Source organism: Panthera tigris, chromosome E1 (genome assembly GCF_018350195.1).
Source record: "Panthera tigris isolate Pti1 chromosome E1, P.tigris_Pti1_mat1.1, whole genome shotgun sequence".
Lineage (NCBI taxonomy): Eukaryota > Metazoa > Chordata > Mammalia > Carnivora > Felidae > Panthera > Panthera tigris.
The window spans coordinates 35,177,161-35,314,702 of NC_056673.1; the positions used below are offsets into that span (position 1 = coordinate 35,177,161).

A 137,542-nucleotide genomic window follows, 5' to 3' on the forward strand; every position below is an offset into this window, starting at 1 on the left:
ACTTCAGGGATGACCCCAAAAGATCCGGAGGACCTTCAGGCAGGGGGCGTTTATATTTCAGAAGTCCACACAATAGACCTCAGAAGGAGGGGCGGCGCCCTGGTGGCTCAGTAGGTTGAGCGTCCGACTCTTAATTTTGGCTCAGGTCATGAACTCACGGTTTCAGCATCAAGCCTTGCATCAGGCGCTGGGCTGAGCGTGGAGTCTGCTGGGGGTTCTCTCTCTCCCTTTCCCCCTTCTCTGCTTTCTCTGTCTCCCTCTCTCTCGCTCTCTCAAAAATAAATGGACATTACAAAAATTAATTTAAAAAAATACAGCTTAGAAGGAAACAAGAGGCTGGAAGCTTCATAAAGACCCGCACGGCTGGGGCGCCTGGGTGGCTCAGTCGGTTAAGCGGCCGACTTCAGCTCAGGTCATGATCTCTCGGTCCGTGAGTTCGAGCCCCACGTCGGGCTCTGTGCTGACAGCTCAGAGCCTGGAGCCTGTTTCAGATTCTGTGTCTCCCTCTCTCTGACCCTCCCCTGTTCATGCTCTGTCTCTCCCTGTCTCAAAAATAAATAAAATGTTAAAAAAAAAAAAAAAAGACCCACACGGAGATGCCAACGTGGATGCCCAATTTTGGCCACACATGTGCACACACCTCCATACATGTTCAGATGCACATGCAGGCAACAACAGGAGACTTACCAAGCTCCTACTCTGTGCCAGGAGCTGTTCTAAATGCATAAAGCACTCACAGAACTCATTTAATCGTTAACACTCTGAGGTTGCTATGTTTTCTCCAGTTTACAGATAAAGAAATTTGCTAAAATCCCTTAACTGGCAAGTGGCAGGTTGGGAACAAAGACAGTCTGGCTTCAGAGCCCCTGTTCTGCCTGGCTCCACAGAGAGTGGGGGAGCCCCAGGGTCCCCTGTGCTCAGGAGACTCACTCAGACATACAAATTGAGCTTTCTGAGGAAATTAGGCTTAGGGAGGGAAAATGACTAACCCCGGGTCACCCAGCAAGTGCACGAAGCTATGATTCAGTTCAGACCTTTTGAACCACAGCCTAGTCTTTCCTCTAAAACCGGGTAAGTCACTTCCCTCTGCCTGTGTCTCAGTCCTTCTCACTCCCCTGGGAAGCGGTCAACCAAGGGCCACTAAAGCCCCCCCCTCCCCCCCCAGCAGCACCGACATCCTGGATTTATGTTATGTGAGAACACACACGCCTTTCCCAGCATCTTCCTATCTGCTGAAGCCTCTGGCAGAGGAGGACAAATGAACGGGAGTGATTGGGGCGGGGACTACTGGCTCCCCACAAAATGGTTGAAGGGCAGGGTCTAGGTCGGCCTCTGCTCAGATGACTGTGGCCACAGAAACACAACGTTCACAGGCTGAGTCTCAAGGCCCCAGGGCTGGGAAGAGAAGTCAGCCTTGGCGCCCAGCCCAGGCCTGAGCCCAGGGCACTGAGGGCTTGGGACTTATCACAGATCTCCTTGCCTTCATCACCCGTGACACCTGGTGTTTAAAACTGGCCAGCCTCGAGGAACAGTCTCAGGGGGCCCTCATCAGATCTGGGGCTAGGTAGAAAATGGGGAGGGGCTCTCTCAGAAGGGTCAAGGGCAGATGATCTCTCCCTGTAGAAGCCCCCAGCCTTTTGATCAAGAACCCGGAAAGGCATCTCCTCCCCCACATACCCTACTTTCTGTGTTCCAGCTACTTTATTCTGTTTATCTTCTCAGAGCAGAGACACCGAGTGACTTTCCCAAGGTCACACAGCAAGTGAAAGAGCCCCGATTTGATCTCTGACAGCCTAGCTCCTGGGTCAGCTTTGGGAACCGCCTCACCCTCTCTTCCAGCGCAAGGTGAAGAAGGAACTTCCATCTAGAAACATTTTTTTGGTAATGTTTATTTATTTTGGGGGGGGGGGCAGAGGCAGAGAGTGGGAGACACAGACAACGAAGCAGGCTCCAGGCTCTGAGGTGTCAGCACAGAGCCCGACGTGGGGCTCGAGCTCATGAACCAGCGAGATCATGACCTGAGCCGAACTTCCACTTAAAGACCACAAGACAACTTGGCCATCAAGGCCTTCTCCACACAGGACTACAGAAAGAATGATTAAATTACCCTGGGGTGTGGGGTGCTGATCCGAAGGAGAGAGGTGAGGATTCACGGTGACAGGATGGAAATTAGGTTTAAATCTTTCCATTTGGATGGTAACCCTTCCAAAAGTACCCTCACTGCAGGGGGGATTACTGCTCCAGACAGGCAGGGAGGGGGATGGAAGAGATTATACCCCATTCCCCACCGGTCTAGCCTAATCTCACAGGCCAGCCGGCTTGGTGCCTGACCCCAGGGAAGGAGTGATGGTAAAGCATTTACTGCTCCTTAAAAGCTTCTTCGGGAATTCTGGCTGGGGGTGTCGCTGAGCTAACCAGGAGCCCGTGAAATAATAATCCCGCTCATTAGCCTCAGCCTTCCAAGCTCTGGGCTGACTCCACCCGCCTGCATCCCAAAGCACTTAAAAGGGTTTCACCCTTGGAAGTCTCAGGACAGGGAGATCCAAGCACCTCGGTAATCCAGTTTGCCCCCCATGCTGCTGCTGCTGGAGGTGTTGGGGGTCCCAGGGTCACTGGTCCTGACTGCTGGTTCTCAGCTCCTCCTCCCACCCTTAGAAGCCAACTTCCCCACCTGGCCAGAAGCGTGGGCCCAGACCCCTTGGGCTGGGACCAGTTAAGATGACTCACCAAAGGGTGTGGGAGATTCTGGGCAGAACACCCAGGGGCCTGCGCCCTCCTCCAGTCCACACAAGAGTTTCTGGGGACACTGTCCAAACTTCCATCCCCTCAGCTAGGTGAGATTTCTGTCTCACCCAACTTCTACAGAGGGGTCGGGGGACCTTCGAGGGGAGGCGGGATTCCAGCTCCAGACTGGAACTTGGAAACCCAAGTCCCAAAGCTTGTTCTTTAAAGAGGTCTTCTAAAAAGGGCTAGGAGGGAGGGGAAATTGAGGATGGTTTCTTCAGCCTGTCCCATCCCAAAGTGTAAAATTGCCGGCGGGAGGGGGGGGGGCAGGGGAGGGGGAGGAGGGGGGGAAAGGGCAGAAAGCAACCCCGGGCAGCTGGGCAAAGGAGGCAGGTGTCCCTGGAAAGCCTGAGGTCTGGGTTCATTTCCGGTTCCTGCTTGGAGCCCAAATCTTCCCTCTCCCTTAGCCTCTGGATCCAGTCCTGTGGTTCCTGGCCCCTCCCTGTCCCAATATTCAGGATTCCCAGGCAGCTTCCCACACCCCATCCCCCATGCTCCTTTGCACGTGTTAACCGGCTTATATCCCCGCAAAACCCACACACACCCCTACAGTGGAGGGGTGGGAGGATCCCCTACAACAGCCCTTCTAGGCGAGCTGGAGAGAGAGTGGGAGATTGGGAAGAAGAGGAAGAGGATGGAAGAGAAGAGGGCGGGGGAGGAGGCAGAGACCGCAGGAAGGCCTTAGATGCAGGAAGCAGCTGGGAGTGGGGGGAGGCTTTGTGCCTGAGTCGTTCCCTGGGTCCTAGGGTCCACACTGTTCAGCATTTTCTGGGATCTGTGGAGTGAGGCAGCGCATCTGGACCTGTCATGGTCTATTGGGTGGACATTTACTCCCAGCCCTGGCAGCTGGGGATGCGTAAAGGGCAACCCAGGCTCCTTGTTGTATATGTGGGATTGGGGAGAGCATCAGAACAACTTTCTGGGTTGCCGGGACAGGGGGTGTGCAGATCACTACCATTTTTCTCCCTGCCTCCCTAACACACACTTGCACACAGTGGCCAGGATCCTTTAGATCAGAGACCCAAGCTAGACCTCTCACTGCTGAAACTTTGGCCCCAGGCCTCCAGAATTCCTCCTCCCAAACTCCTTCTTGTTTGAGAGGCAAGAGTGCCCTAGCAGGGGCTTGAAGACACGGATTCCGCCCCCTCTCTTGCAGCCTGGGTGCTGGGCAGGCTGACACCCCTTTCAGACTTCCAAAGGGCAAAGGCCAGCTTTGGGCTGCCACCTGGGCCATGAGGACCATTTCCTTTCTCCTTTCCTCCTCCACCACAAAGCCAGCAACACTGGACCCAGCTTTCACACCTGAGAGAGCGCAAACGGTTCTACACGAGAATTTGTGAAAATGCAGATTCCTGCGCCGGCCTCTGAGATTCTGTTTCACAAAGTTTGGAGGAGGGCCCAAAAATCTGAATTAAAAAAAAAGAAAAAATTTAAGTGCCCATAGATTTTGATGCTTATGGTCTTGAACCATACTGGGGAACTCCAAATACCATGAAGGATCCTTTGCCCCGCCCCACTAATCTCCCCTCACGTTTGGAATGGAGAGGGGACCGCACAGAGACCACTGGGGCTGGATTGCCTCCCCGCACCCAATATTTGGTGGGGTTGTGCTTCTGAGGGTCGTGCTAAGCCGCAATCAGAGGTTGGGATGGAAGGGCCGGAGAGGACAGGCCGAGAACTGGGGTCAGCGTCAGGCGGTCGGCGAGGGACCGGCAGGGGAGGGGATACGTTCGGGAGGAGGGGAAGGGGAGGGCTCACAGACTCCGGCCCCGGAAATCCGATCCCTTTAGGACCCAGAGGTGCCAGTCCCCCAGCGGCGGCGGCGAGAAGGGCAGCCGCTCGGTCTCGGGCTGCCGCCGCTCGGGCAGAGCCAGAGAAAGACCGAGGCTCGGGGCGCGGGGGGGAGGGAGGGAGGGAGGGTGGCGCGGCGGCGGAGCGGCCCGGGCCGGCCGAGCAGCCATGGGCGCCGGGGTGCCGGGCCCCCCGAGAGCCGAGGCCCCCGGCCGGGGTGGGGGACGCCCGGGCTGCCAGCCCCGCTGACACCGCCTCGGACGATGTGAGCCGGCGCCTCCGCCGCTGCTTCGCGGGCAGGGCGCGCGGTCCCACCGGCCCCGGCCGCCGCTTTTCTAATTTGGGTGGGGGCGACCGTAGCAGGCCGCTCTCTCGGGCTTTGAAAGAGGGGCTGGCTGTCTGTGGCAGCTGGATTGGGGGAGGCGACCCACACAGGGCGCTCGGAGATTTTTTTTTTTCCTTTTTTTTTTTTTCTTCAAGCGGGGTTAACTGTTTTTGGCAGCTTGGTTTGGGGGGAGCCTAAAAAAGGCCTTCCGGGGTTTCTTTTCTCGGGGGGGAGGGGGGCAGTGGTCCCGACTTGGCCAGCCGCCTGTTGGAGGGGGGGAGCGGGAAGCGAGGGGATGCGCCCCCGTCTCCCCCCACCATGATGAAGACGGAGCCGCGGGGGCCCGGGGGTCCCCTCCGGAGCGCCTCCCCGCACCGCAGCGCCTACGAGGCGGGCATCCAGGCGCTGAAGCCGCCGGACGCGCCCGGGCCCGACGAGGCACCCAAGGCGGCCCACCACAAGAAATATGGCTCCAACGTCCACCGCATCAAAAGTATGTTCCTGCAGATGGGCACGACGGCGGGGCCGCCGGGCGAGGCGGGCGGCGGCGCGGGCCCCACCGAGGCCCCGCGGGCGCCTGAGCGCGGCGTGCGCCTGTCGCTGCCGCGGGCCAGCAGCCTGAACGAGAACGTGGACCACAGCGCCCTGCTCAAGCTGGGCACCAGCGTGTCGGAGCGCGTGAGCCGCTTCGACTCCAAGCCCGCGCCCTCGGCGCAGCCCGCGCCGCCGCCGCACCCGCCGTCCCGGCTGCAGGAGACGCGGAAGCTGTTCGAACGGAGCGTCCCGGCGGCCGCGGGCGGCGACAAGGAGGCCGTGGCGCGGCGGCTGCTGAGGCAGGAGCGCGCCGGCCTGCAGGACCGGAAGCTGGACGTCGTGGTGCGCTTCAACGGCAGCACCGAGGCGCTGGACAAGCTGGACGCCGACGCCGTGTCGCCGACGGTCAGCCAGCTCAGCGCCGTTTTCGAGAAGGCCGACTCGAGGACCGGCCTCCACCGTGGGCCCGGGCTCCCCAGGGCCGCGGCCGCCGGGGTTCCCCAGGTCAACTCGAAGCTGGTCAGTAAGCGGTCCCGGGTGTTCCAGCAGCCGCCGCCGCCGCCGCCGCCCGCCCCGTCGGGGGATGCACCGGCCGAGAAGGAACGCGGCCCTGGAGGGCAGCAGCCTCCGCAGCACCGAGTGGCCCCTGCCCGGCCGCCCCCCAAGCCCCGGGAGGTGCGCAAGATTAAGCCCGTGGAGGTGGAGGAGAGCGGGGAGTCGGAGGCCGAGGCGGCGCCCGGGGAGGTGATTCAGGCGGAGGTGACGGTCCACGCGGCCCTGGAGAATGGCAGCACCTTGGCAACCACAGCCAGCCCCGCGCCCGAGGAGCAGAAGAAGGCCCAGGCGGCCCCGGAGGAGGCCGCGGCGACCGTGGCTGCGCCTGAAAGAGGGGTGGGCAACGGCCGGGCCCCGGACGTGGCCCCCGAGGAGGCGGATGAGTCCAAGAAGGAGGACTTCTCGGAGGCAGACTTGGTGGACGTGAGCGCCTACAGTGGGCTGGGGGAGGACTCTGGGGGCAGTGCCCTGGAGGAGGACGACGAAGAAGACGAGGAGGATGGGGAGCCCCCTTACGAGCCCGAGTCGGGGTGCGTGGAGATCCCGGGGCTCTCGGAAGAAGAGGACCCGGCCCCGAGCCGGAAGATCCATTTCAGCACGGCGCCCATCCAAGTAAGTGAGCCCCCCTCCCGCCCCCGCGCCGCCCCTGCCACGTGCACGCCGTCGCCCCCGCCTCGCCAAGCCGGGTTTGGCAGGCTGAGTCAGCCCCTGCCACCCAGCCCCCTTCCCAGAAGTTACCACCCTGAGGGGGGCGTGGGGGAGTTCCAGCTGTTTGTCAGAGGGGCACGATTTTCAGGCCTGAGACAGGGCGGCCTGCCCCGACCTGCCCTCAGGTTCCTCTGCCTGCTACCTCGCCCAGGCTCCGCCGCACCCGCATCCTGGGACACCTGCTTTCCCTTCCTCTCCCAGACACGCTTCCTCCGGAGGCTGCCTGAGGCTGGGACTTGGGTGGTGGGGAGGTGTGCGTCTGTGTGTGTGTCCTCAGGAGACCCTCCCCACATGGGTCCTTACTCCACTCTGGGCGGGAGAGGTGGGGGGAGCTTAGAAACACCCCCCCACCCCCACTTTTCCCCTATAGAGGAGGGAGGAGCCAAGAACTTCCTAAAACGAAGGTGTAGGGGACCGCAGCCCTTCATCCTGTCTGTAGCCCCCACCCCAAGTTTGCAGAAGTGAAAGAGGGAAGCAGGTCTATGAGGGTGAGCTGGGCCGGGCCCATGTGACTGGGGGTGGGGGAAAGGCCTGGCGCTGGGGCCCTGTTTCCTGGGGTCGGTGCTGGGCCATCTGGGGAGGTGGAGGTGTTGGGCTCCACAGGGAGCAGGCACCTTGCCTGGCCCATGAGGGGGCTGGGCCTTGGACTGGGCACGAAGAGAGGGGGTGGGGCTGGGAAAGCCCCCAGGATGCCTGGCAGCTGCCCACATGCCTTTGCTCTTGGCTGCTCAGTAGGACAGACTCTCATGGCCTTGGCAAACTCCCAGTGCTCTTGCCACATTCTTTGGGTGCCCTAAAAGAGGGATGGGAGCTGCCCCTTTTGGGGGTCTCAGTCCACCCCCCCACTTCCCCACCATCGCTCTTGGTGATTGATTTGTGGCTTGTGCCAGTGCCCTGAGCTCCTCAGAACAGTGCCGACGGGGTCTGGGTAGGGGGACATCCCTGGGAAGAATTAAGAGTCCCAGGTCACCACCCCCCACTTCCTGCCACCCTCCAATCTTGGCTAGCACATCCAGTCTAGATGGCCCTTTCTCACCACCCCAGGCTCAGCTGTGCCCAGCACCAGGTCTGCTGCAGGGGGGGTGTCCGGGCCCCTGGACTCTCCTAGGCCTGGACCCTGCCTTTACTAACCCTCCCCTGCCAAACCCTCATCTGTTTGCTTGAAGTTTCCATAACTGCTCTTGGACACTGAAGCTGCCCAGGTTCCCTCCCACCCCTCCTAACGACGGCTGCCCCTCTCCCACCTCCCCGCTCCCACCCCAGCGGAGGCCTGAAAGGTGCCACTCCAGCCACGCCATCCCTCCCCCATCTGGGGCTGCGACCTTACGTGTCCTTTCCCAGCCCTCCCCCTCCTGAGGGCGACAGGATCCTGGATGGTCTGGAAGAAGATTATGGTGTTTCTTGGGACCCGAGGAGGAGGTGGGGACCACGGAGGGAGTCAGGACCCTCCCATCCCCAACCAGTTCTCTGAGTGGCCTGATCCCTTCAGAGGTGGAGTTTGGTTTTTCAGTCCTGGGCCTCTGACTGTCTATATTTGACACCTTACCCTGATTTTTGGGTAAAAAATAGCGCATGATTTGGAGCAGTGTTTCCCGACTCCCTGGTGACCGTCGCTCGCAGGAGTGTGGGAGCCAGTGGTCTGTGGTGCTGCCTTGGTATGTGTGACTTTTGACCTTGCTGGGGATTTCCTCCTCCCCACCCTGGGCAGTGGGTCCCTGTTTTTCCCCTTTCCCTGCCCCCACTCTGCATTGACACTGATTGGAGGGTCTTGTGTCCTACCGATGACCCGGTTGTTGCCTCTACAGAGGCTTCTGCTGAGGACAGAGAGCCCGATTCCACATGGTCGGTTGGGGGCGGGGGACTGGGCCTTCTGATAGGCTCAGCACATCGTGGTGGGCAATGTGAGAGGGGGCCTGGGGCCTGGGGTGAGGGTCAAGGGACTCGTGCAAAAGTGGGCCAAAGCCGATTTGCGAGGCCCCGGGGGCATGAGTGCAACGGGGACAAAGTCACAGGTGACCCACCTGCCAGGGCCCACCGGGTGGAGTCTCATCCTGCCCGGCCACTGGCCAACCCGAGTGACCTTAGCGGCAGACCTGGCATCTTATTCTATCTGCAGACTGGGTGGCCCCTCCCTCCAGGGGGCTTGGAGGCCAGCGGCCAGATGTCAGGGGGCCACTGCACAATTGACGATGAGCTTTAAGGGCCTGAGCTCGAGTTTCTCTGATGCAGCGAAATCGAGGGGAGTGAGTTAAGTGACCACATAGGCCCCTCCCAGCTGCACTTCTAATCCTATGAAACCCCACCGTGGGAGCGAGGCTCCGGTGGGGAGTGGAGGATGACACCAAGCGAGCCCGAACAAAGGCTGGGACACAAGTCTACTGCCCGCCAGGGTGCCCCTGGGCCTGCTCCTGGAGGAGAGAGGGCCCCGGCAGGGGCCTCGGGGGACACGGTGCTCCACTCCAGCTGCTCAGGCCTCAGGCCCAGCCGTCGGATAGAGCTGCTCCCACCCTTCCTCGCCCCCGCTTAGCTCCAAGTGGTGCCAACCTGTCGCTGCAGGCAACGAAGCATGAACGCGTCATGGTACCCCAAATGGTGCTCATTAACCTCCCACTGGGGGTACCCCCGCCTGGACCCAGAATTAGGCACTCCCACAGAGCCCCTGCCCTAGCTTCTCTGTTCTCTGGGGGAGGGTCAGAATTCTCCTTCTCACAGAGAGCCACAGGAAGGAGACAGCAGAGGGTACAGGGGCCGACAAGGTAGGGCTGGCCTTGGGGCCTCCCTGCAGTCTGGGCTCACTGTGGACCACGTCAGAGGGGCTGCTGCCTGCCCGGGCTCCTTGCTGTCACCAGGACCCCGAGCCTCCGGCCTGGGCCTCCTAGTGCGCTGGGGATAAGGGGCACGCCTCAGAGCTGCTTCTCTGGAGGGAAACTGAGGCCTGGCCATGCAGGCAAGGCCACGTGGGCCTGGCGTTCTTCCCCTCACCCTCCCTACCTCCCGTCACCTGAGGGGCACCTCAAGTAGAGTGCTGGCCTTTCTCCATGGGGCTGGGGTGATCCTGCCTGCCTCCCTCCCCCACCCCAGCCTCAACTTCAAGTTCAGGTCAGCTGGGGCCTGGGGGCCTGGGTGCCTCTCTGTCCCATTCTCTCCTCCTCCCTCCCCTCTCCCTGCGTCTCACACCCGCTCCCCCCTCTCTCCCCATCTGGCATCCTCCCGGATCTTCTCCATTCTTACTCCCTTCCTCCGCTTCCCCTCTGCTCCTGCTCAGCCTGTTCTTTCGACTCTCCCGGACTCTCCCGCCGCCGTCTGTGTCTGCCCCTGTCTGGCTCTCTGGGTCCTCCTGTGTCTCTTTCTGCCCCAGTCTGTTGGTCTGCCTCTGACCTGGACACCTGGCTTCCTGAGTCTGACGGTTTCTCCAGGGTTGCCCTTCCTTTCCTTCCACAGCAGCCATGCTCATGCCCAGCTGGGGCTGCAGGAGAGAGTGACGGTGTGGATGGGGCGACGACATCCCTTTGTCTCTCGCCCCGTGGACTGAAGCGCTAGCAGGCCCTTCCCTCCGAGCTGGGGTCATCTTGGGGCTGGGGGAGGCCTGGAGCAGGCCAACGGGTGGCCTCAGCCGGCCCTGGCGGCCTCTCCGCACCAGCTCTGCCCTTGCCCTCTGACGAGCGGCCCCTCTGCAGGTGTTCAGTACCTACTCCAACGAGGACTACGACCGGCGCAACGAGGACGTGGATCCCATGGCCGCCTCCGCTGAGTACGAGCTAGAGAAGCGGGTAGAGAGGCTGGAGCTGTTCCCTGTGGAGCTGGAGAAGGGTGAGACACGGCCGCGGGGTGGGGGTGGGGGGTCTCTCCTCTGGCGCCAGCTCTGCCCTGGGCCCTGGCGTGGGGTGGGGGGGGGGGTGCTTCCTTGGGGACTTTGGTGTCTACCCTGCCTGGGCCCCTGCCAGCGTCCCCAGCCACACGGACTCCATTGCGGCCAGAGCTCCCACCACCGACCCTGTCCTGCCCCACTCTGTGCTCACCCAGCCCAGCTGCCAGGTCCCCGGGGGGCGCTGGGGGCTGGGCTCTGGGCTCTGTGTGGGCCTCGCGCTGGTGGGAAGCCAGCACTGATGGGACACTCCCAGCCAACTGTGTCCTCACAGGCTGTCATGGGTGCTGGGCAGGGATGGGAGGGGCCGCCGTAACAGCATGTAGGCTCAGGTCAGTGGGGTCCCCGAGGAAGGAATGCTTGCATTGAGTTCTGAAGGTGGAGGTGGCTGGGGGGGGGGGGGGTGGAACTCAGGAGAGGTTGCGGGAAAGAGAAAAGAGAGACTCGGCTAGATTTTGATCACGAGGGCAAGGGGGGTATGTGGGGCCTCGTAGACCACGTGGAGGACAGGTGGTCCCCGTGGATGGACCGGGAAACCGTGGCAGGGCATGGGAAAGGTATTTTAGAAAGACCACCGCAGGCTGTGCTGTGGGGAGAAGGGTCATAAGTGGATGGGGAGAGACCACAGTGGTGTGGACCAGACGATGGCTGTGTGGGAAGTGGGTGCACTGGAGAGATCCTTGCGAGGCAGAATCTGCAGGATCTGGAGGCTATTTGGCCCGGGCTGAGGCCGTGATGGGGGAGGGAGGAATCCAGGTGACTCCCAGGCCCCAGGAGGGAGTGGCAGACGGGAAGAGCCTGTTTGTGGGGGAAGATAAGAGTTTGGATGTCAGAGGCCCGTGAGACAGGAGGGGGGGCAGCTGCGCCCATCCCTCTGCACCCCTCATCTGCGTGCAGAGTCGTCTCTGGCCCACCCCCCGGGCCACCCTCAGCCTGCCCTGCTGCCCAGTGGTTCTTGGGGGTGGAGAGCACAGAGCAGGGAGTGACCCACGAGCCTCCTGGTTGGCTTGACAAAGAGAGGGGAGAGAATGGTGTCCCTTCCCCAGTTGCGGACATCCCCTGAGTGCGGGGCCTGCTGCTCGAGGTCGGGCTGTGCCCTGGGGTGAGGTTGGAGATTGGGGTGGGGGGGACATCTCTCTCTCTCTGTCCCCCTGCAAGCCCTGGCTGGAACGCCTCACCCCACCCCCACCTCCCAACACCAGCCTCTCACGACTTTTTGCTCCACAGACTCTGAGGGCCTGGGCATCAGCATCATCGGTATGGGGGCCGGGGCGGACATGGGCCTGGAGAAGCTGGGCATCTTCGTGAAGACCGTGACCGAGGGTGGTGCAGCCCATCGGGACGGCAGGTACCGCCTCCCCCTCCCCCACTGGCTGCCAGCCGCGGGGCGGGCCACTGTCTGTGTGGGGCTCAGGTATTCCTGGAGCCTTATCGTGCTTGGTGCTGGTCCAGGGGGTACAGCGCCGAACACAACTGATGGGACCCCTGCCTTCAAGGCACTTACATTCTTTGGAGGGGGGCTGCGCGGAGGCATCGCACGTCCTGGCTTTCGGTGTGTGTTGGGCTGCGGTAGGGAGAGCACAGGCGTGGAGGTTGTGTTCCTGGCGGAGACCTCTGAGCTTTTTGATTTTCACTTAGCAAATACCGAGTCTCTGGCTCTGTGGGCGGGGCTGGAGCCAGCCCTGGGCAGTCAGTGATGAGGGCCTTGCCCTCAAGAAGCATGTGGTATGTTGAGGCAGACGGGCATCCAAGTGGACGCACAGAAACCACGGGAAAAGTAGCACAGGGGTGCCATGAAGGCATCAAAAGGAGGACTTGTTCTCTCTGGCTCGCAGGGAAGGCTTCCTGGAGGAAGTGACGTTGGAGCTGAGACCTGAAGGATGAGCAGGAGTTAGCCAGGCTGAGGGAGTAGAATGTGCGGCAGGTTCCAGGAAGGGGACTGAAAGCAGGCGGGTGTGGCGGGAGCATAGCAAGCAAGGGGGATCCAGGTGCGTGGTGTGGCTAGAAAGACTGGTGGGCCATGCCTGGAGGGGAGACGCTCCTTGTGTGCGTGCGTGTGCATGTGTGCGCATGGGTGCTCTGCTTGGCGTCTGAGGCTGGAGGGGTCAGAAGGTTCAGGGAGGGCCTCCTGGAGCCCCAGGCGGCCCAGTGACCCCACTGTGGGCCCCTCCACTGTGTGTGTGTATCGCAGGGGGGAAGTGGGACGGGCTTTAGGGCGTCCCCGGGGTTGTCGGAAGTTGGAGGTTGATAATCAGGGGTGCCTTGTGGTGGTACCTCCCAACCCGGACCCCCTCGGTGTGACAGAGGTGAATGGGTGTCCCTGTGAGGGCCGGGTGACTTGGGGTCATGTTGGTGGAGCTTGGGTTGCCTCATTCAGGGTGCTGCTGCCTGCTGTGGCCCTGGGGGCTCGGGGGGCAGACAAAAGGAAGGTGACGGCCTCCGCCCTTTCCCTTACCCCCTCATTTGAATTTCCAGAGCCTTCCCTGGTGGTGGTGATGTGGGAAGTGTGCGCCCATGTTGAGAGTGTGGCCACACCTGGGGCGTGCGGGGGTGAGCTCTTCACAATAGGCCATTTCCTCCATTTCCGCATAGGAGGCCGGGGAGAAGGCCTGGAGCTTGCAGGGAGGTGGGAGTGGAGGAAGGAGGTGGCCAAGGGTCCCGCCAGTCCCTTCGTCCCCCTCGGCAGGCTGGGCCGGACACCCCGGTCTCTCTCCTTGTGCCGAGAAGCAGGGCCCCTCGTGCCACACTGAGAACGTGGTGGGGGCTGTGTCCCCGTCTGAGGGTGCCATGAGCCTACGGGCCAGCACCTGAGCGCCGCAGTTTGCTCCGCTACGTGGGTCCCGGGCATTTGGGAGCCACTCGGCAGACCCGGGTCTGTAGACGTGGACTTAGAAGCGGACCGTGTGTCGCCTGTGCTTCGGGCCCCCGCCGGCGTCCATGGTGGTAACGAACTCTGGATGCTCTATACCCGCTCTGTCGGGTGTGACGGAGGAGGGACAGGGGTGTGATTGTCGCAGGACGTGTGCCTGCCACCACTCCTGGTCCTGCGTGCCCGTGTCTGCTTTGCCTGCCCGGGTCTCCCTGCCCGCTGGTGAGTCTGGGGCGATACGGGATGCTCTGGCCTCATGCGTTTTATCCAAGTAGACAAAGTACCAGGGCCCAGCGGGGACTGAGCCTCGAGTTTCGGATGGGAGGGGGACCGCCTCTACCTCAGCTCCGGTTCCCCGGTGACCCCTGCTGACCAGTGTGGCCTCTCCCAGGATCCAAGTGAATGATCTCCTTGTGGAGGTGGATGGCACGAGTCTGGTGGGAGTGACCCAGAGCTTTGCAGCCTCCGTGCTCCGGAACACCAAGGGTCGAGTGCGGTAAGGGCCCGGAGCAGGGGGGGCTGGGTGGGCATGGGGTGGGAGCGGACAGGAGGTTTGGCCCTCATCCCGGCACTCAGCCCACCTGGCCGTACCCAGGTAAGGTCTGGACAGCCCCCCTTATTTTTTTTTTTTTTGAATTAAAGTTTATTTTTATTTATTTTGAGAGCGAGAGAGCAAGCGGGGGAGGGACAGAGAGAAAGAATCCCAAGCAGGCTCTGCCCTGTCCGTGCAGAGCCCGACGTAGGGCTCGAACTCACGGACCCTGAGATCGTGACCTGAGCCGACTCCAAGAGTCAGATGATTAACCGACCGACCGACCGAGCCACTGGGCGGCTCACCACACAGAGTAGCTTTCATGGCCTCCCTCCCCGGAGGAATTGCTGTGCCCGTATCCCTACCCTACGCCTGCCGTCTTCTCCCAAGCCCCTGAGTACTGCTGGCCACCAGCACAGGCTTCAAGGCCCATGGCCCGCTGCACCTCCAAACTGGCCTCTTGGACTTATTCTTCCCCTGCTTGTCCGTGACTAACTCACCAAAGAACCAAGATGTGCAGGGAGAATGCCATCCAAATTGGGAGTCTCCCCCACCGGGCACCTACCGCATCCTTCTCTCTCACCCACTGTGTAATCCTGGCCGACTCTCCTCCCCGGGCCTGTCGGTGAAGGGAGCTGGGCTAGGAGCTCCTTACGTCCCTCTCTGGCATAACATTCGGGGACCACTCCCTGCCCCCTCCAAGAGGGGCACTGCCCCCAGGAAAGGGTGGTGGACAGAAACAGGATGTGGGTGGCCACGGAGAGGAGGGGCTGGTGCCTGGAAGTTCCACTACTTCCTCTCCATCCCAATCTCCACTCACCATCTTCCCGCCCCTTCCTGAAGCTTGGGGGCTTGGAGCTCACACAAGGCACACCCCCACAGCCCCAGGGCAGGGGAGTGGGGAAGAGGGCTGCTGGGATGGGTCAGGGCCCGATTTCTCCCCCGGTGGTGGAGGAAGAGCGCCCTGCCCAGGCGGCTTCTGAACTCCTGTCCCCTGCAGCTCAGCAGGGGGTTTGGCTGACATCACCCCTCCCCCAAAACTGGCCGCGAGGGTTAGCGGGCCTTCTGCCTCTCTGGGGAAGGAAACCCAAGAAGGGCCCCCAGCTCCCCCATTCATTATTAACACTCCACGGCCTCTGGACTCAACCCTCTCATTTCACCTCCCTTGGGAGGGTCCGGGGGCGGAGGTGGTGCGCCAGCGGGGAGGATGGTGGCATCACCCAGTCGAAGACAGAGGCGAAGGCATGACGCTAGTGCCCCTGCAGATTTATGATTGGCCGGGAGCGGCCAGGCGAGCAGAGTGAGGTGGCCCAGCTAATTCAGCAGACCCTGGAACAGGAGCGATGGCAGCGGGAGATGATGGAGCAGAGATACGCCCAGTACGGGGAGGACGACGAGGAGGTAGGGACTGCCGGCCCGGCCGGTGGCATCATCGCCCCCTGGTGGCTGGATGGAGCATTACAACCATCCTCTGTCCCTGCTTTCCCAGGCCTTGTGAAGAAGGCGGGCGCACACCAGTCCCTATCCTGGGGGAGTCCCCGGACTGAGGGAGGACATGCAGACCCTTCCTTCAAAGAACACTTAGTCTTCTGGAAGGGGTCACACTTTCTGTCTTCAGAGACCCTTCCTGCTCCTATAAGGAAAACACAGTTCCCTCAAAGAATCCCTACTCTGAGGGGAAGGCATACATAGCCTCTACCCTCAGGGGACCTAATCTAAGGAAGGAGAAGGGGCTCCAGACCTCAGGGGACCCGTGGCGTGAAGGGAAAAGCACAGGCTGTTTCTTCAGGGGTCCCAGTCTTACAGGGGAACTACCTGGGCCTTCAGGGGACTCCCCAGGCTGCTGGGGGCAGACGCAAACCACGCCCACTGGCGTAGCCCCAGTCTGATGGGGGAGGCATGAACCACACCCCCGGGTAGCCCCCCAGTCTGACTTGGGCAGACCGTTGCCAGTCTAAGCCCCGCTCATCAGAGCTGAGGGAGGCCGGGGTGGACAGGGTGTGCAGTCGCCTCTCTCCCTTCACAGACAGGAGAATATGCCACCGACGAGGATGAGGAGCTGAGCCCCACGTTCCCAGGGGGCGAGATGGCCATCGAGGTGTTCGAGCTGGCGGAAAACGAGGACGCCTTGTCCCCCGTGGACATGGAGCCCGAGAAGCTGGTGCACAAGTTCAAGGAGGTGGGAAGAGGGGGGGGGGGGGCGGTCCCTGGGCTGGTGGCGGGCAAAGGCAGGCCATTATCCCTCCCAACAGCACGGCCAACTCCAGCCGGAGCTGAGCGTCTGCCTCTCTGCCCCCACAGCTCCAGATCAAGCACGCTGTGACTGAGGCAGAGATCCAGCAGCTAAAAAGGAAGGTAAGAGCATGGCAGGGGGAGTGGGGTCACTCACCGAGATCTCTAGGGACGCCCACTCGGTGTGGACATCGAGACACTGGACTCGGGCTTCACGTGACCGTATACGCAGGTGCGTCAGCCTGCATAGGTACACCCTCGGCATCCGTCTGCCGAGACACAGAGGCACGACCCTCCCTCGGGAAGAGGGTCACAGGACGCGTGCATTCTCGCAGAGGGGCTGATGTTGGAGGCTGGCAAGCCAATTAGAGGCCCTGGTGGTGTCCTTGGGGGCGTGGTGACCAGGGCTGCCCAGAGTGCCGGCAGAGGATATGGATAGGAAGGACGGGTTGGGGCTGCATTTCTGAGGTGGAGATGATGGGCCACACCCCATGCAGAGCATGAAAGCGAGTCAAAGGTCTGTTCGTGCTTTCAATCTGTAAAAGCCTATAAGGCACCTTCTAAGTGCCCAGCACTGTTCCGGTCCCTGTGGTGGGCAGAAGCAGATTTGATGCCTGCCCTTGTGCACAGTGACGTCTGTGTCCTTACCAACTGACACGGGGCTCTGTAGGAGGAGAGTACAGGGGTGCCGAGCACCTAGAGCAGGGGAACCTGATCCAGCCCGAGTGTGTGTGTGGGGAGGGGGTGGGTGCGGGGGGCAGAGCTGTTGGAGGGAATCACAGGAGACTTCTCTGGGGAAGTGACACACTGAGCAGAGAGCCGACGAGTCAGCTAGGGGGAGATAATGGGGCAAGGGGGAGAGGAGGTGGGGGGGGGCATTCTAGGCACAGGGAACGGCACGGGCGAGGGCCCTGTGGCAAGAGGGAACGTGGCAAGTCTGAGGATCTCCAAGAAGGCCCATGCGCCTGGGGTACGGACAGCAGGTGGCGTTTGCCACCAGCAAGGCTGGAGGGGGAGGCAGGGGCTTGAGGCTGAGCGCTGGAGTGGCAGTGAGACCGCGGAAAGGAGGACTAGATTTGTGCGGGTGGGGTGACTGTGAGAAGCGGGAGACAAGGTGGCAGAGGAGCCGGGATTGTTCAGGAAGCCACTGAAGCAGGGACTGGTCAGCAGGGCCAGAGCTGTGGAGGGGACAGAGGGCGATGGCGACCCTCACCTGCCCTGCTCTTTTACACCTACCCTCTTCCTGTGGCCCTGTGAGCTTGGCAAGGCAGGAAGCAGTCCCATTTCACAGATGGGAGGCCGGAGGCTTAAGACAGAAGTTGCCTTGCCGCAGGTCATAGAGCTGGTCAGTGACTGACCCGGGCCCCTGGCCCGCGAGGCGCATGCACGGCGCAGGGGCCCTGGTTGGGGGCTCTGAGGCTGAGCTCCCGCCTCTCCCCACTCCAGGCTCTGGTTCTCAGGCTGGGCCAAGGAGAGTTACTAGTTGGGGGGCAGCGGGCTCCACACCTGCAGGCATCCTCCAGAGACTGGCCCCGGGGCCAGGATGGGGGCGCTCCTCGGCTGCCTCTGGCCCGCGCCAATCCATGGCTGCTCCTTCCTCAGCTACAGAGCCTGGAGCAGGAGAAGGGGCGGTGGCGGGTGGAGAAGGCCCAGCTGGAGCAGAGCGTGGAGGAGAACAAGGAGCGCATGGAGAAGCTGGAGGGCTACTGGGGGGAGGCCCAGAGCCTGTGCCAGGCTGTGGACGAGCACCTGCGGGAGACCCAGGCCCAGTACCAGGCCCTGGAGCGCAAGTACAGCAAGGCCAAACGCCTCATCAAAGACTACCAGCAGAAGTACGTGGCCGGGGCACTAGGAGCAGGGGGTGGGGGTGGGGGGCGGGTCCTGGCCCAGGGTGGACTGAGAGAGGCCTCTGGTGGTAGAACCTCCCCACCGCCACCTGAGTAGAGAGGCAAAGAGCACAGAAGTTGGAGGGCGCCCTGGTGAGGGTGCCTGAGCCCAGGATGACTGGCCACTGGGGCCAGCACAGGCCCCAGAAGCTTTGGAAAGACCTGGGGCCTCCCGACCTAAGAACAGGGGGAGGGGGAGAGAGAGAGAGAGCGAGAGCTGCTCAGGTGGGGCTAAGGACAGGGCTGAGGGCCCTGAGACTCCTTGGATGGCAGTCAGACCACACACCCTCACCCATGGGCTGCCCCCTGCTGACCCCTAGGGAGATCGAGTTCCTGAAAAAGGAGACCGCACAGCGCCGGGTTCTGGAAGAGTCAGAGCTGGCTAGGAAGGAGGAAATGGACAAGCTCCTGGACAAGGTAGGCCCAGGGGTGCGCTGGGGGAGGGGACAGCAGGGAGACCCCTCCTCTCAGGCTCCCTGTAGATCCTGGAGGGAGACAGAGAGAGTCGTGTTGCTGGCTCGGGGTCCTGCCACCACCAGGGTGGGCAGAGGGGCAGGGTCTGTGTCTGGTATCAGGCCTGACCCCTCTCCCTTTTGTTTGCCAGATCTCAGAACTGGAAGGGAACCTGCAATCACTGAGGAATTCCAACTCTACTTAACAGGAATCACTCCTTGACGGGACAATAATTAATCCCCTCCCATTGTCCTCCCTCCCCTGTCCTCAATACTTCACCCCGACCCCTACCAGCCTGGGGACAGGTGCCCCGACTCCCCCACCCTCCGCCCCACCTCCCCCAGCTTCAGGGACCAGAGGGCCTGGGCAGACAGAGGTGGCTGGAAGAACGGCCTCCTGCTCGCCCTGCGGGGCTGAGGCACGGAGGCCCAGGGATGCCAAGGGTTTGGCCTGGGTGGTGGATGGACACAAGGACCTGCAGACCATACTGCCAGACTTTACAACCTCCAGCCTTTGTCTCTGGACTGGAATGGGGCTGGGGGCTCTCCCAGCATCTCACCACCTGGAGGCTGCTCCCTGCCCACGGGGCTCCTACGTGGCCCCTGGGCCTCTTGACTTGAGATTCTACCTTCTTGGCCCCTTTCCCCATCCCCCATCATTGTGCTGTCTCTGTTGCATTCTGACCCTCCTGCTGGGAGGGGTTGCCTCCACGCCTCCTCCTCCCATCCTGGTCCCTCCTCCCAGGAGGGACAGAGTCCACCCTGGAGCCTGGAGGCTGGGACTGGGCCTGCACTGATTTCTCATGCATCCTTCGGGAAAAGGGGAGAGTCCAGGACACCTGGTCCCCAGCTCCCCCTTCCCTGGGGCAGCAGCCCTCAATTTTTCCTTGTGCCTCCCGACCCCCAGGTGCCAAATAGCCATAACCTCCTCCTGGAACTGTTCTGTGGCCTCTCTGGGCTCCGAGTTTCCTGGCCGAGCCTGGGAATACCGGGGAGGAGAGGTCAGTTTAGGGGGCCTGGCTGCAGCTTAGGCAAGGCAAACATTTCCCACCCACCCACCAGAGAGCCAGGCCCTGCCCTGCCCAGGGCCACACCTGGAAGCCTTGTACTAACATCGCAAATTCCGCCTCGCTCCACCCACGCCCACAGTTTTCCAATGTTTTGACCGGAGGGCAAAATTTTACTACTACTCATCTTTTTGGAGACCAGGGCTGCCCTGCTGGCAGCCTGCTTTCTAAGTGAAATCCACTCCGTTTCCCCACTCTAACCCCAAATTGGGGATTGGACCAAGGGAGGTGAGACCCACCCCCACCCCCAGGTCCCCTCCCCTTTTCAGGATCCACCTCTCATTCTGCCTCTTCCTCATGCCCCTGCCCCAGACTGGATTTTTGTTCATTTTTTAAAAACAGACAACCCCCATCACATCCGTTTGGGCTTCTCGACCCCTGTAAATAGACCACGCCATCGATCAGTATTTCTCGCCCCCCACCCCCCACCCCTTGCCCCCAGACGTGCCCCTACCCCCTGAAAGAGCTGGCTGTCTCAGTGCCCAGACCTACGCACTTCTCCTTCGCCCCGGCAGATGGAGTGGGCGGGGCCGCGGGGCGCTTCCGGTTTCTCCAACCGGCACCGCCCCCGCCCCGCCCCCCCGCAGGATTGCGTCTCTGTATATAATATATATATATGTATGTATTGTTCCCGGTTTTGTACGGACCATGCCCTCTGTCAAGTCGCCCCCATAAAAGCAGCCCCCAGAGCCTCGCTGACTGGTATCTTGTTTCGTGGGGGAGGGACAGGGTTGTCGGTCTGTGCCCCGTGGTCCCCTCCTACCCGTGCTGCCTCTGACCGTGAGGCTCCGTCTACAGAGATCCCATATATTCCCGCTTCCAGCAAATTCCTTGTCACCATTTCCTCCATCGGCACCCATACATTTTTACCCATTTCTCCTGGTCAGACCTGGGGTTTCCAGAGAGTTCCTTAGGCCTATCGCATTTCCTCTTTTTAGGAGCCTTCTGAGTTCAGAGAATGGGTTAGATATGATATGGTCAGGCGAGGCGCAGGTCCCTCCCCTGAGAAGTCTAACCTGCTGGGGATACCCAGTCCCTACTCTCACAAGGCACCTTACCTGAGGTACCTGAAGGATCAAAGGTTTCCTAGAGGTGGGAGGGGACATGGCAGAGCAGTTTTGTCCCCCCGGGTGCTAGAAAATTTAAGTCGTTCTAGCCCCCAGCTCTGTGCCAACGTGTCTGATTGCTATAGAATGGGTCTGGCAGTCCAGATACCAGGGTTCTAGGATGAGATTTGGTGAAGTCCCAGAGAGTGGAGAGAGCAGGGGGGAGTAGGGCCAAGGCTGGGGTAGTCCCCAACACCAGCCTTAGCCTTGCTGTGGGCGCCGGTGCGTGTATATGTGAGAGAACAGAAGCACGAGGCACTTGTGCTCAGTGGCCTGGCCCCCAAGGGGATTCTCATGTTCCCCTTTGCCTGAAGGAATGAAGTCCCAACATCAGGGCCCTTTAAGGTCACTTTGATGGGTCCCTGACAACACCCAAGATGACTGACCTCTACCAGAACACCTGGTGGCAGTCAGCACCTGAGGCAGGCACTCCCTTGTGGAGGGTTTTGTCACACAAGTCTCAGGTCAAGCCAAATTCTGGCTTCCCACTCCTTCCTCTCAAAAATCCTAGTTCTACACTTCAGGACCATAGAGCACCCATCCAGCCTGCCACCCACCTAGAGGGTACTTAGAAACCTGGGGATGGTGACCATGCCTCTCAAGTCATCTTCTCCAGGTAGATCATCCTTGGAGGATCCTTAGAATACTTCCGGGAAGAAAGATCCAGGTGCCCAAATCCCAAGACCAGAGACCACCAGACCACAAGGCCACAGGTCATGGCTCCAGAGATAGAGGTCACTGAGGCCCTGCTCAGGGAACGTAGCCAAGAAATCCCAAGAAGTGAAGTGGCCGGACCAACACGGGTGGGAAGGCAGACATGGGGTTGTGACACCTTCTGCTGGTCTGACTGGGGCTACGTGTATATGGTGGGCTCCCGGTGCCCCCATCTGTCCTGTGCATTGTGTGAGGGTCCTGCACACTGCATGTTCCAAAAGGTGGGCCAAGTGGTTCCCCATGTCTAAGCCTTGAGTGTGTCGTATGGCTGGGGGTGTTATGTGTGGCTTTGCTTTGAGTCTCTCAGCCCTAAGGTGTGACATAACCATGACGTATGTCCATGTTTGGGGCTATGTCAAGTGGCTATGGGCAGGCCTATGTGAGGCTTGTTACCACGGCCCTGCTCTATCACCTGCCTGAGCAGGATGCCACAACCCCAACACTTGCCATAGTGGAGGGAAATCAAACGAAGGGCGTTTTCTGAACTCCCAGAAGCTTAAGCATCACTAGAAACAGGGCTCCTTCCAGGTCCTATGGCCTAGCAGACACCCTCTCCCACAGAACCCGCACCCCTCAACACTGGTGTTCCACACCCATGATGTCCCCACTCCCTACAGGGCCTATGTAATCAGCCCCTCACTCCACCCTATCACCCAGACCTCACCAGATGCCTGAACATCATGTCCTCTTGAAAGATCCCAGACTCAGCCCTGTAGGGTGTCACCCAGAGTCTCCAGCCCCCTCCTCCGCTCCCCACAGTCTAGCCAACACTCCATGCCTGCCAGCAGATTCCAAAGACAGACCCAGAGATCCCTAAAATGCCCACAGATTTCCTAGGACAACTTCAGCCTTAAGGCTTATTAATTCTGTCCTCACCCACAACCCTCAGGCCATCAGAGCTCAACATGCCATTTCCCACAGCCCCTCAGAGACCTGTGACTACAGATACTCCAGCCGGCCATTGGAGAACTCTATCCCTACAGGCTGCACAGTTCCCCCTTGAGCTCCGGACCCCCTATTTGCTCTGGAAGAGGCCACTTTCATTCTTCAAAGTCTCTGTTTCCCCCCTCTTAAAACGGGGGTAATAGAAACAACTACCTCATGGGTTTATTGTAAGGGTGACATTAACTATCAGGGAAAAACGTGCTTAGTACAGCGCCCGGCTCCTACGCCATCACAGTATGGTAGCTAGCTGTTGACTATTACGCTATTCCCCCCCCCCCCCCCCCGGGGCTGGCCTGCCACCAACTCCAGCTCACTGCTCCAAGTGTGATCTCATCCCTGCCCCCACCCCCCACCCCTGACTCCGGGACTCGAACCTCAAGCCAGGCCTCCTTCTCCTTCAGTGGCCAGTGGTCCCCCAAATCTGGCCAATTTCTTTCATTCTCTATCCCGAACAGTTCTCAGCTTGACCTGTGATCTTCAGGCCTCCTGCCCTCACCTCTCGGCCTCACCAGGGCTCTCCCTGCCTCCAGCTGGCTTCTCCAATCCGCTCTGCACAGGGGAGCCAAAGGGTGCTTCCTAAAAGGCAAATCTGAGCCCCTCATTCCTCTGTTACTGCCCCCCCCCCATGGCTCCCCGTTTAAACTTCAAGCACTCCCTCTGCACCTTTGCAGCCTCACTCCTCTTCCTTTTTTAGCCCGCCACCCCCTAGCCCCACTAGCACTCCTACCCTGTGCTGCCCGGCAGGGGTAGCCAACACAACACCTCCACCTGGAAGCCTGCCGGATCGCCACCACCTCCACCCTCACCCACCCCCGGGCCTGGCCTGCGTCCTCCAGTGCGCACTCGCGGCGCTGAAGTGTCCTCTATGAACCGGGGCTCACGGCACCCGGGCTCGTCTGTCCCCCTGACAACGCCGCGAGCCCCGACGGGCCGGGGCCCTGGTGGTTCCGTTCCCTTGGCGCCCAAAGTTGCTCGGTGGACGTCGGTTGAATGGATGAATCGGGAGCCCTCACAGACCTCGCCGAGGAGGCGGAAGCCCCGTGGGTCTAGAGGCGGGGCCGCTCTCCCACCCGCCCCCCCCCTCCCCGCCGGACTTCCGAGGCCCCACGAGTAGCTGCAACTCGGAATCCCCTCTCCCGACCACCGCGCGGGGCCTCCGCCTCCCTCCCGTCCTGCCGCCTCCGCCCCCTCTCGCTCCCTCCCTCCCTCCCTCCTGCTCTTTGTCTCCGGGCGCCCGCCTCCCCGCCACACGCCCCCCGCACCGCCCCTTCCCGGGAGACCCCCGCGGACCCCCGCGGACGCGACGCGACGCGTGTCGGCCTGCCCGGCGGGGGGCCTGCATCCGGCGGGGCCCGGCGGGCGGCGGGGCGGGGAGGTGGTTCCCTCCGTCCCTCCCTTCTCTCTCTCTCTCTCTCTCTCTCTCTCTCTCTCTCTCTCACACACACACACACACACACACACACACACGCACACACACACGCGCGCACACACGCGCACACGCATACACGCGCGCGCGCACGGAGCATCCTCCCGTCAGGGCTCTGGTCCAGCCCCGCCCGCGCCTCCCGCTCCCCGCAAACCCTCTCCTCGTCTCCCGCTCCCCCCATCGCCTCCGGCTTCGGGACTCTCCGCGCCCGCCCCTCTCCCGGGATGGAGCGGCTCGAGCCCGCCCGCAGCCCCCCGCGGCCGGGGTGACGGTCCCCCGCCCCTCCCCGCCTGGCCCGCGCCCGGAGGACCATGGGCCCGAGGGGCTCCCGCGGCGCCGGACGCTGAAGATGACTGATGCTGGAGGTGAGGACCCCGACGCGGACCGGGAAGCAGAGCGGGGGTCACTGGGGATCGCGGCGGGACCCCGAGTGGGGTCGGATAGGGCCTTTCTTCCCCAGCCCTGGGGGGCCGCGCGGAGCTGGGGTGCTGGGGCTGTCGGGGGGGAGGGGGCGGAGATGGGATTTGTGTCCCTAATCCTCTCCCTCCCGGAGAAATTAATTTTAAAAAACTGGTGGGGGGGGAGGGGGAGAGGGCTTAACTCCTTCCTGCTCGGCGCGGAGTGGGACGGCTGGGCCGGAGAGAAACTAGCCGCCCGGCCCCGACTGGGAGTGCGGTAGGTGCCCTGGCCTCCGCGGTGCTGGGAGCGCGCTCCGACTCCCCCGCCGCCCGCCGCCGCAGCCGGGGCCTAGGGGAGGGGGCGCCGCTTTCTCCGGCTCCCCATTGCCCGCACCCCCACCTCCAACCTCCCCTCCCGGCCTTTCCTTCCCAGCCGTTCCCAGTCGCACTTCTGCCTTAGTCTTTCTCCTCTTCCCGGGCCCCTTTCCCGCTGGGGCCCGCCCCTCTCCCGACAGCCACCCCTTGGGTCTCTCCTTGCAGCCCTTCCTGGGGCCTCACTCCTGGCCCAGGGAGCCCGTCTCCACCACTGCTTCCCCGGCCCCACTCCTCTCTCCCCAGCTCTTTCTTCCTCCGCTCTGCAGCTCTGTGGACTGACTCTCCATCAACCTGTCTGCCCCTGTTCCTACTTCCCACTTCCCTCCTGGGCTCGTGCCCCTTTCTCTTTCTCCTTCCCGGGCTCCCAGAAAGCCTCCTTTACTCCCAGAGAAGAGTCAAAGGTCATGGGTGCTGCTCCCCTGGGAACTGGAAGCTTTGGGAGGAAGGAGTGGCCTCGTAGCACCAGTCCCCAGCCTGTGCCCCGTTTCATTTCCACCTTGTGGCAGTTGCTGGTTGAAATTGCGCATATGAGTGTGTGTGTGTGTGTGTGTGTGTGTGTGTAGGAGTGTGAAGGGGGGGTGGTTTTCCAAAGCTCAGTTCTGGTGAGAGGGGTCTGGTGACCTCTTGGATGGCCTGCTTCCCAGAGTTCCCCACGGGTCGCCCCATACACACCCCAGGGAGTTAGTTGTTGAGGGGAGGGAAGGAAAGCCGTTTGTGCTGAATCAGGATGGACGAGGCACAGAGTGAACTGGAAGGCCCGGCCTACCCCAGAGGGTGCCTGAAAGAGGGCTCCATCCACAAGAGGGTCTCCACCCAGGACTGGGACTTGGAGTGCAGAACACGGGTCATCTCCATTCTCAGCTCGTCTAAGAGAGGAGGCACCGCTGCTGACCTCAGAGAGCCTCCATTCTGATGGGAGAGGCAGTTCTTCTCTTCAGAGAGTCCCTAATGGGATGGGGAATACCCTCCCCTCTCCTCAGGGAGCTCCCATCTGATGCAGGGGAGCCATGACCTATTTAGGGAATCAGTGAAGTATGAAAAATCCCCCATTTCCCAGTGGTTGGGGAAGGGCGGATTTAGAAATTATGTGGACAAATGGGAGGAAGGAGGGCTGTCTAAGACAGCTTTCTGAAGGAGGGGTCGGCCAGGTCTTGGGCAGATGAGGCTTTGTGATTGAATGAGGGAATTGTGCTCATTCTTAGGGGCAGCCTTGCTTCCAAGACGGCCCTTCAGGCAGGAAGAGAGGTTCTAGAATTTCTTTGCTATTGGCACCCAGAGGTCAAGAATGGCACGAGAGTTCTTGGAGGACCCCTTCTCATACCTCACTTCCTGCTTTCAGCCCCAAGCAGGGGAGCTAGGGGTGGAGGTGGTTTAGAAGTTTCTCCCATCCTAGACAGTGTGGACCAGCTTCCCTTCCACGACGTCTCTCCCTTCTTCCAGCAGGGGCCTTTCCTCAATCGCACCCTCCCAAACTGCAAATCGTCACCCAGGATGGGGCTGAGGAGCAGGAGACAGGTTGAGGTTGAATTCTGCCTCTTATCCCCTGCATCTGAGTTTTGCCGTGTGTATAGTGGGGATACTAAGAATCTCAAGCCTGGACAGCTCCCAGCGAGATGGTGTCTATGTAGTAACAGAAGAGGAAAGTTGGAAAAGACTCCAGCAAGCATGAGGCCAAGCTTCCCCATACCTGTCAAATGCATTTCTAGCCCAGTGCCCTGCACTGCTCACGGGACCTGAGTGTTAGCAGTAACTGGAGATCGTTTTCCAGCCCTGCAGTGTGCCCCTGCCCCTGAGCGTCCTCTCTCTCTCACCCTGTCTGGTATTCCCCTTCCCCTCTAACACCCAGGCCTTGGTTTAGGGCTGCTGCTATCCTACGTCTGCTCAGGAGCCTGCCCACATAGTTTCAGATGCATTGTACATCCTGCTTCCCCACCTGCCTCCCTTCTTGCTTCCCCCACCCCCCACAAAGCAAAACAAAACCAAACCCCTACCCATCACGCTTCCTCCCGGAACATACTTGATGTATCACAGAGATTTGGCTGTCCACTGTTCTGCTGTGAGTACTCCCCATACCCTTCTGCATCTGTGAGTCTGTCTGGAACTGTGAGAACTGTGAGTCTGTCAAGAACAGTGGCCCTGCTGATGGTGCCAGCTTCCTGAACAGCTCATGTTCAGGAAGGCAGGTGGTGAGCACACCAGGGGTGGGGGACGGGGGGGTGAAGTAGGACTGGGTGATAGATGGGAAGACAGATGGGTGGATAGTATGAACTAATGGGTGCAGAGATAGTATGAGCAAATGGATGCAGGGATGGATGGATGGATGGATGGATGAATGGATGGATGATGGATGGATGGATGGATGGTGGATGGGTGAATGAATGAGTGGATAGATGGTGGATGGGCGAATGAATGGATGGATGGTGGATGGGTGAATGAATGGATGGTTGGTGCATGGCTGGATGAATGGATGGATGGATGGTGGATGGGCGAATGAATGGTTGGATGGTGGATGGGCGAATGAATGGATGCTTGGTGGATGGGTGAATGGATGGATGGTGGATGGGTGAGTGAATGGATGGATGGTGGATGGGCAAATGAATGAATGGATGGATGGATAGATGGATGGATGGGTGAGTGAATGGATGGATGGTGGATGGGCAAATGAATGGTTGGATAGTGGATAGGTGAGTGAACGGTTGGATGGATGGGCAAGTAGATAGATGGCTATGTAGGTGGGCAGGTGGATGGATGGATGGATGGATGGATGGATGGAAGAACCTGGGTTCTGCTCCTGATTTTGCCATTGGCTTGCCATGTGACCTTAAATTAACAGTGACCTTAACAGTCACTCTCCCCTCTGTTTCTTTATTTGTAAAACGAGAGGATTAGGTTTAATAATCCCCAAGATTTCTCCCAGATTTGATGTTGGACAATTTATGACGATCAAAAGTTTTTAGGGAATGGTGATGATAGAAAGGCCCAGCACAGTGAAGGGGGGCAGTTCAGTGAGCTATGTGAAGGCACACAGCAAATCAGCGTGGCCACAAACCATAGGACTCAGCCTGTGTCTACACCCCGGATTTGCTCCTGCCCCTGTCCACTCTTCTATTTGTGCCTCCTGCCCTAGCTCTCACAGTCCAGAGTATGGTTCAGGCGACTTCTTTTCCAAGGAGCTGGAGGAAGGTTCTAAGGGAAGGTGAGGGGCCATAAGACCAGGAGCAGGTAGCCAGTGGCAGCTCCCTGGTCTCCACCAACCTGAACCTCTTATCCATAGTCATTTTTTTTTTCCTCTCTCTCTCTCTCTCCCACCCGATCCTCCCCAGCTTCCTTGAGTCATGGCTTCTTCAAAGCTACGAGAACCTGCAGACGAGGTTTTTGGTAAGTTCTGTTTGCTCTAACTCTATCCAAGGCCATCAGCATTGGGGGGATTCCCTCTGGGACTTCAGTGTGTGTCAGTGTGTGTGTGTGTGTGTGTGTGTGTGTGTGTGAGCGCGCGTGCGCTTTGTGGCCTTTCAACCTGGGTCTTTGTCATTACTATCTATGCCAATTACAACAACAATAAGGGTCTTCATTTGTCAAGTACTGTCTCATGCCAGGTACTAGGCTAACACCCCAGTCTCCCATGCGCTATATCATTTACTCCCCACAGTCATGCTAAGAGGTGTGCCCTTTGTCCAGACAAGGTGCCGAGAGCACAGAGTGCTGCAGTGACTTGCTTTAAAGATCACATGGCAGGTTAGTGGCAGAGCTGAGACTAGAACTCCAGACCGCCTGACTCCCTGCTCTCAGTCACCGGGCCGTGTCCCCGTGTCCCCAGCACAGGTGATACACGTTACCTCCACATCGCATAGTGAGGGACCTTAGCCTGCAGGATGTGCGTGGAAATCAAATGCATAGGACATAGAGCCTCTGTACCCCCAGGCTGGCCCCCTCTTTACACACTGGGGTGCATGCGCGCACCTGCTCCTTCCATCATTTACCCCCTGCAGTCTTTCTATTGTGTGATATGGGGAGAGACCACCCTGACAGGGCCGAGTCCCCAGCATGCACTGGGGTGGAAAGGCTGTTTCCTTGCTGGATTTGGTGGAGGAGTCAGGGAGCAGGGAAGGTGAAGGAACATGGAGGGAGAGGTGGAGACAGAAGCGGTTGCCTGAAGCCGATGGCAGGTGTGGAGCCCAGGACACTCACATTTGTGTGCACAAGCCTCAAGGGGCTCCCAGCTTCTCCTCCCCTGCCTTCTCATCTCTACCTGCCCTCCCCTCCTCTCCCCGCCCTCTCCTGCTCACCCGGTTCTCCCCTGTGTGGCCACATGCCCTGGCAATGCCAGGAACTCCTGCCTCCTGGTTCCTGGGAAACTGCTTTCCTGGCCTCCCTGGGGCCCGTGCAATGAAGGGTTTGCCTCCTGGACTCCTCCAGCCTCCAGCTGCCTCTGGGCCTCAGACTCTTGGGTCTCACCATCTGCACCCAGGCCTGGCCTGACAGAAGTGAGCGCCCCCTTACCTCGGCTTCTGGGCCTCCCAACACCCCCTAACCCCAACTCTGCCTGTTTTCCTGCTCCCAGACCTGCTGAGGTAGCTGGCTGCCTTGCCTGCTTCCTGATTCGAAAGGCAATTAAATATTCATGACTCCCCAGTGCCCAGGGCTGGGCTAACTCCCTGCTGGGGAGAGAAAGAGAGAGACAGAGAGACAGACACAGAGATGGAGGGAAGCCAGGGAGCCAGGTAGAACAGGGACCAGAGGAGAGACAGGCCCCACCTTGTCTCAAAAACACTTAAGCCCCCCTAGAAGTTCCTTTGCTCCCTCGACCCTCCGACCCTCCGAGGTAAGCTGCCTGCAGTCCTGATGTGGCCCAGAGTCAGGAGCAAAGGGCCCTTCTCCCTGGGCCAGGGCAGCTGGGCACCAGCTGTCCAGGCGTCCCAGAACAGCGAGAGCACTAGTCTGGGAGCCAGGAGGCCTGGATGCTGTCCTGAACTCCCCCTGCACCTTTGGCCAAACCTTGCCTGTCTGAGCCTCAGTTTCCCCACCTATAAAATGAGAGGTTGGACTCACAAGGTGCTCCCATCTCCGCCTCAGGGGAGGTAGAGCGGGCTGAGTACTTACACACTGAGCCTCCGGAGCCAGACTGCCTGTAACCTTGGCCCCTCTCTTCGGCAGCCGTGGGCCTTCAGGCAAATTAAGGCTGCCCTGGGGATTCCCGGAGTCTCTTCCTCTTAGGGTTGTGGGGAGTTTAAATGAGCTAGTGATCGGAAAGCACTTAGAACCAGTGCCTGGCACAGCGAGAGCCCCGTGAGTGGTAGCCAGTCTTATTCTGTGGTTCAGTCCTTGCTGCTTGCAGATAACGCTTGGAGAGTCTGTGTCAGGGATCAGGGGGCAGAGGGCTCCCTCTGGAAAACCCCAGAAGCGAAGCAGGGGCAGCTAAGGAACTAGGGGCGCAGCGTCAAGGCTGGGGTCCCAAATAGCAGTCCTCTGGCAGGACCTCTCCCCTCGCCAAGCCTCCGCCACTGCGTCTGGACAACTGTGACCGTCCCCGTGGGTCCACCCTCCCCGGTGTCCGGGCCGGTCCCCTCTCCTTGCGGCCTCCACTGGCCCACACCATCCCTTCTCCTTGGAAAGTTCTTCCCTGTTCTCTCTACCACCTTAGCTCTTCACTGTCTCCCAGACCTCAGCCCGGCTACCTAACCTATAGCCCCCAGCCCCTGCCTTCGTCCCTTCCGCAAATACCACTGGGCCCCTATCATGTGCCAGGCTCTGTTCCAGGCCCCAGGGAGACAGCACCGAACAAGCCAGACAAGGTCACTGCCCTCGAGGAGCTTGCGTTCTAGTGCGGGGGCAAGCGGGGGACCCACACGGAAGCACCCACACGACGAGACGAGACAAGAAACGTGTCATGGGGCAGAGCGCTCCGCAGAGGACTTAAGTGTGGAGCGTGCACGTCACCACCTTCGCGTGTCTTGAGCCTGTCTCTGCCCGGCTCTGCGCTGGTCCCCAAAGGGTGACTTAGCTTGAATACAGCAAACACCGACTGACCACCTCCTCTCTGCCGGGCCCCGCGCCAGCTCTCACGGAACACGGCGGACGGCGCAGGGCTCGACCCTCTGCCGTGCGCGGACTGGCACGGGACGGTCACTTCCGACCAGACCGTAGGGCCAGGCCTGCAGAGGGGCAGCGGTCCTGCGGGGGCCGGCAGGATGATGGGTTTGAGTTGACAGCCGGACAAAGGAGGGGTGGGGCAGAGGAGGGCTGCAGGAGCGGCCCAGGCAGAGGCAGGTGGAGACAGGGACCCAGGTGCGGCCGGCAGGTTAGTACCGCTCCCGCCAAGGCCACCAACAGCTCGTGCTCTCTGAGCCCTTAGCCACGGGCATTCTGGCACAGCTTTATATAGTGATCTGATTTAACGCTCACACAACCCCGCGAGGAACATACTCCTGCCATGACCCCGTCTTGCTGACGCGGAAGCCAATATCTAAATGTAAGTGACTTGTCCAGAGTCACCCAGCCAGCAAATGGCACAATTGGATTCAGCCCCGGCCAGCCGGCTCTTAACCATGGTCCCTATAAGAGCCCGCCGTGCAGAGGAAATGTGGGAAACACAGAAAGGGGGAGCTGGGACCCCTCCGGCCTTGCCTGGAGGGCTGAGGGGCATGGGCTTTATGTTGTTGGCTTTGGAACCCTCTCCCCTCCCCTGCCCCGCCCTGGGTTTCAAAAGCAAGCAATTATGGGACACAGTCAGAAATGCGCTTTAGAAAGTTTCTTCTGGCTCGTGACAAGTGGGGAGGGAGGCGGACCGTTGGCAGGGAGCTCAGGATGGAAGGACGCTGAGGCCGTGCTCAGCTGGCTGGGTCTTCGGGGAAGTGGCTGCTGAAGGCCTGAGCTCAGGCGGTTCAGTCCCAAGGGAGAGAAGAGACCGGGTTGCAGAGGTGTGAAGGCAGATGGACAGAACCACAGCTTTTCCATTAGAATATTTACCAAGACCCTACTATGTGCCGGCATCCATCCTGAGAGCAGTGAAAAAAAGAGGAACGTCAGCCCTCATGGAGCTGGCATTCTAATGACTGGAGAGACCATAAACTAAGCAAAATACACAGCATGCCAGAGAATGATACATGATATAGGGAAAAACAGAGATTGGGGTTCTGGGGCGGGGGGGGGGGAAATTATAAGTTGAGTGGTCAGTCAAGTCCTCGGTGACAGAAAGCATTTAAAGCGAAGACATGAAGGAGGTGAAGGAGAGAACCACGCAGAAACCCGTGGCGAGAGCCTTGCAGGAAAGGGAAAGAGGAAGTGCAAAGGCCCTGAGGTGCAGGCGAGGCTTGTGTGAGGAAGAGCCAGGAGGCTGGGATGGCCAGGAGTGGAGGGAGCACGAGGGGGAGAAGGAGAAGCTCAGAGAGGTAAGGGGAGCACGGACTGAGTCTGGAAAAGCCACTGGGACGACTTGGCGCTTACTCTGTGCGAGGTGGAAGTCCCCAGAGGGTTCTGAGCAGAGCAGTGACAAGGGCTGACATGTTCTATCAGGATCACTCTGGCCACCGCTGTGTTGAAAATAGACCGTAAATGGGAAAGGGAGGACAAGGGAAGATCAGCTTGGAGGCTTTTGCGATAATTGAGGCAGGAGGTGATAGTGACCTAGACCAGGGAGGCTGTGTGTCCCCCTCTCCTCCCTGCCTTCCCATCCTCTCCCTGCCTCACCTCTTCCCCCTTCTTCCTCTGCTGTCCCTCCCCTTTCTCTCCGTGTGTATGCCAGGCTCCACTCCTATTCCCCTGGATTATTTTGAACCTAATCCAAAACATTGCATCGTTTCACCATAAATATTTCAGTGTGTCTAGAGGTATGTCGAAAGTGGAGCTAACAGCCGAGGGCAAAGGGTAGCTTGGGGCTGAGTTGGGGGGCTGGGTGGATGACGGGGCCTTCTGCTGAGCCGAGGAGCAAAGGGGAAGCCGGTGTGAGGCAAGGCGGTGGGTTCATTTGGGTGGATTCCTTGAGGAGCCTGGGTGCCTTTGACGTGGCAAGTCCCCTGGCCGGTGCCGAGGCGCCCTGGGCTTCGGGGGTGAACCAGGAGGTGGTAGTTAAGTCAGGCCAGCAACTGGGGTGGCTTAGGGGGTGTCTGCAGACAGGACAAAGAGAAGCAGGGAAGGCAGGGCAGGCATGAGTGATGGGATGGGGGACCCTGAGATCGTGGGGGGGGGAGGGGAGGGAAGAAAAGGTCTTAACCCATCCTGAGGTCTGGGAAGGACATCTTCTGCCCGGAGACCCCAGTGCCGAGCCTGGAGATGCTGCGGAGCGGGGGCTTCGTTCCCAGGTGGAACAGATGAGAAGGAAAACGAGGAGCAGTTGGGATTTTGCATGATCCCCTGGGTTTGCCTCGTCTTCCTCCACGTCTTCATCCGGGACCCAGCCTGGCACCGCCGCCCCCAGGATGGTGGAGACAGGCCTCCCGGGGCCTGGGTTTCCCCCTGACGCCGCTGCTATGTCCCGGCTCAGCTGCGAGCCTTCTCGGCAGTGCTGTGTCTGAGCGCCAACCCCAGGCGTGGCCCAGCGAGCCTGTCTCTGGAGCCAGATGAGTCAGGCTCGGATCCCGGACCACTGCCAGCTGGTGGCTGCCCTCAAGAACTTGACCTCCCTGAGCCTCAGTTTGCAAGGCTGTACGACGCGCGTAATAGTTGTCCCTCGCTCACTGGGGTGTTTTGAGCGGACGGGGCGAGGTGTGAACCTTCTGGCACGTCGTTGGGGCTTCTTAAAGGGGAGCTGTTATTACCGTGATCTGTCCGGCCTCATCCCCAGCCCTCCTCTCCACAGAGCGACCCCGCAAGTGCCCCGGAGGTGCTCCCGCTGTGCGGAGAGCAGGTTGCCAAACCTCCTCTCTTGTAAACTGCCACCCAGACCTTAGACCAGCTTTGGTGCTTCCTCCCCTGACCCATCCAGACAGGACCCTCCTGTCCTCCTCGGTGTCCATGAGCGTTTGCCCCACACGGCCGCATTCAGGTGCTGACGCATCTGGCTTGCCCGGCGACCGTCTGGGACCCTGTTCTCCGTCTCATTCGTACTCCCGGGGCCCGGCACTCACAAACAGTGGTTGAATGTCTGGGGTGTGAGTGCAGGCGGCTGCCTGAGGTGGGTGGGCCTCTGGGCTTGCTGTCCTCACGTGTCTGGTCTGTGTCCCCCCCCCCCCCACCTGGTTCACAGACCTGGACTTGGCTGTGCCAGAGACCGTCAGACTGGACAGCAGTTTACATAAGGCCCGAGCCCAGCTACTGGCCAAGGGCCGGAGACACCGACCTTCCCGCTCCAGGCTTCGGGACAGTGCCAGCTCTGCAGAGGATGGCGAAGGCTCCGATGGGCCCGGAGGCAAGGTCGGGGCAGCCCACCCAATCACACGTACCCTACCCACCCCCCTCTGGCCCGCCCCGCCCCCCCCATCCCTCCAAACCCCTTTCCAGGGAAACCCCACTCCCAGACTTCTGACGTAGTAGCACCAACATTCACATCTGGCTCACGTCAAATTTTACGCAAGGTGTGATCATTCCCATCATGCGTGTGAGGGAACTGAGGCTCTGAGAGGTTCAGTAACAAATGCACGCAGTTAGGAAGTGAGGAGGGCGGGATTCAACCCCAGCCTGCATGACCGAAGCCCCCTCCCCCCCCCCCCCCCCGCCCATCTCCCACATCTCACGGCCCAGCCAGCCCCTTCAGGGGGCCCCCTCGCAGTTTGCGGGGTGAAACCAATTCCCAGCCCCTCGGGGAAGAGGCGGGGAGGGTTGGCAGTGAGCGGCTGCCCCCTCCCCCAGGTGACGGACGGCTGCGGGAGCCCCCTGCACCGGCTGCGCTCGCCTCTGCACTCGGGCCCGGGGTCCCCGGCGGGGGGCTCTTTCTGCCTGGAGCCTCCGGGGTTGCGGCGCAGCCTGGACGAAGACGAGCCGCCGCCCTCGCCGCTCACACGCTACCGGCCCCTGCACAACGCCACCTCGCACGAGGGCCTGGCCGCCGCCTCCTGCTCGCCGCCGCGCTCCGCGCCCTCCTCGGACAGCTCGCCCAGCTTCGTGCGCCGCCACCCGCGCGCGGAGCCGCACAGCGAAGGTGAGCGGTGGCCGGTGGCGGCGCCCCCTGCTGGCGGGCGCCGGGACTGCAGCGGGCGGACCAAGCAGGGCCGAGCACCTTGGCGAGGGGGGAGGAGGGAGGGGGGAGGGGGGGAGGACACATTACGGCTCACGCATTCGCTTCCTGTGTACCAGACTCTGTTGCGCACTGGGGACACACAGGTGGGGAAACAGATGCAGCCTTTTCCCTCGCGAGGCTTGCAGTTTGGGGGAGAGGCCATCTAATAATTCCTTATAGGTTAAGGGGGAAGCGATCAAATCATCTCTCAACTAAACGTGCGGGTTACAAGCTGTAATCAGCGCTATGGGAGAAACGTGCGCGGTGGCGGGGGCGACACCGAGCAGGGCGAAAGGACCCAGCGGGGAGCATCCTGTAAGGCTTCTCTGAGGGCGTGACATGGGAGCCAAGATCGGAAGGCTGGTTAGAAGTTGGTCAGGATAAACCGAACCCTGACCTGCAGCGGCCCCTACGCGTTCGTGGGTTGCAGAAGGCTTTTTGCACATATTCCTTGAAACAGGCAGGTGTCATCACGGGTCCCGTGACATAGGTGTTATTGTAGATCAGGTGTGATCATCCCCCTGTCTGAGATAGAGGCAGCTCAGCGAGGTAGGGCGATTTGTCCTCAGTCGCACAGCTAGCGAAGGGCACCGGAGCCCAGTTACCTGATCCTAAGTCAGAAGGGTTTCCATCACCTCACCCTGGCAGCTCAAGGAGGCGGGTAAGCCACCCCACAGGCAATGTCCTTCCCTCTCCTCTCCAAAAGATGACAGCCGGGACGCCAGCCCCCCTGAGCCTGCCAGCCCCACCATCGGCCTGGATAAGAAGACTCGCCGCAAGTTCTTGGACCTGGGGTGAGTGGAGAACGGGCCAGCAGCAAAGGCTTGGGGCTGTGGGGTACAGGGTAGCACGGCGGGCCGCCCTGCCCCACTCCCCGCCTGCCCTCCCCACAGGGTCACCTTACGCAGAGCATCCACTAGCAAGAGCCGGAAGGACAAGAGCAGCAACCGCTTGTCCATGGGCAGCAGGTGAGTGGTGCCCACAGCCCCTCGGCCACGGTTTCTGCCCGTCGTTCCCTGTGGGCCCGGCCCTCGGCTCGGTGCCCCCACCCATGCAGGGTGCTCTCTCCGCAGGGAGTCAGTGGAGGGGTCCGGCAGGTCAGGGGGCTCCCCGTTCCTGCCCTTTTCCTGGTTCACAGACAGCGGCAAGGGCTCGGCATCCTCTGGCAACACCACCTCCCCCGCCTGCTCCCCTAAACACGAGGGCTTCAGCCCGAAGAAGTCGGCTTCTCAGGTGAGCCCGTGGCCTTCCTGCCCTCGTGCCGGCCCCAGACTCAGGTGACACGAGGGCACGCTTCACCCTGGCTCGGGCTGGGATCCAGGCCTTCCTCGAGTCCATTTGTCTACCCACGGAGCCATCCGGTGACTCATTAGTTCGTCCGTTCTCGTTCTCTGAGTTCATTCATTCACTTGTTCGCTCACTCACGCTCTGAGCCGTTCCTTCGTCGTTTCATTTACTGAATTCAACGCGCGTCAGTGAACACTGGGCTTCCCCTGGTGTATCCCCCCCTTCCCACCCCCAGCCTGAGGCCTCCTCCCCTCGGGCTAAGTCTCCTGCCTGGCTCGGCTCTAGCCCCACGTCCTGTCTTAGGAGCCGGGCTACCCGTGTGGTGGGGTGAGGCCTGGAGGCGACAGAGATGAGTGGGACCCAGACTAGCCAGTGCTTAGGAAGCTCGCCGCCCTCTGGGAGAAGTGACACCGGGGGACAGAAGCAACAGTCTCTGCTTATGCTCGTGCTCGTGCCGCCCTCCACGGTTTGCAAGGCTCCAAGTGCATGCTTTTGCTTTGCTGTCCCAAAGCGCAGGCATGCTACCCCAGTCGAATAGATGAAAGAATAAGACGAAGAGAGAAGGACTTACCGCGTGGGTTGCTTGCCAGGCTCCAAGCCTGTTCCGTGGCTGTGCCTTATGTGCTCCCGGGGCAGAGGAGATCAGAAAGCTGGGAATTCGGGGGAGAAAGAGTTCCTTCTGACCTGGCGCTTCCTTGTTGCCTCTTTCCCTCCACGGACTCCTTCCATCTCTTCCTTCCCTTGTGCTGAGCCCTGGGATAACATAGTGAACAGACAGCCCAGGGCCTCAGAGAGCTTATGGTCTCTACTCAGGCACTTAGCAGCCAGGGTGCTGGAGGCTGGGGTGGGGAGGCACAAAGGGGGACCCCTGACCTAGCCTGGGGGAATCCTGGTTGGCTGCCTGTAAGAAGTGACACCTCCTCCATTCCTGCTAACTATCCTGCCTCAGTTCTAGCCCCACGTGCTCCCAGAAGCCTTACGTCCTGATGCCTCCCGTGAGTCACCGTGTCATATGTGCCTGCCCAGCTCCTGGTTCATGCATAGGAGGCACTGGTGCCCCGTCCCCAGATTCAGCTCCATGCAGACAGGGGGCAGGGGGTTGGGAGCGCGGGGCAGGGGGCGGGGGGGCTCCCTTGGGCTTGCGGGTGAGCTGTCTTCAGCACGCACCCCCCCTGTCTAGGAATCCACCCTGAGTGATGACTCCACACCGCCCAGCAGCAGCCCCAAGATCCCCAGTGGTCCCCGGCAGGAGACCAAGTGTTCCTACCCCTACCACACGCTGTCCCAATCTTCGGATGAGGTGAGTAAGCCCTGACCTCGGAGCGTCGGGTGTTCGGGCCACAGGCCAGGTCACCCCTCCTCACTGTCCTTGGTCTCCACCCCAGTTCCTGGACGAACCTCTCCCCACTGTCCACCACTGGACCAGTCAGCAGGTGGGCCAGTGGCTGCACAGCCTCAACCTGGAGCAGTATGCCGCTGAGTTCGCCGCGCGGCAGGTGGATGGGCCCCAGCTCCTGCAGCTGGATGGAAGCAAACTGAAGGTGGGTCAGAGGAGAAGAGCCGTGATCCAGCTGGAGCCCGAGGCAACCTTCCGGGATCGGGATCCCCTCACCCTGACCTTTCCTTTCACTTCCTTCGAGGCCATTCCCTGACCTCTGACCTCTGGGCAAGGTCCATGGCCTGATCTCTGGACTCTAGCATGGGTCCCCAGTCTGCCTCGAAACTCAAGCCCAGGTCTTCAGTTTGACCTTCAAGCTCCAGCCCCAGTCTCCAGGTTGACCTTGACCTCCACGACTGTCGTATCACCTGACTCTTGATTCCGAGTCTCCTGGTGTCCTAAGAAACCAGGCCTCTCCCTGATCACCTTGACTGATTCTCAGTCTTGGAGGGTGCTGGTAGTCAGGGGAGGTCAGGGGGCGCACCTCGGATCTTTGTGCTGGGAGGTTTCTGGCCTGTTCCCCACCCTCTGTTACACTGCTTGGGGAAGGGGTGGTGAGGAGAGTCCCCAGGGAGTCTGAGTGGGGAGGGGCCTCGGCTACTTACTAGCTGTGTGACCTTGGGCACATCACCTGCTCTCTGTGGGCCCCGGGGGTGCTGGGGTCGTGCCACGGCTGAAATCCAGAGTGGCGGAACGGGGGCTGAGGATTGCCAGGGGTGGGGGCAGGGACTAAGGGTCTGGAAAGATCCTCCACTGGCATCTTTTCCGAAGGCTCCCCTTCCGAATTCTTGCCCCGCGGGGTCTGGTCCACAGGCAAGTCTGGGGGGTGGAAGAGAGCTTACGCCTGGGGCACAGAGAACCTGGGGCTCGGGTTGGCCAGGGCTCCCGGCGGTTCTGGGGCTCGTTCCCTCACCCTTGAATTCCTCCCCCAGAGCCTGGGGCTCAGCAACTCGCATGACCGGGCGCTAGTGAAGCGGAAGGTGAAGGAGCTGGCAGCGGCCGCTGAGAAGGAGCGCAAGGCCCAGGAGAAAGCCGCACGGCAGCGCGAGAAACTCCGGCGCAGGGAGCAGGAGGCCAAGAAAAGCTAGGGGAGGGCGAGGGGCAGGCACCGGCACCCAGGCGCTGGCGGCCGCCGGGCTCGGTGGGCACAGGCCTCAGCGAGAAGGCGGGGCCTGGGCGCCAAGCTTGGGCTGGCCTGGCCCCACACTCTCAGGGGGATACGTGCCCTCTCCCACCCTGTCACTCGGTCTGGACCCAGATCCCCCAGAAAGGGACACCCCAGGAGAGGGCCCGGTGAGAAATCCAATTTTAAGGACGTTTGGCACGGAGTCCCTAGGGGAGCTGGCAGGTTACGGGCAGAGGGCAGAGAGGCCAGGGCTGAACAGGTCTGGGAGCCCTGAGGCACCTGGGTCAAGTCTGACCCTCTGCCCTCAGGCCACGGCGGTGCTGGCCGGCAGTGAGCTGGGACACCTGCCTGGCCTGCCTGCCTGCCTTCTAGAGGCCCTGAGATGGGGCCAGGGTCCCAGGGCTGAGGGAGGTAGGAAGCACCTCAGCAGGAGCGGGTGGCTAGAGCTGTCCCTCTCCAGCTCTCGGAGGTGGCGGTGTGCTGGGAGAGCTCCGTGCTCCCCAGGGAGGCCGGGAGGTGCTGCAGCAAGATGCACTCAGGGTAGACTCCCGGTCTACACTCCTGAACGGGAGCGCGGAGAAAGCGGCATGGTCATCCCACGCGATCTTTGCAAGGACCTTAGGGGCAGGAAGGGAGGATGAAAACCTCCCCTTCCCCTTCCCTGTCCTGTGGGTCCCAGTGGTGAGATGACAGCCATACAGATCTGTCCCTCTGGGGCCCATTCAAGGCCTGGTCTTTGACCTGCTCTCTAACACAGGGCACACGTCTGTTGCTCCCTCAGAGGACACCTGAGACCTCTCTGGGGACAGAGCAAACTTGGGAGCTGGGGGGGGGGGGGGACAGGATACCCCTAACCAGTGCCTAGGTGGTACTGAACAGGTGAACCCTCACGCTAGCTGGGTAGAGAGGCACCATCTGGGAGTCCCCCCGCAATCTCTTGGAAGGGTTCATCAACTCTCCCCCATCTGCTCTGGTTCCTGTCTGGGCCTCAGTGGGTTCCAGAAACAGGCAGGCAGTGCAGGCTCTGGGTCGCTGGGCCACAAGGAAGGGTGGGGCCAGCCCCCTGGGTAGGGGCGGGATCTATCCTGGCGGCCCAGGGATGACCTCTATCTGTCCTTGGAAGGAGGGGGCTTTCAGACGATCCCCTGTCCTCAGCAGCACTGGCCGGCAGCTGGCCCAGCTTCTGGAGGATTGGCCAGTTATCAGTGGGGTGGGGGGGAGGGGGCTCTGATTAGAAGTCCGCCTCCACCTCCCCCTGCCTGGAGTGGCGGACAGGACCCAATGCATGCCAACACCCCTCATTCCTGCTCAGGGGCTCTGGCTTCAAGGCCACCCCTGCTATGGCCAGGGTCCTGTCCCTGGGACTCAGCCCTTTGGTCCTCTCTGCTGTCTGTGCTGGGAGAGGGGCTTCAGAGGAAACTGAGGTACGGGGGCACCGGCACCATCTGCGCCTGTTGGAGGGGCTGGTGGGGAGGGTGGAAGGCACCCAGGCCTTTGAAGCTATCAGGAGCTATGTGGGTGCCCACCTGCATGTGAAGGGGGGGGTGGTACTCAATTTATTTCAATAAACACTTATGATGTGCCAGTGACCTTTGTCTGCCCCAGGCTGGGTCGGGAGGCTGCGCTGGGCCCTGAGTGTGGTGGGGTGTCAGCAGGCGTTGTACTGTCGGGCGTTCTGAACGGATGGCTTTGCCTGGTGCTGTGCTCATGGTAGACACTGAGTCATGCCCTGGGCCGGGTGTCCTGAGCGCGTCATACGGTAGTCACAGGGACCGCAGTGTCTGCGTGTGTTGTTTATGCATGTGGATCTCCTTCCCCCCCAGCCCAGGAAAGCAGCCAGGACACGGTCTCATTCAATCTCCTCTTTACTGTGGATGTCACGGTCATCATCACAGCCACTAGGAGGGACACACAACTTTAACCCCCTGTGTGCTAAGGGGAAGGGTGGGGGCTTTCGGGGCTATAAAACTAGCTATGCACATAGAGCATTCTAGGGAGAAAGTCACCCCAAGCACCTGCGTGTCCAGGCACAGTGGGAGGTGGGGTCTGGAGCTCAGGTGGAACCGTGTGGGTGTGGGGCCGGCAGGTGGGTGTGTGCATGTGAGGACATGCCAGGGGAGGGCTTGGGAGGTGCCTGAGGGGCTCTGAGAAGCTTGGCTGAGGGCAGCTGATCTCTGGGGCCTCCCAGCGTCTCCCACTTTAAGGGTGAGCCCTGGGTGAGAACTCCCGCCTCCTAACCTTGACCTTCAAAGCTCCGGATGGAGGGAGGCGCTGTCGGACCAGGTCCCCAGCCAGGGGCCCAAGGGTGCAACCCCCTTTCTCCACCCGGGGACGCCCGGCTCCTTCCTAATGCTGACGCTGGACGAGGGCCAGGGTGCCTGCACGGGCTGGGGGAGGAGGAGAAGGCAAGCAGGGTGTCCACTTGGAAGGTCAGGGCCGTGGAGGGCAATGAGGGGGACCCAGGACCCCTGGCAGCAAAGTGGCAGCCCTGGTCTCAGAAGGAGGACTGCCATGGAAACAGCTCTGGGACACCCCATCAGGATGGAGACGGTCCCCCGTCCTCAGGCATCGCCCACCGAGCCTGAACACCAGGGAGACTACTTAGGGGTCTCCGTGGAGACAGAGATTGGCACTTAGGGGCCCCCCACGGACTGGTCACCATGATTTCCACAGAGACAGAAGCTGGTCATCAGGGAGAGCCTCCCCCCCACCTGGGGGGGGGCTGGGGAGGGTCACCGTGGTGGCCAGTCCCAGAGACAGCAGTCCATCCTCTCAGGTGCAGGGGAGCGAGGCGGCCCCTAGCTGACACGGTAGGTGGACGTGTTCTTGGGCTCCGTGCTGGGCACACACCAGTCGCCCGCCTCCTGGATGGTCTGGTAGTGACGCCAGGCTGACTTGTTGTAGACGGGCAGGCGTTCCACGGAGTCCGTGGACAGGGCCTGGAGAGCACTAGGGTCAGCTCGTCCCGCTTCCCAGCGCCTCACCCACTCCTCAGGAGATCGCCCTTTCCCCCCGGGTGGGTTGTGGTGGCCTCTGAACGTGACCATGTCTGAGTCAGCCCAGCCAGGTGCCAGACACTGGCTGAGACAACTGACCCTGGCCCACAAAGACCCACGAAAGGACCTGTCCCTTCTGTGCCTTGCCCATTCAGGGTGGCTGCTCACTGAAAGGGTCAGGGAGGCAGAGGGAGGGTAGGCTGTGACCTTGAACAGGGTCACGGACACTGGGCCTCAGTCTCTTCCTGAGCTGAATGACAAGTTCTCTATGGTACGCCCCTTCCTCCTGGGTGTAAGAAGTCAAAGACCCCCAGAACAGGGGTCTTGGTCATAGACCGTGGACTTCCTTAAATTGCCTGCCGGGTTGGGAATGCCTGGGGGTTGGGGAACTATAGTTTTGCTCTGATTCTCGGTCTGGAATGGGGAGAGGACTGGGGGGATGGAGAAGAAACCCAACAGCAGGCCGACACGCCAGGAAACCCCACAAGCCGGGCCCTGCGGTCTAGGAGCCTCACCTTGAGGTAGATGACAGCATCGGTCCCAAAGCCCTCCATGGAGAAGAGCTGCAGGTCTCCCTGGAAGTACTTGGCATAGAGGCGGGAAATGGGGAGCCCGTACCCGAAGCCAGCCTACAAGGGGGCAGCAAGGGAGCGTGATGCGGAGGCTGGTGCTGGGCCTCCTGGAGCTGCAGGGACCCATGTGCCGAGCTGGGGTTAGGGCCAGGGGATTCCCAGGAGCCCCCAGGGGTGAGGGAAATGGGTCTGGTGGAGCCAGAGAGGCTGAGCCGTCTCAGCTGGGGTTGGTAGGAAGCAGGGGAGGCAGAGCAGCTCGGCCCTGGGAGCCAGTGGGTCTGGACAGGTCCAGGGCTCCCTCCCGTTCCCACACCTCCTGCTCTGCTGGGAAGGCAGGGCGGTACTGGAGAGTGAACAGAGCAGAGAGAGAGGCAGTAACTTCGTGGGGCCCTAGTGTGAGAGGGAGAGTTGAGGAAACGTGACAGACAGATACCTGCAGGTCAGGTCAGAAGGCAGCCACAGGCTGGGGGTGGGGGGGAGGGAGTGGGAGAGGTGCCCTCCCCCGCACCCCAACCCCCCAGACTGGGAAAGGTGACTGACACCACACACAGCCATACAAGAACAAAGACCACGGGAATCGAGGAGGCAAGTGATGGGGACAGTGACTGTTTGATGAGGTGAAAAGACAGGCACTCTTTAGGAGGTAGGAGGTGGGGGCGTGTGGGGGGGACTGGAGAGAAGCCTTCTCACCAGCGGGGTCCCTCCAGTGCCTGGCTGGGGGGTGGGGGCTGTGGAGTACATGTAGCTGAAGAGTCGCTCGATCTTCCTCAGGGGGACTCCCCCACCCCGGTCACTCATCTGGGGGAGACGGATATGTCGTCAGTGCTCACGCCGCCCACACCCTGACACCCCTGACCCTCTCTTGGTCGTCCCCATCCCCAGGGTCTTCTCTGAGCCCATCTCATGGTGGGAGGGAAGTTCCCACCCCGCTGTCCTCCGGCCCCAAACCAAGAGCCACATACTTTGATGGACAGATCTTCCTCACCCAAGGCCACCATGACCTTGATAGGTGGGAGGACAAGGCTGGACTCGTGGCTTTCCACAGTTGCGCGCATGGCATTCTGTGACGGGAAAGGGGGAAGTGATGAGTGGGAGCAGCCTGGCCCAACCACCCCAACCCCACGGAGGGAGGGCCATCCCCCGCCCCCTTACCTTGAAGAGTTCAAAAAGCATGTGGTAGAGGTGGGAGGGGACATAGACCATGTGAATTGGCTGTTTGGAGTTGGAGGCTGCGGGGAAAGTCAAGACCAAGGATCAGAAAACTGTCGAGAGGTCACCATTCTGCATTCATTCACTCAGCACCTAGGACCCAGCACTCAACCACCCATCTATCGTCCAACCATCTGCTGGGCCACCCATCCGGCAATTGTTCATCTATTCATACGGTATCCATCCATTATAAGATGTCCGTCCATCCATCTGTTCATCCATCCATCCAACCACTGATGTTTAACGGTCAACATTTATGAATTCCTCCAACTACCCATCCAGTGTCCATTCAACCGTCCAACTGTCCCTCAACTCCGCATCTATTCAAACATCTATCCTTCTCAGTTATCCATGCATTCAGAGGGTACAGATCCATCGTGCTCTTGATCCACTGTTTATCGAGCCACCCATCCATTCAAGAAGTATCTATCCATCCTATATCCAGCCTCCTAGCATTCACCCGGACACTGGCATCCCTGGGAGTTTTTTTTTTTTTTTTAATGTTTATTTATTTTTGAGAGAGAGACAGAGCACAAGTGGGGGAGGGGCAGAGAGAGAGGGAGACAACAGAATCCGAAGCAGGCTCCAGGCTCCGAGCTGTCAGCACAGAGCCCGACGCGGGGCTCGAACCCACAAACCACCAGATCATGACCTGGGCCGAAGTTGGATGCTTAACTGACTGAGCCACCCAGCGGCGCCCCCTGGAGAGATTTTTTAATCCAGTGGGGGGAGGGGAGAGGTGCTGCGCATGACTCTTAGAGCAGCACTCTGCCCCTCAAGAATCGCTCTGGCCTGGAGAGTTTCTTGGTGGTAGGGACCGGTGTCTTTTCCAGGTACCTGGCACAGAGCTTTGTAGCAGGAACTCAAAAAGTGTGCGGTGGATTAAGGAATGAAGGAATCCCAGGCCCTGCGCTGGGCAGTGGGGCATAAAGTTGAATAAAATTCAGCCCTACCATCTTGGAAATTCAAGTCTGGACAAACACACAACTGACTTTCACATTGGGTGTGGTACCCAGAGCTATGTGCCAGGCCCTGAACTTGACCCCAGGGATACTGAACTAAAGTAGCCTGTCTCTGCCCTTCTATCTTTGTCCCCAAGGAATTCAAACAGAGGTAGGTGGGTGCCTAACCATGTTTTCTAGGAGGTGCAGGAAGGCTTTTCCAAGGACCTGAACTTGAACTGGGCCTTAAGGATGTGGGCAGCATGACTTCCAGGCATGAAATACCTACCTAGGTTTCTGGAACCCAGGTAGGGGGCGGCTAAGGAGCAGGTGGGGGAGGGGAAGGGTATAGAAACTTCCAGATCCCTGATCGCCCTTTCTCCTATGCCCCTGATTCATCAGCAGGTCCTGGCCTATTTCTTTTTATCAAATCTACCCTCTTTTTTTCGTCTCTGCTGCCTTGCCCTCCCGTGGATTCCTGCAGTGACCTCCTAACCGGTCTTCCTGAGGTCTCACTCACCCCCTCTAACCTCTAAATATCTTCACAACGTAAGTGAGACCCTGGCATCGCTGTGTTTCAAATCCTCCGATGGGCTTCCCGGGAAGCTGCACCCAAAATCCCAGCTCCTGTCTGTGGCCATGGGCCCTGCGTGCCCTGGCCTCTGTCTCCAACCCCTTCCCGCCCATCTCCCAGCCCACTCACTGGTCCTGCTGGTCCCTGACCACCCCATCCAAAGTAGGACCCTTGCAGCCACCTTCTTGTATCCCCTCTTGCCTTCCTCTTTTGGTAATAGACACCCCCTCCCCCAAGGTTTTAACGGGCACATGGCTGCCCAGCTAGACTGAATTCCCAGGCTCCTTGGCAGCCGGGCATGGCCAGGTGACTTAGGGGAGTGACTGTCCACCCCCTGAGTCCTGCCTTCGACATCTTCTTCCCCTTCTCCAGCTGGAACTGCGACCTCAGGGTGGGTGGCCAGCTCTGACTGCTCTGCCCCAGGGGCTGGAGAGGGGGAAGCCTCTCTTTTAATTAAGCCACTGTTGTCTGGATTCTGGAAGGGCAGCCAAATTGATACCCTATCAAATACACCGCTCCTCGCCATCGCTGTCATGTGACCTCATCTTGCTTCCTCCCCATCACTTGTCACCATCTGAAATTAGCTTGTTTATTATTTGTTCACTGGCTAACACCCAGCACCAAGAACGTAGCCTCCACGAGAACAGAGTGCCTCGCCTGGCGTGTTTACTGCCTAATAAATGCTTAATATAAATTAGTAATTATACTGCTAATAATAAGTCAATAGTAGCTCTGCTTCTGCCCCATCCAGAGCTTTTCCTTTTTTATCCCCCCGCCCCCCCAGGTCTTTTCCTGACTCTCTCATATCACCTTCTACTCCGGAGCCCTTAGACAAACACACACACACACACACACACACACACACACACACACACACACGGCCTTGTTCACTCACTATTGATCTCTTGGATCTCCAAGTCAGGGGAGGCCATGTAGTACTTGTCACACAGGAGCTTGGCCATATCATAGGCATCTGAGAGAAGAGAAGGGCCATTTAGGGAATGCGGCGGTGCCGGCAGGCAGCCGGCCCTCTTGACACTGGCTTGGGGGGGGTGGGCATCGCTAACATTACACCCAAGGGGACGAGGCCCCCACCCGCCAGGGAGTGACTCAGCCTCGGGCCAGGTGGCCTGAAGGGGGTCTCTGGGGCTCCTCCGTGTGGGCCAGCACGGCGGGGACGGCTTACCCTTCACCACCTCGGAGACGTTGCAGTTGGGGTCGATGCTGCCAATGTGTTTGGGGTGGGCCGGGTTGGTGCTGCCGTCAAAAATCAGGGCTGTAGGCAGGAAGGAAGGCTGCTGTCCGTGGGGCTCCCCTCCTGCCCCCAGGGCTCTCTGACCCCACCCTTACGCTTAACACCTCTCCCCCCACCTCCTCCCCGTGTGGACTGTTTGCAGACCTGAAGTCTGCTCAGAGAGCCTCCTCCCCCACACAGCCCACATTACATTTCTTCCTCCTTCTGCTACACCACTTACAAAAGTGATTTTCCCTGTCCCGCATCAGAAATGCTCTGAGCATGAGGAACTCATTTGATTTGCAACTGGTTACAATCTCTCAACAGTCACAGTGAATACTTTGGGACTGGGAGATTCGGAACAGCCAACTGTTGCCGGAAGTACTAGAGAGGGTTTTGACGAATACCACAGGGGACAGTGTGTAGGGAGGGAACATGATTTTGCATCCTACAAACACGGAGAACACCACGCCTCATTGCTGCCGTGTTCCTTCTCCGCCGTGGAGCCAGGATCCCTCTTTCGGGTCCTGAGCCACCTCCCCCAGCCCCCCCGCTCACTGTGCTGGTTGATGAGCATGCGGATGGAGATGCGGCTGAGGTAGAAGCGGTCCAGGAAGTACTGGATGTTCTGGTTGGAGACCGGGTCGTCGCCGTAGGTGTCCTTGTACTCCAGCACGCCCTGCGCCATGGTGGGCACCACGTCGTTGTGGCGGTTCCGGATGGTGATCAGGGCATCGGTGAACCTGCAGGGCACGGCGGCTGTCGGCCCCCCGCCCTGTCCCAACCCTGGGGCCCCCTCGGGCTCCTCCCCACCTCTGACCTCCTCTCCCCGAGTCTTCATTCACTCGACGCTTCCCAACCTGACGGACACACGGTGCCTTCCCCACCGCTTCCCAAGCCTGCCCTGAATCTCCCACCGCCTGTCTGACAGCTGGGAACTCTTCACGGGCAGGGGCTCGGATCCCCCAACCAGACTCAGGGACACCGAGGCCAGGGGCCAACTCCCCCCTCAGACTAGATATCCTTGAGGACAGAGGTCATTTCTTCTATCCTCTTGGCATTTCTGCATCTGGGTTGTGACCCCGAGCCCCCTCACCTGCACCTGCCCTCCTGCCCCCCGTGGAGGCCCTCACTCACTGGCTCAGGGTACAATGGTCCTCGGGGTCTTTGTCCAGGAACTCCATGATGTCCAGGAGACTTTGGACATACCTGTGTGCAGTGGGGGAGGGGGGACATGGCCTCAGCTCCAGGCCAGGCCTGGCCCGGCCCCCCCTTCCCACCTGACAGCTGGCCCCATGCCTGCCCCGCCCCTACGGCGGGCGGCACCCGGACGGCACTGGTCGACAGGCCGCACCACACTTTTTCCCAATGCGTTTCATCTGTATGCGAATCTCCCTGACAACACAGTAAGTTATGCAAGAGCATCTCTCATTTGCTGGTCCCCCATATAGCACCTTTGCTTTGGGATCTAAGAATGGCAGTCTCAGGAGGGCACTGGAGATCATCCCACGCCCGGGGCCTCATGGATTACGGACCAAGATTCTGCAGTGAGAGGAGGCTGGAGCAAGTCACTTAACCTCCCTGAGCGCCCCTTCACGGAAACCGACTGTAACATCTGACCCGTCGGGTTGCTGTTTCATCCCACGGGGCACGGCTGGCCAGCCCGGGGCATGTCGGAGCCCAGGCTCAGTGAGGATTATAGCCTAACACTCTGGGCTGGGCACAGGAGCCGTGCAGTCTGCCCAGGGGAGTGGATTTTGAAGGGCAGGTGGGAAGGACACAGGAGTGGGGCAGGCAGGCCCGGCCCTGGCCATGGGTGGGGCTGGAGCCCCCAGCGAGCCAGGAAAGCTCACTCCACTCCACAGGCCCGACAGGGGTACGTGGCCGCCTGCTGCTCCCAGCCGCAGGCCTCGTTGGGAGGCCAATTTCCTCAGGATCTACAAAAGAGCTAGGTAACCGGGGGAGTGTTAGGAAGTCCTGAACTCGGGGCAGCAGGGGACCGGCCGGTGAAAGGGAGTCAGGCCCACCCGTGGCAGCAGAGGGTATCAACCCAGAGCCTGAGTCAACCTAGAGCCCCTGTGAGCCGGGACCCCCGCTGTGCCCCGGCTGACATGCCCAGTCCACAGGCTGTTCTCCTGGGGAAGGCCACCAAGCGGAGCCTCTCTCCGGGAGAAACGCTTCTAGCCAGCAGGAAGGGGCTGCCTGGGGCAGAGGGCTGTGGGGCCCAGCAGTCTCTAGGAGAGGCCCCTCCGCAGCAGGAGCATTCCTTTGTTCACAGTGCTTTGACCTTGACAGGTATGACGAGCAGGAATTAGCCCCGTTTCACAGGTTCCTCAACTGAGGCCTGAAGCAGCCGTACAGCTGGGAGGTGGTGTAAGAGAAGACTCAAGCCTCGGGCACTCTTGCCACCCCGTAGGGCCGTCTGCTCAAAATGCTCACCTCCGTGTCCCCGCGGGTCCCTCTGTGCAGAATACCCTTCCCCCTTCACCTACCAACCGCGGTCTTCCCTCTCTTGCTTCAGACAGCGGAAGAGAGAGTGGGAGAGCTGGCTTGGGGGCTGGCTCTACTGAGTCGCCGTCCCGGCTTTCCCACTTCGTGGCTGTGTTGCCTGTGTAAGTCGTGCAGCCTCTCTGGGCCTGAGTTTCCGCCTCAGGAAAACAGAGGGTCTTGTACCTACGGCCATTGCTACCTTTCAGTGAGGGTCAAACGTGACCATTGGCCCGGCGCCTAGCACACGGTGAGCACTCTCTAGATGTGCGTCCTTGTCACGAGTGGAGGTTTAAATGTCGCGCTGGGCTTCAAATCCACGTCTGTCTGACTCCAAGTCCACACCGTGTGGCCAGCTGCCCGCCACCTACACGGGTCCTCACAGTGCTGGGGCCGATGTGATGGCGGCCGGCATTTCCAGGGGGCCAGGCTCGGACAGGGCTCGGCCCTGTGCTTGCCTGCTCCCCTACGTTAGCCTCCGCGTTAACCTGGGAGCTAGGTGCTCCTGCTGCACCCATTCCACAGATGAGGGGGCTACCGTGCAGAGCAGGGCCTCTCTCTCTCTCTCTCTCTCTCTCTCGCAGGCTGTGTGCCGCCAGATCCCTGTTCCGCCCCCTCACCGCCATGCCCAGGATAAGCTTCACGCTCAGGATTCTGGGAGGGCAAGGGGATCTGGGGAGAACACCTGCAAGGGTGCAAGGCTGGGGTAGGTAGAAGAGAGGAGGGGGAGGAAACCAGCTGGGGAGTGGAGCCCAGAACCCCTGGGTTAGAACCCCTGCCAGCCTGCCTCGCAGGGCCTTTCCTTCCGGGGAGTAGTCCTCCCCGGTGGACTCTCGGGAGGGGAGAGGAGAGGATGGGAAGGATTTTCCCAGAGGACCCCGGCCCCCGCCTGAAGCCTTGCAAGGTTTGCTGCACCGGATGTCACGATCGGGTCCTAAAGGGAGAGGCACCGGGGAAGGAGTGAGGCTCGCTGGCTCCCGTGCTGCCCCCCGCTCCGAGGGCCGGAGAAAAGAACTGGGCTCGGACCCGGGAGGCCCGAAAGCGGTGGTGCAACGACAGGCACGCCACTTCACTTCCAGGTTTATCCGCCCCCCCCAAACCCATGGCCGGACAGAGCAGGCCCAGCCGGCAGCGGGGGCCCGACACAGCTGCCCTAGGGAAGGCCTGGGCCTGCCGACCTCAGCAAATCAGGCCCCGGGGCGCCTGCCTTCTGGGGACTTCTAGCCTGCCCAGAGCCCTGGATTTGGGAGGCGGGGGAGGGGTGGGGGTGGCGGAATGTGTGGTGAGGTGGAGGGGGCGAGCGCACACCATGCAGTAACGTCCACAGCCGCTGGGAATAAGAAGTGTGAACGAGGCCGTGGCCATTTGAGGAGGGGGAGGTGACAGACCTGTCCTGCATCGTCCAGATGGAAGCTGCTCTGTGGAGGGGTGCTGGGTGCAGTCCCTGAGCCAGGCAGACTCGGGTCCTGGGGCTACAGAAGCCGCTGAGCCGCTCAGGTCCCCGGCTATAAAGTGGGGTTCACGGCAATAGCACTCTGAGGTTCTCAGTCTCAACTCTGATCCTGGAAGGAGTGGGTGAGGGGGTCGGTGACGATTCGGCCCCAGCCCCAGCCCCATGCCTGGGGTACGGCGGGCCCTGGGTTCTCAAGGGCCGTGGTTCCTGTAGGGTTGGGGTGCGGGGTCTACACCTCACTGACGGGCAAGGGAGGTTCATGAGAAGGTGCTGGCCATACGGCCCCCGGCCCCTTTCCCTGCCACCCCTTGGTGGCAGGAGATTCTTAACCTCACTTCAGTGGCGTGCCTGTCGTTGCACTACCGCTTTCGGGCCTCCCGGGTCCGAGCCCAGTTCTTTTCTCCGGCCCTCGGAGCGGGGGGCAGCACAGGAGCCAGCGAGCCTCACTCCTTCCCCGGTGCCTCTCCCTTTAGGACCCGATCGTGACATCCGGTGCAGCAGACCTTGCAAGGCTTCAGGCGGGGGCCGGGGTCCTCTGGGAAAATCCTTCCCATCCTCTCCTCTCCCCTCCTGAGAATCCCCTACCTTCTGGAAGCACATGCCTACCAGTGCCACGCCCTCCTCCTTGGGCTGGCTTTCTCTCCTGCTCCGTGCTCAGCATCCCTAGGAGGCACACGTTCCGATAAGGGGAGCCCTACTGTCTGTGGACTCGCTTCGTGAGTGTGGAAACCTCTGATCCACGTCGCTGCCCACCCCCCCCCCCCCCGCCGGCCAAACACAGCACTCTTCCCCTCCCCTCATGAACGCAGCCACCAGGTCACACGGCCGCCGCTGGAGTCCCGGCTCTCTCACCAGCAGCCTGAGTGATCTCACACCTGTGTCTTCACCTCTCTGAACCTCAGCCTGCTCATCTATAAAATGGAGATAAAAACAAGGCCTCCTTCCTCGGGCGGTCGGGAGCGCTAAGTGCGGGAACACACGGACATGCCTAGTTCCTGATGCACAGCAGGCCCTCTTGGTCTGTTTGCTTTGGTCATTGCCATCGCTATTATTACCACATTGTCTAAGAGAACCTCGGCCACAGTCACAGATCTCTGGTCTGGAGGGACTGCCGCCCCGGAGCTCGGGGCATCTAACGGTGGCATCTGCCCTTAGAACCGGGATGGATCCCCATTTTACGGGGAGGAAGCCGAGGCTCAGGGAGGCCAGAGCCTTGCCAAGGGTGAAGGGTCCAGCAAGCAGCAAAGCCAAGCCTCAAAGTCAAGTGTGCTGACACCGACACCAACGACCAGGGCTTTCTACTCTCTTCCAGTCGCTTCCAAAACAGGCGCCCTCTGCACCAGGTCTGTCTGGTTGAAACAATTTATCAGGCTTATTTAAAACCAGGAATGCTCAGCTTGTCCACATTGACCCTCCGCCCTTGCCTAGACTCTCTCGGCAGCTGAGAAACTCGCTAGCTATTGCCACATCTTAGCACCACTGCCTCTGATCGCATTTGTACAGGCCTCTCCCATTTCCCAAGGGACGGATTTTCCTCCCTACCCATCAGACTCTGAGGACAGTGGCCCTCCTGCCAGGCTCCTTGGTATGTTGTCCCCCTGCTGTCGTGCGAACCCTGCCCACCTCCACCTCTGCATCCAAGCTCCTGGAGGAGGTATGCACTCTCTCACAGGCAGCCACCTCGTCCCCATCGGAAAGTCCTTCCTCCCCTCAGACTTCAGCTTCTCTTGCTGCGGCCGATGCCCATTCTCTGGAAAAAAAAACCTCAGCAGGCTTCTCTTCAGTGCAGTGGGACACTCACTCTAGCGATCCCGTCGCCTGCTCTCCTGCGAGTTAAATCATCCACCGGGAGGGGTTCTCTCTTGTCTAACTCCGCTCCCACCTTCTGTTGCTGGACGCCACTTCCAAGCTTTTGGGGAAGAAAAGCCAGGCCAAGCCCGCCCATGTGCAATTCATTTTCAGGAATGGCCTGGGCAGGAGCCTGGGGGCGTCACGGGCAGTTCAGCAGCTCCCTGCTCCCCTACACCCTGACATACATCCTCCGGCTCTCCTAGGAACATGGCGTCCCGGGAGGGGCACGAGAGGGCCTGTCTTGGAGTCAGGGACCTGCTGGAGAGGCAGTCAGCCAGTCAGCCGGGCAGAGCCGGAGGAGGAGCGGGGGACCAGATGGCACCTTCTGTCTCCTCCCTGCGACTTCCACACGCCCCATGGTGGGAAATGCCGGCTGGCTCAGATGTCCTGCACCTCAGAGGGACAGGGCCCAGCGAGGGGTGACCTGGTGGGGCTATAGGAAGACCAGTTTCTGCCCTCCCCCCCAACCCCCCTTCACAGCTTGTATCCAAAGCGCTACAGGCACAGAGTGAGGTCTCAGAGGCCTGCCTCTACACCTTGGCACTGGCAGTTCCAAGGCCTGGAATGCCCTTCCCTTCCTTCTAGTTCTAGGCTCACGGAGGCACCCTATAAGGCCCAGGGATGTATTGCCTCCGCTACGCGTCCATTTCAACTTCCCCACAACTTTCTGCTTCTTTTTCTAAACGTTTGTTAATTTTGAGAGAGAGGGAGAGCATGTGCATGCGAGGGAGAGGGGCAGAAAGAGAGAGGGAAAGCGAGAATCCCAAGTAGGCTCTGTGCCACCAGCGCAGAGGCCTGTGCGGGGCCGAAACCCCTGAACCGAGATCATGACCTGAGCCGAAATCGAGAGTCGCCCAATACGCTGAGCCACCCAGGCAGGTGCCCCTTCCCCACAACTTTCTGACTCAGTGTGCACCTTCGATGTGCCTGGCCTTGTGCACAAAACGCTTTCCTTACTGCGTCTCATTAAATTGGAGAAAGTCCTGCGTATGCCTATCCATGCGTAGCAAAAATGCTGGAAAGGCACCAATAAAACCTTATGAAACGTTACCAGTGTTTGGTTACGGGGTGGAGGGTATTTGGGTACGGGGTGGGCTGGCATTCTCTTCTAGCTGCTTTTTCGTGTTTTCCAAATGTAAAAGTGGACATGTTATACTTCTACAATGAGGAGAAAAACCTAACCGATGTTACTTTTGAATAATATTTTGGTTCTTGGGGGCGCCTGGGTGGCTCAGTCGGTTGAGCGGCCGACTTCGGCTCAGGTCACGATCTCGCGGCCCGTGAGTTCGAGCCCCGCGTCGGGTTCCGTGCTGACGGCTCGGAGCCTGGAGCCTGCTTGGGATTCTGTGCCTCCCTCTCTCTGCCCCTTCTCTCGGTCTCTCAAAAATGAACCAACGTTAAAATGTTTTTTTAATATTTTGGTTCTTAAGTAAAAGTAACTCTTCAGCAGCTCATTGCTCCCACCACTACCTGTGGAGCTCTTAACTTACCCACTCTGCTCCCTACCAGATCACAGGCTCCCTGAGGGCAGTTGCTGCTGCTGTTTCCCCGTACCCAGCATGGCCCTGGGCTCACCGCAGGCGTGGACCCATGCTCCTGAATCCAACAGGGATCCACAGCCACATCACACCATTGCCAGAAGAGCTAGCAAAGGGCTTCTGCACAGGTACCACCAAAGACCAACAATGATTAACCACTTTCGTGCCCCTTACAAACTCCTGCTTGTTCTTCACGTGACTGGCCGTTGATTGATGCCATCCAGTTACTTAACCTGGGACAGAGTTCTAGAGGGACCTTTGCTGAGGATTTCCCTCTGCTACTGCTACAACTTTTGGGCCTTGCCCCTCCAAAGTTCTTGGGGGTAGGTACTATGCCTGGGTCTGAGCGTTTCCCAACATCCAAAACAGTCTGGCTTGTAGCTTGGATTACATAATCTGAAAATTCGTTTCTTTCTGTTGCCCTGGCCCTACAATGTTGCCCCAGATAAACGTTACCCGGTAGGTGCTGGCTTTTCAGAACCAGGGCCAGTGGCGAATGGCGACATGAGCTTGGTTTGGGTTTTGGCTGCGAGAACGATTTCCCAGGGGGATCCTGGGTTTCCAGAGGAAGGAGAGTGGTTAAGTATAGGGATGGCCCACAGGCATGGAGGCTAGGAGCTTTATCTTGGCCTCGCATTCCACTTGACCTTGGGCAACTTTCTAGCCTCTTGGAGTCTCTGTGCTTCCCCACTGTCCCCACCTCCCTCAAGGCTGCTGGAAGCACAAAGACTCCATCTCTGAGCCCAGGGGCATCTGGCAGCGGCATGGGCAGTGGAGTGGGAGTGGCCAGGGGTCTCACCAGCTCTGGACCAGCTGTACCGAGGGCGTGCTCAGCACCCGGTCGGGAAGCAGGTTAATCTCTTTCATGATGTTGGCCAGGCGCACGGGCAGCTCCTGCCTCAGGAAGGTGAATGAGGTTTTCTCACAGGCATTGCTGGACCCTAGAGGGAGAGAGAGAGAGAGAGGAGCCCACCCAGCTGCAAACCACTGGAGCCACTGATCATCTCAGGGTCAGGTGGAAAAAAATCCTTCATTTCCTGAGAGTGCAGAGAAGTGACCAGGGGCACAAAGCAAAGCAGCTCTCCTAAGCCCCTGCACTGTTCTCACCTCCATACCACCCCTCCGAACCCTCTTCAAGCTTGCGTCCTCTCCCCAGCCCCCACTGACCCCTGCTTGTCTTCTACCACAGGGGACAGGGCCACTCCCAGGCACTCTTGGAGCCGCCTCTGGCCTAAGCGACCTCACTTTGTGTCTTTCTGTCTCACTTAGCAGAAGCTCCAACTGCAGAGTGGAGGGGGTGGGCTGGGGCTGATCCAGGTGGGCAGAGGAGCCAGGGAAAACCACCCCTTCCCGGGGCTGGAAATGGCCGAGGGGAGCTAAGCCTGGTCCATCGCAGCTGCAGGGGCCCAGCGTCATTGTGGGCCCAGTCTGTCCTCACCTAGGCTGGTCTTGATGACCACTGTAGAGTTGCTCCTGCATTAATGCCTGCCTGTGGGGCAAACAGGGCCCAGGCTTGGGAACCCAAATACCTTGGTCCTTGGTCTGGCTTCAAGATGAAGACCAAGTGATAGACTAAGGCCATGGCCTAGGGTCAGAAGACCTAGGCTCGAGTCTAAGTTCTGCTCCCAACTCTGCCACCAAGGGCATGTCACCGTCCTTCTGAAGATCTGTTTCCCCCACTGTACTACAAGTGGACCCAACCCTACTATGAGCCCCACCTAGCCCATTTCTATAACTGGGGTCTAGTTTGGACCGGACAACTGCTGGTGGCTGGGAATGGGCCCAGGAGGCTTTCCTACATGGGGACAGCTCGAACAGGGCAGGGGGACAGGCAGACAAGTCCTGGGGAACAGGGGCCCTGTGTCCTGGCTGCCACCTCCCCACCCCCTCCCATCGGTGACGCAGCTGTAACTTGAGCCAGGCACTGTCTCTTCAACTCTTGAGAGACCTGGGCATCCCCTCCTAATCCCCAGCTGGCACCACGGAAATACATGTAGACAGACAGGGCCCACACAATGCCTGTTTCAGTCGCCACACTGGCACAGCTTTGCTTCTGCTCCAGAGGCACCCCCAGGGCGCTGCTGGTGGGTGATCCTGGCCCAGAAACCTAGGGACAGCCAAGGCTGCAAGCCTCCTGACTCCACCTCATGGTGCCCCAGGCCTTGGCCCGGTTGGGGACAGGGAGCCAGGCCCAAACAGATTTGCTCTTCAAGTGTCCTTGCCCACTGGGACAGCTGGGGGCCAGCTCCTTCAGCGGGTAGAGGTATAGGGACCAGCGACCTCCCTCCTGTTGACACTTTCTGAAAGAGCCTGGGTCCCACCTGACCCCAGGGTGCCCAGCCCAGCCCAGGTCTTCTTCCAGATGGTTGCACCTCCCAATCCTGCCTTGTTACTGCCACCAGCATCCCCGCCCTATTTCCTCTCCAACTCCTACCCTTTGAGCCACTAGGGCAACCACCGTTAACCCTTTCTGTCTGGATATATGCCACTCCCTTCCTGCCCTAACATCATCGCCTCATTGCCTCTTACTCCAAGACCTATCGCAAAGCCCAGCAAGACACTGGACCCCTCCTTGTCAGTGCTCCCACTTCCCATTAACGACCTAGTCCAGAGCTCTTCCCCAGGGCACCTTAACCCTTTCAGGGCCAGCACGCCCCCCCCCCCCCTTAACCCTTTCCTGCCTGGTACCCTTCCAAGCAACCCTTCGCTGTCACGCAGGGCCTTTCTTCTCCTCCGCATTGATCCTTCAAGACCAGGGCTTCTTCACTTACCGCCCCCCGGCGCCCCGCGGGCCCCCGCGGCCAGCCGCCCCCCGCGCACTCCGTACCGAAGTCCAGAAACTGCTTCATGGACAGCGGGGACGGGGAGAACTTGCTGAAGTGTTCGATGTACTTGGGCGCCCCTGCCAGGGACGCATTTTTCAGCAGCGCGCGGACCCAGCGCATGGCGGCGGCGGCGGCGGCGGCGGCGGCGGCGGCGGCGGCGGCAGCGGCCGCTGCTCGGGCTCGGGCTCCAGTCCCTCCGCGGGCAGCGCTGGCTCTAGCGGCGGCCCAGCCCGGCCCAGGGACTGGGGCCCGCGGTCTCCTCCCCGCCCCGGTCCCGGCAGTCCTCCAAGCCCCGGCCAATCGGCTCGTCGAGGTGCCCTGACGTCGCCAATGGCCGCTCACAAACAACCCCGGCAGAGCCAATCGCCTCTTGCCCCGGCACGTGGCTTCCCCTGGACCCGCCCCCTTAACCCGTCTCTGCTCGGCGAGGCCCGTTGTTTTCTTGGGTCGCACCGAGGGCCCGCCCCCCGAGCGTTGGTTCCGCCCTTTCCTCCTCCGGGCCAAGCCCCGCTTAACCCCTGCCTCCCCAGAGGTCCGTTATTCCTCCTTTCCACTTCCCTTCCCGCGCTCTCCCCGAATCTCCTTCGCTCGCCTCCCCTGAAATTATCCGGATAGTTTTCAACGAATCCCTTCCCTCCCAAAGGGACCTGTTTCACCCGCCCGGATCCGCATCTGCGCTCCCCGAGGGGGACGGTCTGGTGGGTTCCCAGGCCGGATGACAGTGACTTAGACTGGAAATGTTTGCAAACTTCGGGATCAAGATGCAAGCCCATGCTCACCCCTCGTACAGATTTGCCCCCACCCGCTTCCACAAAGATCCAAGCGGCTCGGGAAAAGGCGACACCCAGAGTCAAAACCCTAACGACTGGCGGCAGCGGAGGCAGCCGCTAGCATCGGCGCTATGAGTGCAGTTTACAAAACACTTATTTTATTATTCTCTACTCATTTGACTTGAGAAAGCGACCATCTTCGCACTGGGCTTCCTTAGAGAAAGGTCCTGGCAGGTGATCTGTGCTGGGGATTGGGGAGCCCTCCCTTCCCCAGTAGCCCTGAGCTCTCATAAGAACTTGGCGCCCCCTCTCGTGGTGGTACGTCCTGACCCCGCCTTGCCCCTTTGATGTTTTCACTCTTTCACTGTGTTCTTGGGCCCCACTGACCAAGTGCCCAATAGGCTCTGGGCTTTGTGCTGGGAACAGGAAACACAGAAAGAATAAAGACATAGTCTTTCCCCTTGATGGTTTCATTTCTCAGTTTGGGAGGTACCTGCTTAAGAAGTAAGTAGTTGCTATATAACAATGTATTACAGTCACCACCGAGCTATGTGGAAGGCTTCACAATGGCAGGGACTCTTAGCTGAACGAATAATAACCTATGTGCTGGGCACGGTTTGCATGCGTTATTTTATTTAATTCTCCAGATGGCTCGATTGTGCTATTATTATCCCCATTATATAAATGAGGAAACTGAGGCTCAGGGATCCTTCTCAAATGCAAATCTGAACTTGTTTTCTGTTGTTGTTTTTGTTTGTTTTTTTAGTTTTATTTATTGAAGTCACCTCTGCACCCAACACGGGGCTCAAACTCACCGCCCAGAGATCAAGAGTCCCATGCTCTTCCAACTGAGCTGGCCATGAACTTGTTACCTCCCTTGCTCACGGCCTTTCAGTGGCACTCCACTTCTTACTGGCGCCTTTCCCGCTGCTGCATGATGTGCTTTGGCTTAACTCTCCAGGTTCATCTCTCCATATTCCCCTGCTCCACTCCCAGCCATAATCATCTACTGCCTTGAACCAGCCTCCAATCTCCAAGACGTTACAAAGGCTGTCTCTTCTGCCGAGATCATTCTTTTTTCTCACCACCTGCTCCTTCTTCAAGTCTCTGACCCTACCAGGCTGGGTTATGGGTTCCCTCCAAGGGCTCCTTGGACCTCCCAACCTTAGCACTATTTGGGTCTTATCACACTGAGTGGAAATCGTCGGCTGACTCCTCTGTCTCCGCCACTAGACTTGAAGCTTCAGGAGGGCAGGGATGTCTGTGTCTGTGTAATTCACTGCTCGATCTCCAGCCCCAGGTATAGCACCTGGCACACAGAAGGGAAAAGAATGTGAAAATAGAATTGGGGTCACCACGGAGACATGCCACAGAGGCACCAGGGAGGAACAACGAAACATCCTTCCAGCTGGCAATTACATCATTGATGATGTTGGTGAGTGCAGTCCTCAAGATGCCAGGAAGAGTATATGGCATACTACATGTAAAAAGCCCAGCCCTGGGGGCGCCTGGATGGCTCAGTCAGTTAAGCGTCCGACTTCAGCTCAGGTCACGATCTCGCGGTCCATGAGTTCAAGCCCCGCGTCGGGCTCTGGGCTGATGGCCCAGAGCCTGGAGCCTGCTTCCGATTCTGTGTCTCCCTCTCTCTCTGACCCTCCCCCGTTCATGCTCTGTCTCTCTCTGTCTCAAAAATAAATAAACGTTAAAAAAAATTAAAAAAAAAAAAAAGCCCGGCCCTGGGCCTGGCACATAGTAAATAATCGGTAAATAGCAGCTATTACTGTCAAAATTTAAGTAATAATGAGAAGGCCGTAAGCCCTGAGGCTAGGTGTAGGAGAGAGATTTCCCGTGATCCTCTCGTTAGTGCTGGACTTCTGAATTTTTTTTTTGACGTTTATTTATTTTTGAGACAGAGAGAGACAGAGCATGAATGGGGGAGGGTCAGAGAGAGAGGGAGACACAGAATCTGAAACAGGCTCCAGGCTCTGAGCTGTCAGCACAGAGCCCGACGCGGGGCTCGAACTCACGGACCGCGAGATCATGACCTGAGCCGAAGTCGGACGCTTAACCGACTGAGCCACCCAGGCGCCCCAAAGTGCTGGACTTCTGTAATGTGGCCTCTGTGCTTAGGTCTGCAAAGCTTGCTGCAGGGTGATAAGGGGAGTGGCATGGTGTGGTCAAGCTAGGTTTAGGTGATGCTGAGGTAACCTCCACCCACACCATGCCCAGATTTCCCACTATATATACAATGCAGGTTGGTGGGGGGCGGGGAGGGGGGCTCTCAATCCAGGCTTCTACAGCAGCAGCAGCAGCAGCAGAGGAGGGAAAGCCGGGGAGGGCCTCGCCCAGCAATTAACTCTCTCAGCCCAGAATCAATCCGCTTCCCTTCTGCTCACAACTCACTGGCCAATATTAGTCACATGACCTCATCCAACCAGGAAGTGCCATCCAACCTTGTGCCCAGAGGGGGAGAATCACCTTATGGGTCCTTTTAGTGACACAAAAGCTGAGACCCTCTTGGGGAACAGTTTGGAGGTGCTACAACTCCAAGGAGCTCCCGAAGCTTGACATGATCAAGGACCCTTTTATATAAAGTGGGTATTGCCGCCTCTCTACCATGATGTTTCTTTCATAAAAGTGTAGCACCAGTCCTGAAAATGACTACTTACACTATGGTGTGTGTGTGTGTGTGAGAGAGAGACAGAGACAGAGAGAGACAGAGACAGAGGGAGAGACTGTGTTCTCATCCAAGCATAAACAGTCTGTCATACACACACACACACACACACACACACACACACACATATATGAGACTGGGGGCTGAGCCTGTGAAGGTGGCCAGAGGAAAGTGTAGATCCCTAGATCCCACCTTTTTTCATAAGTAGAAAGTGTCTGCAAAAGACAGGAGTGAGCCGGACTGAGCTCTGCAGCTGGACTTTGCCACCCCACGCGTGGTGTTACTCCCGACTGAGCGAATAACCCAGGTTTTGGAAAATGAACTGGGGGTTCCGATTATTATTGGTTCTGAGAGCTTTGGGTAGTGGCTGGGGTTTTCCTGGAGGAAGTGGAGCTTCCACTGTCAGTCATCCCGGAAAGGGGCAATCCCAGCCCAGAAAGTGAGAGGCAGTCAGTGAGGCAGGCTGAGAGACACCCAGGCAGACATCAGCAGGGGGTCCTGGGAGAAAAGCCTGGGTTTGTGGGCTCTCAGAGCGGCTGAGTAGAGGATCTGCCTCTAGGCTTCACTGAGTAGTAATTTTCAGCCTCCGGGGAAGTCTTCCAAAGGCCATAGCTTTGAGGACGATGGACGGAAGGACCCAAACCACAATTTAGGACAAAGAAGTCATGGGGAAAGCTCCGTCCTCCCAGTCCTCCCAGGCTCGTATGGAAAGGGGGCCTTAGGGAGGGCTTGGCCCAATAACGTGGGCCAAGGGGGCTCAGTACCGAAGCAGCCCTGGAGCAGTGGCCACAGACTAGGACTGCAGGTACCCCTGCCCAGAGTCTGCGCAATAGATACTAGGACCTTTCCATCTTTCCAGTCTTGGGTCCCTGGCTCGCCCTCTGATCTACTCAACATGGTGCCTAGGGGCGGGGGTTGGGGTGCAGTTGCAGCAGAAAAGCAGGCTCTTATCTGAATCCAGCCACTGGATGAAGGTTCTTGGCTCTGCGCCCTTGCACTCAGCCTCCCTGCACCAGCATCCAGGACTACCTGTTTCTATACAGCAGAGTAGCTTTCTGCCTCTTCCGGACCCTGCACATCACCACCTCTCCCTCCCTCCTCCTCCCCCAGGGCCGGCACACTGTGCACCAAGAAGCCGTTTGGGATTCTCTTCAGTCTACTCGGGTCCTCTCCCTGACTTCAGGTTCTGGATCTCAGTTACATGTCCACGAGCATCCCTTAGGCCAGGACATCACTGAGAGCAGGGGCTGGCATGTCCCCCTCCCCACCTCTAAGATCCCTCCCCTCACCTGGCTTTGTCCGCCCAGGGGTCAGCTAGATGACATCACTATCCAACAGACCGAACTGGGGTTGGTACAGGGTGGGGGTGAATGGAGGCCGATGCAGTGCATAAAAACTGGGAGCTGTTTATTGGTCGCCTGAGAAGCCTATATACAAAGAAGGCACAAGGAGGGGGAGGGAGCCTCCCGCTACAGTACCATGGAAGGGGGCAGGGACTGGAAAAGGGAACCGCCAAGAGGCAGGGGTCAGGAGAGGTTCCCTGGAACCGGCCTCAACTTCTAGACTGGGCCTCAGGACCTACCCACCGGGGAGGAGGCAGAGCTAGGTTGGCTCTGAGAAAGCCAAGGACAGCCAAGAACTCTCCTTCTAGGTCCCCTCCCCATGGTCAGTGAGGGCAGAATAGGTTCTGCCCAGGGGGCAGGGCCAGGGCTCCCTCCCTGTTCTACATTCAAGTGTCGCTCCCTCTGTGACCTTGCGTGCGTTGCGGTGGTGGGGGATGGTCTCTCCAGGCCTTCAGAGGCCTGCGCGGTAGTGGTGGGTAAGAAGTGGGATCTCCTCTCTACGTCCAACATCTCCTTGGCCCAGGACTGGTCCCCTCCTCTGCTGAGCATTCCACTGAGTTCCCAGGGCAGTCCCGCCGCCACGTGTCGAGCTGGCCAGCGGCTTTTGTCCGTCTTTGTTCCTCCAGACTGCTCTCCTCGCCAGTGCGGGCCGTGGCCGAGGAGAGAGGCTTCACAGAGGTCCGTGAAGGAAAGCCATCTCGGGGGCCTTCCTTCTAGCTCACTCTGCTCTTGGGTCTGAGCACGCCCAGTCCTGCAAACGCCACGGTGGGCAACCTGAGGCAGGCCCCCGCGCCCTCTGGCATGGGTGCCGGGAGCTGCTGCTGGGGGCCCGGCGCGCCGCTCCCTGTCAGTAGTTTTAGACTGAATAGCAGAGTCAATCCAGTGACTATGGCTCAAGATGGGTCCAGTGTGCATGGGGGAGGTGTCACCACAGCGGGGGCATTTTCCTCCTGGCTCTGGTGGAGGCCCTTTGGCTTCGTTTTGGCACAGGCAGAGGCAGGGCCACGCATGTCCACGCGCCAGCCGTGGTGCACAAGCACAGGCCACAAGCAGGGGGGCCCGCGTGTGTCCAGGGCCCAGGGCTGCCGTGAGCTTGGCGCTGCAGGGCCCGCGACCCCGGCCCTCCTGCGGGGAGCCCGTGGCCAGATAGCCCACGCGCGTGCTCGAAGAGGTGTGTGTGCCTGAGTCTGCTGCTGCCAGCCAAAGGCAGTGGCCCCTGTGGACCGTCCGGGGCATAACTTATGATAAATAGAAGGGGGCACCAGGGGGAGCAGGGGTGGGATCGGGGAGGACATCAGTAGTATCGGTCCCGACTCTGCCAGCTGGTGACCCAGTGCTTCTTGGTAGGCACGGTGCTCCCTGGAGGCGGATAGCGCTCCTCCTCCCGGATCCGCACCGCGTGGTACTTGGGCATGATCCGGTAATAGCGGGTCCGCTTAAAGAAGTCGCACTGCATTGGGGTGGGGGGTGGAGAAGAGGAAGGGTATCAGCGAACCAGCAATCCGGGCCGCAGGAAGTTGTGCCCAGCCGCTTCCTCCCCCCACCCAGAGGCCCTCAAAGCCGGGACCCCCTGACCCAAACACATGCCATCTCCCTGCACCGTGACAGGGAGGGCGAGGTTGCCCACCCCACACCCCAGAGGAAGGAGGAGCTGAGGAGGGCAGAGAGGAGAAGGGAGGCAGATGGAGACAGAGGTGGGGCACTGAGATTGTTGATGAGAGGGCCAGGATGGGTGGTGGTCTCCCCTGACCATGCCGTTGGGGTGGGGGGTCTCCAAGGAGGAAAAGTACTAGTTCCCAGGAGAAGGACTCTACTAGTCCCGTCCTTCTCAGGAGGTGTAGACTCACTCCGGAAGTTTGCTGTGTGGCCTAGAGATGGGGCCTCGCCTTGGCCTTGCTCCTTTTCCAAGAAAGCTTTCCCAGAAAGCCAAGGGGCACGGGGAGCATTTTACGGCCCCCTCTTGGGACCCCAAGTCTTCAGGGGAGGCAGTGAGAAGACACGATGAGCTCTCCCAGGGAGTGGAGGGAGACCAGTGGCCTGCTTTTAGGGGTGGTGCTGGGGACAGAGTGAAGTGCAAAGAGGGCCAATGGGGAGGAGGAGCGGATAGGACAGAGTCAGAGGCCCCGGCCAGCTGCGAGGCTCAGGGGAGAGGGCCCGGAGGCCGCGTTACCCGGGTGGGCCGGGGGGCGGGGGACTGCCCCCCTCAGTAGTCGTCGGTCAGCCTCTCTGTCTCTGACGGCTGGCTCTTCATTTCCGCCTTCTGCCTCTTAGCTTCATACAGGGCGCGAGTGCGGGCTCGCTTGAAGAAGCCGCACTGCGGAGGGGAGGAGGTGGGGATGGGCCATCAGGGGGAGCTGGGGGGTCCTTGCCAGCAGCACTCATGGGCGGGGGCTTAGGGCTGCGGAGCCCGGATGCCTAGGCCCCCGGCCCCAGCCCCAGCTTGGTGGTGTGGCCGGAAGCCAGAGCTTCCTGGCTTCTCCTTTCCAGCTTGCAGGTCCCCCCCCCATTAGCCAGGCAGGAATATCCTGGTGAGTGAGGTCAGGATGGGACAGGGGGTGCGACTGGCAGCTGGGGAGAAAGGTGGGGATGACATGGGGGAAGGGTGGGGGAGACGTGAGGAATGGGGTGAAGGGAGGGCTGGCGAGGGTCTGCTGGTGGGAGGTCCCAGAGTGGAAGTCCCAGTGGTGGTCTGGGGTCCTCACCTTCCAGAGCAAGAGGATGATCAGCCCCAGAAGCAGCAGCCCGGCACTCACGGCCACAAGCACCAGCCATAGCTCGATCTCCGCTGGCAGGTCCTCCACCAGCTCAGAGTCAATGTCCACGGAGAACTGGCGAGCGAGCATGGGAAGAGGCTCAGCCCTGTGTCTGCCCCCTGGGGCCCCACGCTGGGCCCAGGACCCTGCTGTTTGACCTGCTACCAGCAGGGGGCACTCCGGGACCAGAGAAAGCCCCTGCCCGCCCACTGACGGCAGCAGAGGCCTCCATTCTCTCTGGTTTTCCCTAGGTGCAGACCGGCAGCAAAGGACCAGCGTCAGATCTGGGAGGCAGCCTGGAATCTGGGTTTGTAACCTACCCATCCTGGATGAGCTGTGTGTGTGGCCTTGGACAAGTAATTCCTCCCCTTGGAATGTACATTTCATGCTCTCTAATAGGGAGATCATCATGCCTACCCCACAGGACGGCAGAGCGGCCAAGAGCATGGGTTCTGGAACTAGACTACCTGGGTTCAAGTCCCACGTGTGCTATTCCTTAGCTGTGTGACCTTGGGAGAGTTACTTAACCTCTCTCTGTAAAATGGAGACTCTGAGAATGATACCTACTTCAAAGTTTACTGGGAAAGATTAAATGTGTTTGCCAGATACATAACCAGCACTCCACAAATATTTACAAAAAAATAAAGAATGCAGAGCTTATAGCACCATATTTCTTCCCCTACAATGTATATGTATATTAGAATATAAAATTATATTACATATATTACAACATGTTATATAATCATACATTATAATATGTATTATATACAATGTAAAGTATATATTATAAAATATATTATACAATATTGTTATAATTATATATAACATTATATATAGTATTGTTATAATTATATATAACATTATATATAATATGATATATAATACATAACATTGTAATATAATATACCATACATAGCATATAAATGTTATATATGGTATTATAGTATACAATTATATTACATAATGTATATATATTTTTATATATTTATATTTCTATATTTATATTACATTACTTATTTATATACATAATGTATATATATTTAAATAGAGAAAATTTTTTTCTGACTATGACTATATATCATTCTTTCTTTTTTTTTTTTTTTTCAATATATTTCTTGGGGCACCTGAGTGGCTCAGTCGGTTAAGGGTCTGACTTTGGCTCAGGTCATGATATTGCAGTTGGTGGGTTCGAGTCCCGCATCACGCTCTGTGCTGACAGCTCAGAGCCTGGAGCCTGCCTCTGATTCTGTGTCTCCTTCTCTCTCTGCCCCTCCCCTGCTTGAGCTCTGTCTCTGTCTCTCAAAAATGAATAAACGTTAAAAAAAATTAAAATACGTATTTCTTTAAACGTTTATTTATTTTTGAGAGAAAGAGAGAAAAAGACAGAGACAGAGTGCAGACGGCGGAGGGACAGAGAGAGAGGGAGAAGCAGAATCCGAAGCAGGCTCCAGGCTCCAGCTGTCAGCACAGAGCCCAACGCGGCTCGAACCCAGGAACCATGAGATTATGACCTGAGCTGAAGTTGGACGCTTAACCGACTGAGCCACCTAGGCACCCATCATCTGTATTTAAACAAAAAATAATCAAAATAATTTTTAAAGAAATAATCATGGGGCAACTTATGGCAGTTACGCGTCGACTTCGGCTCAGGTCATGATCTCACAGTTAATGGGTTCGAAACCCGTGTCGGGCTCTGTGCTGACAGCTGGAACCTGGAGCCTGCTTCAGACTCTATGTCTCCCTCTCTCTCTGCCCCTCCCTCACTTGCACTCTCTCTGTCTCTGTCTCTCTCTCTCAAAAATAAATAAACATTAAAGAAACTTAAATACAGATGATATAAAGAAAACGAAAGGTTCCCAGTAATATTACTTCCTAGAAATAACTCTCCTCAACATTTCAGTGAACCTCTTTCCGTATTTTTTAATACATATGTTGAACACACACACTTTTTTCTCCCACAGAAATGGGGTCTCTGTGTGCTGCACACTCTTCTGCGACCTGCTTCCTCTTTGTTTTATTATCATCATTTTGTGATGTCAATTAATAAAGATCAACCTCACCTCTTCTGAGGACTGCATAGTCATTCTAGAAAATGTACCACAATTTATTGAACCAACATCCTAGCGAAAGACATGCAGACTGTTTCCAATCTCATGCCATTATAAACAACGCTTTAAAATATCCTCATATATTTATATTCGCCTATTCATCCTGCTAGCTCTTTAAGATGTATTATCATGTGCTGCCTCAAAAGCAGTGTGCATTTTACACTCTAATAGATATTGACAAATGCATTTCCAAAAAGAATCCATCAATTTATACCCTGACCAACAGCATTTCCTTCTACCTCATCAGCACGGACAGCGTTATTCTTTTTAATCTTTGCCAATCTGATAGGAAGAAAAAAAAAATCTTGCTGCTGTTATTTTTATGACCTCACTATTGAGGTGACTATTTCTAGTTCACCCTGTGTACACTGTCCATTTATCTTTATGCTGCCCTATTTACCTTTAGATATTAAAAATTGGGCGCCTGGGCGGCTCAGTCGGTTAAGCGTCCGACTTCCGCTCAGGTCATGATCTCACGGTTTGTGAGTTCGAGCCCCGCGTCGGGCTCTGGGCTGACAGCTCGGAGCCTGGAGCCTGCTTCAGATTCTGTGTCTCCCCCTCTCTCTGCCCTCCCCCTGCTCACGTTCTGCCTTTCTCTCTCTAAAATAAATAAAGACATTAAAAAAAAAATTTTTAAATACATCTATACCAACACTTCACCATATGTGCTAGAAACATTTTTAAAAGCAATCTATCATTCGCCCTTTTAGTTTTTTTATCATCAAATTTTTTTAAAACTTCACATGGTCTAACTTGTCAAATACTTCCTTTGCTACTTCTGGGTGTAGTAAAATGACTCCCTCCCCCCATAACTAAAGATTACTGTTAAATTGTTTTCTGAGTTTTCTTCTGGCATATTAAGTTTTATTTCCTATATTTAAATATCTACTCTAACTCAACTGTATAGTTGGTTATCATGTGAGGTAAGGGTTTGTCTTTACTTCCCAAATGGGTTCTCCCAACCCAGCCTAATAACCTAACTTCTTCTGCTGCTTAAAAGTGCCGTCTGCGTAATAACATAAATTTCTGTTCTGTTCCATCGGTCTTTCTGGCCCTTCCCCCACTACCTTAATTTATTTTAGGAAATACACCATAATATATTTAGCCAACCCTCCCTTCAGCTCCCGTGTGTATGTCCTCCACTAAATCCTTTTCACAACAAATTGTTAACAATTTTGCCTTTTTTTTTTTTCCCCCTCCCCGATGTAGCTTGGAACCAAGCTGGAGAACTTTGTTCTCAAGTCTCCACGGGGATGGCAGTTCTCCCCAGAGAAGCTGTGCAGGTCCAGTAAGCTCAGGCAGGGGTTCTCAACCCTGGTTGTGCATTAGAATCCCCAAGGGGCCTTTTAAACATACCCAAACGGGGGCCCCACCCCCACAGACTCCGATTTCATTGCTTAGGGATGCAGTCCAGACCCCAGGGGCCCTCCAGAGGATTCCCAGGTGCTGCCACGACTCAGAACCACACAGCTGAAGACGCGCTGTGCTCCCCTGCCCCGGCCAGGTACCCCTGCTCCCCAAAACGCTCACTCACCCACACGGTCTTGTTCTCCATGCTGATGGCCGGGATGCTGGTTCGGAGGAACAGGGTAGCCCAGCTGCTTACCCTGACCCTGTCAAAGTCTCTGTAATCCTGGAAGCAGGAGGAGGGGGAGGGATGCATTAAAAGAAGCAGCTGAAGCCCCTCTGAGCCTCCCTCTTGACCCCGAGCACCCCACCCCCACCAGGGTACCCTCCCCCGACACAGCCTCTTTAAGAGGCACCCAAGGGACCTGAGAGCCAGACGTCTCCACACAAATGCACATCACCCATTCATTTCTTTTTTTTTTTTTTTTTAATTTTTTAAAGGTTTTTTTTTTATTTAGTTTTGAGAGGCAGAGAGAGACAGAGCACAAGCAGGGGAAGAACAGAGAGAGAGGGAGACACAGAATCGGAAGCAGCCTCCAGGCTCTGAGCTGTAAGCACAAGCCTGACACGGGGCTCGAACCCACAGACTGTGCGCTGAAGTCAGACGCTTAACTGACTCAGCCACCCAGGCGCCCCTCACCCATTCATTTCTGCCTCAGGTCCCATGCCGGATGCTGCAGACAGCAGAGACAAGGAAGGTCACAGTCCAGGTCAGGTCTCTGGGCTAAATCTGGCCCGTCACTTGCTTTTGTAAATAAAATATTTTTGAGACACAGCCATGCCCATCCGTTTAGATACTGTTTATGGCAGCTTGCGCTACAATGGCAGAATTGAATAGTTACCGCAGAAACCGTCTGCCCCACAAAAGCTGAAAAGATTCATAATCTAGTCGTTTACAGAAAAATATGGTCTAGGTGGCCTGAGCAGGCCGGTACCGGAGTAACTGTAACCTAGAGTAGAACGTGACCAGTGGCATGTGCAGCTTCTGAGAAAGTTCTGTGGGTAGGGGGTGTCTGGGTGGCTCGGTCGGTTACCGATTTCGGCTCGGGTCACGATCTCACAGCTTGTGAGTTGGAGCCCTGACTCAGGTTCTGTGCTGACAGCGGCAGAGCCTGCTTGGGATTTCTGTCCCCGCCCCCCCCCGCCCCTCCCCCACGCTCCCTCGCTCTCAAAATAAATAAATAAACATAAAAGAAAAAAAAGTTCTGTGGGTGTCCAGGGAGAGCGTTTGCAGCTGGAAAAGTCAGAGAAGACCTCACTGGTGGTGAAGCATCTGGGGAGAGCCTGAGGGCCGAAGAGGAGTTTTCATGCAGCGACAACAGAGGGGGAAGGACCAGCACAGCAAAGGCGTGGACGTGGGAAAGGAACACACACACACCCCAAACAGAATGACGGACACACGAGAGAAGGTCGTTTTGGCTGGAGACGGACATTAGGTCATGTCCACAGGCAGACACACGAACTAACGCTGACAGGCATACAGTGACAGGTGTCCCATTCGCCGCATGTTAAATACGATGCTGTCACTGACGCACGCACGCACGCACGCACAGGCACGCATGTGCACCTAAGGCCTTGCTGGGACCCTGGCCTCACCCTCTCCCTGATGCTCTCCCCACCCTGGTAGGGGGCAGTGACCTCCAGATCCAGGCACTGACCTCAATGAAGGTGCTGTTCCACACTCGTGCCTGCACCGTCACATTGGTGATGACGGGGCTATCGGGAATGAGGCACTCCAGCCACACACAGCGGGTGCGGTCACTGCCACAGCTCTGAGGTGGGCAGGGAATACAGGACATGAGACGGTCTGGGCCTCCACCTGAAGTCCGATCCCTTTGTGTACAAATGGGGCCCAACACCCAACACCCCCTTCTCAGCCCCTCCCACACTGAGCCTTTGTTCAGGCCAGCTCCTGCCGCCTGGGACACCACCCCCTACGTCCCCCAGCTAGTCCTCAACGTGCTTCCCAGGCCTGTTCCTCTCTCCCTTCCAGCAGAGGGCGCCCCGCACCACCCACATCTCCCTGCCGGACCACCCCCCCCTCCCCCTTGCCATTCATCCTGTCTCTCCCCATTCCCCAGTCCTCATGTCCAAGGCTTTAAGCCGCTATGTCACCCTCAACAGGATGGGGCTCTCAGGAATACGGCCAGTGTCTCTTCCTTTGGCCCGCTGAATTGGCGGCAAGGAGAGTAGGATAACCACTGAGGCAGGAGATGAGTCTCCTCCCTCCGACTAGGGGCTCCTCAAGCCACGGGGTCACATCACCTCATCAGACTGGGGGCTCCTGGTGACTAGCACCCATCAGCCTTGCTTCAGTGCCCCCTCGTGCCCACATAGGCTGTGATGGGTGGGGATGGTCCCTTCCAACCTTGCCCTGGCCACTCACCAGTTGGGTCTCAGACTTGGCTTTCTTGGCAGCAGCCAGAGTGACTGGCGGGGGACCCTGGCCTCCCCCTGGGTCCAGCTGTCGTCGCCTGCGCTGTGGAGATGGCGGCCTGTCCCCAGGGACCTGAAGAGGGAAGAAGGGGTCGGCTAGGAGAAAGGGGTGGGAGCAGAGTAGGGGGGAGGGGAGGGGGAGAGGTAGGCTCCTAAAGGGGTATGAGGAGAGGGAGGGCAAGACGCCGCCCTTCCTCCCTGCAGCATGCAAATGAGGTGTAATGCAAATGAGATGTAAATGAAAGATCCCCGAGAGAGACGGTGTCCTTACCGAGAGAGTGAGATTCAGAGGGTTGACAAGGTCTCCAGGTGGTCGGCAGGGCCAGGACCCATTGCCGTGGACGGTGATCTCTGTAGGGTACAGCAGCCACTTGCCATTGATGACTTCGTAGGGCCACTCCAGCCCTAGGACCAGGGTCCCCAGGGCTGCCAGCCCTTCCCCCATTGGGCCCACCTGTGGGCACAAGGGGTGTCATGGCCACCGCCTCCTGGAAGACCACCTCCATCTCACCCATCCCAACCCTCACACCCTCAGACCCCAGACCCACCCCCCCACACACTTCCCAGCAGTCCCCGCCCAGGGTCCCAGTGGCCCCCTTACCTGGAACTCATACTTGAGGGGGCTTCCCACATCCTCCACAGTTTTCATGCCAGACTCGCCCATCACTGTTCCCCCAAAGAAGCTTTGTAGCCGGTGACTCACCCTAAGGGTAAGAAAGACGCTGGAGTGAGGGGGTGGGAGGGGCCCTGGCAGAGGGGCCGGGCACCGAGGAAGGTGAACCACAGCTCCTCCAACAACAGGCAGACCTGAGAAAAATCCCTGCTTGGCATTTACTAGCTGTCTGCTAGTTATGCCTCAAGCGAGTGATTTATGCTCTCAGAACCTCAGTTTCCTCATCTGTAAAATGGAGTTAATAACACTTGCTGTATCATGGGGCTGTCGTGGGAAGTCAGTGAGCTGATGTACATAAAATTCCTAGCACAATGAGCTCTCATGAAATGGTAGGGCCACACCAACCCCTTAGCCCCAGGGTTGCTGATTCCTCCACTGCTACCTGCCTTGCAAGGAGACTAATAATAATAATAATAATAATAGCGATTGTTGTTGTTAAAGGAAGGGATGACCCACGGGAAGTAGAGGCCTGAGGACACCAGGTCGAGAGAGGTGTGTCCGAGGAGCTTGGGCGCCACATTCAGGACACAGAAGCCCCAGCACAGGCACAGCAGGCTGGGGCAGGCGTGGTACCCACATGCTGAGTGAGGCCTGGAGCGTGTAGTCCACCAGCAGGGTCAGGGTCATGGGCCACAGGTTGTCCTGGTGACTTGACCTGGGGAGGGAACGCAGGGGGTAGGGGAGACGTGTCGGCTGAGGCTGGGGCAGGAGGAGGCCCCAGGGCGCCTCACTCCTGACACAGACTGGTCTCAAGGTCACTCACGTGGAGAGCTGTAGCTGCGTCTGGAGTTCCCTCGTGTGCAGAGTCACTCCGATGACCTCGAACGTGATGAGCAGCTCCATCTGCCACGAGGGCCGGGAAGGCAAAGAGGGGCATTTGGGGCCGGGCAGGAGCAATGCCACGGGGGACAGAGGGACTGAACCCTCCCCTAGGGAGTTGGTTCTCTGGCCGCCTCCCCCCCGTTGTGAGCAAGGGGTCTCCACCTGGCCACCTGTGTCCACTCTTCCGCCTTGCTAGCCTCATCCTGCTTCCCTTTCCCCTTCTTCTCTGTCAATGACATCTCCGATGCTTTCAAGCTACAAGACTTTCAGCAAGTTACTGTACTTTCTAAGCCTGTATTTTCTTTCTATAAAACAGTACCCACCTCCTCAGAAGGTTGTGAGAATTACAGCATAAAAAAAGTGCCAAGTGTTGGACTCAGGGCCCGGCACATAGTAGGTGCTCAGCAAAATCCAGTTTCCTCACCTCCACCTGCTCTAGCTTTGTGTGTAGCTCCCTAGTGGCCCCATTTTTCTTAGTCTCTGGGTCTCTCCTCTTGCCCCCCTGTATCTCCCTGTGTCCTACCCTGGCTCTTTGCTTCAAGGAGGCCTGGGAAGCAGGCAGGCAGAAGCAAGGTTAAGGTGCTCATCAGAGTAGCAGCCTGGGACCCACAGGGCTGGGAAGGTCTGGCCAGCACTCACCCTCTGGTTCCGTTTGAAGGGGTTCCCCAGCTCACAGACGATGGTCTCATTGGCCTGGCACGTCCCAGACTGAGGAAAGATGACAAATCAGGTCAGCCCCTTCCCTGGGACACTGGGTCTGATGCCGGAGAGGCTTGAGCACCAGGTTCCCCTAGCATTAGGGACGCTGCAAGCACCTGAGGAAGCCCAGCCCAGAGGAAGGAGGGTGGACACACGACAACTAAGAACACATGTAAACGACATGCATATAAGCATGCAAATGCTCGGCGGAGCCCCAGTGGGGCTCTTTGCTCCGCGGAGGGCACTCACGGGGCGCACTGAAGACAGCAGCAGGGCGGGAGGCACCTCCAGGGTGAGTAGCGCCTCGTGGGCATCTTCCCCAGCCCGCTCCCTGCTCCGGGTGTTGGTCACGTTGATGCTCAGGTGTAGTTTCGGGACGTCTCTGCTGTAGTGCAGCCTGAGGCGGGAAGGAGACCAGGGTGAGCCCAGAGCCCCGCCCCAGGCCAACTAGGCCCCGCCCCCCAGGCCCGCTGGTGAGGCAAGCCCCTTCTCGGGACGGCAAGGCCCGGCCCTCTAGCCTCCCCCGGGGAAGAAAGCCCCTTTCCTGGCCGGTGAAGGCCAGCCTGAGCACCCCCAAGGTCAACTAAAGCCCCGCCTTTCCCTGAGGCCCCTCCCCTCAGATCCTCCGGGGTCCCTCTGATCTCTGACCTAAAGGGCCCCGCCCCTCATCTTCAGTTACCCAATGAAGCCCCGCCCCGCCCTTGGCCATTCAGCGCGGCCTGGACCGCACCTGCTCAGAGGCTGCCCCAGCTCCGACACGAAGGCCGCCTGCATCTGCAAGTTGCTGTCGCATATGTTGTCCTGGCCGCACTCCTTCTGGAAGTGAACCTGGAGGAGGCCGGAGGCGTAAGGGCCCACCACCCATAGCGCTCTCTCGCTCCACAGCCCTCCAGGGCCCCGCCCTTCCGACCCTGGCCCCACCCACCTCGGTGTGGTTCTCCAGGGCCTGTGCCTGGTTTAGGACCGGGTACGCGTCCAGGGACCGCAGCCCCAGCCGGGGGCGCTCAGGCATCCGTAAAGGTAAAGAGTAGTTCATGGAAATGATGATGGGACGGAGTTTGTCGCGGACGTTGTCCTGGGGAAGGTGGGTGGGTTGAGCCTAGGGCTGCACGCCCCTTCCCCGCCCCACCCCCCGGGTTGAACCCTCACACCACACTGAACCCTCAAGGGGAAACTGAGGCCCCTCCGCACTGAAAAACCCCGATGGGACTCCTCCTCCCCAGAGATTGGGGGGTGGGGGGAGTTGTTGAGCCTCCCTTCATCCCCGAGGTCCCCAGGTTGTGCTCTCTGTTTTTTTTTTTTTTTATGTTTATTTATTTTTGAGAGACAGAGAGAGACAGAGTGTGAGTAGGGGAGGGGCAGAGAGAGAGAGAGAGAGAGAGAAGGACACAGAATCTGAAGAGGCTCCAGGCTCTGAGCTGTCAGCACAGAGCCCTACGCCGGGCTCGAACTCACAAGCTGTGAGATCATGACCTGAGCCGAAGTCAGATGCTTAAGCTTAACCGACTGAGCCACCCAGGTGCCCCCGTGCTCTCTCTTTCAACCACGATATCCTAGAGAAGGGCTGAGCTGGTCCCCCGCTCACAGGCCTCTTTTTCTCCCAGACACAAACTAAGCCAAGAGTCTCACACCCCTCACTTTTCTCAGGGGCGATGAGCCCTTTGGCGCCCATGCTCCCTCAGAGGGTCTCTCTCCCTATCATATGCTGCTCCCTGTACCCCCTGCAGACCAATGGCCTTCCAGGCCACCCTCCCCCTCCTCTGCCTCTGGGGAGATTCCAATCCCTCCCCCCTGACCTGGTGGGACTCTAGCCACCTCCTGCAGAGATCCTGGATCAGTGTCCCACCCCTCGCCCCTCCCTCACCATCAGGAGCAGTTCCAGCTTCTGGCAACGCGTGTCTGGCATGGAGAAGAAGCCATGGAAGACCGCTGACTGGCTGCGTGCAAAGCGAAGCCTAGGCGGCCGGCGGTCCCGGTCGGCCTCCAGGGTGTAGGCCAGGGCTGGAGGTGGATGGGGTGGTTAGCAAGCGGCCAGGTAACCACGCTCCTCCCCGCCCCGCACCCCCACACTCACTGATGTTTCTCCTGTAGTTGGGGTTCCCGGCACTCTGGTTGTAAGCAAAGCACAGCTCCACCTGCACGCTGTTGGGAGGCGGGAGACACATAGGAGGGCCTGCTCACAGCGGGACCCAGTTATCCAGGCCCTGGCTCTCACCCCTGTACTGGGCAAGGGGAAACCAGGGCCCTTAGAAGGAAAGGCAGGGACAAAACTGGGGAGTCCACACAGCTGGTTTGGGGTGTCCCTGGTTTCTTCCCTCCCCACTCCCATTAAAGCCATAGAACACAGGGTTAGAGGTCACCAGTTGGGAAACTGAGGCCCTGAGAGCAGAAAGAGTTGCCTGAAGTCACCCGCTGGTTGGTGCCCTGCCCAGTCTTGTATAGGACCTGCTGTCCAGATCTCTTTCTCCCACTCACCCCTGCTCTCTGCTCTGTGGCCCTTTGCCTTCTGATCCAGGCCTCATTCACGCACAGACCCCGGGGTCATCACCATTGTTATTACTGTCACCATCTTAGCAACTAACACGTTCTGAGCACGTAGGGTGTACAAGGTGCCGTGTGAAGGGCTTTGTGTACGTTATCTCATTGAATTATCACAACAATCCTGCAAGTCGGTTATTATTGTTAACTTTGTTTTATAGGCAACGACTCTGAGACTCAGGGGGATGAACAGTTTGCCCAAGGTGGCTCTCTGTCCTGTCCCCCTAAGTGTCTCCCTCTCCCCTCCTCCTCTAGGAACCCACTCCCCAGAGCCCACCCCTGTATACCACTGCAGTGGGCATAGCTGGGATTTATTCAACCACTGCAGTCCAGAGCTCCCACTCCAAACCCATGCTCGACTACCTCCCCTCTGCCCCGACCAAAGTGGGTAATTTGCCTATTACCTCCTGCAAAGAAGTCGGCTTTTTAATGAGGTTGGATAGGAGGGGCGATGCTTACCCCAAGAACCAACCCTCTAACGGTGGGATATCAGGGGTTGCCAGGGGAGGGGTTTGGGAGCCAGGGTCCTTCCTGGCGTGCTCATATATAGAGAAGTGGGTGGACAGAGCAGGGGCCGAGAGTCTTACCAGGAGGTAGCTGTGCAGAGCGCAGGGTCCAGCACGGATGGCCTGGCTACCAAGGTCTTGTGGAGGATGTTGATGACCGGTCGCGCCCTGCAGGGAAAACACACAGACACCAGTGCCTCCTGCCTGCCCCCTGTCAGGCCAGGCCTGGGGCTCACGCTTGCATGGACCCGGTGCCCAGAGATGGTGGACAGAGATGGGGCTCCACACAGACAGGGCTGGAGGAGAGAAAGGCCCCCATCTACCATTGCCCTGGCTTACCGCAGCAGCACAACATGGTCTGACAGGCTCCCCACTAGGAGGTCCGGGTAGAAGTTCTCATCCACGTCCATCCGTCCACTCAGTGAGTAGCCAAAGGTGGCCAAGCCAGGCAGTCCCAGCTCCTCCCCAGGGATCACCTGGGGGCAGGGGGAAGCGGTGGGGACAGGCTCAGGGTGAGCTCTGGGGAGTGGGGCAGAGGGGGAAGAGGGAGAAGGTGTCTGCGGGGAAGGAAGGCAAGCCCCCTTTGTCCCTGTCCATCCATACCTGCTGCGGCTCTCTGAGGAGCCCCCTGGAGCTGCTGTGATAGATGTACACTTTGCCCAAGCCCTCGAATGGGGCTCCCACAGCAACGTCTGGGGAAGAGAGGCAGGACGGTTGACTCTGGGTACCGTGGGCCCCCTGTCCCTCCAGCCTTGCGCTCCAAGGCCACAGGGGCCAGCATGAAACTGACCTCACCCTGCCAGGCGGTGCTTCAGAACATCAGGGAACAGAGCTCGATGGCTGGGGATTAAAACCAGGACCATCGTGAGCCCAGTTGCTTCCTTTTAAAGTAGGTCTAGGAGAGGCAAATGACTTACCTAAAGCCATACCGCCAAGTTAACGCCAACGGGCAGGCCTAAACTCCAGATTCCTGGCCTAGGGTTTGTTTTTCCTTGTTATAGTATTTTCCATCTCCTCTACCAGCCTCCCCTTCAGATAGCCGGTTCTTCTAATCGCATTTACCAGCAGGGCCACAAAAACAAGGGTTCCCCATTGGTGACTTTGCCACGTAGTTATCAAGCACTGACCTCATTTAATCCTGACAAGAGTCCTAGGGGGGTAGGTACTCCCATCCCATCTCACAGGTGAGGAAGCAGACTCAGAAAACCCCAAATCACACAACTAATGAGTAGAAAAGAGGACAGTTTGAGTCCCTGTCTGTCTACCACTGGGGGCTGGAATTTTATTTTTTTAATTTTTTTTTTTAACGTTTATTTATTTTTGAGACAGAGAGAGACAAAGCATGAACGGGGGAGGGTCAGAGAGAGGGAGACACAGAATCTGAAACAGGCTCCAGGCTCCGAGCTGTCAGCACAGAGCCCGACGCGGGGCTTGAACTCACGGACCGTGAGATCATGACCTGAGCCGAAGTCGGCCGCTTAACCGACTGAGCCACCCAGGCGCCCCTGGAATTTTAATCATACGATAACTTTTCTTGTTAAGATTCGTTAGACTTTAGACTTTTAAAATTCTAACCGGTATCGGGGCGCCTGGGCGGCTCAGGCGGTTGAGCGACCGACTGACTTAGGTCATGATCTCACGATTTGTGAGTTCCAGCCCCGAGTCAGGCTCTGTGCTGATGGCTCAGAGCCTGGAGCCTGCTTCTGATTCTGTGTCTCCCTCTCTCTCTGCCCCTCCCCCACTCATGCTCTGTCTCTCTCTGTCTCAGAAATAAATACACATGAAAAAAAAATTTTAATTCTAACCAGTATTTCCACAAATAAGCCCCGAATGTTTTACTATCTTCTTAAATTTTATTACACTCTTTCTAGTTTGCCGTTTTTGATCTGACAAGGCCTAGGTACCCAGAAAGCGAAGCTTGTTAGAAAAGTATGTAAAGGAAAAGTAAGTAGGTCCTGAGTAGAAACCAGACAACTCTTCTATCAGTAAACACTTAGGCTTTGCTAACCGAACTTTCTAGCACCTATTTTGGCTCTTTAGAGGCTCCTCTGCCTTCCTTTCAGTTCTCAGGTATGTTCTGGGAAATCAAGGTTGTCAGAAAAAGTGGTTTCCAGATAAGCCAGGTGCTCTCATGGCAACCAGGCTCTTCCTTAATCCGTCCCCTTTCCTTGACACCCCAGGTCTAATTGGTCCCCAAGTCCCGTAGAGCACTGGATACCCTCTATATCTGGGCTCCCATTTTGTCCCAGCCCTTAACACCCCACATTTGACATAATACGTTCCTGGGGCACTTGGGTGGCTCAGTCGGCTAAGCATCTGACTTTCGCTCAGGTCATGATCTCACGGTTTGTGGGTTCGAGCCCCGCGTCAAGCTCTGTGCTGACAGCTCAGAGCCTGGAGCCTGCTTCGGATTCTGTGTCTCCTTCTCCTTCTGCCCACCACCCCCCCAACCACTTGCACTCTGTCTCTCTGTCTCTCTCTCAAACATAAACATAAAAAATATTTTAAAAAAGAATACATTCTTGATCTTAATACCCCAGCCTTGCTCTCCCCCAATCATTCCATATCACCCTCCAGAATCATCTTTCACGGTACCAAGCTATCAGATCACATCCCTGCCCCAAAACCTTATCTGGACACCCCTCTGCCATTACCCACACGTAAAGCCCCAGTTCCTCCGCCCGGCTTTCACAGCGTCTACCCCGTCTCCACAAGGCCATTCCGGTCTCATCTCTGACGTGAACACCCCACATCCGCTCAATTTGGGCAGATGAGGGCAAGTACCCCATGCTCATGTTGTGCCCCTTCTGTTCCCCTCCATTGTGCACACTCAGCCCAGACTCCGATGACCAGTGAGTGGTACATCCACTCCTCCAGGAGGTCCACCGAGCTTGCCTCTGGTGGCTCCCTCCACACGGCCTCTCTCTATGACTGCTGTGAGCTCCCTGGCCCTGGGCCCCAGTCTCCTCTTCAGGCCCTGCCAAGGCTGGTATGCGGCTGGCACTCAGTCAGTGGGTGTGCTGGGGCAGGAGTGCTGGCTCATACCCTGGAATCCGTCCTGGTTGATGTCACCAATGCTGGCCACAGAGAAGCCAAAGGCAGAGCGACTGGGGCCGTGAAGAAGGAGGGAGGGGTGGGCAGGGAAGGAGGTGCCTGCCTGGTTCATGAAGACATAGACGGCACCCCCCACCTCTTCTTTCCGCTCAAAGTAGTACGGGGCGCCCACCAGGAGGTCCTGCCACCTGCACAGGAGAGAAGGAGGGGAAATGGGAGTGTGGGGTCAGCCTCCAATATACAACAGAACTCTTGTTTAGCAGGTACAATTGTGCCAGAACACACGGCTATACAAATGGCATTTCTGGTCACGTGAAGGACATGGGAAGGCCAGCGTGACCCTTTAAGAGGAACCGTGTGTCCTGGAGAAGCCATGGAGCCACAGATCACACCCAAACAACCCACATCCACTAGAACCATAAACTGACAAACGGAGATGCAGGTGTCGTGCAATTGACATGTAAATACCCGGAATCGCCTAGTGTCTAATTGCAACTCAACGCGCAAATTTGACTTGCAAATCCCTGTAAACAGCATGCAAACAAATGAACAACCGCAACCCTCCATTTCTCTGCCCTGTGGCTTGCACGAGCCTGCCCCCCTCACCATTCCCCCTGGCCCCCGAGAATGTCCCTGGATTCTCACCCATCATTGTTCAGGTCTGCCAGGGCAATGGCGCTCCCAAAATAGGCGCCCACCTGCGTGCCCTCCAGCACCTGCCTCCGCCGTAGGTCTCCGCCTGCCTCCTGGCTCAGCAAGAAGACAGCGCCCATATGTCGGTGCCGTGGGGCACCCGTCACAATCGTGATGTCCGTGGGGTGCAGGATGGCGCTGCCCACCTGTACTGTGTACCCTGGGACGAGGGGAGGGTGGTCAATCAAGGCTCAGTACACTTTGTCCCCTTCCACTCTGGACCCAGCCCCCCCAAATCCCCCAAATATCTTCTATTCCTCTATCCCAAGTTGGGAAAGAAAGTGGACCGTGGACACCCAGCCTCCAATCCCGCCCGCACACTGGACTGTGACTTCCGTGAAGGTAGAGACCTTGCATCTCGGGTGCTCAGAACAGGCCCGGCATACAGGCGGTGCTCAACGGGCATGTGCTAGTTGAACTCAATGGCCCTCCTCACACCTGCACCGTGGCCTCGCTGTCGTACCAGGCACTGAAGGTGAGGGGCCAGCAGGCTAGGAACTGAGCCCCCTTCTTCCTCTACCACCCAATGAGCCACCACAGCTGGACTCACCAATATAGAGGTTTCCTTGGTCCTCTGGCTCCTTGTAACTATATTCGGATAAATCCCAGTCCTTCCGCTGAATCATGTAGCTGTTTCCTTCACAAGAATTTCCGGGAGGGGGAGGAGAGGAGTTTAGATCACCACTGTCTTCATCCTCCCTATCTAGGTCCCCCTGCCACCCCCAACCCAATAAGGACAATAATAACCCCTTCTATTTGTGAGCACTTTGCCATTGGCAAAACCCGTCCCCTTTATTTTAATAATTCTGTGAAGTAGAATGATGATGCCCGTTTTACAGGTGAGAAAAGCAAGGCTCGGGGATGGGAAGCAGTTGCAAGAGACACGGCTACAATCTGGTCATCCAGGCTCCTGGCTACTAGATGACTCTTCCCTCACTCTAGACCCTGAGGCCAGACGCCAGGCTATTATCTCCCGGTTCTGCCCCCAAACTCAGGCTGCCTCCCTGTCCCCTGCTCCATGGGTCTGCTGCTGGAGCGTAGCCACTGCCCTGCTGAGGTTCTAAAGGACCAGGGGGCAGGGGAGGTAGGACCAGAGGACTGAGCAGAGGCCTCAGTCTCAGGTGAGTCGAGCTACAACCATGCCCTGGGCTACCTGTTGGTCAAGAGGAAGGCCTCTCTCTGCCGGTTGATTCTACCATAACAAGGATGCAGTAAGGACAGAAGTCTCACTGAGGCTACAACGTGTGTGGTAGAAAAGACATCTGCATATCCTGGGGGTGCCTGGGTGGCTCAGGCAGTTAAGCATCTGACTCTTGGTTGTGGCTGTTGGGGCTCAGGTCATGATCCCACAGTTGTGAGATCGAGCCCCACGTCGGGCTCTGTGCTGTCAGGCGGATTCTTGGGATTCTCTCTCTCCTGTGTCTCTGTCCCTGCCCCTGTTCACACGCGCACGCGCAGTCTCTCAAAATAAATAAATAAACATTAAAAATTTTAAAAAAAAAAGAGAGAGATCTATATATCCTAAAATAAGTTGGCGGTTCTGTGAGACACTTAGTAATCTGCCCAGGGAAATAGGACGAGGGAAGTGGGTGGGAGAGGAGGGGCACTTAAACTCTTTGTTTTACCAAATCCTTCCGCCCCAGTCAGCAGTCGTACCAGGAGCGTGTTTTATGGTTTTAATAAGGTTTCAAATTCTTGAAGTGGAGTCAGATGGACCCGCGCCCCAGTCCAGGTTTCGTAACTTACTGTTGGCCTTGGGCAATTTACCTTACTTCTCGGAGGCTCAGCTTTCCATGAAATGGGTATAATGATACCTGCCTCATAAGAGTATTTTAGGATTACTTAACATAATACGTGTAAAGCCTCTGGCACATAGTAGGCGCTTTAAAATAGTAGAGGTGCTGGCGAGAGATCTCTTCTGCCCTCTGGTGGGGAGGGTCTGGGCTGGCTGTCCCGGGGGGTGGGGGGCTGGCTGGGAGTGGGTGCTCCTCCTTCCATCCCCCTTGGTCCCCACCTTTCCAGTTATAGGCACCCGGAGCGCCGAAGTACACAGTGTTCTGGGTGAAGCCACCGCTGGTGCCCAGCTGGCACATGCCCGTCTCCAGGTAGTCCGTGTTGCTGTTACACATCTCATTGTGGTACGTCTGCCAGTCATCAGTGGGGTCCAGCTGGAGGTCATTGCCCCGCACATAGCACTTGCCCACCATGCGTCGCTGGTCCTCGGACCCTGACCACAGCACCTGGGTGTAGCGGTGGGCACAGACCTGGGGACACACCCCCCCGCAACACACACAGCCTGAGCCCGTAGCAGGGACCGAAGACCCGCTGTCTCCTTGGCCCTGTGCACCTCTGGCTTTGCTAGGAAGGACTTGGAAGAGGTCTCCTGGCTTGTTTTTCTTCCCACAGTGACACCTGGACCTGGTCTCCTTTCCGGGATTTGGAAATCTGCTCTGAAGGTTGGGAACACGTTTTGGAAGGCCGGGAGGTCCTGGGCGGGAGAGTGGCTTACAGATCTTGGCAAAAGGAAAAGGGGAAAGGATGAGGGGATGTGGGATCCAGGCTCTCGGGTCCCAGACAGAAGCAGAGAATACTCCAACCAAGGCTGTCAGGCTCCTGCGTCTGAGCTCCTCAGTACTGGGCTAGACTGCTCTGCCCCTGTCATACCCTCTCCCAGCACACTAGAGGGGCTCGACAAAGAGTTGTGGGGCAAATCGATGAGAACAAGGTGTTTGTAAAACAGCCAGGGGTCAGGTGAAATCCAGAACTAGGCCTGGGTCTCGTGTGCTTGCTTTCTGTGTCTCCTTCCAGCCATGGGCCTGAGTCACTGCTAAGCCTCTGGTGCCAGCAAACTGCGCGGCACACAGTAGGTGCTCACTAAACATTTGTGGCATGAACAGACGGGTCAGCGGACAATTGTCGAAGGGCCCAGGATCTAGGACTGCCTTAAATGGAATCCTAGACCACACCATCCATAACATGGTTCTAAAACGGCGTCTCAGTTTTAAGCTCCGACATTTGATGCAAACCCAGAGTTTAAAACAGTGTTCAAAGGTAACGGAAATTGCAACAGGGATGACTATGGGGGTGGCGATTGATTGGAAGGGGACACACTCTCCGGAGTGATGTAAATATTTCTTTAATGGGTATCTGTTGACACAGGTGTTTAATGTGTCAAAACTCACTAAAAGGTAAAATCTGTACATTTCACTGTCTGTAAATTTCACATCAATTTTTATGAAAAAAAGAACGGTCTATCTGGGATTCAGAAATTGAGACCCCCCCCCCCCCAGGGGCCGACACTGAAGAATGCAGCCAGGAATTGGCAAGTGACAGCAGGGAGTGGCCCCCAAACCCCAGCCGGGTGAGCTGGGGTCAGCAGGACTGTGCCTCTTCCGCCAGCAGCCTGTCAGGAAGGAGCGGGCCCAGGCCACACTGCCCCAGGCCTTCTCTGCCCTTTCCTCCTCACAGTTCCCTCAGCTCGTTCCCACGATGGGTGAGCACCCCGGGGGAAGGGGTGGCGGTGGGGATGGGGGGAGAGGAAGTGGGTGATTCAGACAGGACCCAAGCCATGCCAGGCCCTAGGCACATGCCAGCACCCCTCCCCCCACCCCACTGCCACATAAGAGTAGGATCGAAGGGACACTCAGGCCCCTGGAGACATACAGGCATAGAAATGGACATCTGCAAGGTCCCAGCTCAGTTACCCAAGACCCCTCCCCTGCCCTCTGCTTCCCTCCCCAGCTGCTGGGAAATGAAGGAGAGGGCTGGGGTGGGGGGAGCTGACAGTGAGTACCCACTTACCAGGACTCTGCCCGCAGGGCCCTGGCTGGCCACAGTCACCCCGAGCCACATGTCCTCAATAATGTGATGATCAGGGTCACCTGTCGGCATGGGAGGGATCATGAGCCGGGGCACTCATCCTCCCTGTGCCTGGAGCCTCCGAGGGCAGGGGTTGGTCTTTCTGGACCTCTACTCCTGCAGACAGCATCCACCCCCCCCCCCCGTGCCCCACCCCCAGCCCGCCATTAATTTCAGCTTCACAAATCCCATGTGGTCCCACTCTCCTCTAAGAGCTCCCTCCTCCCAGCTGGACAAGAAGGGACTAGAAACTGCCCAGGTAAGCCTGATAGCTCCTCCAGATCATTCTCTCTGTGCTACCCCCCTCCACCAGACCCCTGACCCAGCGCTGATCCCCAGCGCCTTCCCCTCACTTTTCTCAGAGATGTTCATCCGCACACAGTCATTCTTGTAGGCAGTGAGAGGGCACAGGTACACAGCACCGGTCCGGTTGGTATAGCCATCAGGCACGGCGAGGTCCCGGGGAGCACCAGCCAGGAGCCTGGGGGGCAAGGAGGTTGGTGAAGCCGAGCTCAGACTCCCCAAGGCCTGCTTCAAACAACTCCCTGTTCACCATGTTTCCAGAGCATCTGCTGGGTCCCAGGTGCCAGGCTGTGTGCCAGGATCTGGGGTCAGGAGATGAATGGATGCTGGCCCCCGCCCTCCAGGAGTGGCCAGTGCAGGGGAGTCCGGCAAGAAAACAGACATCTGAAGTAAGTGCCTCAGGAGACGAAAGCGGGGAGCAAATCTGCCCAGATCCAGTGTGGGGAGCAGTCAGGGAGGCACACAGAAGGGGGAGCCCGGCCTGTGCTGATGACGATGAGGAGTCGCCAGGAAGAAAGGGAGGGAGGGCAGGCACTTCAGGCAAAGGTGTGACATGTGCAAAGGCCAGGAAGTATGAGCAAGCAGGGTGACTCAGGATCCACAAGGCTCCTAGTACAGCTGGGGGCAGGGGGCGGGGTGGGGCCACACAGGAGGACAGGGTGGAAAGGGCAGCCACAGAAGGATTTTTCTAAACAAGGGAGTGACAGGAGCAGATCTGGGTTTGGGGAGGAATGTTTGGCATCTGAGTGACACGGTCGGATCTGGCTTCTGGAAGGAATGCTTTGGCTTCTGAGGCGAAGGTAGACCGGAAGAAAGTCTGGAGGAATCCTGGCACAGGTCAACTTCCGGGGGGCCTGAGGGGAAACCGTGTGAGGGGTGGGGTGGGCTGCTGGAGGCCTGGGTCCTTCCCCTCTAAATGAGGGTCTTCGGATGGAGACCGATGAGGACTTCGGTCCAGGAGCTGGCACCAAAGAATAGGAGGTAACGAGTGAATGCAGCGAGTGTCCCCTAAACCACAGCCAGATGAGCCGAGGTCAGCAGGGCCCTGAAGTGACTTGGGTGATACCTACTCTCCCCCCACACGGCACCACCACCACCTTGAGACGGGCATACAAGGTGCGGGGGGCTGGGTCCCTGACACTTTGGACAATGGGGCCGCAGGGCAGAGTTCTTGGCAGTGGGCACCAGCGTGGGGATGGGAGAGGACAATCACGTCGCCCCCAGCCTGCCTAGAACCCGTCTTTGGGGATGCTAACCGCAAGTTCCTCCAAGGGTGCTTTGGGCCCTGGCCACCCATCCCGTCCCAGAGAGGTGGCTATTGGAGAGGAAGGCAGATCAGCCTGGAAGCAGGATCTCAGAAGACGGTCCTTAGCCCACCAGCATCAGAAATCTCTGGCATGTTTGTTAAAACAGCAAAGCCCTCAGCCGACCACAGACTGTCCGAATTGCATCTGGGGGTGAAGCCCTGGAACCTGCATATCTAACGTGGGCACCTCAGTTTGAGAAGACAGCTCTACGTCCCCCTTGCTCTTGGGGCATCATCTCCCGGCAGCCTCTGGACATTCGGCCAGGCCCGCCTCCCAGACCCTGATGGACGCAGCCTTCTGGGTGAGGGGTACCTCCTAGGTACCCCTCCATCTGGCCTCGGCAACACTATCACCCTGAGGCTTCCGGCTCAGAACTTGGGCTCTGGGCTTCCTGCCAGAGTCTGGAGGTGCACAGCAACGGCCCCACCTGCAGCTCCTTCCTGGGACCTGTAAGCAAGGGCTGCAAGGAGGGGGCAGGGCAGGGCCCGGGCATGCCGGGACTGGGGTGCCTCCGCCCACTGATGTCAGGAATGTGCTGCCTGGGGGTGCTGGCAAGGGGGCGGGGCTTCTGCCTGCACCTCACTCCTCGGGCTCAGACCTCACCCTGGGAAGTGTGGCTGGGGGCGGGGGTGCGGCTTCTTTAAGCAGAGCAGTGCTAGGAGGTGCGGGCAGGAAGGCTGGCAGGGTACCAGGGTGGCAGCCAGGCCAGGTTAGTCATCCACTGTCTGGGCCGGAGAGGGTGCCCGGTGAGTCCGCTGCCTGACCACCCATGGACATCTGCCCCCGGAGCAACTGACAGGTGAGAGACAGAAGCAAAAGCCCGTGGGAAAGGAACATTCCAGCCAGCCTATGGGGAAAAAAAAACCTGACGGCCGGCTCGCGGGGTTTGTTCCGCCTTGTGCGGCAATTTCTTTTCCCTCTCTGAGCTGTGAGTGCCTCATCTGTAAAATGGGGACAGCAGCTGTCCCACCAACCCTGGAGGGGGGACAAAGGGGTTCATTCTTCAAGAGGGCTTTCTGACTATGAAGTCATGGTCAACGTGAGCACTGTCTGTCTGACTCCTTGTGGCATCAGGGACTGGCCTTAACTTACTCCCAGGTGTCCCCCCTCCACCCAAGCACCCAGGAATCTTTGCCCCACCGGGTTTAGGGGACCTGGAACCAAGGGCAAATAGCAGACTAGTTCGGTTTAGAGGGAGCAGAGGTCGGGACCCAAGTGGCACTTCCACGGGGGTGGAATCACTAAGGTGGGGGTGGGGCATTCTAGCACGGTCGCTCAGGTTTGGCTGGAGGTAGAGGCTGAGGGATGGCTACCGTGACCTTGAAGGGGTAGGTCCAGGCCTCGGTGGGCGAGGAGTCCCTGGGGAGCCCCGGTTGCAGTCCAGGGCGCGAAATGCAGTGGCGGTGTTGCTGGCCCCCCGCTGAGCCCTGACCAAGTTGTTGGGGTGGGGGGGTGGGTAGTGAGGTGGCTGAGGAGCCGGGTGACCGTGACCTCCTAGCTTTGCTCATCTCAGAGGGCATGAGCGGAGGGGCCCCTCCTCTTAGCCCCCTGGGGTACCGAGCAGGCAGAGCCAGGCATGAATGGCAACTAGATGGAAAGAAATCCCTTTGCCATCTATACCCGTTCGGCCCTCACCCTGCACCAGCCTTGTGCCCACTGATGGGCAGTGGGGCAGGGCTGGTGCCCTAATTCCAGCCCCACATCCTAGGCCCCTCCTTTCCCAGAGATTCCACAGGGAGCCCCCCCCCCAAACCCTTTCGAGTATTTTTAGCTCCTACTTGGCCTGCTCGGAGGCCCTTTAAGGCCCTCTGGCTCCCAGCCCGGGATCCAGTGGGTCTATAGCCAGAGGACTGGGAGTTGGATGGGGGAAGGCTTGTGCTGAAGGTCAGGTCCAGCTTCCTCTAGCCACAGCCAGGTGTGGGAGAGACCTTACTGGCACGTAAACTGAAGTGTGAAATACCATGCAAATGAGCACCTCTGCTACCTGCTTTTGGGTCTGGTCCAGATCAGTGAGTCCAAAAGCTGACCCCTCCCAGACCACCCCCGAGCCCACCCTCTGGGCAGCAGTCAGAAGAGAAGGGAAGCTAGAGGGATGCTTTACCTAGCTCTGGGAGCACAGAAGAAAGGAGGGAGATCGGACAGCCCCTCTCCTGGAGCCGGGCTGGGGCCCTCTGGGAACTAGGGGGATGGATGAAATGACCTCTCAAGGGCTTTCAAAGAGCTGCCTCCTCAGCCTCTCCTTTGGCTCCAGCCAGACAGCCCCCTCCTGGCCTCTGGGGAGTCCCTCGAGCTCCAAGTCCCATCAAAGCACTTCCTCACCCCCATCCCATCACTCTTCCCAGAGCGGTTCAAAGCTAATGCAACAGCCAAGCAGAAAGCAGCAGAATGGGAGGAAGCTGGGGAATGGGATCCAGGAGCAGTTAAGGCACCAGGCTGGCCCCCTGGGGGGCCCTGGGGTGGGCTGATGCTCAGAGAGACCGCCTGTAAGATTCAACTTCTCAGGCCCCTGGCTTCGGGGGGGGGGGGGCCGCTGGGGTGACTCAAGTGGGAAGCTTTCAGTTACCTTGGAGGAACCAGAGGGGCCAGCACTCAGACCACAGGCCCGGTGCCTTACTCCTCAGGCCGGGAAGCGGGTCGTGCAGGGCACCCCCTCCCCTTTGAGTCCCGCGGGGTGCAGGTGGGGGCAGCTCCCAGACGCAGGATCCCAGCTCTGCGCCCATCCTGCGGCCCGAATTAGCCATCTCCCCAGAGGCCGCTCCTGTGGCAGCTGAACTGTGGCCCTCTCCGTCCTCCCCCTACGTCTGCCTTACGCTGCCCCCTCTCCCTTCTGGTGACTCAGCCCAAGAACCAGAGCAATAAGCTGGAGGCAGCGAGACAATGAGAGAGGACAGGAGAAAGAGGCCTCGGCCCGAAACAAGGAGTCTTTCTCATTTCATCTCCTTCTTGCTGGCTCCTTAGTATTTTTTCCGTATTTGATTCCTTAGGGCGTTCTTCGTGCCATCTAACCTCAGTCCCCCGCACTGCGTCAGACATCCCCTTCCTCCTTTGTTCAGCTCCGGCCAAATCCCTTCTACTTCTTTTTGTACCAGATCAGTCTTCCCCTGCCTCCTGCCCAATTTTAAACCTCCTTGGCCTGGACTGGTCACTGGAGAGAGCCAGAGGAAGAGGGTACCACGCGTGTAGGAATTCTCCCGCAGCCACGGCTGCTCTGCCCATTTCCTCTGGCACGAGGCTTGGAAGCTGCCAGGCGTCTGCCCTGCCCCGGGACACATGTTTTAGGAGAGCACAGCAGGCAAGCCTGGTTCCTACCTACCTACCTACCTCAGATATGACCTCATTTGCCGGGAGCCACAACCACCTCCGCTGCCCCAGGCTCCTCACTTCCAGGCAAGGGCAAAGGGGAGAGAGAGCCCCAGAGGTATCTTCCATAGCCCACAAGGTCAGGCCAGACCAGGACAACTGGATTCCCAGGAGGGAAGTACAGAGCAGGTGCAGGGGGCTGGGGGCAGGGGCCATCTCCCAGAGGAATAGTCCCTCTGCTTCCCCCGGGCTCCTCATGCGTCTCGCCAAGAAGCCCAAAGTCCTTAGTCCTTGGCCCTGCTCCACACCCCTCACTTCCAGAGACTGGGAAGCTGGGTTGGAGAGAGCTCTGATGTTGCAGGCGGGGAAATCCGGTCCAGAGATAAAGGTGAACAAAGAGGTCCACACCTGGGTTTTTAACCGCTTCTGGAATAAGGCCTTCTTTGAGAATATGATGAAAACCACGCTCCTCCCCTCCTTCTGCCCCCAGAACAATGCACAGACACATGATATTTTCAGGGGCCCCTGCATCTCCCAGAAACCTTCTAGGAACCCCAGGCCAAGAGTTTTTTCAGGACCATGAAACCTCTCCCCTTTCTGAGGGGCTTTGCAGCTAACAGAATATAAGACTTGACTTGTCGGTTCCCCTCAAGCAGCTGTTCTCATCTGGCTCCACAGCTGGCTGCAGCTAAACCCAGCTGGCCCGGCTGGCTCTCCCCAAGGGCCAAGGGGCAGAATTCAGCGAGAGGAGGAGAGATGAGCCAAGATACAGAGCCACCCCCGGGAAAGACAGGACATCTGAGAGACTGGCCCAGAACTCTATCTAGAACTACCTGCCTCTCCAAGGTGCAGTCGTTTTAGAACTTTCTGGGCTCCTGGCATGCCTAATGCCATCTCCAGCTGCCCAGGAAGAAAAGTAGAGGTCCTCTGCTCAGCCATCTTGGTCAGTGAGGGCCCGGCTCTGGCACAAGAGCCCTAAACTGCTCCTTGGAGATGTAGGCATTCACAGAGCACAGAGATATACACACTATCTCACGAAAGCCAAACTAGAAGTCATGTTGTTCTCCCCCTGACATGCAGAGAAATTAAGACTCAGATATTAGTGACAGATCCAAGACTGGAAACTGGCAGTGGGACTCTGGCACCTTTTCTCTCTCCTCCATGCCAAGTTGCCTCTTATAGGCCAACAGAAGCAGGAAGGAGCATATAGATCCAGGTCCAACCCCTCTTTGGGGAAAACTGGCCCAGAGAAGGGAAATATCTTGCCCAAGGCCACATGGGGGTGGGGGTGGGGTGGGGGGGTGGGGCTTACAGAATCCATTATTTACTCCAGCTTTTCATTATTTAACCTTGCCTTCCTGATCTTCTCTTTACACTATGCTGCCTTATATCATGCAGATTCAGGATTGAAAAATCCGAAAATCTTTTTTGGGGCTGGGGCGGAAAGAGCACCAATATGGAAACTTGTGCCGATGGTCACTTAGGGTCTCCAAAAGACGAAGGGCTCACCACGAGCAGCCCGAAGTTGCTGGCGCTGTGCTGGGAAGGGTGTGGTGGACTGGGCCCCCGCAGAAGCGACCTGGAGGCCAAGGAGGTAGGTAGACTGGGCTGGGGCTGGGCCAGCAGGGGCAGAGGCTGAGGCCGGGGCAGAGTTTGGACTTTGGATGTTCCAAGCTTCCTCAAGTTTCTACTACTATGTAGCAGGCCCCAGCCAGCGTTGGGAAAGGCTTCAATAACACCCTGTATGTGCCTATGTCCTCTCACTCAGCTGGAGTTGGACACCAGGTGGGGGTAGATGTCTGGCAGGTCCCCCAGCCCAAAGAGGTCGGGGGGGGGGGCCTGCCCACCTGTCATAACTCTTTCCCTCCTGGGGTGGCCTCCCCTGCCCCAGCTGCCTTTCTCTCCCAAATGCCAACCCCAGCACCAGAGCCCATGGCAGAGAACCCTCCGAAACCTGCACACGCCCCTCTAGACGCGAGTGTGCACCACGGTAGGGGGGATGGGGGGAGGAAACACAAACAGCTGGATGCAATCTCCTTCTCTCCTCTCCCCTGTGGCTAGCTGTTCCCCCTCCTTCTCCTTACAGCTGTTGGGGAAGGCGAGCAGAAGAGAAAAACACTCTTTCCCTCTTCAAACCAAAACAAACACACTCAGGGTTGAAGATTCAACATGAATCTGTGGAATGCAGGGAAGATGTCTGGTGGGAGGGCGTCCCTGCTGGGGGTGGCTTGGGGAGCGGGAGACCAAGCAGGAGGTGGGACAGCTCCCTCGACTTCCCCATCCTCAAGGGGTCAGAGGGAGCTCCTGGACAGCTCCAAACGCCCACACTGGCCCATCACTTCACCCAGCAACTGCCCAGCAGCTGAGGAGGCCCTCCAGTCCGGCTCTGCAGAGGGAGGGTGTGGCTGGCATGGCCGGCCGACTAAAATGCGAGGTGTAAAGGCCCGGGAGGGCTTAAATACATACGCCCACGGGTTCTTCCCAGGAACGGGGGAAGAGGGATCCACTAGGTGTTTATTTTCCCCAGGTCCCAGCCCTGGAGAGAAATATTCGGTACATGAGGTCCTCGGTTTACAGAATGGGAGGGTGCCCAGGAAACGGGGATCCCACTTCTAATCAAGAGAGGTGTGAAGAGCCCAGGGGCTGAGTTTAGGCAGGTTCTGGCCCGGTCAGCACTTGCCAGTGATCACCGACCCCATCCCCTACCCAACCCCTCCACTTCCCGCCAGACCTTGGCAACAGAAGGGCTGCCCGGGTCCCCGCCCCCTTAATCCCGGCTCCCTAGAGCCGGCGGCGGCCCCGCGGGCCTGGAAGCCCGGCTGCGCCTCGGCTAAGGATCCGCGCACCCTGCGCACACCCTCCCTCCCACCCCACCCCCGCCAGCCTCACTTACAGGTAGCGCTGCTGCCGCTCCGTCTGCCGATGGAGGGCGACCGAGTAGCCGAAGAGGCTGCCCGGGTTCCTGGCCTCCTTCACCACCAGGAATCGGGTGTCCAGGTTGAAGGCGGAGGCGACACGACCCCCGGCGGCCACCATCAAGGCGAGCGCGCAGAGCATCGGGCGCGGGACGCAGGCGGCGCGGCGGGGGCCGAGGCCCATGGCTGCGAGCGGGAGCGGGGGCCGGGGCGACAGCGCGTGAGGGTGCGGAGCTGGGAGTGAGGACCTGTTCACCTGCTGCCCGCGCCACCGCAGAACAGTCGCGCGGGCCGCGTCGTTGAGCGCCGCAGCGCCGCGCTAAGTTTCTGGCCCCCGGCCCCGGTCAGTCTCACGTCCTCTCAGGGTCTGCGCTCTCAGATTCCTCTCCGAGGTTCGCGGGTCGGTTCTCCCGCCTGCCCGGCCGCCGGGTCACCGCCCCCCCACCCCCCACCGCCCCGGGCACCCTGCCCCCAGCTGGTCCTGGCCGCGCCCCCTTGGCCGCACTGTGGCCCTCGATCCCGGCTCGGCGGCGGCTCTGGGCACGCAGACCGGTGGACCGCAAGGAAGACCGGAGGGAGGGGTTCCCTCCGCGCGCGCCCCGCCTCCCCACGCCCAAGCCCGCACCTCCCCACCTTGCGCGCCCAGCCGGGGCTCCGCTTTCCTTCCGGGGAAAGAGAAAAGGTCCCGGCTCCGCCACCGCCTCTTAAAGGGGCAGCATCGCCCCTCCCTCCTCATCCTCCCTCATCAGGCTCCGCCTTCTGCCCCAAACACCTGTCGGGAGCCCCCAAAGGCTTGGATTTCCCTTCCCCGCCCCATGCTTCTCCCAAGAAGCGTCACCCACCCCCCCCCCCACCCCACCCCCAAGCCCGAGCAAGATGGATTGGACGGGCGGGGCCGGGGGTGGGATTTGTCCGGCCGCTTTGCTCGGGTTGCTACTGCTGCTGGAAAGGCAGTTCCAGGCGCGGCCACCTCTGCGGGCCCGGCTGGAGAGCCCCGGCGTTGGCGTATCTGGGAACCGACGTCCGCGCGCCGCTGGCTGGAATGCGCCCGGCTCGCCTCCGCGGCGCTGTGAGTCCCCGAGAGGCGGCTGGCGGTCTCTGGGCGTTCTTCCTCGCACCCAGGCCCTTCGCTGTCCTTGTCGAGATTGAGTTCTCTTGCCTACCCGCCCTCGCCCACCCTGATCCGGGTGGGAGTGGTCCCTCAGCAAAGCCAGACGGATATTTAGCAGTGGTAATAACCAAGCATTGCTAGTTGTAGTAAAGCCACAAGACAGCAGTTCCTCCAAAGGGCTGAGCCTTCTCCTCTCCCTTATAAGCTCGTCGGGGTGGAAATGAGTCCCTTCTCCTTAGAACGTACTGTGTGGCCAGGGAGCTGGGCCCAGACCGTACACGTATCTCATCCACTCCTGCCTTCAGGGCCCAGCCCAGCAGAATCCCAAAGGTCTCCTTCTCCTACCCGGGCTCAGACGGAGTGTTTGGAGACTGGGCGGGGACGGAGCCCCCATAGGTGCGTGATGGGTGGTGCCAGGTGGAGGTAGGTGGGCGGGGCCCAAAGGTCTCGTTATCCTCAGAAGAATCTAACCGAAAGGGAACTTGAAGAGGTCACTATCTACTTTCTTGAATCTGACTCAGATTTCTCATATTGAAGCACAAAGACCCACTTCCCCTGAGCATTCTTTTCTCCAGGCTGAAGGAACGTTCTTATTTTGGCCCAGAAATTCAGGCCTCAGCACTCGCTCTCTTGAAATTTGACTTAGAGGGCCTATCTCTGAGAGTTTATAATAGTAAGAAGAAAACTACTATGTAGCAAATGCTCATGCAGCAGGAACTATGCTAAGTGCTTTACAAAGATTATTAAAATTTTTTTTTAACATTTATTTATTTTTGGGACAGAGAGAGACAGAGCATGAACGGGGGAGGGGCAGACAGAGAGGGAGACACAGAATCGGAAGCAGGCTCCAAGCTCCGAGCCATCAGCCCAGAGCCCGACGCGGGGCTCGAACTCACGAACGGTGAGATCGTGACCTGAGCTGAAGTCGGACGCTTAACCGACTGAGCCACCCAGGTGCCCCTACAAAGATTATTAGATTAAAGCTTCGCAACAATCTTCGAAGATTATCTGTTTTAAGATGAGGCAACCGAGGCTCAGAGAGGTTAAGCAACTTGGTGAAGACCACACAGCTCGGATTTTAATCCTATATTATCTGGCCTCAGAGTCCTCCTTGACCACTTATGCTAATCATTAACATTTGTACAATACTTGGGGCAGCTCTAGGTTTGGCCAGGGGCGGGGGGTGGGGGGGAGCCTGAAGCCTGTGCAATTTGGACCCCTCTTTAAGGAGAGGAATAAAGAGCTGGGAGTACAAAATTAGATTCAGAGGCTGGAAAGGGGCTTGCACGTTATAGTTTATGAATCATTTCACGTGCAGACTTTTATTTCACCCTCCTGGCCTCTCTGTGAAATCAGGATTATCATCCTCACTTGACTTATGAGGGAGTCTGGATGTCCAAGGTCACACAGCTCATTTGAGTCGGAGCTAGGACCGGAAGCCCCTGACCACACCTATGTCTTTAAGAGACGAGTCCCAGGCAGATGTTGGTCAGACAGCCAGATGCATCTAAATGAAAGCAGCTGCAGTAACAGCATTCTCTGTGATGTTCTGCGAGACGACATCCATCCCTGTCTGCCCTTAGGACAGCATCTGTTCCCGGGCTATGACTCCCAGAGCCACCCAGCCTCTCCCCGTAGTCTGCCTTCTAGTCTAGCGTCCACAGGGCCATCTAAGGTCAAGGAACAAGAAGCTGACCGGGATGGAAGTTGACCAGTTACCTTGTTCCCCTTTGGGCTGGCTACTGGGTCCTCCACTGCATTCCTGGAGGAGGGGAGACGTCCAGGGCCAGGAGAGCAGGGGCCAGGGTGGCCGCTTAGTGTGGGCAGGGGTCCCACCTGACACAGCTTTGAGCGTCCTGTGATGACAGATGGGCTCTATGCCAGGCATTATCTCTTTGGCCATCCCAAACAGGAATGACCAGCATGTCCGATCCCAGGGCTGGGAGCAGGAAAGGGAGGAGGGATGGTGTTTCCACTCTAGGGGAGTATCCTGAGGGAATGTGGGAGCCAGAGCAGGGCGCCTGGGAGGGGGGGAACTCCAGCTAAGGAATGTGGGGGAGTGTCAGATAGGTCTGGGGGAGACAGAGCAGGGATGGAGGGAGACGTGGACACTGGAAGGGTCTCTGGGCTAGAGAGATGCAGAAAGGGAAACCGCAAGTTCATGACAAAGTTCTGAAGTCCTCTGGTTCCAGTGATGTGTCATCCACGGCTTCGTCTCATTCGTCAGTTGACTTTATCTGTCGGCTCTGCTCTGTGGAGAAGGGGCCCTAGTAGCTACAAAGGTAGAGAAAAACAGAGACACATGAATAACATGCCTCAGGAGGACCCAGAGTCCATTTTTTAAACTTTTTTAAATGTTTATTTATTTTTGAGACAGAGAGAGAGAGAGCAAGCAGGGGAGGGACAGAGAGAGAACGGGAGACAGAGGATCGGAAGTAGGCTCTGTACTGACAAGCAGTGAGCCCGAGGCAGGGCTCACACTCACAAACAGTGAGATCATGACCTGAGTCAAAGTGGGATGCTTAACCGACGGAGCCCTCCCCCCCCCCCCCAGGCTCCCCTCGGAGTCCTGTTTTTGATTGGCTGCTGACAGCTTACAAGCACCCCCTCTCCCTCTTCCCCTTTGCCCCACACCTGGACAAGCTGATAATAAAACTGGGGGGCTGTGTTCCCTCCTTTGGCATCCATGGAGGATTCGAACTCCGTCAGGCCTTCTCTGCTCAAACGCTCACTTTGATCTCACTCCCCAACCACAAGAAGGCAATCTCCTTCCCTTGCTCTCCCTGGCTGGTTCAGACCTTGCTCCACACGCCAGCCCTGCTCTCCCCCAGAGACCTCAATTATGTAAATAACAAACCTTTTCATGCCCTCTGGGCGTGTGTGTGGCGTCATCAGTCTTGAGATCAAGCAAAACCTTGGGTGGGGTCCGTCTGCCTCTGGGGGAGCCTGGCAACAAGCCAACTCTGGGTTGTGCTGTAAAGGCAGGGAGGCTTCTTGGAGGAGGAGTATCTGGACAAGGGAGAAGGGAAGGACTAGCAAGACGGGGGCCTCGGGACAGAAGAGGGCAGAAGAGCCGGGGCCTGGTTTGGGGTGAAATTTCCTCAGTCGCAACAATGACAGCGTCAAGATTCTATAAAGGCGCCTCGGTTTTTTTAGCGCTTGCTGGGTTTGCGCTAGCCTTCCTCTGGGTGACCGCCCCCGACCCCATCTCGCTCGCCCAGAGCCCCAGGCTTGCTCAGTCCTCACAGGAAGGTCAGCACGCAGATGGGGTGTGCACAGGCAGCTGGGGAGAGAGGTGGAGCAGAACTGGGGTGCCGTGTGTGTGTGTGTTGAGTGCAGGCTCTTTTCGGCCTTCTCACCTTGGGCAAGTTACTTTCCTCCTCCGAGCCTCGATTTCCCCATCTGTGCAACGAAAGGGCTGGAGGAGATCTCTCATTATTCCCTCGCCGGCATCCCGTGTGTCCTAAGGCTCCTAATATTTGTTGAACTAAGTGGATGAGATCTCTGCTATTGAATTAAGACTCAGGTCTCTATCTCTGATCTGAATTGGAAATGCAAATTACTGAGGAGGGAGGGAGGAGCCGTGAAGCATGAATGGGTTTATCAGATTTCCTTTCTCCCGTGACCTAGATACCGGCAGGCGCCTGGTCCCCGGCTCAGAATCTGTCAGCCTCAAACATTCGTTGACAACCTACGATGGCCTGGCACAGAGCTGAGAACCTCCAGGGGTGTCAGAGACGAACCAGAACATCTTCCAGGGAGGCCTTCACCTTGACCCCCTATTCGAGCTTTCACCTTGACCCCACATTCAGAGAGCTCTCAAATGTAAACAGCCTAAGTCTGTACCATATTGTATTTTAGGGCTGGGGAGGGGGGGGGGTGGACGGGCAATGGGGGTGCCACGCAGTCACTCTTGAATCTTCCAGGCCTTACGGTGACTTCCAGTCTGGGCTTGCAGTGTGATTATAGAAACCCGACGCACAGGTTTGGTGGAAAACAGTAGAGCTGAGGCCCAGAAGTCGCTCACTACGAGATAGTTGTGCTGCCTTGTTGATTACGCTTGTCTTCCCAGCACCCGTGACGGTCGCTCACACGCGGTAGTGCGTCTTCAGCCACCGTGTGTCCAGCTGAAATCAGTTGGCCACATGCTCCGTATGGGCCTAAATCAGAGAACACAGTAGAGGTGAGCGAGAGGCCAGCTCGGTCTCGTAAATATCCTCTTGCTCCTGTCCCCTCCCCCACCCTGGGATCCTGTTGGGACAAATGTCTTGGCTCAGTGGGTTGAAAAGGAAAGTCAGAATTCTGAGGCATGAATTGCTGTGCCCACTGACTCACTTCCTCCTCCCCACCCACTGCAGACCCAGCCGGGCCCTGAGTAACACAGGTTGCAGCCTTCTCCCTGCCTGTGCCCCTCATCCAAGCACTCCACCCCCCAGCCCTCACTGCGGACCTCACCCGTGAGTGGAAGGGCAGTGACGCCAGCTGCCCCTGATCTGAAATGCGCTTGCAAGTTTTGGTGAGCTAGGGGGCACGGGGTGGGGGTGGGGACGGGAACAAATTCTGCTCTCAGGACCCCGAGCCTGATGTGCAAGGCAGAGCACCCCTCTGGAGTTTGACCTGGGAGGCACCAGAAATTCCCCTCCTCATAACGGGCCCTCTCCTTTCCTGCCAGGATCACAGAAATTCTCACCATGAGGCAACCTTCCTGTTGCCCTAAGGCCTTGTCTCCCGAACGTTCTTATTAAAAGGCAGGGAGCTCACCTGGCAAGGTAGCACGTGGGCTCCCTGGCAGGGATGGGGCAGGATGTTACCGCATCTCCCACAGAGCCCAGGGCCCTGGGTTATAAATGATTCAGGCAGCAGGAAGGTAGGGGGAGGGAGGGAAGAGGCCAGGGCTGGGACAGAGAATGATTTAATGGAGGGGGGTGGCAGGCAGGCCCCTGGCACTGTCCTTACTGGTTCCCAGTTAGCATGATGGGCAGTGAAGAAGGGATTTCACTTTCCTGCAAAACAGTGCCCCCGAGTCTTGGGCTTTTCCCTCTGGAGGTCCCTTCCCTGCCTTGTCCTGGGATCCTCTGATGGGAAGAAGAGTTGTAAGGGCTTGGGGGATGTCACAGCCACTCCTCGGTGGCAGAACTGCTCTGGGCAGCACTCCTGACCGTGGCTCGGAGGCGGAGCGCGGGCACAGCCCATCTGGACTGCCGAATGAGATGGAACTCAGGGGTACGGTGTGGGGGGTGGGGTGGGGGGAGACAACCAGATGTGCACGGGGACACGGGCCCAGCGAGGGGCCACGGGCGGGGCAGCCGGGCAGCAATCACAGAGGCTGCAAGGGACACGCTCAGGAAAGGCTTCGGCTTGCCGGCCTTGGAACTGAAGGCAACAGCTGGGTTCACTCACCCCTGGGAGTGAGCCGAGAGCCTTTGCGGCTTCAAAAGACCGATCCGGGGCGGATGCAGGGATGGACCCGAGAAAGGACGAGGACCTGCCCTGCTTCAGAGATGTACATGGACGCGAGAGATACGTGGATGAGGGCGGGGGCAGGAGCTGGTGGCGCGTCGGTGCAGGGGATGCGGGGAGAGGTCAGTAGCCAGTAGCTGGCGAGTCCGCGGGACCTCCGGGGCCTCCTAGGTGGAGGTATGTTCGGCGATCTGCCAGAGGCCCCGGGACAGGGGTGGAGGCACACAAGGCCAGAGTCTGGGAGGGCCCCCCAAAGTGGTGCGCTCCAAACCTTCCGGCAGAGGGATGATCCTAGAGGCCTTTCCCCAGAAGCACTAGCCTCAGCTTGGATGTCAACCGGGCTCCTTGGGGTCAGGCTTGGCCCGCAGCAGGCTCCCCTGAGATAGTTCCCAGGGTCTCTCACCACCTGCACCCTGGACTCCAAGCCTCAGCTCTGTCCTTTCTTCCCTCTGGCCCCCTTCTTGTTCTAACTCTCTTGGTTACCACCCCAGAGGCCCCCGCTTCATTCATTCCCTGCCTACCCTCTTCTCTGCCCCCACAGACACCCATAGACGTCCGAACAATGCACAGCTGTCCTTGCTGCCAGTGTGCCGGGCAGTGGAGCCCCTACCCCAACGCGCATCAGCCTCTGACTCACCTTTAGTCATCTCTGACCCTCATTTCTTTGCAAAGAGGTGACGGTCATGCCCACCTCTGGGAATAGTTGGGACATAACTGAGATCATACCTGAGGCGCCTGGCATGGGACCACCCCCTGTGCCCTTCCCTTCTCTTCCCTTGGACAATCATTACCTGGCCCCCGGGCTTTACTACCCTGACCCTATTCAAAACTAACCTTAGACGACTCGCTGCTCAGCCCGGGGCTTGAGGTTCCTCCACGACCACCTGCTTCCCTTTGGTCCTTGCACCCTCCACTCCCATCCTTTCCCCCTGGCTCCAGCCCGTGGGGGAGGGAGATCATCCCCCAAATCCTGCTCGCCCCTTTCTCGAGACCTTTGCCCGGAGTGCCTGAAAGCAACATGCCAGCATCTTCCTGCCCATCGACAGCTCCCCTTCCATCAAGGCCAATCGAGGCCCACTCCCAGCAACCCGGGCCTCAACGGATGCTTTCTGCTCTGGCACAGCTCTGTTTTTCCCTCGGATAGAGCGCTCGCCATATTGGGCCATATGTCGCTTATTAGCTGGGGCGAAGTTGCTTAAGCTCTCTGTGACTCAGTCTCTCTGTCCGCACTGGAGCTAATAACTGCACTCTAACCCTAGAGTCGTTGCGGAGAGTAGATAAGAACGTGCACAGGGCCCACCGCAGAGTAAATAGGCCAATAAATGTTATTTTTTTTTATTGAGATGGTGGGGGGGGGGGGTGACGACAGGGCTCCCAACAGCCCTGACTCTCAGAGAAGGCAAGCCCAGACCGCCCCCCTCTCTCTCCACCCTGCCCATAGCTCCTACGACACTGCTCTGCTGGGAGTGGAGGTCAGTGATATGCCTCAGATTGAAGCTTCTCTGGTCCATCAAACAAATCGCAGTGCTCCTTTGTGGGTTCCCTTCGGCTCCATTCATTGCGGTGCGTGGACGTTTCTGTGCCTGAGAAATGGACCCCCAAGAGCTAGTGGAGGTATCAGCCCCTGGGGAACCCCCATCACAGAGGAGCCTGGCTGGCCTTCCCCGGGGCTCAGAGTGGGACTCCAACACAGAGATGGGGACCGGTGGAGAGTGGGCAACCTGGAATTCTTCCTGGAGGAGGAAAATGGGGAGAGCTAGGCTGAGAAAAGGGGTGACAGGTTTCACGGGGAGTCTCATTGCGCCAAGCTCTTTATGTAGATTGCGACCTTTATTTTTCATGAGGAGCCTGTGAGGTCAGTCCTGTAATCTGCTTTTCCAGAAGGAAGCTAAGGCCCGGACTGACAAAGCGACATGCCCAAGGTCACACCATTCCAGAGGGGAGCAGGATTCTAGTCCTGATCCGCTGGGCTCTGAGGGGAGGGCCGGGCCGAGGATGGTGGGAGAATTCCAGACTCTGGCCAGCTGCCCCTGCATCCAGGGAGGCTGTGGGTGGGGTGGAAACAGCCACCAGAAGCCAGGGGCACGCGGCAAACAAGGGTGCCAGGAAATGAACCGGACCCAGGGTCCTTCCTCCCGGCCCGCCCTGTGCCCCTGGCCAACTGCCGCCTCCCTTTGAGGCTTCTCCCTGCAAGAGAACAGAGAAAGCTGGGCCGGAGCCCAGGGATGGCCCTACACGGGGGGAGGGGGGGTGGACCAGGAGGGTCTTGAAGCCCAGGAGGAGCCCTGCCAGGCCTAAGCCCCCCCTGTCCTGGGAGGAGAGATAGAGATCCCAGGGGTCTCATCCTGTTTGTCTCAGATGGAGCTCAGACTGGGGCCTCGCACAGAGAAGGCGCTCAATAAATGTGTGTCGAAAGGAGGTACAGCAGGTGTGCCGTCCAAACTGCGAGGCTGGAGGTGAAGAGGCCGGGTCCGGACACGGTTTCTGCCCCCGCCTCGTGACCCTGGACGAGTCTCAGAACGTCCCTATCCGTCAGATCAAGCTGTTATCCTGGAATGTGCACCATCGCTTGGGTCCCTTCCAGCTCTGACAATGCAGTTCTGTTGATTCTTTTACTCACTCGCTAATGTGTTATCTCAGCGAAATACATCGTAGATCCCGAGAAATATACTTTGGTACTAATGAGGCCGTGGGCAGAGTGGCGGCAATCGGCAAAGCTTGTGGGGGGATAGTGACGGGTCCCCCTCTTGAGCAGGGACTCTGGGGTCAGATGGCCTGGGTTCAGATTCTCCCTCCATGACCTGCTCACTGAGTAACCCTGGGCAAGAGACTTACTCACGTTGAACTTGGAACTTCCTCATCTGTAAGATGGAGATGATAGGAGGATATACTTCATAGGGTTATTGTAAAAATTAAATGGGATGATACAAATAAGTTGCTTAGGGAAATAGATCACAGCAGGCGCCCAACGAGTCTTAGCTCTTCCCGTTCCTTAGAAGGCGAGCGAACTCCAGCAGACAAAGGGGGCTGCCGTGTGGGTGCAGGGGTAGGGGTGGGGGGAAGCATCAGAACAGCGTGTGCTTAGATACAGAGGCGGGAAAATCCAGTACTGCCGAGGAGCACCAAGAGACCCGTCCAGACTAAGCGGGAAGAGGTAAGTTGGGTGCAGATGGTGAGCGGCTTTGGTCAGGCTAAGAAACTTGGATCTGATCCTGTAGGTTGGCATTTCCCAACTGCTGCTCCCCAGAATTCCATGAGCCGCTACTGGATGTTTTATAAATATTTCAGGGCACCCGGGTGGCTCAGTCAATTAGGCGTCCGACTCCGGCTCAGGTCATGATCTCGTGGTACGCGAGTTCGAGCCCCGAGGTGGGCTCTGGGCTGACAGCCCAGAGCCTGGAACCTGCTTCGGATTCTGTGTCTCCCTCTCTCTCTCTGCCCCTCCTCCGCTCACATTCTCTCTCTCTCTCTCTCTCTCTCCCTCAAAAATAAATAAAATTTAAAAATTAAAAAATAGGGGCGCCTGGGTGGCTCAGTCGGTTAGGCGTCCAACTTCAACTCAGGTCACGATCTTGCGGTCTGTGAGTTCGAGCCCCGCGTCGGGCTCTGGGCTGACGGCTCAGAGCCTGGAGCCTGTCTCCCTCTCTCTCTGCCCCTCCCCCGTTCATGCTCTGTCTCTCTCTGTCTCAAAAATAAACGTTAAAAAAAATAAAAATTAAAAAAAAATATATATATATATAAATATTTAAGGGGTGGGGGAAGGGGGAAAGGACAGGATGACTGGAAGTCCACCTGCAAAAGAATAAAGCTGGACCCCTACTTCAGATCAGGTACAAAAATTAACTCAAAACAGATCAACAGTCTAAATACAAGAGCTAAACCAAAAACTCTTAGGAGAAAGCAGAGGGGTAAATCTTCGTGATCTTGGATTTGGCAATGGATTCTCAGATGTGACCAAGGGAAGCAGCAAAAGAAAATATAGGCAAACCCAATGCCGTGGTCTCGATGTTTAGGCCCGTCCCCCTCCCCACCACATCTGTATGTGACAGTGCTGATCTCCAAGGTGGAGGTGGGGCCTTTGAGGGGTGATTAGGTCGGGAGGTCAGAGCTTCAGGATTGGGATCAGTGCCCTTATAAAAAGAAGCTCCCCAGAACCCCCCAGCCTCATGTGAGGATACAGGGAAAAGTCTGCAACCTGAAGAGCGTCCTCACCTGACTGTTGTTGTGCCCTGATCTTTGACTTCCAGCCTCCAGAATAAACGTCTGTTGTTTATAATCTACCCACTCTGTGGTATTTTGTCGCAGGAGCCCGAACGGACTAAGACACTGAACTTCATCACAATTTAAAACTTCTGTGCTTCAAAGGACCCCTTCACGAAAGCAAAAAGATAAACCATAGAATGGAATAAAATATTTCTAAATCATAAATCTGATAAGAGATTGGTTTCTAGAATATATAAAGAACTCTTACAACCCAATAAGAAAAAGGCAAGCTTAAAAATGGGCAAAGGATCGGGGCGCCTGGGTGGCTCATTGGTTAAGTGGCCAACTCTTGATTACGGCTCAAGTCATGATCTCAGTTTGTGAGTTCGAGCCTGGCATTGGGCTCCGTGCTGATGGTGCAGAGGCTGCTTGGGATTCTCTCTCTCTCCCTCTCTCTCTCTGTGCATGGATGTTCTCTCTCCCTCTTTCTCTCTCTCTCTCTCAAAATAAATAAATAAACTTAAAAAAATTTTTTTAATGGGCAAAGGATCTGAATAGAAATTTTTCTAAACAAGACATACAGATGGCCAACAAGCCTATAAAAAGATGCTCAACATCACTAATCATTAGGGAAATGCAGATCAAAACCACAGTGAGGGGCACCTGGGTGGCTCAGTCATTTAAGCGTCTGACTTTGGCTCAGGCCATGATCTCACAGTTCATGAGATCAAGCCCCGTGTTGGGCTCTGCGCTGACAGCTCAGAGCCTGGAGCCTGCTTGGGATTCTGTGTCTCCCTCTCTCCCTCTCTGCCCTCCCCCACTCGCATTCTGTCTGCCTGTCTCTCAAAAATAAATAGACACTTAAAAAAAAAAACCCACAATGAGATATCACTTTATACTCCCGAGGATGGCTTGAACCAAAAAGTCAAATAAATAAGTGTCGGTGAAGGCGCAGAGAATTCGGAGCCCTTGGGCATGGCTGGTGGGAACGTTAAATGATGTGATTGCTTCAAAAAATAGTCTGGCATTTTCTCAAAGAGCTAAACATAGACTCACCATTTGACCCAGCAATTCCACTCCCTGGTATATACCCAGGAGAAATGAACACATATGTCTGCACCAAAACTTGTACGCGACTGTTCGTGGCAGCATTATTCGTAACAGCCCCAAAGTAAAACTCACCCAAATGTCCGCCAACTGATGAACAAACAAAATGGATCACATCCACACAGGGGACTATTATTTGGCCACAAAAAGGAATGAAGCGTTAATACACATTACAGTATGACTGAACCTTTATGATACACGAATTGTATCTCAATAAATTGTAAAGAAAAAGGAAACACAGGCAGGGTGTGAATCTAACATCATATTCATTGGGGGAAATTCTGGGTCCGGGAGGGGATTGTTTATGTTTGTTTGTTGGTTTAGCTTTGGGAATTCTCTGAGCTAACACGCCTTGATTGGCAAGCTTGGACCACGTCTGAGTGTTGTGGCATCTCCCAAAATGATGGCCATAGTTTAACCACAGAACCATTTCCAGAGGAACGTCTCTTTGCTTTTCCCAAAACGCTTTTCACAGAACACAGTATGGCAAGTTTGGCCATAAGCAATGGGAAGCCATTGAAGGTTCAAGCAGGGGGGAGGGCCTGGCTAGAGCTGGGCTTAGAGGGAGAACAGGCTGCGGTGGGGGGGAGAAGGGAAGGAGGAAGGACAGCCTAGTGACCTGGGGCCAACGAAGTGGTTAAAACGCATGTGAATAAACTTTTCTGCAAAGAAGATACACAAAAGGCCAGATGAGCACTTAAGGAGATGTAGTCATCAGGGAAATGCAAATCAAACCCACAATGAGATACCACTTCTCACCCGCTAAGTGTGCAGGCAGGGTGGCAGGGGTCTGAACGTGGCCTTCACTGTGGAAGGGGTGGGGAAAACCATCCTGCCTCACCTCTCTTTGGCTCCTGGAAGGGGTGCTTCCCTCCTCCCTGGGCTCCCCCGCCCGAGCCCTAGGAATTCCCAGACCCTCCCTGACCCAGACAGGAGCTCCCCACCACCCTGGTGCTTCCGGAGAGGATGCTAGGGACTGTCATTCATCCCAGCTGTGCTTACGTCCCTTTTCCTGGAAGGGGGATGGGCACCAGCCTGGCAAGGCTGGAGGGGGTCCGGAGAAGGCACCAGATCTAGAGACACACAAGAGCCTGGCGGGCGGAGAAAAATAGTGGGTAGGAGCAAGTTGACCTGATCAGAGCCAGGCTGGAGCGGGAGTCTGTGTGGCCTCAGAACACATTATTTCCCACAGAGCCTCCCTCCCCCAGGCCGTGAGAAGCACACCCAGAGCTCAGGGCCGAGAGAACTTGGAGAACTTGGCCTTTAAGTCTTAAAAGCCTCAGTCATAATGGTTCATGTTTATTGTGTCCTTAGTCTCTAGCCCGTGCTAAGTGCCCCGCCTGCATGATCTCATCTGATCCTTAAAGCAATCGTATGAAGCAGGTGATATTATTACCTCCATTTTACAGATGAGGAAACTGAGCTCTAGAGCCCTGCAATGACTTGCCTGATATTACACAACGCGACAGTGGGCCAAGGCAGGCTCATGGAACGAGGTTAGATATCGAGCCATAGACACGGGAGCAAGGTTGGAAAAGTGCACGTGGAGGCCTTCTTCCCAGCCCTGACTCCAGCGCTCCGGTCCCCCAGCCCAGCCCAGAGCAGCCCTGCATCCACAGCCTCTCCTGAGGTCCTAGGAACTGGGACAGGGAGCACCCCTGAGACTCTTCAGCCATCCCGCTACAGCAGGTAAATTCACAGCTGCCTGGTGTGGGAGTTGTCCAGAGTTGTCCTTCAAAAGACAGAGGCCACGGGAGGGTGGAAAGGTCACAGGCAAGGTTGAGGGCTGTGTGTCCCCCTCCAGGCTCCCGCTCCTAGTGGGGCAGGGAAGGGGACCCCCCACGGAGTCTCAGGGTAGCCTCCCAGCAGCACTCAGCCCTTCTAGCCAGGGTGATGGCCGGTAGACAGCTCTTCCAGAAAGAGACACGGTAGAGCAGGGCGAGGACCGAAGTTTATTCTCCAAAGGCCAGAACAGGAGTCACTTTCATCCAAACACCAAGTCAAGGGCTCCCAGAAGGGCAGAAGCTAGATTTCAGAAAGAACACCCATCAGCAAAGGATTTTGGAGTCGAAAGAGTAAAGGCTTGGGGTTTCCCGGCTGGGCCAGACTCTGGTGAGCATAGAGGCAGGGGCGTGGCTGAAATGGTACCACCGTGGGTGACGAAGAAGATGGGGTTCCTGTCTGTGGCCAGACCCGCTCGAGGGCCTAGCAGATCCCTGATGGCGGATCTGAGGCAGAGGGATGGACACCGTGGCCTCCCGCTCCCGTAAGCCTTCTGTGGCTGCAGGAAAAGAGTTGGCTGTGTGCGGAGGGGCGGGTACCGTTCACTCCCCAAATATTTACGGACAGTGTTCTTAGTGCTGGGCCCAGAGCCAAGGCTCTTGGGTCAGGCCCTGGCTGTGTCCATTACTCTTGTCTCCCTCGGGCAGGCAGACCCTGGACGCAGGGAGGGGAAGCCGGAGGAGGCAGGAGCCTGGCTCACCCTGCATGGGGGATGGGACCTGTACAACAGTGAATGCGGCCTACTGATCCCTCCCACAGCCCACCCTCCGGCGGGGATCTGGCTGCATCCCAGAAGGCTCAGGCCTGCTCTCAGAGGAGAGACTGGGAAACTGGGGGCGGGAAGGGGGCCTCTCGGGCTCCTAGGATGGGGGGTGGGAGCTGTCTCTTTGGTCTCTCTGGCTCCCATCATCCAGCCCCCCCCCCCCAAGAGCAGGGGCTCCCCCAGGGCTAGGCTGGGTCAGATAAGCTGCTGCCTGCCTTACATCCTGGGCGGGAGGCAGCCCCGGGAGGCAGAGCTGACAGGAAAAAATAATCAAGGAGCTTGACAGGAGTGGGGGGGTGGGGGGGGAGAGCCGACAAGCACCCACCTCCCAGAGTACACCGTAGCTGGTTCTGGGCCGTGTGCAGGGGCCAGGAGCTCTGCCCCCCCTCCCAAGGCCCCCGCCCAGGCCCCTTCTGGAAGCTTCTCCCTCGCCCCCTCCTCTGGCTCCATCACCCTACTTCCGCCCTCTTGTCCCGTCTCTGTCTCCCTCCGTGTCTCTGTCCTCTGAACCCTCATCTCTCCTGTCTGCACAGACAGGCTGGGACAGGAACCCAGGAGGCCAGGAGGGGTCGCGGATTCTCCGGGGGAGTTGAAGACCCAGACCCTCGGCCTTCTCTGTCCCTGCCTGCCACCACCCCCCACCACCCCCCACCCCCCCACTCTGCCATGCCCGGGAGGTTTGGGGCTGCAGCACAGGAATAAACAGCGTGTCTCTCCCTCGTGGTGTGCGTTAAGTAGCTAAATCTGAACTTCACCCAAGCTTCTCCTGACCAGGTAAACACCTGCTCCCCTTTCCCACAAGGCCACGCTTTCCCCACAAACACCCCTGAAGACAGGGGGGGAGGCTTCCTACCTCCCCCCTGAGGAGCCCGTGTCTGCTCAGGTCAGTGCTGAGAGGGGCGTCAGCCTTCAGTCCTGACAGGCTCAGGTCCCGTGGGGGCCAGGACTCCCGTAAAGGACGGGCCCTCTGCCCCGCCACCGCCTCTCCTTCCCCAGTCCCCGGCTTCCCTGGCTGGGACCGGTCAGGGAAGTGGGCTGGTCATTCCACCCCTTTTGGGGGTTCCTGGCCAGGGCAGCCAGGACAGGTCAGCCCTAGAATTGGGGTCTTCTCAGGCTGACTCACAAAGTGCTAGTGAGCGCCTCACCTCCCCTGTGCGAAGCCCACACAGGACTCCTTAGGAGAGACCCAGAGGAGCCCCCACCCCTGCCGCTTCGTTGTCAGCCAGCTGCATGGGGTACAGGCAGAGCAGGCGCCCCACTCTCGCTCGCTCGGGTTGGAGGGCTGGTGTGGTCTAGATTTGGGGAGGGTGGGGGGATAGGGATGAGACTAGGGACAGCCTGATGAAGGCATCCAGGAAGGCTTGCTCTCTTCGGGGCTGCGCCCACCCCTGCCGCCCCCCTCACCCCCACACCGAACTGATTCCCCCCTAACCGCAGGGGCAGAGCGTGCTTTGGGCCCTCCTGCCTACTCTCACCTAGGACGCTGCCTCTTCCCTACAGTTCCCCCCACCCACCCCGCCCCATCCCCCCCTCCCAAGGCCGCCCACTCCCATGGCTTCCCAGCCGTGCGCCTTGAACCTGTGATAGAGGCTCATCCGTGTACTTGAGGCAATAGGACGTTGTCTCCCGTGGTTTTGCTGCTGACCAACTGGGGCCGTGCTGGTGACAGCTCCGTGAAAGGTCCGGTCTTGCACCATGTGCCTCCAGACAGGCCAGACCTACAGGGAAACAGCATAAGCAAAGGCTGCAAGAGGATCGGGATTTCCAAATTGTGCGAGGCAAACGGAACCACCGTCGTCCTTGTCCTCCACCAGCCCTGGGGAGTGGGGAGCAGAAGCCCCCTGTTCTTTAGTGTCGGCTTCCCCAGAGCCGGCCCCTGATTTGCAAGGCAGCCGGTCACTTGTTCCCCGCTCCCCAGGGCTTGCTGACTCTCCTTGGAGCCTGTGGCCTGCGTCTAACCCCTTGGCTCTTTGAAGGTCACAGTCCTTCCACCCAAAGACTTGGGAGGGAGGTGGGGGGGGGGGTGTCTCTCCTTCAAGCCTCTGGATATCAGTGGGGTGATGATTCTTCTTGGCCTCCTCCAGCCATCTCCACATTGGGCCACTGACCTTCTCCACGTGTCTGTGTCGTGTCCGGCTGAGAGAGGCTGACTTTCGGCAGCCCAGCAGCCCTGCACCAGCGCAGGAAGGGGTGAGGGGAGTCCGCGGAGCAGATGGCCCTACACCACATCTAATCTCCCCCTGCTCGCTTCACATGAAACCCCAGGGTGATCACCTGGGGTCTTGAGCTCTCCCGACTTCCAGACTCCGTCTTCCCCTCCCACGTGAAAAACCATACTGGGTTTTTTTGTTTTTTTTTTTTAACATTTATTTATTTTTGAGACAGAGAGAGAGAGATCATGAACAGGGGAGGGTCAGAGAAAGAGGGAGACACAGAATCTGAAACAGGCTCCAGGCTCTGAGCTGTCAACACAGAGCCCGACGCGGGGCACGAACCCACGGACCGCGAGATCATGACCTGAGCCGAAGTCGGCCGCTTAACCGACTGAGCCACCCAGGCGCCCCCATACTGGGGTTTTAAGCTTTAGCCCTCACCCCAAGAGTCCCGGCTGCTCCCCCCTACCTCTGCTTTCTGCCTTTTGCCAAATTCTCCATGTCCTCTTTGCCCCTCACCTGTGGGCTGTTGGCTCTGTGCTTTAATTCCTCCCTAAATACTGCTCACCGAGCAGTGAGGGGGTGTCACTCCTCCTGAGAGGTGGGGGTGATGGAGGAGGGAGGTGGGCTATGTTTCCATCCACCACCACCTACCTGACGCTGCTCCAAGCACCCAGCTGCCTCTCCTCCCATGGCTGTTCTCCTTCTCGCCCTGGTTGCCCAGCGCCTTGTGACCTTGGTTCTCTGTTCTCTGCTTTGTCTGTCTCTGTCTCCTCCCACTCCCACTGCCCAAGATTCATCTGTGTTGTCTCTTACAGTTGTAGTTTGGTTTGTTCCTTTGCATTGTGTAGTACGCTATCATATGAATAGACCATCCCTTATTGATCTAGTTTGTTGCTGATGGGCATCTGAGGCTCTCAGTTTGGGGCTGCTGACTATAGTGCCGTGGTGAAAATCCTTGTGTGTGTCTTTTGGAACATAATGTATGCTTTTCGTGTTGGACACGTGCCCAGAGATGGAAATGCTGGGCCATAGGGGCTGAATATGTTCAGCTTTAACTGATCCTGTCATAAAATTTTCCAAAGTGATTCTGCCAATGGACACTCTTACCAGCTGGGTATGAAAGTGCTATGTGCTTCATATCCCTACCATATTTAGTTGGCCTTTTCATTTTAGCTTCTAGTAGCTTTTGCATTTTCCTAGTGACAAGATATTGAACACCTTCCCGTACGTTCACAGGCCATGTGGAAAGCCTTATTTGTGAAGTGCCTGTTCAAGTCTCTTGCCCATTTTCTATTGGACTGTCCATCTTTTTTGTATCGATCTGTAAGAGTTCTTTCTATATTATGGATGCCATCCCTATGTATTGCAAATATCTGCTCCAACTCTGTAGCTTTGCTTTTCCCTTTCCTGATGGTGACTTTTGATAAACTGAAGTTCTTTATTTTAATGGAGAATAATTTATCAAGTTGGTTCCATTATGGTTAGTGATTTTTGTGTCCTGTTTAAGGAAATTTGCCTACCCCAAACTTATGAAGATATCTCAATGTTTCCTTCTAGTTGTTATACCTTTTTCTTTTTAGATTTATATTCTAGCTGAAATAACTGTGTGTGATGCGAAGTAGGGATCAAGATCCTTTTTTTCCATGTGAACATCCAATCAACCCAGCATCATTTATTGAGAAGACCATGCTTTTCTCCTTAGAGCAAAGCAGCAATATCTGTGTCAAAAATCAAGTGGCCATTTTTGTGTGGACCTGTTTCAGGGATCTTTATTTTGTTCTACTGGTCTACCCTTGCACTAACACCACACTGTCTTAATATCTGGTGCTAGAAGTCCTCCAACTTTTCTCTTCTTCAAGAGTGTCTTGGCTATTCTTGGTCTTTTGTATTTCCATATAAATTTTAGAGTCAACTTGTTGATACACACACACACACACACACACACACACACACACACATTCCTGCTAGGTTTTGATTGGGATTGCATTGACTCTATAGATTGATTTGTGGAGAATTAATACCTTTACAATCTCCCAATTCATGAAAATGGTATACCCCTCTGTTAATGTAGATATTTTACGGTATTTCGCAATATGTTTTGTGGTTTTCTATGTATTAAGTAATCATGTACTTTTTTGGTTAGATTTATTTCTCAATGAGAAATTGATGTTTTTAAGGTGTATAAATGGTGTTGCGATTTTTTTAAAGTTTTTTTTTTGAAAGAGTGCACTTGCAAGTGAACAGGGGAAGGGGCAGAGGGAGAGAGAGAGAGAGAGAAAGAAAGAAAGAAAGAAAGAAAGAAAGAAAGAAAGAAAGAATGAATCCCAAGCAGGATCCACACTGTCAGTACAGAGCCTGACATGGGGCTTGACCCCATGAACTGTGAGATCATGACCTGAGCCTAAATCAAGAGTCGGATGCTTAACCAACTGGAACACCCAGGAGCCCCAATGATGTCGTCTTCTGGGGTTTTTGTTTGTTTGTTAGATTGATTTTTGTTTTAATATATTTTATTTTTTATTTGCAAATATAATTTATTGTCAAGTTAGCTAACATACAGTGTATACAGTGTGCTTTTGGTTTGGGAGATAGATTCTCATGATTCATCACTTACAAACAACACCCAGTGCTCATCCCAACAAGTGTCTTCTTTAGTGCCCATTACCCATTTCCCTCCCCACCCCATCAACCCTCAGTTTGTTCTCTGTATTTAAGAGTCTCTTATAGTTTGCCTCCCTCCCCCTCTGTTTGAAACCATTTTTTCCCCTTCCCTTCCCCCATGGTCTTCTGTTAAGTTTCTCAAGTTCCATATACGAATGAAAATGATGTTGTCTTTTGAATTCCTTTTGCTAATTGTGCATTGATTGTATATTGAAAAGAATTTGGGGGCGCCTGGGTGGCTCAATCGGTTAAGCATCCGACTTTGGCTCAAGTCATGATCTCATGGTTTGTGGGTTCAAGCTCCACGTCAGGCTCTGTGCTGACAGCTCGGAGCCGGGAGCCTGCTTCGGATTTTGTGTGTCCCTCTCTTGCTGTCCCTCCCTTGCTTGCGCTCTGTCTCGCTTGCTCTCTCAAAAATAAATAAACATTTTTAAAAAATTGGAAAACATTTGATTTCTTATCCCAAACTTGTATCCAGTGACCTTGCTAAATTCACTTATTTATTCAAATAGTCTGTACATTTTTTGGATTTTCTCTGTATACCATTAAGTCATCTAAATATTGGCCGTTTTATTTTTCCCTTACAATTCTCAGAACTTCTTTCTCTGGCCATAGTGTCCTGTCTGGGACTTCCAAGTGTAGTGCTGGACAGAAGTGGGGATAGTGAGATCCTTTTCAGTAGAAAGGCTTTCAACATTTTACCATGAAGTTTGACGGTGGCTGTGTGTGTTTGGAGATACTCTTCATAGTACTACTCTTTTGGACATTTTGCTGATAAGAGAATGGGCTAAGGGCTTGGGGTAGGGAATGCTACTGAGGAGGGGAGTCCCTAGGGATAGCCTGCTCCTCACTCAAAAACCAAAAAGGAGTTGTCTCCAAAAGGGACACACCTCCATGATGACTCCCTTTCCCATCCTCTATGGAAACTGCAGTCTAGTCTAGGTCTCTCACTGTTCCTCTTTGGCTTTAGAACATGAGACCACCAGTCTGGTCTTGTCATTTCTCAGGGAACCTAGAGCTCAGAGTAAGGCTTCACGGTAGGTTAGTGGTAGACCCAGAATTAGAACCCACGGTTGCCAGATCCTAGCCCCGTTTCAACCACCTCTGTGGTCAGGAGTTGGGAGGTGGCCAGAAGGTAGAGGCATGTGTGTGTGAGGGTTTTAGGAATTGGACAACTTTGTCCAAGTTAGACATGGTGACCAAGATGCAAGGGGCCTGGGAGGCACAGGGAGGGGTCCTGAGCCCTGGCGGGGGTGGGGGCAGGGGGCAGAGGGCAGAAACTGGAGCAAACCAAGACCTGGGATATTGAAGTCAAGCAGCATTCTCCTCTTCTGGCCGCCCCCTCCCCCGCCCACAGGGAATGTCCGGAATGTGATGAGCTGCTAAGATTGGGACTCCCACTCCACCTGGCACGGGGGGCGGGGTGCTTTGCCACCTCCAATTCTCCGAGGGGATTTTTCCAGGGATGGGGTGGGACATCAATGGACATGATCCTGATGGAGGAACTTCATGGAAGGTCTGAGGACACGGTGCCTCTCATGCAAGACCTATGGGCCAGATGCCAAGGCCATGGGCATGGCCAGATGCTTTCCAGCTGAGCTGCACAGTGAGTCAGAAGGCACGGGGCCTGGGTTGAGGGAGGGGGTTCCCGGTTGCCAGGGAAGCGGGGCAGGAGGAGAGAGGAGAAGGAAATAAGGCAGAACAGTGGCTGGCACTCTTCCACAGGATGGGGCCCTATGGCTGATGGTTGAGGAAGCCATCTGGGGGCCCCGTCCAAAGAGCGACCCCAATAGGTGCTGCCCCATCCCTGCTGGGTCTGGTGTCACCGTGGATAAGGAGCAGCCTGGGTCCTCATTGAAGCAGTTCTAGGGGGTCCTCCGATTCCATTCAGGGCAGTTACTCTCGGGCATGTTCTTAACCTCTAGGCTTACCCCTGCCCACCCTGCCTTTTTGTGGATCTGCGGGGTCTCCCTCTGAAGACCTCAAAACTTATGCAAAGCTGCATCCCCTCACCTCCACCGAGTGACTCAGCTGCCATTCGTTCAAACCTACTAGGTGTCAGGCATTGTGTGGGTCCTGGAGCTTTGACAGTGAACAAGAGGTCCCTGCCCTCCTGCGGCTACACTTCAGGTGGGGTTGGGGTAAATAGCCAAGACATGGGTGCTTCCGGCCCATGGGAGATAGGCACTGGTGTTAACACTGGTGCTGGGAACCCCAGGGGCGGGGGTGGGACAGTGTGGCCCGGAAAGCAGGAGCAAGGGTGGAGGAAGGCAGAAGGGGTGCCGTGGCCCCAAGACCCGCAGGACTTGGTCCTGCTCCAGGTCCCTGCTTCCTGCGGGTGGACATTCCTGGACATTCTGGATGGACATGCCTGAGAAAACCTATCAGAACAGAGCAAAGGGAAGGGAGGAACGGGGGAGGGGAGGGACTGGTGGTTTGAGGTTGGGCCTGGTTGCAAGAGGATCAGAGATGGAGAAAACCTCAGCCCTGGGGACCAGTGTGCGGCTGCACCTGAGACCTGTTGTGGGCGACCTGAGATCGGGGCGGGAGGCGATCCAAACCTTGCTCAGGGCCCGCTGCCCGTTGGCTCTCGCTGAACGAGAACAGAAGGCAAGGGGCACCATTCCACGAGGCTGCAGTGGGAACAGATCCAAGCAGCAGGCCTGTCCCACAGACACCTGGTCACCACTGTGGACCCTTATCTGGGCGTTTGCCCTGCTGCTGCGTAGGGAGGAGGTAGGCCACGGGCCTAGAACCCAGACTTAGTCTTGGCTACTTGCTTCCTCCCCACACGTAGCACAATGCCTGCTGGCATTGTAGGAGGAGTCCAAAGTGCTTGGGGAATACAAATCATAAATGAATAAATGATGGATAAATAAACAAATCTGTCAACCAATTTGAGTCCCCAGCTGCCAGAGTCCTCAGCATTTAGGAATGGGCAGGCCCGCCACCTGGTGGCGATTGAGCTAACTGCAGCCCATGGTCAGTGCCCAGCGCCCCTCTCCAAAGGGCAGAAAGAACCCCGGATTGTAACAATCATGACTGATCCAGGGGCCGCCTTGTCCCTCCTCCTACCTCCAGGCCACACCACCTTGTGTTCCGGCACACTTGGGCAGTTTCTCATCTTTAAAACCTCCAAGGAAAGAGATTCCTCCCTAACCTCTTCTCCTTGGAAAATCCGACCTATGGTCTGACCTTCATGTTTTTCTCCTTTCCCTCTTGTCCTCAAGGCAGAGAAAGTATCAGAGGGCTCCCCCTACCCCCCACCCAGGCTGAAAGATCAGCCTGAGAGCGTCAGCCTGATTTTGTAAGTTACAGTGTTATTTACGTATCATCTGTGGTTGCTTTCTTTATCGGAGGCCACGCTACCTGCAAAAGCTAAAATAGTCTCTATCCGGCCCTTTTCAAAGTTTGCCAATCTCTGTTGTAGCTGCCCTGCTGACTCGCTCACTTAACAATTGATGAGCACCTACTATATTCCAGCCCCGGGGTGACCTCTGGCCAGGGTCACAGAGATAAAGGACATCGCGCCTGCTCCCTTGTCACTCGCAGTCTCTAGGGAGAAATGAGTAAGTAAAGCGACCACCTGTCAACCGCAGAGGCTTTACCACAGGAAGCCAAATTGCCCTCAAGTACAAGAGCGGTCGCACAATTAAATGCACCCCTGAAAAGGGGGCTGGATGAATACAGGTGTTAGAAGGCAGGGAAGAGCAAAAACATGAGGGCTGAGTCCTCATGGAGAACTTCTTCTTGGAGATAAGCTGGTTTCCCAGGACAAGGAGAAGTGGACACCACGAAAGGCTTGGGCAGGGCCGGAGTTGCAGAGTTGAAGGCTTCAAGCTGCAGGCTTGAAGGTGAAAGTGACAGGAAACACCAAGGAACAGCCTGAGGCAGGCCTGGTACCGGATGCCTGCTGTATCATCAAGGAGGGGTGCTGACGCCCGCCAGTGGGATGAGGAGAGCGGGGGCACCGAGAGGTATCTGGGAGGTAGAATCAATAACACTTGGGGATGGACGGATGGTGGCAGGTGAGAGCAAAGTCAATCGAATGACGGGGGGTCGCCGAGAAAGGGAGCAGTGGAGGAGAATCTTGAGCGTTTAGGGATGAAGACAGCAAGTTCAATTTCCAGTATAGTTCGAGCTGCCTGTGGAACGTCCAAGTTAGAGCGTCTGGAAGACCACGGGATGCCCGGCTCTGGACTCGGGGGAGATCTGTGCCAGAGCTGTGGTTGAAAGTCATAGGAGTGGAAGAGAGTGTGCAAGGAACGTGTGAACCGAGGACAGAGGCAAGAACAGAATCCCAGGGCATCTCTCAGGTGCCTGGCCGAGCGCAAGGTGCAGGGGACGGAGCCGGAATCAGTCATGGCCCCTGTCCCCGAGAAACGCGCTGTCCGACCAGTAAGAGAGACACAGCAACAGATCATCTCAATATAATATGGTAAGTGATCAAATGGATGCATGTTTGTGTGGCTCCAGGGAGCTGGCCCCAAACGACTTAGCGGAAAGCACTTTGGCTGGCCGCCGACAGAGTAATGGATGGTTGAGGACGCTTTCGCCGGCACAGCATCTATTCCCTCTTCTGGGAAGAGTCCCAGGCTTCCCTTCGGGGAACCACTTCTCCACTCTCAATTTGTTTTTGAGGGAACTGGCTCCTTCCAGCTTCCCTCCCACTCCGGGGTGAGCTGATAACCCAGGCTCCACCGCTTCCTTTGGACACAGTGAGTGGTTTGGGGACAGGCGTGTGAACTAAGGGCACCCACTGAGACTCAATCCCAGGACTGTGTCTGGGGAAGCGCTTTCCTGGCTAAGATCGTTAGGTGAAGGTAATGTAAGCACAGGCTGGGGAGGGGAGGGGGGGCAGCCACATGGAAAGCAGACAGATAGATAAGTAGACATGATGACATCCTTTGAGGTCTGTGAAGCTCTGGGCCCAGGCTTTCAGAAGTCCCTTACCCACAATGACCAGCTTTTTATTTTTATTTTATTTTTTATTTTTATTATTATTATTATTTTTAATGTTTATTTATTTTTGAGAGAGACGGAGACAGAATGCGAGTGGGTTGGGGGCAGAGAGAGAAGGAGATACAGAATCTGAAGCAGGCTCCAGGCTCTGAGCTGTCAGCACAGAGCCTGATGCGGGGCTCGAACTCACAAACCGTGAGATCGTGACCCGAGCCAAAGCCGGACGCCCAACCGACTGAGCCACCCAGGCGCCCCAATGACCAGCTTTTTAGAGAGCCAATCTTGTTAGAGGGACACAGCCATACCAGACAAAAAATTAAAACTCAATAATACCATTTGTAACCTAAGCATGTTTTATGACCTTAACATAAAAGCATGAAAGTAGTTATTTACTCAAAATTGTGTGATTCTTTTATTATTTTCTTTCCTAGTCCATAAGTGCTGTTATTTAAATAAAACAACAAGACTACTTGAAAGAGGTAATTAGTACTGATTGATAACAGGGCCAATTAAGGAATACGTGTAAGAAAAATATAACAATATTCTTAGGTCATCTCTTTTCGTCTGATGTAGGAAAATTTATTTTAACTCTTCAGAACTCTTTGCTGGACGTTTAAATTCTGTGAGCTACAGGATTGTATATTCTGTTTTTATTTTTTAAGTTTATTCATTTATGTATTTAAGAATCTCTACACGCAGGGCGCCTGGGTGGTTCAGTCGGTGAAGCGTCCGACTTCGGCTCGGGTCACAGACTTCGGCTCGGGTCACAGTCTTGCAGTTTGTGAGTTCGAGCCCCGCGTCAGGCTCTGTGCTGACAGCTCAGAGCCTGGAGCCTGCTTCGGATTCTGCGTCTCCCTCTCTGTCTGCCCCTCCCCTGCTCACACCCTGTCACTTTCTGTCTCAAAAATAAATAAAACGTTAAAAAAAAAGAGAGAGAGAGAGAATATCTACACCCAACGTGGGGCTTGAACTCACAACCCCAAGATCAAGAGCCACATGCTCTTCTGACTGAGCCAGCCAGGTGTCCCTGATTGTGTATTCTTAAGATACATAAACGTAAGACGGCAAAAAGAAAAAGATACCTATAATAGGACAAATTGAGGTGTCATTGCTCGTATTGTTATAATAATAATAATAATAATAATAAAGCAATGGCATGTTTCTGTCTGACCCGTGACATGGTAGCATGATGTGAGTCTTGTTTTTCTATTCCAATAATACTTCTCTGAACTGCTTGCAGCCTTTATTTAGGAGAGCTTCATCTTCTTTTACGCAGCGCCGAAACTTCAGAGAGTCACATGTCAAGTTCACTCGGCCCCACAGCTCTGTTCCCTGTGTCGGTCCAGTGTGACGACATCCAACTAAATCTCCCCTCAACAAAACCCGTGGGCATGGAATGCTTAGGATTTCACCTCCTTGCCACGGCAGGTTTTTAGACCTCTGGGAATCCATCCCAGCTCCTCAAAAATGTCCCTTGCTTTGTATCTTACAGGCTTGTTTTGGTAGACCAGTTGTTCATCAGTTGGTCCTTCGCATCTACGGATTTATCACACAGACCAGCCGTGTCTAAAACGTCCATCGTGTTTAAATACTCAGGTGCCAGCAAAAGGTTGACTTCCTTCTCGGGAAAGATGGTTTTAAGGCACAGAGGTGATCCAGACTGTGAAATCCAAGTCGGATTCTGTGACGGTTAATTTCATGTCGGCTGAAATGGGTCATGGGGTGCCCAGGTGTTTGGTTAAACATTATTCTGGGGTGTTCCTGAGGATGTTTCTGAATGAGACTAATGTGTGAATCAGTAGACTAAGTAATGCAGACCACCCTCCCCATTGTGGTGGTTTTGGGGGTGGGGTGGGGTGGATATCCAATCTGTTGAAGTCCTACATGGAATAAAAGGGCGAGTAAGGGAGAAGACATTCTCTTCTGGCTGTCTTCATGCTGGGACACCAGTCTTTGCCTGCCTTCACACTGGAACTTATATCAGCCGTGCTCCCGAGTCTCAGGCCTTGGAACTCAGGCTGGAGCTGTACTACCGGCTCTCATGGGTTTTCAGCCTACTAACCGCAGATCTCGGGACTCCAACCTTCATAACCACATGAACCAATTCCTTGTAATAGATGACAGATGAGAGAGAGACGGGTTAGCTCGCTAGCTAGATATCTCGTATTGGTTCTGTTCTCCAGAGAACCCAGACTAACGCAGATTTCCAATAAGTTACAATTTTTATTTTAAAAAAATTTTAAGAAAGTCTTGGGGCACCTGCGTGGCTCAGTCAGGTCAGTGTCTGGCTCTTGATTTCAGCCCAGGTCATGATCTTATGGTGTGTGGGTTCAAGCCCTGTGTGGGGCTCTGTGCTGACAGCATGAAGCCTGCTGGGGATTCTTTCTCTCCCTCTCTCTCTCTCTGCCCCTTCCCCCCAAAAAATAAATAAACTTTTTTTTTAATTAAGAAAGTCTTGTTTAACTTGACTGCCATTTTCTGGTGACTTCCCCCCCCCCCTTTATTTTTTAAGTCTGAGGCAGTCTTATTTCCTAAATATGAGTCTTTTTCCCCCCCCGTGTGAGCTTTTCTCACAATCTACACGTGATGCTGAACAACTCAAATGCAGTCAGTTTATTCTTCTCTCGGCTCCCTGTGACCTTTCCAAAGATCACCAAACAGTTTTGGAGAAATAGCATATAAATTTCTGTTTATTGTGATCCCTTTCTCCATTTTTATCTTTCGTCTACGTCCAAATTAGAGGAGGACATTCCTCTTCTCTCACCCTTTAAAAAAGACTTTACAGGGGTGCCTGGCTGGTTCAGCCAGTGAAGCATGCAACTCTTAATCTCAGGGTTGTGAGTTCAAGCCCCCCCCCCCTTCCCCGCACTGGACGTGGAGTCTACTTAAAAAAAATTACTTTAAGGGTCAACATTCTAACATCTCTGCCATGAACAGCAATACTGATAGTCATCTTGTAGGTAGGTGTGTGTCTAAGGAGTATCTCCTTCCATCTGTATAAAGTCAGTAATCTCATGAAATGCTTCTGCACATTTTGAGGAAACGGAAACAGGGCTAAAATGTTATGAAAGCTTCAGCATCCCAAGTAAGTACATCATTCCCCTTTCAGCAGCATTGTGCGCAGGATTCACTGCACACAGCCTCAGTGACCACACATGACAAGGAATATAGTCCTTGCAAAAATAGTTTGGAAAAGTCACTAAACAAATGGATGAATGCATTGTATCCCACAGCAAGCAACAGCAACAACCCTGGATAGGAAGAAAGATCTGATTCCCAGACGTACCACATTATAAAATTCAAAATACCTAGTTTCAACAGCAAAATTACAAGGCCTATAAAGAAACAGAAAATATGGCCCATTCACAGGAAAACAGAAAGGAAACATAGATACTGGACTTACTGAAACAAACAAACAAACAAAGACATTGGACTTACTAGACAAAGACTTCAACTGTTTTTAAAATTTGCCCAAAGAGGGGGTGCCTGGGTGGGTCAGTTAGTTAAGTGTCCAACTTCGGCTCAGGTCATGATCTCACTGCTCGTGGGTTCGAGCCCCACGTCAGGCTCTGTGCTGACAGCTCAGAGCCTGGAGCCTGCTCTTGATTCTGTGTCTCCCTCTCTTTTCTTCCCCTCCCCCACTCACACTCTGTCTCTGTCTCTCTCTCTCTCTAAAATGAAGAAACATTTAAAAAAATTAAAAAAATATATTCCCAAAGAGCTAAAGAAAAGCATGGACAAATAACGAAAGGAAACCAAGGCAACGGTGTCTGAACAAATAGAGAATATCAATGAGATAGAAGTTATCAAATGAAACCAAATAGAAATTCTGGAGCTTAAAAGTACAGTACCTGCAACGAAAAATTCATTAGAGGGGTTCAACAGTAGATTTGAACAAGAAGAAGAATCGGTGATGGAAAGTCGATTGAAATCGTCCAGCCTAATGGACAGAAAGAAAAAAAGAAAAAAGACAGAGGCTAGGAGAACTGTGGGACACTATCAAGTTCACCAACACATGCACCGTGGGAGTCCCAGACGGAGGAGGGGTGCAGAAAGAGTACGTGAAGAAACAATGGCCAACTTTGATGAAAGGCATGAATCTACACCTCCAAGACTCTCAAAGTGTTCCAAGTAGGATAAGTTTGAAAAATCCACACCGACACACATTCCAGTAAAAAAGAAGTCAAACTGTGCCACTCTTCTGTTCTGATGCACCGCATCTCACTTTGAGTAGAAGTCAAAGTCCTTACGATATCCTGCAAGGCCCTACGTGGTCCCTCCATATCCATCACGTCACCTCTTTGTCTTCCTCTTCTGGTGCTCTTGCTCACTCTCTCTCCAACCCTACTGGCCTCCTTGCGGTTCTTCAAACCCATAATTCAAACTCAACCACTAATGAAGGTGTGTTGAAGTCTCCAACTCTAAGAGCGGATTTGTCTTTTTCCTCTTGTAGTTCAATTGCTTTTTGCCTCGCATGTTTTGACACTCACGTTGGGTGCGTATACATCAAAGATTGTCACGTTTTCTTGGAGAATAAACCCGTTTATTATGTGATGCCCCTCTTCATCCCTGATTATTTTCCCCACTCTGAAGTTTGCTTTGTCTAAAACCAGTAAAGCTCTTCCAGCTTTCTTTTTTCTTTTTCTTTTCCTTTTTTTTTTTTTCTAGTGAGCTCTACGCCCAATGTGGGGCTCAAACTCATGACCCTGAGATCAAGAGTTGCATGCTCCACCAACAGAGCCAGCCAGGTGCCCCGCCCCACTCCAGCTTTCTTTTGATTAGTGTTAGCATGGTATATTTTTCTTGATTCCTTGACATTTAATCGACTGTATCTTTATATTTGAAGTGGGTTTCTTATAAATAACGCGTGGCTGGGTTGGGTTTTGTTTTGTTTTTTATCCACCCTGTCAGTCTTTTAATTGATGTACTGATATCATTCACATTTAAATGATTGTTGACAGAGTTGGATTCATACCTTCCATATCAGTGGCTGTTTTCTGTTTACTGCACTTATTCTCTGTTTCTTTGTTTTTGAAATCTGTCCCCACTTTTCTACCTTCTCTGGCTTTAGTTGAGCGTTCTATGTTATTCCATTTTCTCTCCTCCCTTAGCATACCAATTATACTTCTTTTAAAAGTATTTTAGGCGTTGGGGTGCCTGGCTGGCTCAGCCAGTGGAACGTGTGACTCTTGACCTCAGGGTCATAAGTTCGATCTCCACGTTGGGAGTAGAGATCACTTCAAAAAATACTAAAATTAAATTAAAAATTTTTTAAATATTTTGGGGCACCTGGGTGGCTCAGTTGGTTGAGTAACCAGCTTCAGCTCAGGTCATGATCTCATGGTTCGTGAGTCTGAGCTCCACATCAGGCTCCCTGCTATCAGCATGGAGCCCACTTTGGATCCTCTGTCCCCACTGTCTCTCTGCCTCTGTCCCTCCCCCTCTGGTGCTTTCTCGCTCTCTCTCTCAAAAAGAAACAAAACATTAAGAAAATAAAAAAATTAAATTAAAAAATATTTTAGGGGTGCCTGGGTCGCTTAGTCGGTTAAGTGTCTGACTTCAGCCCAGGTCATGATCTCACAGTTCATGAGTTCAAGCCCCGCGTCGGGCTCTGTGCTGACAGCTCGGAGCCTGGAGGCTGCTTAGGTTTCTGTGTCTCCCTCTTTCTCTGCCCCTCCCCTGATCATGCCCTGTCTCTCTTTCTCTAAAAAGTGATAAATAAAACATTAAAAAATATTTTAGGGGCTCCCGGGTGGCTCAGTCAGTTAAGTGTCTGACTCTTGATCTCAGGGTTGTGAGTTCAAGCCCCATATTGGGCTCCATGCTGAGTGTGGAACCTACTTTAAAAAATATTTTTACAGGCACCTGGATGGCTCAGTAGGAAGAGCGTGTGTGACTCTTGATCTTGGGGTCATGAGTTCAAGCCCCACATGGGGTGTAGAGATTACTTAAATAAATGAAAAAGCCTTAAAAAATGTTTTTAGTAGCATCCCTAGAGTTTGTGACACACACTTAGCCTGATCTAGATCCATTTTCAAATAATACTATTCTCCTTCATGGCTAGTACTTTTAAGAGAATATTCCCTTATTTCTTCCTCCTGTCCCTTATCACTTTGATGTAACTCATTTCACTTATCCATAAGCTATAATTACCCAACATATTTTTGCTATGATTATATGAACATTTTTCTCTTAGATAAATTAAGAATAAGCAAAATAAAATATTTTATTTTCATTTATTCCTTCTCTTAAGCTCTTCCTTTCTTTATGTGGAACTTGAGCTTTTGACCTTTACCATTTTCCTTCTTTCCGAAAAACTCTTTTACCATTTCCTCCAAGGCAAGTCTACTGGCAACAAATTCCCTCAGCTTTTGTTTGACTGAGAAAGTATTTATTTATGCTCACCTTTGAAGGATATTTTCACTAGATGCAGTATTCTATGTTGGTTTTTTTCTTTCAACACTAAAGATGTCACTCTACTCTGTTCTTGCTTGCGTGGTTTCTGAGACATCCAATACAATTTGATGTACTTTTTTAACTTTATTTTTTATTTCATTTATTTTTTTTTTTAAAGTAAGTTGTATACCCAACATGGGGCTTGAACTCATGACCTGGAGATCAAGAGTTGCATGCTCTACTGACTCAGCCAGCTAGGCACCCCCATAATTCATATAAATTCTTCTATAAATAAGGTGGTGCTTTCCCTTCCGGCTTCGTTCAAGATTTTCTCTTCTTTGGTTTTCTGTAGCTTGAACAAATTCCAACCTCCTGCACCCTGACCCCAAGAGTGCTCCCTCCGTGATGCCCTCGCGGCCTCCCTCTTATCTCATGGGGATCTCCAGCCTGGACTTCTCTTCCACTTCTCCACCAATCACCCCACTCTTCACTTCCTCCTTTGCTCAACTTGGACTCCCCTACAAACCACTTCAGTTACCACTTATCTAATGGATGCTTCTCCCTTGCATGGCCAACAGACCTCCATCCTGGTCGACCCAACTGTCTGCTCATAGCCTGTCACGAAGTCTAGCTGGAGAGCAGGCCACCACCTGGGATGGTCCCCACCATGCACCCTGGGGTCTCTACAACGTCATAGACTCCCTCCACAGAGAGGGCTGTGGCAGCCCAAAGTTCTTCCTTTCCCTGGTCAGTCCTTTCCCTGGTACCCATGGCAGAAGCTACACGTAAGCCTTGCTCACCTTTCTGCACTTTCTTTAAGCCTCTGGTCCCATCACCTTCCCTGTCCTCAGCTATTAACTTCACACCTATCTTGCACACACACCCATACAGGAACTCCCAAATACCTCGAGTCATTCTTTTCACTCCGAAATGTTTCAAACACCCAGAAAAGTACAAAGAATGGCGTAGCAAGTACCCATGTGTCCTGTACCCAACACTATCAGATTTACTTCTGTATTGGGCGCCTGGGTGGCTCAGTCGGTTAGGTGCCCGACTTCGGTGCAGGTCCTGATCTCACGGTTTGTGGGTTCGAGCCCCGCGTCGGGCTCTGTGCTGACAGCTCAGAGCCTGGAGCCTGCTTCCGATTCTGTGTCTCCTTCTCTCTCTACCCCTCCCCCACTCTCACTTTGTCCCACTCTGCCTCTCAAAAACAAATAAATGTAAAAAAAAAATTTGTTTTAAATGTACTTCTGAGGGGCACCTGGCTGGCTCAGTCAGTAGAGCATCTGACTCTTGATCTTGGGGTCTTGAGTTTGAACCCCACGTTGGGTGTAGATATTACTTAAAAAAAATTTTTTTTTAATTTACTTCTGACTCCAAACCTGCAAGCATACCTCCACCCCATAGAGGTTAAAAGTCAGACTGCCTCAGGGAGCCTGGGTGGCTCAGTCGGTTGAGTGTCTGACTCTTGATTTCAGCTCAGGTCATGATCTCGCAGTTTATGAGTTCGAGCCCCATGTCAGGCTCCATGCTGACAGCACGGAGCCTGCTTGGGATTCTCTATCTCCCTCTCTCTGTCCCTCCCCTGTTTGTGCTCTCTCTCTCTCTCTCTCTCTCAAAATAAATAAATAAATAAATAAACATTTTTCAAATGTTTTTTTAAAAAATCAGACTACCTGAGCTCAAATCTCGAATGCGCCACTTACTTAGCTCCTCTGTGTCTCCGTTTCCCCCTCTGTTAAGAGGTAGACATGAGACTGCCCACCTCAGAGCAGTGGGATAGTAAATGAACTCATGTGTAGACTGTTTTGAACAGCGCCTGGCACCCAGTGAGTGTTCCATGAAAGCCAGCCCTTATCATTTCATCTCCCCTCTTGACTCAACACAAGGGAGAATCTGCTGTGAGGCTAACCCCTTGGGTGGGGTTCCAGATCCTTCCCCTCCCACCTACTCAGGGATGGAAGTCTTGATTAACCTGTCTCTACTGGCTGTCATCATTGACATCTAAACAAGCTTGCTTCCATTTCACACACACACACACACACACACACACACCCTTCCAGCTTCCCCTCCACTGAACCCGCTCTCCCTGATATCACTGACTGCTTCCTTGAAATGTCATCCAAAGGGCACATCTCAGTCCTTATCCTGCCTGGACCGTATGCCCACAGCAGGATTTGACCTTGCTGACCGGCCACTCCCCCTTCTCGAGACACTCTCTCAGCACTCCCCAGCACACACTCAGGACCACTTCCCTCTGTGCTGCCTCCCACCCATCTGGCCACTCTCTCACAGGGGCCACCCAGAACCCTCCTTGGCTCTCTTCTCTCCCTCCCTTCCTGGACCATCGCACCTGCACCTGCTTACCACAGGATGCCCCAAACCCTCAATGTGCATCTCCAGTCCAGCTTCTTTATTGATTTTTCAGATCCATTAAGGCAACTGCCTGCTGGACAGCTCCTCGTAGATGCCTCAAAGACGCTCAAAGTCAACATGGTCAGAACCGAGCTAAGGGCCCAAGCGCTTGGGAGAATGATTTGGCAGTATCTTCTGAAGCCAGACAGACGTCCTTATGGCCCACAATTCCACTCTTAGGGACCCAACAGCAGTGTGCACATGTGTGCACCGAAAGACATGTACGAGAATGTTCACAGTGCTACTCATGATAGCCCCCAACTGGAAACCACCCAAATGCCCATCAACAGGAGAACAGATAAATAAATGGCGGCATGTTCACATGACAGAAACCTGCATAAGACAGTGAAAATGAATGATCTACAAATATATCCAGTAACATCAAACCCACACAAACATAATGTTGAACAAAACAAGCCAGACATAAAAGAGTATACACTGTTTACTTCCATTTATTTAAAAACAAAAGGGGCGCCTGGGTGGCGCAGTCGGTTAAGCGTCCGACTTCAGCCGGGTCACGATCTCGCGGTCCGTGAGTTCGAGCCCCGCGTCGGGCTCTGGGCTGATGGCTCGGAGCCTGGAGCCTGTTTCCGATTCTGTGTCTCCCTCTCTCTCTGCCCCTCCCCCGTTCATGCTCTGTCTCTCTCTGTCCCAAAAATAAATAAAAAAACGTTGAAAAAAAAAATTAAAAAAAAAAAAAAAACAAAAAAAACAAAAAAAACAAACCCAAAAAATAGGGGCGCCTGGGTGGCTCAGTCGATTGGGCGTCCGACTTCGGCTGAGGTCATGATCTCACGATTTGTGAGTTCGAGCCCCGCATCTGGCTCTGTGCTGACAGCTCAGAGCCTGGAGCCTGCTTCGGATCCTGTGTCTCCTTCTCTCTCTGTGCCCCTCCCCTGCTCATGCTCTGTCTCCGTCTCTCAAAAATGAATAAACGTTAAAAAAAAATTTTTTTTAAGTTTTAAAAAGCAAAACAAAACCGGAAGCACCCTCTTCTTCATCAAGCAGCCCATGGTTCTCTCTCTCTCTCTCTCTCTCTCTCTCTCTCTCTCTCTGAGAATGGTCTTCTCTTTCCACTTAGTTACCCAAGTCAGAAGCCTGGGGCTTATTCCCCCACTGTCTCTCAAACGGATCTGCTTCTCTCCACCCTCATTGCCACCTCCTTCACCTGGACCCAACTGCCTTGTCTCTTGGACTCCTTCAGGAGCCTCCTCACAGTCCCCCAGCCTCCAATCTTGCCCCTCTGACTCATCCTTACATAGCAGCAAGAGGGATCCTTCTAGAACCAAAATCCAATCAAGGCTCTCCCCTGATTAAAATCTTTCAGTGGTGCTCTGTAGCCACTAAATGAAGCCCACTCTTCTGCTCTGGGGTTCTAAGGGCCCTGTGTCCTCCGGCTCCCCTCCAGCTTCGCCTTTAACCAACCCTCCCCAATGCCATGCCCCAGGCTGGCCCATGAGCCTTTGCGCAGACTTTCCCCTGAACTCTCCCCCTTCCCTGTATCCCTGCTTCTCCCAGCTGAGTCTCACACATGCTTCAGGTCTCAGTTCAGAGACCTCCCTGCCTCCATGTCACAGCAGTCCCTGCTACCCCTGTCCCATTACGTGTCATATGGTAGTGAAACTGGCTGCTTCTCTGTCCACTTCTCCTGCTGGACTTTGGGCTCCTGCTCCATGGAGGGAGCATTGTGTCTGTCTTGCTCAGCGCTCCATCCCCGGCACCAAGTACAATAGAGGCTCAGGAAGGATTTATTGGATGGATGATGAAGAATTCCAGAAGGCCTCCAGGTTGCGAAGTTCTGGACGCCTGGGATGTATCTCCAAGGCAGCTGGTGAGAAGGTGAAGGAGAGTTCCCCCTTGAGTGACAAGAATCTGGGAATTTACAAAGCTTGAAGGGGCCTCAGAGGCCATCTAATAATCCACTGTAAAAAAAAAAATTTTAACATTTATTCAGAGAGAGATAGAGCACGAGTGGAGGAGGGGCAGAGAGAGAGAGAGAGAGAGAGACAGAATCTAAAGCAGCTCCAGGCTCTGAGCTGTCAGCACAAAGCCCAATGCAGGGCTCGAACTCACGAACCAGGCGCCCCTCCACTTTTTGATTTACAAACGAGAAACCTGAGGGAAGGAGCCACAGGTTGGTCAAGGATGGGTGGGTGGGGAGAGAGGCACCCGCTGCGGAGTAAGGCAAGGTGATGATGGAGAGTGACTAGTGCTGATAGGGCTCCTAAAACCAGTAAGAAGAATATTCCTTCTGGGTCTGAAGGTGGGGGCTTTGCACGTGGCCCCCTGAGCAGGTCTCCCCAGGGGAGCCGGACTCTGGCCTCCTTACATTGACCACTAGATGGCGTCAGCTTCCCAGGCAAAAGAGAGAGCAAGGGCTGGGCTCCGTCTTCCCGAGTTCCTCCCCTCAGACCCCGCACCCTGGACGCCCAGTGGCTGTGCCATGCCCAGAGAGCACGACACCGGGCTCCAGGAGACAGCCTGCTTCAACAGTATGCCTTTTCTCGTGCCCAGGGAGAGGGGGGACGATGGAGTCTGACCTGTACATTGGCCAACCCTGCTCCTCCGTCCTGCCAGCCTCCCAAAGGCCCCTAAAAGGCTGCATCATCCCTCCCCCCCGGAGCAGGACTCCGCCCGGCGGCCACCTGCTCATCTCATCGGCCCAGATGAGGTGCAGCAGGTGGCAACTGGTCCCACTGCATCCTCTGGCCACCTTACCACCCTGAGCCTGCCAGCGGATGGCCCTCTCGGGGAAGCTACTCTTGCTCTTATCCTCGAGCCCGGGGTAGCTTCATCCCAGTGCCCGCTCGGTGCCTCCCCTCTTCCTACCCCTGCGCGCACACTCAGCCAAGATGCTCAGCCCCTCTCCAGTACCAGAGGGTCTCCGTTATTCATTCAACAAACATCAACTGAGCGCTGAAGTGGTGTGTGTCAGGGCTGCCGTAGGTATCTGGAAGGTGGTAGTGAGCTGGGAGATACAGTCCTTGGCGGCTCGGAGCACACAGTGCAATGGAGGACCAGATGCCAATCGCACGCTCCCCAACTATTGTTTAATGGCTCACCTCAGTCTTTCATGCTGCAGCTTTTGTCCATTTCTTTCAGACCTTCAGAGCAGAATGGAGCGTAGAAACTATGCTACTGTCATCCGCCGCCACCACCACCCTGTCGTGACTCCAGCGTTCCGGACTCCCAGTCCAGTGCTCACTCGCGGAGCTCAGGAGCCGCAGGCTGGGGTGGCGACCAGGAGGGAACGGGAGTGAGGCTTCCGTGAGGACTCACCTGGGCCCTCTTTCTCGGTTGTGAATGAATGAATGAATGAACGAACCCCCGAGAAGGGGCTTGCAAGACGCTGTCCCCTTTCTGTGGGGAGCAGGGGGCTCCAAAGCAGGCCCTGCCCGCCTCTCCCTCTCGCATTGTGGGAGGGGAGCCGGCCGGGCCAGTGCCCTCGCTGCCCCCAACGCCTCGGGCTTTCTAGGCGCCCTCTTGGCAACAGAACAGAGGGCATCCCGAGCGGGTGGCAACTCGCCCCGCCATGGGCTCGGAGCGGCGGGCGATAGGCGCTGGGGGGACGCGGAGATAGACGGGCAGATAGCGCTCCCCTCGCCCGGCCCCCGCCCCCACCTTTCCCACGCTGCGGCCTCCCCGGAGCGGTTCAGACCTGGCGGACACTCCTGCCCCTCCGCCCGGGGACGGGGGCCTTTTGCCTCCGCCAGCTGCAGCTCTTAAGTCCCGGGGACTTGCCTGCATCCTGTCCGCAGGGTCTGACTTTGGAAGGGGCCACAGAGCCCCCTGCATCCTTCCCTGCGGGACGTTAGGAGTCTAGGTAGGAAGCCCCTCCCCCGGACTGGCGAGACGTGGGGAGGCTGCAGAGCCCAGAAATGACCACAAGGTGGCGCGCTGGCACTGCGCGTCCTGAGTCGCGTTAGCACCGCCGGGCAGAATGAAGGGACATGAGAATTGACGAGGCTGCCCTGTGTGAAGGTCGTATGCGGCCGGGAACTGAGAGTTGGAGGAGCTCCCCCTCCCCCCCCAAAGAAAGGCGGAGAGCAGCATTGGGGGTGGCGTGGAGAAATGCTGTAGGCGTTGGGAACAACTTGGACGACTTTGCGGGCCAGACGGGACTTAGGAGCGGCCCATCGGCAGGAAGGGGAGCCTCTTTTCCAGGGCCTTTTTGGAGGGACAGGACTCAATGGAGCATCATGGGTCGACTGAGAAGGTGCTAAGAGTTTTATACACATCGGCATACAATGACACATTCACACAGAGACATCCCCCTCCTGTGGCCCTCCACTCACACTGCTTATACCCTCGTGGTCGCGGGTTCACACACACACACACACACACACACACACACACACACACGGGCCTGCTCTCATGTGCATCGCTGTATACTGCAGAACACGTGTAACCCTCACACCACATACCCCAACTACACCCATCCCATATACCTCATCTCTAAAAATGCCCACATTCCCCCAGTGTTGTCCCCAGTGCACAGATTCTGACCCCAAACTTACTAAAGCACAGAGAGCCAGCCTCTTATCTCACCCAACCTCATGGGGACCCCAGATCCTCTGCTCCCTCTAGCAAGCCCGGGCCATTTCTGAAGCTGCACCACGGGCAGGTTATGCACCTCCAACGGCTGCCTAAGCCCCTAAATCCACACACCCCTGCCCCCGCCCCCAAAACAGGACCCTCTCTGGGCCCCATTAGGACTTTCACAGGCCCGAGGCACTTTTGCCTGATGGGCCCCTTCCTCTATAAAGACATTCAAGATTACGTTTTATGATCGCACTGCTGTAAATATATTAATCTCATATACTGAAACATTTTCCTCAACCTAAAATGTCTTCCCCTTTTCTTCTGATTTTAAAAGAAATTAAAATATTTTCCAGAGCCCTGGGGCCTTCCCACGCTGGGCACATTTGTCTGCCTGTCATTTGCACAGGGTACACACACACACACACACACACCACCTTGGACCACCTCCCCCCACCCCCCACCGCGAACACCCAATAGGCAAATGCCCCTGCCTCCCCATCGCACCTGAGCCCACCTCCCAGCCGCAGCCAGGGAGACAGACAGACTGACAAATCCTGGGGGCCCGCAGAGACACTCTTCCCCCCAACTCCTTCCTTCAGAGACGCTGGGAGTTATCTGGACTGGGGGCAGGAGCCACAGGAGGGGGAACGAGGGGTGTGTGTGTGTGTGTGTGTGTGTGTGTGTGTTTGGGTAACAACAAAGAATGGGGGGGAGAGAGGAGAGAAAGAGAACGAAAGAGCGCAAGAGCATGTTTTGCCTCGAAGGCAAGACTTGCAGCCAATCAGAGCGCTGGAGCCTCCCTCCGAGACTCCACTATTGAGTCTATAACCGGCTGGCCGGGCGGAGCTGGCAGCATTTGACTGTGGCTTGGGACGCGACGAGAGGCGCGCAGCGACCGCCCGAAGGCCTGCCATGGTCTAGGCGCCCCTCGACCTCCCCTCCCCCGAGACCCTGCGGGCCCTCCCCTCGGCTCTCCAACGCTCACGCCTGCCTCGTCTCCTGCGCCTCCTCCGCGCCCCTGCCGGCTTCGGCTCGGCGGCCCAGGCCAGCCCCAGGACTCGCGGCGCCCGCCAGGATGAGTGGCTCCTTCGATCGCAAGCTCAGCAGCATCCTCACCGACATCTCCAGCTCGCTAAGCTGCCATGCAGGCTCCAAGGACTCGCCCACCCTGCCCGAGTCCTCTGTCACTGATCTGGGCTACTACAGCGCTCCCCAGCACGACTACTACTCGGGCCAGCCCTACGGCCAGACCGTGAACCCCTACACCTACCACCACCAGTTCAATCTCAACGGGCTTGCGGGCACGGGCGCTTACTCGCCCAAGTCGGAATATACTTATGGAGCCTCCTACCGGCAATACGGGGCGTACCGGGAGCAGCCACTGCCCGCCCAGGATCCAGGTGAGACCTTGGAGGGTTCCCCCAGGGAGAGGAAGGCGGGGAATTGAAGCCCATATCTAGGGAAACGTCGAGGGTTTAAAAAAAAAAAAAAGTGCTGTATAAAGTTAGACAAGGTGGGCTAGAAGACCCCCAGAGGGGACAGATGACCCTCCAGTCCCGAAGCTGTGCACCGCGGTCTCAGGGAGGATGGGGCCAGTTAGGGGAGGAAGGGGAAGAGCGTGGGGTGTCAGGGGACCTCCGAATCGGGTGCTTTCGCAAGCACTTCAGTTCTTCCATCGGATTCCGAAGGCTTGGGGGTAGGCAGCGGGGACTCGAAGCTGCAGGGGCCGTCTGGATATGGGCCGGGAGAGGGGGAATGGTTAGGGGGACATGGAGACACACACACACACACACACACACACACCCCAGAAAGCAGAGCCTGAGAAGTGGGAAAGCGGAAAAAGAGAAAGCTGGAGAAAGAGCCGAAGACAAACGTGGAGTGACAAAGTGAGGGAAAGGAGCAGAGGAAGGGACAGGAAAAAAAAAAAAAAAAAAAAGGAGGGAAGGAAGGAACAGAGAATTCGTACTATGCTTGCCACTTTTCTGAGAATCTAAAATTATTCTAAAATTTAAAAAGTTAAAAAAAAAAAAGCAGGGGGGAGGGGGGAGGAAGAACGGAGGGAAAGAGCTAGAGAGGTGACCGAGGGCAAGGTGGGGGCGAGAAGGAGGCGGCCAGCAGGCGGGTGGCGAGCCGGGAAGGCGTCGGAGCGAAGCCGCGGCCCGTCCTCGCCCGGGTGGCCGGCGCCGGGGACCGCGCTCCGGGGGCCGGGCGCGGAGCTGCGAGCTGGGAGCGCGCGTCGTGGGCGGCCGCCGGCCCCGGCTCCGCTCCGGCTCCGGCTCCCGCTCCGGCTCCGGCTCGGTCGCCGCCTGTCGGGGCGCGGGCGGCGGAGCGCGCGCGGCCGGGAAACCCGGAGCGCGTCGGGGGGCGCGGGGGCGCGGGGGCGCGCAGGCCCAGGCTGAGCCGCCCCCCGCCCGGTGCGTTGCCCGCAGTGTCCGTGAAGGAGGAGCCGGAAGCCGAGGTGCGCATGGTGAACGGGAAGCCCAAGAAGGTCCGCAAGCCCCGCACCATCTACTCCAGCTACCAGCTGGCCGCCCTGCAGCGCCGCTTCCAGAAGGCCCAGTATCTGGCGCTGCCCGAACGCGCGGAGCTGGCCGCGCAGCTGGGCCTCACGCAGACACAGGTCAGTGTCGGGCGAGCAAGGACGGGGGAAGGGGGGGGAGGGGGGTGCTCGGTGGGGCCCCGCGCAGGACCCCGGGGGTGGGGGTGGGGGCGGGGGGTGGGTAGGCGCCGCTGACCCGGGCTGGCCTTTGAAATCCCCTGCAGGCCCTCGAAACCCTGGCCTGTAGATGGAAGGCCACCCCTCCCCCATGCCAAGTCTCAACTCCTGTCGGAAGTCTCTGCATTAAAACGTGTACAGGCGTGCATATTTGTGAACCTGTGCAACCGTGTGTGTCTGCCACCGGGAGAAGTTTCCTCCCCTTGCTCCAGACTCCCCAGCTCCCACGCAGTGCCTGTCACTCACTTAATGGGAGTCCCTTTCGTGTCTTCCCCCACCCCCAGGCCAGGCATGTGTGTGTAGCAGTGGACGTATATGTGTATATGCATGGATATTTGCCCACGTGCTAACGGGTCTGGGTGCGCTGGGGGAATGGTCGCATAAGGAGGGGGCAGTGTGTTTACAGATGGAGGGACACGTGTACATGACTGTGCACACTGGTGAGTGCATGTACAAAAATGTGCCCTTGTCTCAAAACACCCCATTCATGTTCGGCATCTAAATGCTTCACCCCTTCCTCTGCCCCAAAGCCAGGAAGGGAGGTTCCCTACCAAAGGGGGATAGGAACGCAAAGGTGAGCTCCACCCCTACCCCCAGCCTGATCCTAAAGCCCCCAGCAGCCTGTCGCTGCTCAGGGGCGGAGTGGCTGGTGGATGTCTGGCTCCCTACAGGTGTTGACAGGCGGGCCTGGGTTACCGCGGGCGGCTGGCTGCGTGGGGCCCTGTCCGCTGGGAATCTGGGTCACCCAGTGAGGAGCTGATTCATTGTTTGTACCAGTCACACGGGGTGGGGAGCAGCAGGGGGAGGGGGAGATACCCCAAGGGAAATTTAGAGAATCATGGCTCACCTGCTCCTGAGTCCCCAGGTCACCCCCATTAGCCAGCCCCGGAGGGCTCGTCCACGCCTGAGTGTGTGAACGCGGGCGCTCGAGTTCACAGGGCATTTATCTGGGTGCATCTGTGCGGGCGCGCGTGTGTGTATATGTGTGTGTGTGTGTGTATCTTTGTAATCTGGTGTCTGAGTGTGAAGCTGTGAGTGGGTACATTCCTGCACATGGAAATGCTTATGTGGGTGTGGGTTTGTCTCTGGGTACCTGTGTGCCTCTGCTTATGGGTTTCTCATGTGAACAAAATGCCACCAACTGCCCATCGTAACTTATCTGAGCCTCCTGGTGACCCTAGGAAGTAGGGGCTGTCATCCCCATGTTGCAGATGGGGAAGGCAAGAATCAGAAAGGTCCAGGGATTTGCCCAAGGTCACACACTTCATAGGTGGTGGAGAGGAATTTGGACCCATGTGCAGGATGTTCCTAACTGCAGTCCCCACCCCACCCCCCACCGCCGCCCCCCCCCACCGATCGAAAAAAGGTACTGGGCCGGGAAGTCAGGACACCTAGGTTTTGCCAGGGTCTTGTGTAAGGTTGGGTGCTGGACTTGCCTTTTCTAGGCTGGGGCCCTTTGGGGTTTTCACTGAGCGTTCTGAGAGGCTAACTAGCTCCCCCTCTTTTTTTTTTTTTTTTTTTGCCGTTCCCCTCCCATGCAGGTGAAGATTTGGTTCCAGAACCGCCGCTCCAAATTCAAGAAGCTGTATAAGAACGGGGAGGTGCCCCTGGAGCATAGCCCCAACAATAGTGATTCCATGGCCTGCAACTCACCCCCGTCACCTGCCCTCTGGGACACCTCCTCCCACTCCACTCCAGCCCCTGCCCGAAGCCAGCTGCCCCCGCCGCTCCCCTACAGTGCCTCCCCAAGCTATCTGGACGACCCCACCAACTCCTGGTACCACGCACAGAACCTGAGTGGACCCCACTTACAGCAGCAGCCGTCTCAGCCGGCCGCCCTGCATCACGCCTCCCCCGGGCCCCCGCCCAACCCTGGGGCTGTGTACTGAGCACCCCACCTGACCTGAACCTCCCACGAAGGACCCGGGACCAGGCAGAAGGCGCCTCTGTCCTAGCCGACACTCAGGAATCATCGAGGAGCACAGGGGAAAGGGCACCCTTTTCCCCCTTCCCTTGCCCCTTCCTCCAGAGATCCAAGAGCTTCCAGATGAAATTTGCATGGACCAAGGATGTCCCCTGAACCTCCCTCCCCCTTGCCTAGACACCGGGGTACCCCTCCAGACGTTGGGGCGCTCCACTCCAGCTGGGACAGCCGTTCCCCTTCCGCTCCGGGAGCCTGGATTGGCTTTTCATGGCCCGTCACCTTCCAGCTTCTAAAACTTAGTGCTCATTCCGCAGACTGGAGAACTCGGGGACCGGGGACACTGTGCAGCATTTGCAGGTCAGGCCTGGGCTGGGGCACCAGGCACCATGGATCCCGGGACCTGCTAGGCCTGGTTCCTCCTAAGTCACTAAGCCACCTGTGGCTCCCCACTTCCTGAGCAATCCCTTCTGCCAAAAAGACATTGGACATGGTGACCAGGACTCAGGGTGGGGATGTCAACCCCCAGCCCGCACTTCTAGCCCTCATTTCAGATTTGAGGGTTAAACCAAAGAAACCCCCCCCAAGTGAGGGTATCTTTTAATATTTGTGGCTTTAGAGGGAAGAGCCCAAGGAGCCGTCTCTCTCCTCTCTCCCCCTCTGGTCAGAGAGGGGTGGTGGGTCTCAGGTGTCTTTCCTAAGGACCCACTTCTTCTTCCGTGTACAGGACTTTGCACAACTTTGGTTTTAAAAGCTGTTGAAAACTAGGAAAACAAAGGGCATTGTTAACAGATAGGACCAATCTCCCCTGCATGGGCACCTCTGCCCTGCCCCACCTCCACCCACCTCTTCCTCTCCTCCAGTAAGTTGGCAGTTTGGGCGCCAAGCCCCAAATCTCCAAGGAAACCTACCAGGCAAGACAGACCCCCCGAAACATCCCCTTTCCGGTGGCTTTGGAAGCAGATCGCTCCCGCAGATGGAGAACGGTGTGTGAGGCGCGCGGAGAGAGAGGGCAGGGTTGCGGCTCCGTGCCTTTAGGGGTGAGGGGGTGGCTGTCTGGAGGGCTGGTAGCACTACCCCTCCTTGGCCCAGACGTCCCCCCCCCAGAGCTAACCTTCCTCCACCCTGATGTGGTCAAACGTCGAAGAAAAGGGGAGGTGGAGGACTGTAGCTATATATACAGTATGTATTTTTTTTTTTTTTTTTTAAGAACAACAGAGAGAAGCAGCCTCCTCCCTACTGTGGTTTCCTATTTATGTGGCCCTTGCCTCCTGGACGTACCTGCCTGTGCGTTGTGAGCAGAGAGAAACAGGGATGTGGGCTCCGGCTGGATTGGGGTTTGGTGGGAGGTACAGGAGCAGGGAGACACTTGGTGGATCTCAGAGTCCCACCCTAGGGGGACAGGAACGAAGCCAACACCCACTCCCTCCCAGCCTTCTCCCTTCTGCTTTCTTACTGGACCCATCTTTATATATAACGTTAATAAAAAAGAAGAAACTAACCGCTGAGCTCTTTGAACTGGAGGCTGGAGGCAGACAGCTCTTGGGGAGGGTCTGGGAGTTGGGGAAGTTGGCGCAGAGAAGCCTGTGAGCCTCTAGGAGCTCCTGGGGGAGTCAGAGCCCTGAGGACCCACTGCCGGGACTCTGGGCTCAGGAGCTGGGCTGGGCCTGGCTACTGGTGGCAGGTGTTCCTGACCCTGTGGCGGCCCCCAACTTGGGCCAGTCTGGGTGGGTGGGAGGCTCCCAGCTGTGGCCTCCCTGACTCCACTCTGCTTGGCGGCTTGGCGTTCCCTGCCAGCCAGCTGCCTTCCGCCACTGCTGCTGCCGCCGGGTCACCTCGGGGCTGCTCTTTGATCTTGGGCTCACACGCAGACATGCTTGCACACGCGTGTAACCCCCCTGACTCCACGCCCAGGCGCTCCCCGGTCCCTCGTTCTCTGGTCTGTCCCTTCCAGCTTGGGGTGAGGGTGGGGCCTGGGGCAGGGGGGACACCGCTGCTCGCTCGCTCACTCCCAGAGCTGGCAGGGACCCCGGGCCACGGGGATCCGAGCTGGATGAGGGAAGCGAACAGACGAAGGGGGTCCTGTGTTTACCTTCTCAGGCTCAGCCCTGGCTCGGAGCCTTCTCGCCAGTGCCGCTGACCCGCCTGGGCCCAGCGCTGCCCCCCCCCCCCCCCGCCATTCCAGTGGCTCCACTCCGGGACTGGAGGTGGTGGAATGGATGGAGGTGTGTGAGGGACACGTGGTGGTGGCAGACAGGAGGCAGTGTGAATGCACGCACTCGCTTGTGAGCTACCTCTCTCTCTCACACGCGCACGTTCCGGGACACGCGATGACCTCTCCCCCGCCCTCACACCTACACGGACTCCCACCGGCGACACAGACACAGACGCACACCCGAGACCCCTTGGCGTCGCACGGACGTGCGAAGCCGAAGCCACAAGCCTCCGGGAGACGGAGCCCCCCCAACACACAGGTGCGCACGCACGCATCCCTCAGGTCGCACATCCCAGGGTCACGCACAGGCACGGGCGCGCGCGCCCAACGAGGCGGCGACAGCTCCCTGCGCCGGAAAAAAAGTCTCGGACCCAGAGTCAGCAACACCACCCAGCCGCAGAGGTGACCCGGCTCAGCCTGAAACCTCCCCGGCAGGCCGGGCCCTCGCTTTCCTCATCCGTCGCACGGGGACAACAAGCCCCACCCGCCCTGGTGGCCCCTGGGGCTGTTGCGAGGTCCCAAGCAGCGTACCAATGAGAAGTCAGAGGGAAGGGGCTCCGGCGGTCACAGGCACCTGGCCTGGGGGTCCTCTGGGCTGGGCTCCAGAACAGTGGGGACCCCCACCCGCCCCCCCATCACCGCGCCCCTCTACCTCCCAGGAGGCGAGCCTTGCCTTCCCCCCCCCCCCCCCCCCGCCCCTGCCCGAGGGAGACGGAAGGGAGGAGGGCCTTCCGCCCAAGGACGCCAGCCGGGCTGGCAAGGGTTAAGTGGCAGCTGCCAGGCGGGGCTGAGCTGAGCAGTTTGGTTTGAGGGCTGCGTGCAGGCAGGAGCAGCGAGGCGGCAGCCGGGCAGACTTACTGGAGACACTGCATTTTATTAGGGCTGGGCTGCCAGCAAAGGGAGGGAGAGGGGGAAAAAAAAAAGGGCAGAAAGAGAGAGGAAGGAAGGAGGAGGCTGGGCAGGCCGGCTGGCGGGCGGGCTGCTCCGGGATGAAAGGGTGTTGTAAACTCCCTAATTCCTCCCTGCTCATCCCTGCTCGGTCAGGCTGGATTAACTGCCCGGGTGACCTCCCGCGGGGGTCAGCCCCACCCCTGACCTCCCCTTCCTCCTCTCCTCACCTCCCGGCCTGCCCAGTGGCCCTCTTCCACTCTGTCCAGGGGCCCTGGGCTGGGGCCCGCAAAGAAAGGGCTTGGGTGGGGGGGACCTGGCAGGGTGCCAGGGCGGGGCTGCTGTGCCCATCTTCTGCCAGGTGCTTCTTGACTACACCCGTTGCCTGGTGACAAGGTGCGGGGACGCGGGGGGCCTGGAGCACCCCAGTCTGCCCCCCTGGTCACTGTTCTCCGAGCCTTAGTGACAGCTGACGCTCGCTCAAGTCCTACTCTGTGCCAGGCATTTTGCATGGGATCCTCACAGCAGGCTGGGGGGTGGGGGGGTGGGGTGGGTGATGGAGTACCCATTCTTCAGGGGGGGAAACTGAGGCACAGAGAGGTTCAATCTCTGGCAAGGTCATATAACTAATGTGTGGCGATGCTGGGGTTTGCGCCCGGGTCTGTCTGAAGGATGGGTGCTCTTAAAGGGCTTTCCTGGAGCTCAGTTGACTGAGGGGCCCCAGGGCAGAGCTTCAGAGAGCTGGAGCCCCCCCCCCCATCTGCCTCCCGCCCCACCCAGGTTCCACGCACCCCAGGCGGCCAGCCCACCTTCCAGGCTCCTCCCTGGAGGAGAAGTGGAGGGGGGGAGGGGCCGGCCCCAGAAAAGCTTCAGGCTGTGGTCAGGAATGCTCCTGCCGGGAGTCAGCTGACCTGGACTGAATCCTGCCTCCATAACCTCACTGACTGGTGATCTTGGACAAGTCACTTAACTTTTCTAAGCTTCAGTTTCCTCATTGGTAATGCCAGGATAATGCTACCTGTCTGGTAGGGTTGTCGAGAGGATTAAACAGTATAATGCGAACAAAATGCTTAATAAGGTACCCAGCACATTGTGAGTACTGCTCAGGTAATGAGAGTTGCTGTTGACGATGGTGACGACGGTGACGATGGTGACGACGGTGATGACGGTGACGGTCGTGAGGGGGGGAGAAGGGGCTGACTCCCCACCTTGCTTCCCGCCCCACCCCGCCCTTGCATACCCCCAACTCAGACCCATGATCCAGCCATCGCTAGGAGGAATAAGGGTGTTCCCAAAAGGAGTAAATCAGCCAGTATCTATTGAGCACCTGCTTCCGGCCAGGCAGTTCTAGGAGCCTGGCAGAGCAGATGCCCAAAGCCCGGGGGGGAGGAAGGCACACACCTGTACGAGGTGCTTCAGGGTCAGAAGCGGGGCCAACCCTGGAGAGGCCCCAGCTGGGCAGACCTGACACGGTCCAGGAGGCCTGGAGGAGGCTGCAAGGGGAAAGGGCAGGAGCAGTGGGTGGGAAGGAAACCTGAAAAGATTCCATGGAAGAGGGTAGCACTTGAATTATGCCTTGAGAGAAGGCGGGTGGCATGACAGGCAGAGCTGGGGCCTGGGAACCTGCTCCCTGGAGCACCACCTATGGAATAACTCCCCGGGGGGCTCAGGGTGGGGAGGAAGGGGGCTTATGGGAGAGCTGGAGATGCTGGCTAGAGAGATGCGGAAGGAAGGGGGGAGGCTGGGGTCCAGAAGGTCGCTAAGTCCTTCCCGGGATGCAGGGCTCCGAGAACGGCAGGGTCTGACGGCTCCTAGCCCCTCGGATGAGCTGGCATCC

General features: G+C 56.9%; 5 protein-coding genes and 1 long non-coding RNA gene across 7 annotated transcripts; 4 read left to right on the forward strand and 2 right to left on the reverse strand.

Moving 5' to 3' along the window:
* Positions 1 to 4,736: 4,736 nt before the first annotated feature.
* Positions 4,737 to 20,294, forward strand: PPP1R9B (protein phosphatase 1 regulatory subunit 9B). Its single transcript, XM_042965556.1, has 10 exons — positions 4,737 to 6,601; positions 10,375 to 10,507; positions 11,790 to 11,910; positions 13,823 to 13,927; positions 15,229 to 15,364; positions 15,990 to 16,142; positions 16,265 to 16,318; positions 17,798 to 18,027; positions 18,402 to 18,498; positions 18,686 to 20,294. The coding sequence occupies exons 1-10, from the start codon at positions 5,219 to 5,221 to the stop codon at positions 18,737 to 18,739; spliced, it is 2,466 nt and encodes an 821-aa protein (XP_042821490.1). The 5' UTR covers positions 4,737 to 5,218; the 3' UTR covers positions 18,740 to 20,294.
* Positions 20,295 to 27,899: 7,605 nt separating this feature from the next.
* SAMD14 (sterile alpha motif domain containing 14) lies at positions 27,900 to 40,178 on the forward strand. The gene is made up of 9 exons (XM_042965557.1): positions 27,900 to 27,942; positions 33,746 to 33,912; positions 34,348 to 34,636; positions 35,421 to 35,508; positions 35,608 to 35,682; positions 35,788 to 35,947; positions 37,182 to 37,301; positions 37,387 to 37,542; positions 38,372 to 40,178. The coding sequence occupies exons 1-9, from the start codon at positions 27,900 to 27,902 to the stop codon at positions 38,525 to 38,527; spliced, it is 1,254 nt and encodes a 417-aa protein (XP_042821491.1). The 3' UTR covers positions 38,528 to 40,178.
* Positions 40,179 to 40,412: 234 nt separating this feature from the next.
* On the reverse strand, positions 40,413 to 56,482 carry PDK2 (pyruvate dehydrogenase kinase 2). 2 transcript variants are annotated; one of them, XM_042965558.1, is made up of 11 exons: positions 56,248 to 56,482; positions 54,220 to 54,361; positions 47,229 to 47,300; positions 46,650 to 46,834; positions 46,044 to 46,133; positions 45,753 to 45,830; positions 43,286 to 43,362; positions 43,096 to 43,194; positions 42,824 to 42,931; positions 42,077 to 42,190; positions 40,413 to 41,504 (listed from the first exon to the last, which is right to left on the reverse strand). In XM_042965558.1, exons 1-11 carry the CDS (start codon positions 56,363 to 56,365, stop codon positions 41,364 to 41,366), a joined length of 1,224 nt encoding a protein of 407 aa, XP_042821492.1. In that variant the 5' UTR covers positions 56,366 to 56,482; the 3' UTR covers positions 40,413 to 41,363. The 2 variants fall into 2 exon arrangements, with proteins under 2 accessions (XP_042821492.1, XP_042821493.1); XM_042965559.1 differs by lacking the exon at positions 56,248 to 56,482 and adding an exon at positions 56,109 to 56,127.
* Positions 56,483 to 61,082: 4,600 nt separating this feature from the next.
* On the reverse strand, positions 61,083 to 91,212 carry ITGA3 (integrin subunit alpha 3). The gene is made up of 27 exons (XM_042966290.1): positions 91,041 to 91,212; positions 90,386 to 90,593; positions 82,936 to 83,063; positions 82,526 to 82,605; positions 80,739 to 80,988; positions 79,275 to 79,361; positions 78,677 to 78,884; positions 78,023 to 78,219; positions 75,581 to 75,669; positions 75,317 to 75,453; positions 75,059 to 75,145; positions 74,008 to 74,075; positions 73,798 to 73,934; positions 72,859 to 73,008; positions 72,664 to 72,761; positions 72,183 to 72,330; positions 71,874 to 71,942; positions 71,176 to 71,255; positions 70,990 to 71,067; positions 70,341 to 70,443; positions 70,011 to 70,193; positions 69,690 to 69,812; positions 68,962 to 69,075; positions 67,431 to 67,529; positions 63,738 to 63,863; positions 63,206 to 63,349; positions 61,083 to 62,485 (listed from the first exon to the last, which is right to left on the reverse strand). The coding sequence occupies exons 1-26, from the start codon at positions 91,141 to 91,143 to the stop codon at positions 63,239 to 63,241; spliced, it is 3,261 nt and encodes a 1,086-aa protein (XP_042822224.1). The 5' UTR covers positions 91,144 to 91,212; the 3' UTR covers positions 61,083 to 62,485; positions 63,206 to 63,238.
* Positions 84,862 to 96,710, forward strand: LOC102963019. The gene is made up of 6 exons (XR_006211103.1): positions 84,862 to 84,991; positions 88,977 to 89,086; positions 95,149 to 95,343; positions 95,445 to 95,701; positions 95,877 to 96,034; positions 96,565 to 96,710. It is a non-coding gene; the product is annotated as an uncharacterized LOC102963019 (long non-coding RNA).
* Positions 96,711 to 129,040: 32,330 nt separating this feature from the next.
* Positions 129,041 to 132,762, forward strand: DLX3 (distal-less homeobox 3). Its single transcript, XM_042967447.1, has 3 exons — positions 129,041 to 129,365; positions 130,395 to 130,585; positions 132,223 to 132,762. The coding sequence occupies exons 1-3, from the start codon at positions 129,041 to 129,043 to the stop codon at positions 132,568 to 132,570; spliced, it is 864 nt and encodes a 287-aa protein (XP_042823381.1). The 3' UTR covers positions 132,571 to 132,762.
* Positions 132,763 to 137,542: the final 4,780 nt, after the last annotated feature.

What these genes read in the sequence shown, in the direction of transcription:
- PPP1R9B (XM_042965556.1), top strand. Translation starts at nt 5,219, where the DNA reads ATGATGAAGACGGAGCCGCGGGGGCCCGGGGGTCCCCTCCGGAGCGCC. An exon ending in TGGTGCACAAGTTCAAGGAG is followed by an intron (nt 16,143 to 16,264) that starts GTGGGAAGAGGG and finishes CTGCCCCCACAG; the next exon opens with CTCCAGATCAAGCACGCTGT. An exon ending in ATCAAAGACTACCAGCAGAA is followed by an intron (nt 18,028 to 18,401) that starts GTACGTGGCCGG and finishes GCTGACCCCTAG; the next exon opens with GGAGATCGAGTTCCTGAAAA.
- SAMD14 (XM_042965557.1), top strand. Translation starts at nt 27,900, where the DNA reads ATGGCTTCTTCAAAGCTACGAGAACCTGCAGACGAGGTTTTTG. An exon ending in ACCTGCAGACGAGGTTTTTG is followed by an intron (nt 27,943 to 33,745) that starts GTAAGTTCTGTT and finishes CCTGGTTCACAG; the next exon opens with ACCTGGACTTGGCTGTGCCA. An exon ending in CGCTTGTCCATGGGCAGCAG is followed by an intron (nt 35,683 to 35,787) that starts GTGAGTGGTGCC and finishes CTCTCTCCGCAG; the next exon opens with GGAGTCAGTGGAGGGGTCCG.
- PDK2 (XM_042965558.1), bottom strand. Translation starts at nt 56,365, where the DNA reads ATGCGCTGGGTCCGCGCGCTGCTGAAAAATGCGTCCCTGGCAGGGGCG. An exon ending in TGCTTTTTGAACTCTTCAAG is followed by an intron (nt 43,195 to 43,285) that starts GTAAGGGGGCGG and finishes TTCCCGTCACAG; the next exon opens with AATGCCATGCGCGCAACTGT. An exon ending in GCACTGGAGGGACCCCGCTG is followed by an intron (nt 42,191 to 42,823) that starts GTGAGAAGGCTT and finishes GCCCCCTTGTAG; the next exon opens with GCTGGCTTCGGGTACGGGCT.
- ITGA3 (XM_042966290.1), bottom strand. Translation starts at nt 91,143, where the DNA reads ATGAGGAGGGAGGGGCGATGCTGCCCCTTTAAGAGGCGGTGGCGGAGC. An exon ending in GGGTGCCTATAACTGGAAAG is followed by an intron (nt 79,362 to 80,738) that starts GTGGGGACCAAG and finishes ATTCTTGTGAAG; the next exon opens with GAAACAGCTACATGATTCAG. An exon ending in TCCTCAGAGAGCCGCAGCAG is followed by an intron (nt 75,454 to 75,580) that starts GTATGGATGGAC and finishes CCCTGCCCCCAG; the next exon opens with GTGATCCCTGGGGAGGAGCT.
- DLX3 (XM_042967447.1), top strand. Translation starts at nt 129,041, where the DNA reads ATGAGTGGCTCCTTCGATCGCAAGCTCAGCAGCATCCTCACCGACATC. An exon ending in ACTGCCCGCCCAGGATCCAG is followed by an intron (nt 129,366 to 130,394) that starts GTGAGACCTTGG and finishes CGTTGCCCGCAG; the next exon opens with TGTCCGTGAAGGAGGAGCCG. An exon ending in TGGGCCTCACGCAGACACAG is followed by an intron (nt 130,586 to 132,222) that starts GTCAGTGTCGGG and finishes CCTCCCATGCAG; the next exon opens with GTGAAGATTTGGTTCCAGAA.